Source organism: Polyodon spathula, chromosome 3 (genome assembly GCF_017654505.1).
Source record: "Polyodon spathula isolate WHYD16114869_AA chromosome 3, ASM1765450v1, whole genome shotgun sequence".
Classification (NCBI taxonomy): domain Eukaryota; kingdom Metazoa; phylum Chordata; class Actinopteri; order Acipenseriformes; family Polyodontidae; genus Polyodon; species Polyodon spathula.
The window spans coordinates 95,653,334-95,797,512 of record NC_054536.1 but is presented as its reverse complement, the minus strand read 5'-3'; the positions used below and the strand labels follow the sequence as shown (position 1 = coordinate 95,797,512).

The 144,179-nt window shown below is 39.6% G+C and overlaps 1 protein-coding gene across 1 annotated transcript; it reads left to right on the top strand.

Moving 5' to 3' along the window:
- Nucleotides 1-51,447: 51,447 nt before the first annotated feature.
- Nucleotides 51,448-121,581, top strand: LOC121313699 (potassium channel subfamily K member 9). The gene is made up of 2 exons (XM_041246502.1): nt 51,448-52,134; nt 120,148-121,581. The coding sequence occupies exons 1-2, from the start codon at nt 51,540-51,542 to the stop codon at nt 120,990-120,992; spliced, it is 1,440 nt and encodes a 479-aa protein (XP_041102436.1). The 5' UTR covers nt 51,448-51,539; the 3' UTR covers nt 120,993-121,581.
- Nucleotides 121,582-144,179: the final 22,598 nt, after the last annotated feature.

The following is a 144,179-nucleotide window of genomic DNA, read 5'->3' as shown; positions in this document are numbered from 1 at the left end:
GGAGCGTATCATCTCCCAGAATCCCAGCCTAATTCCACCCTATCCCCTATAGGTACCACATCTCTTTAATTTTTATACCCCTCATCCCCTGGGAGTCATCCTCCTATCAGGGACTCTAAATAACCCGCGGAAAACACCCTTTGGACCCCTCAGCTGTCAATCATCTCTGAAACATTTATTATTGCTCAAGAAGTGGTGGGTTTCCTGCTGGGGTGCGAAAATGCTACAATATGATATAACTACTGCTTAGAACATCCTGTCTAAAAAAGACACACCATAATGCACAAACAGCATCCTCAAATCGCTGTCAGCCACAATGCTAGAACAAATATGGAACTAAATGATTTAGCGAAAAGGCTAAAACCTGTTCCATTTCCACATTGAACAAGTTGAACGTGTCCGAGTCTGTCGAACGGATGATAAAAATTCACTTTAAAAAAATATTTTGGGATATTAATTTGTTAAGTGTGTTCATAGAATGATGTTTTTGCTTATGAGTTGAAACTAATGCCTCAGTTTTGAAATGCAGACGTGTGTTTTTTCTAGAAATATTTCATACTAACTTGTTTTGTACTTGATAACATTAATTTAAAAATCCAGTCGATGCCTGTGATTAATGTGTTTTGAGACTAATTTGAAGCATTAATATATTTAAATATTAGCTAAAGTATTTAATATTAACTCGAGTAATTAATCAAACTGATTAATCTTGTTACATAATTGATTTATTAAAATGTCTGGATATACTGTTACTTGATAGATTACTGTTTTATTCACAGTCATCTTAAAATAACGTTAGAATATATCCATCCATCCATCATCATTAACCGCTTAATTCTTTTACAGGGTTACAGTGAGACGGACCCTAACCCGGCAGACACAAAGAGCAAGGCGGGACTACATCCTGGATGGGATGTCAGTCCATTGCAGGGAACCACACGCAGGGCAATTTAGAGTGACCAATCAACCTGAACAGCATGTCTTTGGACTGTGGGAGGAAACCGGAGTATCCAGAGAAAACCCACACGAACCCGGATAGAACAAGCAAACTCCACACAGACAGACCACTAGGCTGGAATCGAATCCAGGAGGCAGCAACGCCAACCACCACGCCACCGTTGGAAAATAAAAAAAAGAACGTTTTTTGTTGCGATTCAGATTTTGCTGCTGATGTGTTTATTTTCAAAAGGTTGTCTTTGTTTTTTTTTCCTTTATTTTTTTTTGCGGGGGGAGTCCACTTCACAGTGTTGCACCAGGGCCCGGTAAATCCCAGCGCTGGCACTGCTGTGAGGTATAATATTGGGTGAAATCTGTGCTCCATGAGCTAGTTTGGAGATTGGCGGGAGCTTCTGTCCAATTGGAAAATGATAAAGAAAGCAAATTTGTTTATTCTTTTTATTTTATTGTGTGTTTTGGTGCATACCTCCTTTTATTTTCTATCCCTCCCTACCCAGTATATGTCCATGTTCCTTCTTCGCCATAGCAATAATATTTTGCTACAGTATTTTAAAATGGTGCATTTTCTGAAGAAGAGTATTATAAACGGGAGTGATGAAGGGAAGTCGAGCGGCACTGCAAGCAAAAGAAGTCCTTACAACAAGGATCCGATCAGCAGCAAAAAAACAACAACCCCAAAGTATGATAACAAATATCTGGAATACGCTTTTACCTGGTTTGTGCTGGTTTCAGTTCTGCCCTTCTCTTTTTGTCATTAACCTCCAACACCGGTGCTACTTGGAAACAGTTTATTTTATTCAAGGCAGAATGTGGAATAGCCTTGTTAATATGTTTAGTTGTTTTTGCATTTTATTGAGACTCTGTAGTATTTGCAGAAGCCTTTGGCTTTGTCTTCCAGATCAGCAATTAGCCACCATAAAAAAGAAGACTTTACTTGGCTACTTGCTTTCATTGTTTAAAGATGCTCTCTATTAAACTACTTTCAAATACAATGAAAACTAAAAAAATACTAGCATGAATAAAAAGCTTTGTATTTTTTATTTAAAAATAAGCCTTTTATAAAGGAGTTGCTCTTAATCCTGCTACATTAATGAGTTTCTTTTTTATTTTTATTGACTGTCAACAAGTAGATTTGTAATATATTAAATATGTCCTTTTTAAGGGTTAGGTAACTTGAATATTATTATTATATTTAGGGTTGCTGTTTTTCTATGTTTGTCTTCCCCTTTAAGAATTCTATTAATCCCTGCTAGCCATTTAGTACATGCAGTAATATTGGGTTAATTGAAGTGTTTTGTTGCAGAACGAGGAAACTGCATATAATCGAGGGTGCAACATTTTAATAAGTGATCTAATCTATCATTAAGAATAAATGCAGGATGCACTTTATTACAATCACTATTAATAACTGTATAAACATTAATAAAGACTAGTCATTATTAAAACGCTCTCAGTTTAGCATTCTTCATTCTGCATTTAATGAGAAAGTTAAGACTTGGACGATTTAAAAGCATGTGTGGTTGTTTCACATTAAATACCTGTAAATTAAAGTGATTTTACTATTATTATTACAATATGCATTTTATATGATGGTCTGGTCTCACTAACATCTTCTAACAACAATGCTTTTAATCTGCTCATAACATCTGCTAACAGGTATTGAAACAGGGTTAAATTTGTTTAAAGGCACTGTGGAAGGATTGTGGGTAATTCACTGACCAGGAGACAGACAGGTGTACTTGAAAACACCACACAGGTGCCCAGTTTTATTTTGCAGGGTGCTTTATTTCTTTTTAGCCCGCAGATGGCGCTGTGGGTCCGTGGTCTGATTTACCAACGATGGTAAACAGAACCACGGGCATACCAAGCGAGGGTACACAATACCGGCGCCCTTGCAGGTGCTTCGAAACAATAATTCAAAACAGAAGGCACAAAGAAACAGGGAAAATAAAACAGTAACAAAACTATAAAGAAAAGGTGCTGCACTCTGCAGCGATATCCCGGTCGCCACTGCCCGTGCGACGCGGATCACCGTCCTATGCTGCCGGGTAACTAGCCTGCTCAGCTATACTTTTAAGGGGTCTGCCCAAGGGTTCCCCGCCCTCACTGTCTCGCTCTGAACCTCCGTTCCGTTCTCTCCGACTGGTTCTCGGTCGTGGACCAGCGCTTCCGCACTCTCGGCGTGTTTAAAGGGCAGACCTTAGGAAACAGCAGAGCATTTTTTTATAGGGCTAGCAATCTCCCAAGACTCGCCTCTCAGCCATTCAGAGAGGGGGAAAGTCCAATCACCCACGTTCCCACCTCCCCGTGTCACTGCCATGACTCACAGGCGGTTGTTGGACGACTGCCGCCCTCTTCCTGTAATACTGTGAACACGCCAGCAGAGTCAGCACAGATCTCCCCCTGCTACAGGCACTTTTACGCTAGTAATACATAACATATTGCTAGTTAGGTTTGACAACAAAATGTAGGTAAATTGGACAAAGGCAAATTAACACACTGCAATCTCACATATTATAGACTGTGCACACTGCAGTCTCACATATTATAGACAGTGCACACTGCAGTCTCACATATTATAGACAGTGCAGACTGCAGTCTCACATATCCAGTGTCGTCAAAAGAGCCAAAATGTTCAACTGGACGAAAATAGGAGGGACTTTTTTACACAGAGAATTGTTGGATTCTAGAACCAACTCCCCAGTAATGTTATTGAAGTTGACACCCTGGGATCTTTCAAGAAGCTGCTTGATGAGATTCTGGGGACAATAACCTACTAACAACCAAACGAGCAAGGTGGGCCGAATGGCCTCCTCTCCTTTGTAAACTTTTTTATGTTCTTATGATCTTCTGATACTAACAGTTTAAACACATCTCTTTTGAAAAGTAGTTTTTTGGGGCTGGGTGTGTATTGTAATGATGGCATTCATTAAAGTAGGAAGCAGCTGGCATGTGTCAGTACAATATTAAGGTAGTAGCCAACGAATGGCCAGCTGCTCTCTCAGATCTAATGAATGTGTGATGTCGAGCGCCAACAATAGACTTACCCTTAAAAACTGCTTCTCGTTCCCAGTAAGAATTTGTTTTTTGAACATATTTTGCCCACAACTTCGGCATCTTTACTTCGTGGGATCTGAGGGGTTTCTTTTTGTCACTTAAAAATAACTTTCTCTATTTCCCCCAGAAAAACAACCACAGTCCTATTGGTGGATACTTGACAGGGCAGGGGTGGGGCCGGAGGCTCTGAGTGTGTGTGTGTTACTCCGATTCTGATTGGATGTGTTATTAATCATGGTGTGTCAATCATGGCACAACATGATTAAAAACAGGCTAAAAAGGCCCACAAATAGACAACACCCATATCATAATTTTCTCCCGCAAAATGGAAGGCTCTCATGGGCTAGATTTGGCCCGCGGGCTGCCAATTGAAAAACGTTACATTACAGTATGTTAAACACACTACTGCATGCACTGTAGTGTATTTAGCAGGCAGTATTGTGTTTAACATCCTGTAGTGTATTTAGCATGCAGTAGCAAGTGATTCATTCTAATAATTACGGTTACTTAGCAACTGAATTCCTCACCAAACTAGTTAACACTATGAGCCCATCTCATTTTTTTAAAATTATAATGGTACTGCTCTAAAAAAAAAAAACTATTGCAATGAAATACAGATCTTAATTTGCTTCATATTGATTTTTAAAAGTATTCAAGGGGTTACTGATCTGCAACAAATCACAGGTGACACATAGTCATAATAGAATGCTCTAATTTCAAGGGTTTTTATAACTTTTTGATTAGCCCAGCACTTTCTCATGATGAAAACCATTTACATGTAGACCCCCTTCACATGCGCTTTATTATGACGATATGAGGGAAGAAAAGAAAGAAAAATATTATTTAGATGTGTCTGAAAATCATACTTTGGTAATACAAATTTACACTGCAAGTGCAATGGATTTCGATACAAGTGTTTGTGATAATACAGTGAATGTTAGACGAGCAGCGCAAGGCTAGCTCAGTGTAGTAACAACGCCAGTGGGTGTTTTACTGAAATAGAGTGACTTACAGTGCAAGTGTCTCTGAATCTATTACTGCTGTATGTAATTATAAACACCAGAACATAACACACACTTATTAGAACCTGCTAGGGATGAAACTCTACATCCTGCTTCACATTTTTTATTCGTTATCTAGAGAATCGCTTTTTCCAATTGTGTCAAAGTTATTTAGCATTTTATTGAGAACGTTGGATTCTGGGAGCTACAGTGGCTCTCAAAAGTATTCATCCCCCTTTGACTTTTCCACATTTTATTGTGTTACAACATGGAATCAAAATGGATTTAATTAGAAGTTTTTGCCACTGATCAACACAAAAAAGTCCATAATGTCAAAGTGAAAAATAAAATCTACAAATTGTTCTAAATTAATTACAAATATAAAACAGAAAATAATTGATTGCATAAGTATTCACCCCCTTTGCTATGACACACCAAAATAAGCTCTGGTGCAACCAATTGTCTTTAGAAGTCACATAATTAGTTGAATGGAGTCCACCTGTGTGTAAGTAAGGTGTTTTACATGATTTCAGGTTGAATACACCTGTCTCTGGGAGGTCCCACAGTTGGTTAGTCCATTTCCTAACAAAAACTACATCATGAAGATGAAGGAACATTCAAAGCAAATCCGGAATCTTCAAAAGCACTAATCAGGGGTAGGATATAAAAACATATCCAAGGCATTGAATATCCCCTGGAGGACAGTAAAGTCCATTATTAAGAAATGGAGACTGTGAATCTGTCTAGAACATACCGTCCTCAAAAACTGAGTATCCAGGTGAGAAGGGCACTAGTCAGGGAGGCCACCAAGAGGCCTATGACAACTCTAAAGGAGTTATGGTCTTCCACAGCTGAGCTGGGAGACACTGTGCATACGGCAACAATAGCCCGGGTGCTTCACAAAACTGGCCTTTATGGGAGAATGGCAACAAGAAAACCATTGTTGAAAAAAAACTCACATCAAATCTCGGCTAGAGTTTGACAGAAGGCATGTGGGAGACACTGAGACTAAGTGGAAGAAGATTCTATGATCTGATGAGACCAAAATAGAGCTTTTTGGCCTCAATGCTGAGTGCTATGTTTGGCGCAAGCCTAACACGGCACATCATCCTGAGAACACCATCCCTACAGTGAAGCATGGTGGTGGCAGCATTATGCTACAGGGATGCTTCTCTGTGTCAGGGCATGGAAAGCTGGTGAAGATAGAGGGCAAAATGGATGCAGCAAAGTACAGAGAAATCCTGGAGGAAAACCTGCTTCGGTCTGCAAGAGACCTGGGACTTGAGAGAAGATTTATCTTCCAGCAGGACAATGACCCCAAACATACAGCCAAAGCCACACAGGAGTGGCTTAAAAACAAAAAGGTCAATGTCCTGGAGTGGTCCAGTCAAAGCCCAACCTGAATCCAATTAATAATATGTGAAGAGAGTTGAAAATTGCTGTTCACCAAAGGTCCCCATCCAACTTGATAGAGCTTGAGAAATTTTGCAAAGAATGGGCAAAAATTGCAATGTCCAGATGTGCAAAGCTGGTAGAAACTTATCAAAATAGATTCATGGCTGTAATTGCTGCCAAAGGTGTCTCTACCAAATATTGACTGAAGGGGGTGAATACTTTTGCAATAATTTTTTTTTCTGTTTTGTATTTGTAATTAATTTAGAACAATTTGTAGATTTTATTTTTCTCTTTGACATTATGGACTTTTGACATTTGACATTATGGCCTTGGTTAACCTTTGACTGATAGTCAAAAGTCGTACCACAACTTGTGTGACAGACCACAAGGAAAGAAACATCCTAGGCCAAACTTTGAGTCATTTTATACTGCATTACATCTATTAACGCTGTGCCACAATCTTTGAAAAACTGACCTTTAAAAATATATTTGATGCTAAAATATACTTAAGAATATACTGTTATTAGCTTATTTAACAACAGCCTAGAACATTTTATTGAATATATAACTTTGCTGAATTCAATTAAAATGTCATTGTCACTGTTTCCTGACTTTGAGCCTTCATTGAGCTTTCTGTGTCTTGTGTCTTTACCAGTGTGTCTAACATGTTCAACAATGTCCCATTGAATCTCTTGGGATGAGCATCTCTTTGCGGGTGATAAGGGTAAGCTCTGGACTTCTTCACTCCTTGTAACTGGAGCAATTCTTTAATTAGCCCACTCTCAATGTCTTGTCCCTGATCAGAGGGTATGCGGGCTGGCCATCTATAATGTACAAAGTATTTTTCCCATAGCACTTTAGCTACAGTGCATTCACACTGATCTTCAATAGTATATGCCTGAGCATAGCATGTGAAGTGATCAGTTATGACCAGTATGTTACTTAGCCCCTTGTAGTCCAGTTCGAGAGACAAAAAATCAATACTCACTAATTCGATGGGCCTTTGACTTTGAATGTTGACTAGTTGAGCTGCTTTCTTGGGAGTGTCTCCTGAGCTATACACCATATATAGTTCTTGCAGTACACCTCCACATCTGTGCTCATGTGAGGCCAATAAGACCTCTGAATTTCTTAGTCCTAAATGTTATCACTGTCCAGATATCCACTTTTGTCATGTTGCGCTTGAAGAACTGACTCCCTGCATTCTTGTGGTAACACCAAGTGTCAAAACTGTCGAGGTGGGTCTTTAATCTCCTGGTACAGAACTCTTCCTTGCAATATGAGTTTGTTCCTCTCCCTTACTAAGAGTTTCCAGTCAGGATGTCAGATTTCAACCATTGAGTGGGCTTATCTAGTTTCTAGTGTATCTATAGCTCTCACATAGCTCTGGTTGCATTTTTCCATCTTGCACATCACTCTGACTCCTGGCGTGGATATCGCAACCCATTCATCTTCTGGTGGTTTGATTTGATTTTTCCAGATGAGTTCTCCTAGACAAAGCATTTGCATCTTATATTATATCAATATTGTAACAGCAAGAGAACTTTCAAAGAGGAGGTAAAATGTCCAAGAGATACAAATGGTAAAATCATAGACAAAGAGAAAAAAAAAAAAATAGAAAATATGTTAAATGATTAAGGATGATACAGGCAAATAACTTTAGCATAACAGAGGCAGAGTTTTAAAGGGATTAAGAGCTCCTAACAAATCCCCTGGACTGGATGAGATCCTCCCATAGTACTCAAAGAAATGAAAGAAGTTATTTACAAACCACTAACTAAGATCATGCAACAGTTTCTTAACACAGGGGTTGCACGGACAGACTGGAGAATTGCCAACGTAATACCAATCCACAAAAAGGGAGACAAAACTGAACCAGGTAACTACATACCAATAAGCCTGACTTCTATGTCTAAACTTATGGAAACTATAATAAGATCCAAAATGGAAAATTACCTCTATGGTAACAGTATCCTGGGAGACAGTCAGCATGGTTTTAGGAAAGGGAGATTGTATCTAACTAACATGCAGGATTTTTTTTAAGGATGCAACACTGACACTGGATAACTGCAAAGCATATAACATGGTTTATTTAGATTTCCAGAAAGCTTTTGACAAAATCCCTCTTAAAAGATGAATTCTCAACTGAATGCAACAGGGATTTAAGGAAATGCATGCATACGGATAAGGGAGTGGTTAACATGTAGAAAACAAAAAGTACTGATTAGAGAAGAAACCTCATAATGGAGCAAGGTAACCAGTGGAGTACCACAGGGATCAGTAGTAGGTCCTCTGCTATTCCTAATCTACATTAATGACCTAGATTCTGGTATACTAAGCAAACTTGTTAAATTTGCAGATGATATAAAAATAGGATTGTGTGCAAACACTGTTGCAGCAGCAAAGATCATTCAAAATGATCTAGCCAGCATTCAGAACTGGGCACACACATGGCAAATGACATTTAATAGAGAAAAGTGTAAGGTACTGTATGGAGGCAATAACAATGTTCATTATAAATATCATATTGGGAATACTGAAATTGAAGAAGGAATCTATGAAAAAGACCTATGAGTTAATGTTGACTCAAAAATGTCTTCCCCTAAACCATGTGGGGAAGCTATAAAAAAGGCCAACAGGCTGCTCAGATATATTGTGAAAAGTGTTGAATTTAAATCAAGGGAAGTAATGTTAAAACTGTACAATGCATTAGTAAAACCTCATCTAGAATATTGTGTTCAGTTCTGGTCACCTCACTACAAAAAGGATATTGCTGCTCTAGAAAAAGTGCAAAGAAGAGAGACCAGAATTATTCTGGGTTTAACAGGCATGTCATATGCGGACAGGCTTGAACAAAGAAGACTGCACTGATTCAAGCATTCAGAATTCTAAAAGGTATTGACAATGTTGACCCAAGGGACTTTTTCCACCTGAAAAAAGAAACAAGGGCAAGGGATCATAAATGGAGATTAGATAAAGGGGCATGCAGAACAGAAAACAGGAGGCACTATTTTACACAGAGAATCGTGAGGATCTGGAATCAACTCCCCAGTAATGTTGTTGATGCTGACTCCCTAGGATCCTTCAAGAATCTGCTTGATAATATTCTGGGATCAATAAGCTACTAACAACCAAACGAGCAAGATGGGCCTAATGGCCTCCTCTCGTTTGTAAACTTTCTTGTGTTCTTATGTTCTTATGTTTGAACAAGATGGGCCGAATAGCCTCCTCTTTTTTGTAAACGTTCTTATTTTCTTATGTTCTATCTACCTTTCTTCATCCTGGCTGGTATTGAATTTGGAAGACATATATACTGATATCTCTATTCAAGTTTATGCAATGGGTAGTTCTTCCCTGATGCAGACAAATTTTGATTTGGATACACCACAGGCCTCAGACTTTCTGTGTACTCTTGATATAATACACCTCCGAGTCCCTCTAAGCAGGCTTCAACATGCAGGACATATGGCTTGCAGGAATCAGCAAAGGCAAACACATGAGCATTGGTAAGTGCATCAATAAAGGTCTGAAATGTGTGCTCACAGTCAATTGGGCTCCAAAGCATAGGCGTAATTTACATGGGAACATGTTCCCCTCACTTTTTCAATGATGGGGAAATCTTCCTATTCCATTGCACTACTAAAACTTTTCATTTCAGATAATTTATTGGTATAATCTCTAGTCAGTAGAGAAGTCAATGTGAAAAAAATGGGATAGGATCAGGGATCACTGGAGCCAGATCATGAGATGTTGTTTTACTACGAGGATCTGGATCAGGCACCACTGATCTGTAATGCTGATCTGATCCTGGAGCTGCACACCCCTTAACTAGAGAAACTGACCAATGAGAAGTGAACATACCTGGAATGTAGTTTCAGACCCTGGCTGACACATTTGTGTACAGCTTAAGATCACAGTAATGTTGGGGAAAAATGGCAATGACAAAGGAGGATGCACTATGTTGCTGTATCCAAAACACAGTTTTGAAGTTTAAGTTTGAAATTCACCATAGTGTGCCATGGTTTTAACACAGTACACATGTGCAAGTGTGAGAGTACTCCAAACATGGCAACATTTCTTCCTATTAGACAAGAGACCTGGCTGGGAGAACCAGTAAACAGGGAAATTAAAGCTGGGGTTTCCATTGACTGACTGACTCCAGCAACATCCTCTGGAATCTTTAAGTGCACTGTGACATATCCTAGATAAGGATACTGTTCGTCTCCTAATCCCCAGACCAAAAGGCCAGCCAATAGCTGTAAAGGAAGATGTCCTAGGTGCTCTTGGTAACAGTCTTCAAATATAATTGTCACCTGAGATCCAGTGTCAAGAATGGCATTGCATAACCTTCTCTCCAACTTCAGAGTAATTTCATATTTTGGCCCACACAAGCCAGCAGGTATGCAGTTGGTTTGAGCACCTGCAGATGCGGTGTTATCTAGGTGCATAGTCTTTGATTGCTCGGGACCCTCCTACTACTCATAAATATCTTGGAGCCATTCAGCAATCAGATTGGCATTTCCAGGGTTTACACACTTTTATCTTATTTCACAAAATCTGGTCATGGCAGGTAATGAATGGCCGGATCCTTCAATAAACCTTCTCCTCACTCGGAGGTATCCCTCCTGGTGGGGTGGTCAGCTGTCAAACACAGAGTATCAGTATTATAGCTTCTCTGGGAAGAGTAGTGTTTTCCACTTGGTTCTATATCTCTCACTTGTGCACTTGGAGGGGATTTGGTGACCTGGTTCTGCCAGGGAAGATACTTGGTTTCTCACTTCCTTCACTTGTTCTCTCAGATAATCCAGTTCTCCTCTTACATACTTGTAGTTGCTGCAGCACACAGTTGATATGCTCAGACAGGTGGGGTAGGGTTAGGGCACTTCAGGCTGTCTCTTCCTTCCTCCCTCCTAATCTCTCTTATTAGGGCAGAGAAAGAAGGTGGGTCGTCCTGCCGCTCTTTCAGTCGGAGCTTCACTAACAAAAGTACATTTCTCTCTTCAACAACTGAGTAATACCAGTCATTCCCATTGCTCATATTTTGACTCCACCTGTGATGTATGCTTTCTTTCAGCTTCTGTAACAGACAGATATTTTAACAGTAGAAGTTTTCACATCTCTGCTGACAGCGAGTTTAAAACCAGCGATAATATACTTCTCTCAGTCATGAAAACTCTTAGAAAAGCTGGTAAAGACAAGATCAGACCCCCTCCCCCCCACCCCCCACCAAATTAACTGCCTAACTAACTAATTTGAAGCATCTGCGGGAAGCTGAGGCACTGTCCCCTGACAACATGGTTGGATTAGTGCGTAAAGTCTGGTTTGATCTTCAACTTAATCTGGCACACCATGGACACAAGGGTGCCTGACAATTAACATTTGAAACTCATTTGAAACTCCGCCCAGACCATCCACCTCATCAGCTTGTACTCAGTCCTCTACTTTCAGGATGCCACTTTCAATGCAGAAATTCGCAATAAACTGACATGTGCAATTTATTTTTAATAAGTGAATAATAAATTTCATTTCATTTGGGACTATATTACACTGCAGATCTAAAAATGCTGATGCTCAATCAAAGACAACCTGAAACTGAACAGCTGCAGTAGACAAGACTATGGCCAGATCCAAGTCTCTAATGCATTCTGATCTGTCGATTATCATTGATTAACCACTGCAGGGCTTGCAGGAACTGATGCAAGCATAGGTCAGGAGGCATTAAAACTACCCTCACCCAGGACTAAGATCATTAACAGAGACTCTGCCACTGCCAGTTTTCTAGTATGAGGCTGAGAACAATATTCACGGGGGCTGTCACCTATTTAAATCAGCTGTCACTCTCTATTCATTTCATGGTGGGTGGTATTTTTAGAAGATGCCAGAACCATTTCTCCAATCGAGCAGGAGCTCTCAATATAAGAGGCTGCCACTGATTTTTATCAGCGTGATTTAAGCTTGTTTTTCACAGCAATCCATGCCCATTCTGACCACAGCTTTTCTTTGACCAGTGCCCTGGACTATTTATGTTGTCATCTATATATGATTGAAGATAAAGCTTTTGATGCATCAGGTTTATTGGCATAAACATATAGCATTTATTTTCTGAAGGCCTGTAGTGATAGCATTGTAGTGGATCTTTGTTAAGATTTGTAATGAATTGTGGGCTAGTGATTTAATATAGCATTTCTTACCCACAAGAAAATTAGCTTCTTCAGAGATTAATCCAGGTATGCTCCCCAGGTATATTACAGAAGTAACTGGGAGTAAACTGGGAGTAAAAGCCACTGAATTTAATTTTCATCTGATATGGCGTACTCCTGAGGGAACTATGCCTTCAATTATACTATGTAACACAATTTTTGTTCCTGGGTAGTAAGTGTTATTTCCTAATTGCTTATGCCTCAAAAGTATAGAAAATGGCTATTATTCCCCACAAACTTTGCTTTTGTGACCAGGACAGTGATATTTCAAAATATCACTATTTCCAGAGGGAAAACGGGCAAATGTGTGTCTTTTCGTTCACATAAAGTCAGAAAAAAACAACATATGAATCCAAATTAACATATATTTATACTAAAGTAATACAAAGATGACTACAAAAGATTTAGAAGTGAGTAGTTTTTCGAGATTTACAATTATACTGTATTTACAGTATAATTGTAAATCTCGAAAAACTACTCACTTCTAAATCTTTTGTAGTGAGTAGTTTTTCGAGATTTACAATTATACTGTATTTACAGTATAATTGTAAATCTCGAAAAACTGCTCACTTCTAAATCTTTTGTAGTCATCTTTGCATTACTTTAGTATAAATACATGTTAATTTGGATTCATATGTTGTTTTTTTCTGACTTTATGTGAACGAAAAGACACACATTTGCCCATTTTCCCATTGGAAATAGTGATATTTTGAAATATCACTGTCCTGGTCACAAAAGCAAAGTTTGTGGGGAATAATAGCCATGTTCTATACTTTTGAGGCATAAGCAATTAGGAAATAACACTTACTACCCAGGAACAAAATATATATATATATATATATATATATATATATATATATATATATATATATATATATATATATATATATATATATTATTTTTTGTAATCTTACAACAATTTAAAAATGGCTACATTCGTGATGCGCACTCCCATAGGAGCCAAAGTCGCCCACGTTGTGTTCACCGGCCCTAATTATGTCCCGTGTACCAACTACAACACGCCAACATTAACACACTACATGCAACATAAAACACAAATAAATTGCCCAGGGGTGGGGCACTTTGCAACAGTCACTTACAAACATTTCCCTTTTTTTTAACAGTAAACTACTCAAACTAACGGCTTACCCAACTTTATATTTAAAGTAAATTTCATTGTTTCAAAGCGCACAATAAAAAAAAAAAAAAAAAAAAATATATATATATATATATTATATATATATATATATATATATATATATATATATATATATATATATTGTTTTATTCTGTATAAAAACTAATCTTTTTGTTTACAGTATGTAATGTTAAATAGAAGTTGTTCTCTCTGAGATACAGTAAAGGCACTAGTTAAATCTACTGTGTGTTTTCTAGGATGTAGATAGATATCTTGTCCACAAGGAGCTGGGCTGAGGCGAGAACTCATTTTAGATAAACACCTGAAAGACCATTTTCAGATGCAAGTGCCATGACGGACAAGTCAAATAGAACCTGCGGAGGATGCAGATTCAGAGAGCCCATAATCCAAACTTAATGATTCCATCCAGTTAACGAATACCATCAATACCTCAATTTAAACAGGGTGAAATATGGGTTTAAAACGATATAGAAGATGCAGTGTAGCACAAATAAACACAAAATAAAATACAAAATACAATAAGAAGCGGTTATCATTAAGACAGAATCAATACTTATAAAATGTATCTAATGTGCCACTGGCATCTCAAACAAGCAGATAGAGGGGACAGAAGGGTATTGCAAGCTAGTGTTTTCCTGTCTTGAATTTAATGTTTAGCAATCTAGGCCACCTTCTGCTCTACTGTATGAAGCCCTTCAGAAAGGTTTAATAGCATTGGTAATGCTGTCCATGACATACAGGGTTGCACTGAAGACTTAGTATGTGAGTTAAAGATATTTATACAGAGCATCCCTTCTGTAGAGTGAAAATGTATTGGTAATCATAGGAAAGAAAATGTGTTGGTAATCATAGGAAAGAAAATGTTGGTAATCATAGGAAAGAAAATGTGTTGGTAATGTTAAACCTGTTTGTTGTAGGTGACTTTGGCATAAGTAAAGTTGCTAAGGTAAGGTTAAAATGATTGAAGTGCTAAAGGTTGTGCAAGCGAGTATGGGATGAACAAAATATGGTAAACAATGAACCACAGTAACCTTGTAAGAGAGAGTTGTTTGTAGTTGGTTGCACCTGGGTGGAGAAACAGCTGAATAACTAATTATCTGAATAACAGAAACAAACTGGAGTCACATATGCTCTGGGCTTTCTAGAGTATAAATGCCAGTTATAGGGGCGACTCAGACAGGGAATCTCCCAATACCTCCAAATCATCGGGACCATCGGTGTATCAGTCTGAGGGCTCTCTCCAGGGGTCAAGGTAATCTGATTAATCACCTGTCTCTGTTAATACTAGCGGCAGGTACTGTAACAGTAGCGCTCAATGTAGAATGTAATGTGAGTATTTGAAACTAATAAATGGTTAAAATTTAAAACATGGTTTGGTCTCATCCTTATAGTGCAACAAAGCAGTTAATTTTATGTCTACCTTAATTTATAAACCTTACAGTTTGACTGTGTTCAATATGTGAAGCATGTGAGTACAGTGCATGTCTGTTAATACCAATGGTCTAGAAAACTCACAAAGCATACATCAGAGACTACTAATCCAAAATGATAGAGTACTGACACATATTCCCTGCATTGTTGATTGATGAGGTCAGTCCAAGTTACTTCCTTACAGGATTCCAGCCTGTGTTTTCTTAAGCATGCATTTAGTATATTGACCACTGGAGATGTAATTCTACTGTACTAGTATATTCTACAATAACAGTTCATGCTGCCTTACAAAATGTTTAGGTATGTGTCACCCACTGCTGAGGTCATGTACAGCAGTGATAGTGTTCAAATCAGCCCAGAGCAACATGTCCAAAGCATAAACATCTCTATGTGATTATACTGCCTGTAAAGTTAATTAAAAAGATCAATCCAACATTTTAGTAAGAACCCCAGTAAAAAAATAAAAAATAAATAATTCCACCAGAGGATTCTCCAAGGCAGCTCCTGGGGAAACCACACCTGTCATGATCAATGCTGCTTCACGCCTAGTCAGAGGCTACACAACCCCTGTTGTTTTTTAATAATTCATCTCAATAATAATTTTATTCTCACATCATCCGTTATGACCTGGCACGCTGAAATCAATGGCTCTTTGTCTGTGAAACATATTACTTTCAAATCTGTCTTTGTGCCAAATATGCATTTTGCAGATATAGCACTTATTGATTAGCAACACTGATATAAATGGCAGATGGATTGCTTTTTTAATTGGTATTATAAATAGAAAATAGTATGCAAACTATTTGAGTGAAGTACCTCAATACCTGACTTTGAGACAAGTCCTGCAATACAGTTACGAGGCAGTGTTTGTTTTCTGTTAAGAGTAAAAGAAAAACCTTGGATGTACAGATCAGTGGAAGAAGACACTTCCCTTCTACGTGAACAGAAATAGATGTCAATGTACAGATCAGTGGACGAAGACACTTCTCTTCTACATGTACTTATATATTTGAAGTGGCATGCCAGACTTGCTCAAGTTTGAAGAAAATAAACTCCACTCACAAGTGAGTGCAAAGGACTTGCCTCACGTCAACACAATTCCATTGATAGCAGGCATTCAGCCATGCGATGCATTGACATCAGCTGCTCTGTGAAATGCATTCGTTCACTGACAGCTGCCAACTTAACAGCAGCAACAGTTTATATTTGCAAATGCACTGAAAATTGATTTACAGCTACAGTGACAAAAGGGTGTTGGCGATAGTGCTATTTAGCATCATGTTTGATCTTGTTTACTCTCCAAAACTGATCATGTTGTGGTCTGAGTTTGCCAATGGTTCTCTGACCTCTGTTTTAGTTATTCTGTCTTTTTTTTATTATGTACTAATAATATACAGTGCCTATAGTAAGTCTTCACCCCCTTGGACTTTTTCACAGTTTGTTGTGTTACAACCTGAAATCTTGGTTCATTTAAATTGGATTTTTTTTTTTCCTTTGATATACACAACCTACTCAACACTTTGAAGAGGCAAGATAATTTTTATTGTGAAACAGTTAATGAAAAATAAAAATAAAAACTAAAATGGCTTGGTTAGATAAGTATTCACCCCCCTGAGTAGAACCACCTTTGACAGGAATTACAACTATGAGTCTTTTGAGGTAAGTCTCTACCAGGTTTGCACATCTGGATCGTGCAATATTCATCCATTCTTCTTGGCAAAATTGTTCAAGATCTGTCAAGTTGGATGGGGATCGTTGGTGGACAGCGATCTTCAAGACTTGCCTCAGATTCTCAATCGAATTCAAGTCTGGGCTTTGCCTGGCTACTCTAGGAAATGCATTTTCTTGTTTTTAAGCCACTCCAGTGTTGCTTTGGCTGTGTGCCAGGGGTCATTGTCCTGCTGAAAGGTGAATCTCCATCCCAGTCTTAGCTCTTTTGCAGACTGAAGCAAGTATTCCTCAAGGAATTGCCTGTATTTAGCTCCATCCATTTTGCCATCTACCCTGACAAGCTTCCCAGTCCCTGCAAATGAAAAGCATCCCCATAGCATGATGCTGCCACCACCATGCGTCACAGTAGGGATGGTGATGTGCTGTGTTTGGTTTATGCCAGACATAACACTTTGCATTTAGGCCAAATTGGACCACAGAATCTTTTGCCACATCTTTTCAAAGTCTCCCACATGTCTTTTTGCAAATTCCAAGCGGATTTGACATGTTTTTTTTTTTCAGAAATGGCTTCCTTCTTGCCACTCTTCCATACAGTCCAGATTTGTGGAGTACCTCAGCTATTGTTGACACATGGACAGTTTCTCCCATCTCAGCCATCGAACGCTGTAGGTCTTTCAGAGTTGTCAACGGCCTCTTGGTGGCTTCTCTGACCAATGCCCTTCTTACCCGGCTGCTCAGTTTGGGAGGATGGCCTGCTCTAAACAGATGCTGGGTGGTGCCGTATACCTTCCACTTCTAAATGACCAGCTTGACTGTGCTCCAAGGGATATTCAATGCCTTTGAAATCTTTTTATACCGCTGCCCTGATCAGTGCCTTTCCACAACTTTATCCTGGAGTTGTTTAGAAAGCTCCTTGGTCTTCATGGTAGTGTCTTTGCTTTGAATGCACTACCCAACTGTGGGACCTTACAGAGACAGGTGTATTTAATCTGAAATCATGTGAACCACTTTTATTGCACACAGATGGACTCCATTTAGCTTACTGTGTGGATTCTGAAGGCAATTGGTTGCACCTGAGCTTGTAGGAGTGTCACAGCAAAGGGGGTTAATACTTATCTATCTTATCTATCTTATCTCATCTTATTTTTAATTGATTTGTTTTTTCAACCCCCCCCCCCCCCCCCCCCCCCCCATATTTTTTCACACATTGAAAGTGTTGAGTAGGTTGTGTAAATCAAAGGGAAAAAAATCCCATTTAAATGCATCAAGATTTAAGGTTGTAACACAACAAACTGTGAAAACATCCAAGGGGGTGAATACTCCCTATAGGCACTGTATTATGATTAAGATGTATTTTTTTCAAGGTTATCACAGATTTCACAATTTCAGTGAAATGTTCCCATTTCTGTGTAATATTAGAACATAAGAACATAAGAAAGTTTACAAACGAGAGGAGGCCATTCGGCTCATCTTGCTTGTTTGGTTGTTAGTAGCTTATTGATCCCAGAATCTCAACAAGCAGCTTCTTGAAGGATCCCAGGGTGTCAGCTTCAACAACATTACTGGGGAGTTGATTCCAGACCCTCACGATTCTCTGTGTAAAAATGTGCCTCCTATTTTCTGTTCTGAATGCCCCTTTGTCTAATCTCCATTTGTGACCCCTGGTCCTTGTTTCTTTTTTCAGGCTGAAAAAGTCCATTGGGTCGACACTGTCAATACCTTTTAGAATTTTGAATGCATGAATTAGGTTGCCACGTAGTCTTCTTTGTTCAAGACTGAACAGATTCAATTCTTTTAGCCTGTCTGCATATGACCTGCCTTTTAAGCCCGGAATAATTCTGGTCGCTCTTCTTTGCACTCTTTCTAGAGCAGAAATATATTTTTTATAGCAAGGTGACCAGAACTGCACACAATATTCAAGATGAGGTCTTACTAGTGCATTGTACAGTTTTAACATTACTTCCCTTGATTTAAATTCGACACTTTTCACAATGTATCCGAGCATCTTGTTAGCCTTTTTTATAGCTTCCCCACATTGTCTAGATGAAGACATTTCTGAGTCAACAAAAACTCCTAGGTCTTTTTCATAGATTCCTTCTCCAATTTCAGTATCTCCCATAAGATATTTATAATGTACATTTTTATTTCCTGCATGCAGTACCTTACACTTTTCTCTATTAAATGTCATTTGCCATGTGTCTGCCCAGTTCTGAATCTTGTCTAGATCATTTTGAATGACCTTTGCTGCTGCAACAGTGTTTGCCACTCCTCCTACTTTTGTGTCGTCTGCAAATTTAACAACCTTGCTTACTATACCAGAATCTAAATCATTAATGTAGATTAGGAATAGCAGAGGACCTAATACTGATCCCTGTGGTACACCACTGGTTACCACACTCCATTTTCCTCTAATCAGTACTTTCTGTTTTCTACATGTTAACCACTCCATAATCCATGTACATGCGTTTCCTTGAATCCCAACTGCGTTCAGTTTGAGAATTAATCTTTTGTGCGGGACTTTGTCAAAAGCTTTCTGGAAATCTAAATAAACCATGTCATATGCTTTGCAATTATTCATTATCGATGTTGCATCCTCAAAAAAATCAAGCAAGTTTGTTAGACACGATCTCCCTTTTCTAAAACCATGTTGACTGTCTCCCAGGACCCTGTTACCATATAGGTAATTTTCCATTTTGGATCTTATTATAGTTTCCATAAGTTTGCATATAATAGAAGTCGGGCTTACTGGTCTGTAGTTACCTGGTTCAGTTTTATTTCCCTTTTTGTGGATTGGTATTACGTTTGCAATTTTCCAGTCTGTCAGTACCACCACTGTTTTAAGAAACTGCTGCATGATCTTGGTTAGCGGTTTGTAAATGACTTCTTTCATTTCTTTGAGTACTACTGGGAGGATCTCATCCGGCCCAGGGGATTTGATTATTTTAAGAGCTCCTAGTCCCTTTAACACCTCTGCCTCAGTTATGCTAAAGTTATTTAAAACTGGATAGGAACTGGATGACAGGTGGAGCATGTTGTCAGTATCTTCCTTTGTAAAAACTTGTGAAAAATAATCATTTAATATATTTGCTATTTTTTTTCTTCATCTACGATTTTGCCATTTGCATCTCTTAAACATTTAATCTCCTCTTTGAATGTTCTCTTGCTGTTGTAATATTGGAAAAACATTTTGGAATTGGTTTTAGCCCCCTTAGCAATGTTCATTTCTATTTCTCTCTTGGCCTTTCTAACTTCCTTTTTGACTTGCGTTTGCAGTTCTGTGTACTCTTTCTGCATACTTTCTTTTTGGTCCTTTTTTAATGCTCTGTAAAGTGCCTTTTTTCGCTGAATATTTTTTTTAATTGATCTATTAAACCATTTTGGCAATTTAGTTTTACATTTAGATCTGTCTACTTTAGGGATGTAATTGTTTTGCGCCTCTAGTACTACATTTTTGAAGAATAACCATCCTTCTTCTGTGGGTGTTTTCTCTATTTTACTCCAATCTACTTCTGTTAGTCTCTGTTTCATACCTTCATAGTTTGCTTTTCTAAAATTGTAAACCTTAGCTTTAGTCATTACTTTTGGGGATTTAAAAAACACTTCAAATGAGATCATGTTGTGGTCTGAGTTTGCCAATGGTTCTCTGACCTCTGTTTTAGTTATTCTGTCTTTGTTATTTGAAAAGACTAAATCAAGGCATGCCTCCCCTCTAGTCGGTGCCTTGACAATTTGTGTTAGGAAGCAGTCAATTGTCATTTCCACCATTTCAATTTCATCCTTTGTGCTACCCATCAGGTTTTCCCATTTTATATGGGGGAAGTTAAAATCCCCCATTAGTATGGTTTTTCCTTTGCTGCACGCATTTCTAATGTCATTGTATAACAGATTATTTTGCTCACCGTCTGAATCTGGCGGTCTATAGCATGCTCCTATTATTATGCCCTTTGAATTTTTGTCCGTTATTCTGACCCATATTGATTCGGCTTTATTTTCTTTGTCCAGGTTTAACACCTGGGCTTCAAGACTGTTTCTTATGTATAGCGCTACCCCTCCTCCTCTTCTGTCCTGCCTGTCTTTCCTATACAGTGTATACCCACAAATATTATATTCGTCCCCATCACTCTCAGACAACCACGTTTCAGTAACACCTATCACATCATAGTTACCTGTTAGTGCAGTAGCTTCAAGTTCTAGAATTTTGTTTCTGATACTTCCAGCATTTAGATAAATACATTTAATGGTTGTCTTACCTGAGTTCTTGTTCTTGTTTTGATGCGGTCTCCCTTCTGTTTTTTTTTTGTTGATTTCTCCCCAGTTCCTTTCTAGTTTAAATGCTTCTGAACCTGCTTGAGGATCTTTTCTCCAAGTAGACTGGTTCCCTTGTTATTTAAATGCAGTCCATCCCATCTATACAGATAGTCCTCGTTGTAGAATGTGGTCCAATGATCAAGATAGGTGAAGCCTTCCCGTGTGCACCACGTCTTCAGCCATGCGTTTTGATTAATTATTTCCAGCTGTCCATATGGTCCTTTGCAAGGTGCCGGTAGTATACCAGAAAATACCACAGTTTTGTTTTTCTCTTTTAATTTCCTTCCTAGCTCTCTGAATTTGTTTTGCAGGGATTTTGGTCTGTCTCTTCCAATGTTGTTTGTACCGATGTGGACAACTACTACCGGTCATCTCTTGTTCGTTCTAGGAGCCTGTCCACGTTCTCAGTGATGTGCTTGACTGAGGCTCCCGGAAGGCAGCACACTGTTGTAGTAAGGGGGTCCAAACTGCGAATTGAACTTGCTGTGTTTCTCAATATGGAGTCCCCAACAATCATGACCTCCCTTCTTTTTGCTGTCTGGTCACCACTGTCAATAGGGTCCTGGATGTTGTTCCTTTCATTCTCTTGTTGTTGGTTCTGCTCATCAAAATTCTGAAGTGACTCAAATTTGTTGGTTGTTTTGATTTCTGGTGGTTGTGTTTGACGAAGTTTCTTTTTTCCCCTGCTTCTGCCTACTTGAACCCAGCTGTTCTGACCTTTTATCTCCCTGGTGGCTTTCAGTCTGTTAGGGGTGATACAGACTTCCATGAATTGTGGGTGTGCCAGTTCTTCAAGATCCTGTTGCTGTCGCACTTCTTCCAGCTCCATTTCTAGCATACTTACTAGTTTATGCAAGTCCTGGGTCGCGCGGCACTTTACGCACACTTGGTTTAGCTCCGCTGGGTTTTCTCGGATTTCCCACATCAAGCAGGTGTCACAGATTACTGGCTTGAAGACCATGTTGAGGGTTTTTCTTTTGAAGTTTAGTTTCTTCTGCAGCTGTCAGCCTGCTTTCAAACTGCTTCTAAACTGCTCTGTACTTTTCCACGCCTGTACTTCTCCCACTCGTTGTCGCTGGGAAGACTGCCTCGTTTAACTAATGTGTAGTTCCTTATGAAATTTTCCATTTCTGAATGTATAGTGCACAAATACATATTTTATATAATTTTAAAATAAATATAGCAAATGTTTTTTCTTTTTGACACACTACCTGTTACACTGCATGTAGGAACCTGGCAGTCATTGAATTAGTTTGCTTCCGGTAAATGATTGAACACACTGCATAGAGCGGCATGATACAAGAAAGACACCAGCTGCATCAAAGATTGGACATATTTCTGCTAAAGATGTCAGCTGTCTGTTGTTATTTTTTCATGTATTTATATTTGATAATTCACTGATGGTGAAAACAGAATGTTTTTAAAAGTTGGACATAAAAAAACAAAATATTCAACAATTTAGCATTTACTGTTTTTCAGATAAGCATTCTTACACTGTTGGGATATAAAAAGACGAAATTATTTATAATACAAAGTTAACAGTTGTAGAACTTTATGTCATCAACATCTGACTTTACGACACTTTATTTGGTAAAAATGACATTTTTATTAAATCCGAACAATAGGAACACTGAACAATGACGAAATAAAACACACCGTAATATTTGCTGACGTAACCCCATATTTGGGTAATTATATTGGGGGTATATAAGATATATATATATATAAGATATTATCATATATATATATATAGATATAATTATTATATATCTATAGTGGTGGCTCTCAAAAGTATTCACCCCCCTTGGACTTTTTCACATTTTACTGTACTTTTTACTGTTACAACATGGAATCAAAATGGATTTAATTAGGAGTTTTTGCCACTGATCAACACAAAAAAGTCCATAATGTCAAAGTGAAAAATAAAATCTACAAATTGTTCTAAATTAATTACAAACACAAAACAGAAAATAACTGATGACTACTAGAGGCCTCATTTTCACTCTGACACCTAACATCTGAATCAAAATTTTTGAAAATCTCGTTTCTTAATTGTCGTTCTCTGACTAACAAATCTCTGCTTCTCAGTGAACTTATAACTGATTCCAATCTTCATCTTCTTTGTCTAGCTGAAACCTGGCACTCTGTAAACGACATTCACTTGCTGCATCTAGCCACCCCAAAGGGCTATTCTCTCTTTGACAAACGTTGCCTCCCTGGCCAAGGCAGGGGCACTGCTGTTATTGCAAACTCGGTGCTCACTTCCTCAGTTCTTTCCTTGTCTGCTTTGTTCATTTCAGTGTCTCCCCATCAAACGCCTCTCTCCCATGTCCCTCACCCTTGATGTTATCTACCATCCACCTAAGACTAACTCTGCTTTAATTGAAGAGCTTTCAGAAATCCTCTCCCTCCTATGCAATTATACTGACAAAATCCTACTCCTAGGCGACTTCAACATTCATGCTGACCTGCCTTCCTCCCCCTAGTGACCACCTTCAACATGCTTTTGGAATGTCTTGGACTCTCTCAATCTGTCAACGTCTCCACTCACACCCAAGGACACACTCTGGATCTGCTCAACACCAAAGTTCCTGACCCCCCCAAATCTCTCTGTCTCAGATCTCTCTTTCTGACCATTTCTTAATCACTGCTAATATTAATATCACTGCTCTTTCCTCTGCTACTGATACTGTTATCTCCTTCCAACCCAAGAATCTTGTGAATCCTCTGAAACTCTCGGAATATACCCTCTAGCTGGTGCACTCCCATCCTCAGTTGATGATGTGGTGACCCTCTACAACGCCACCCTTACTCATATCATCGACACTGTTGCCTCGCTTACAACCAGAACCATAAAGAGTGATAGAAACTGGCCATGGTACACCCTTGAACTTCAATTGCTAAGTCTGTCTGCCGCAAGCTTGAGTGCAAGAGGAGGTCATCTGGACTAACGGTTCACAGAAAGATCTGGACCTACCATCTCGCGAGCTACAGGCAAGCACCACTGCTGCCAGGGTGAAGTACTTCTCTGAAATCATAACTATGGGACACAGTAAACCCAATATTCTCTTTAAGACTATTGACCAAATCCTACATTCAGGCACTGACTCTCCTGCTGACCTACAGCTACTGATCTGTTTGATTTGGCTATTGAGGAGGCTTTAAAAATTGAATATCTTACCTTTTGTTATTTGACTTAGTACCCAGATCCAGGCTGCTATTGGTGGAGTCTCTATCATTTATTATCATTATATATTATCATTAAGACAATATCCTTAAAGAATAGAAAAAAGACACAGGTACAGAAGGCACAGGTGTCGTTGTCCGTCCATCAACAATCCAAAGCACCTATGACCATTGTTCCACAGTCCAATTTCTGTGTTCTTGTGCATATTTTAGCCTTTTAGACTCGTCCTCCTTTCTAAACAGAGGTATTTTTTTACTCAAACACATCCTTTAAGTCCTGATTTCGACAGTGACCTTTGTACTGTTGATTTGATGGACAACAAAACCAATGCCCTCTGCCAGTTCTGTTGTCAATTGAACCCTTGTCTTATTTCTATTCCTTAAGGATATTATCTTCAAGTGTTGCTCATCCTTGTTAGACAGCTTTTTGGGTCTTACAGTCCTGGGTTTGTCAATTACAGATGATGTTTATCTGTACTTGTTCTCTGTACGAGTGATGCGAGCTATGATGGTGAGTCACAAGTCGCAAAAACTTTCAGAGATTCCAGTGTGCTTTTATACATGTGGCCAGAGATACACTGCTCCCCGCTCTGAGAGATTCCAGTGTGCTTTTATACATGTGGCCAGAGATACACTGCTCCACTCTCTGAGAGATTCCAATGTGCTTTTATACATGTGGCCAGAAATACACTGCTCCCCTCTCTGAGAGATTCCAATGTGCTTTTATACACGTGGCCAGGTATGCCTTGTTCCCCTCTATCAACGATTCCAGTGTGCTTTTATACATGTGGCCAGGGATACATTGCTCCCCTCTATCAGAGATTCCAGTGTGCTTTTATACACGTGGCCAGGGATACATTGCTCCCCTCTATCAGAGATTCCAGTGTGCTTTTATACACGTGGCCAGGGATACATTGCTCCCCTCTATCAGCGATTCCAGTGTGCTTTTATACATGTGGCCAGGGATACATTGCTCCCCTCTTTCAGAGATTCCAGTGTGCTTTTGTACACATGGCCAGGGATACACTGCTCCCCTATATCAGAGATTCCAGTGTGCTTTTATACACGTGGCCAGGGATACCTTGCTCCCCTCTATCAGAGATTCCAGTGTGCTTTTATACACGTGGCCAGGGATGTACTGCTCCCCACTCAGAGATTCCAGTTCCAGAGTTCCAGGGATACAAAGAGAGCTTCCTAATCTTCAGTAATATATGGTTTTGTTGGGATTTGGTTCTGTGCATCTACTGTCTAAAGCAGTGGTTCTCAACCTTGGTCCTCAACCTATAAAACAAGGACAGCTAATATTGCTAATAAATTTACATTGTGTGATGAGACTGAGTACATGCTAAAGCAAACATGTGCTTTCCGTTTTTTTTTTTTAAATGATATACCATACTCAGAAAAATGGTTTGTATCCTAACTTTCATCTTGTCTGTTACTGGCTGCAAACCATGTCAATCATCAGGTGGAGCATTAGTTTGTCAGTCATTATTTTCACAATTCAAACAAACAAGGTATGATGTAATATGTTGGGGAGTCAGCTTATTATATTATAGGCTGTGTGGTCCAGTGGTTAAAGAAACAGACTAGTAACCAGGAGGTCCCTGGTTCAAATCCCAGCTCCATCAATAACTCATTGTGTGACCCTGAGCAACTCACTGAACCTCCTTGTGCATCCGTTTCACGGGTGAGATGTTGTTGTAAGTGACTCTGCAGCTGATGCATAGCTCACACACCCTAGTCTTGTATCTTGTAAAGCACTTTGTGATGGTGGTCCACTATGAAAGGTGTGATATAAAGATTATTATCAGTACCACTCTTAAAATCTAGGATAAAGGTCACATCTTGCCTAAAGAAAGAACCTGTATTTTTCCCCACTACTGGGAGTGTATGGGAAATGTGCTGACTAAGTTTTATTTTTATTTTAGTTTACTGGCAGGTCCCCTGTGCATTTGAAACCCAGAGTGAGGGGCACCATGGAAACCAATGTCACTTTCAATAAGCCAATACACAATCGCCATCAGAATTAATAAGGGCTCATACAGAAAGATTGGGTTATTTCTTCACAGCTGCAGACACCCATCATCCTCAGCAAGCTGTATTGAGCCACCAAGAACTTTGTAAAAACTCTTCAACCTTTAGAGACAGATTTCTTGCATAATTGGAATATTACACAAAGATCACTTGTGATTATCAGTTTCTGTGAAGCGGCAGCATTAGCTCTGTTTACAAAGCAGACACATGCCACCACTCTGAGGCCTTCAAATGGGAAAATAATGGAAATGATAAATGTGAAAAGAATGCAGATACCTTATGACAAAATTTAAATAAACTTTAATGCATTTGATTTGAAGTGGTAGAATGTCAGCTATGCACTGCACAGTCATTGGCTAACCATTTCTCTATTGGTTATCTTACTCAGCATAAAATAACCAATCTTCTAACTATCATACTGTACAAATAAATCGGGTGTAGATCTGAAGGAAACTTGTATGGACAGCTAGTCGGAAAGATTATGTCTTCTCTCTGCATGCCAACACCAGAAGGGAAGAATGAACATTCAATACATTCCCTAGCTCGAATGGTGAAACAGCCACATATGTTGACATGATTAAGTGAATAATCAATGCACTGACCACATTGCACCATTGGCATGTAGCAGGAAGATCTCCATTAACCACATTGAGGTGAACTGAAGAGGCCTTGTTAAAAAGTACATTGGATGGTGAGGTTGCTTGCGAGGACGACGACAATGCAGTGCTATGATTGAGAAGGAGTTTGATGTTCCGTACAAGCTGCGAGTGTGTGTGTGTGTGTGTGTGTGTGTGTGTGTGTGTGTGTGTTGTGTGTGTGTGTGTGCTTGTGTGTGTGTGTAAATGTTGGGGGGGGGTCAGTGCATGTGACACTCACTCTTCACAAACCACAAACATCAATGTCAAGCTGTGAGTGTGTGTGTGTGTGTGTGTATGTTGTGGCGGGGCAGTGCTATGATTGAGAAGGAGGAGTTTGGTGTTCCATACAAGGTGTGTGTGTGGCGGGGGGGGGGGGGGGGCTATGATGCAGGCATTGCTTTGGAGCCATCAGGTGTTTGTCAGTGGCTGATGAAATCACTAAGATGTGTGATAACTGGGTGCATTGCAGGCAACCACACCAGAAAAATTTGAGACGTTCCAGAATTGAATATAGATAGTCTTTTTTGAACTGAATTAAATCATTGTATGCTAAAGCACATCCCATCTCTGTGTCTAGAGCACACACAATCCAATACTGAAGTGCGCTGTTTGATTGAATGTCTCCCTGTCACAGAGAAACCAAGCAAGATTGCTGTTGAAAGGTGACATCAGCTCAACTCGAACTGGGTAGATTTTTTAACTGTAGTTTATAACTGTAGTCTGTATCTGTACCAAGGCTTCAATAACAGAGATGGATTGGATCTGTTGATAGCTCCTTTATATAGTATATTAAACACAAAAGAGCTGACAGTTCCAAATAAGATGTGAAATTGTCAGGTAAGGCCGCCACTGCGCCCTTACCTGACCCATGTCCTGACAAGGCGTTCCAGCACACAATGCTTCACTGGTACAGTAGGAGGGTTACTTCAGACAACATGAGTAGTCACCACTGGGCAGGTGAGGTCAGGTCTAAAACCAGAACAAGCATGATTGTTTTCATGTGTCATAGAATTATAGGTGAATTGGAAAAGCTAATAAGAATAGTTGGAATGGTTTTTGTGAAGGACACAGAAACATATGTTTGATATACTGGAAAATAAATTTGATGTATGTGTGGCATAGTAATGTACGGAGCCCGTAAAAATTTGTGATGTAAACATTTTAATAGGAGGCTATTATGTCATATGTAAGTCGTGTGCATGAGATAGTAGCCTCCCTTTTTAATTTAAGTAACATGTGTTGTCTGAAGTAACCCACCTACTGTACCAGTTAAGGAGTGTGTGCTGGAAAGCTTGGTGCTGAAAAGAGTTTCCTGAACAGAAAACTTTAACACATTTCATCAAACCGTCTTTAATATATTATGTAGCGGTCCTGAAAGTAGACAGGGTCCAATAGCCTTTTACCCATATGCTAAATGACTGAGTAATAACACCCTGAGGGTATATTGTAACAAAGCCCTGCACTAGCATGCCAGGTGTTTGATTGTGAGTAGGGTGCATACAATGTAGCTATTGTACAACCAGCAAAGGCATCACTGCAGCATCCTCTCATTTGGACCTGAGAGACCAACATAAATAGTTCAGATTGACCTTTTGGCTTTGAATAGGCCAACTTGGAATACCTGTTGAAATGTTCGGTTTGTACTGTATTCCAGTTCTAAGAATAAACCAAACTGATTCTAGAGATATTTTATTGGTCGCCCCTGGCTCCATGCAGCAAGCCATGGGAAAACACTAATCTATTAGACAATACAATCTTATTTTATATGACATAAATAGCTAGGCATAAATACTCTTGTTACTGATTATGCTGAAAGTCATGTTGGACTATGCATTCATATATATATATATATATATATATGTGAACGATCCTCGCACTCACGGAGTTCGTTGCCCTTTTAAAGTAGACCCAGGACACAGAAACGGAATTGCTTTAGCGCTGACGCGCACTTTTAATAAACATAAAACAAAACAGAAATAAACACCTAACTCCGTTTTGGAGCTCTCACTATACACCAGCCGATCCCTGACTCACACACAGGACGGCTAAGCTGTTTACCTGACAAACACCAAAACACAAACAGGCTTCTCTCAACACTCTCTTCAATACGACTGGACACACACGCAGTCGGGCTCTTCACTCAGCACTTCACCTTCAATACGACTGGACACACACGCAGTCGGGCTCTTCACTCAGCACTTCACCTTCAATACGACTGGACACACACGCAGTCGGGCTCTTCACTCAGCACTTCACCTTCAATACGACTGGACACACACGCAGTCGGGCTCTTCACTCAGCACTTCACCTTCAATACGACTGGACACACACGCAGTCGGGCTCTTCACTCAGCACTTCACCTTCAATACGACTGGACACACACGCAGTCGGGCTCTTCACTCAGCAGCCCCGATCAGTCTGGCTGCCTCTCCCAAATACCCTGCACCTGTCTCTAATTTATAATTACGACCAGGTGCCGAGGATTAACTAAATCATTAAAACAATTACAATTAAACCCCATAACACCCAAATGTGCATTCTCACAAGGTTTTTAGCAGGGAAGGATTTTAACCCCCTCCCTGGTACCTTACAATATATATATATATATATATATATATATATATATATATATATATATATATATATATATATATATATATATATATATACAGTGCCTTGCAAAAGTATTCAGACCCCTGACCAATTCTCTCATATTACTAAATTACAAATGGTACATTGAAATTTCGTTCTGTTTGATATTTTATTTTAAAACACTTAAACTCAAAATCAATTATTGTAAGGTAACATTGGTTTTATATTTTTAAGAAAAATAAAAAACTGAAATATCTTGCTTGCATAAGCGTTCAACCCCCACACATTAATATTTGGTAGCGCCACCTTTCACTGTAATAACAGCTTTAAATCTTTTGGGTTAAGTATGTACCAGCTTTGCACACAATGTCGGAGTGATTTTGGCCCATTCTTCTTGGCAGATTTGCTCCAGGTTGTTCAGGTTGGTTGGACGACGCTCGTAGACCGCAATTTACAAAAAGTGCCACAGATTCTCAATGGGATTGAGATCAGGACTTTGACTGAGCCACTGTAGGACATTCACCTTTTTGTTCTTGAGCCACTCCAATGTTGCTTTGGCCTTGTGCTTGGGATCATTGTCCTACTGAAAGGTGAATTTCCTCCCAAGCTTCAGTTTTTTAGCGGACTGAAGCAGATTCTCTTGCTGTATTTTCTTGTATTTTGGTCCATCCATTCTTCCTTCAATTGTAACAAGATGCTCGGTCCCTGCTGATGAGAAGCATCCCCACAGCATGATGCTGCCACCACCATACTTCACTGTAAGGATGTTGTGTCTCGAGGCATGGGCAGTGTTTGGTTTGCGCCACACATAGCGCTTTGAGTTTTGGCCAAAAAGCTCTATCTTGGTCTCATCTGAACACAAAATATTTTCCCACATTGCAGCTGGGTCACTCTCATGCTTTCTGGCAAACTCCAGACGTGCTTTCAGATGGTACTTTTTGAGTAATGGCTTCTTTCTTGCCACCCTCCCATACAGGCCACTGTTATGCAGAGCTCTTGATATGGTTGACTGGTGCACCATTACTCCACTCCCAGCCACTGAACTCTGTATCTCCTTCAAAGTGATTGTTGGCCTCTCTGTGGCTTATCTCACAAGTCTCCTTCTTGTTTGAGCGCTGACTTTTGACTGACGGCCTTTTCTTGGCAGTCCCTGGGTGGTGTGATGCAGCTTGCACTTCCTGATTATTGATCCAACTGTGCTCACTGGGATATCCATACACTTGGATATTATTTTGTACCCTTTCCCTAATCTATGCATTTGTATTACTTTATCTCTAACTTCTGTAGAATGCTCTTTGGTCTTCATTTTCCTTCAGTTTTTTATTTTTATTAAAAATATTTCCCAACATAAAACCAATGTCACCTTAAAATAATTGATTCTGAGTTTCAGTGTTCAAAAATAAAATATCAAACAGAACGAAATTTCAATGTGCCATTTGTAATTCGGTAATATGAGAGAATTGGTCAGGGGTCTGAATACTTTTGCAAGGCACTGTATATATATATATATATATATATATATATATAAATATATATATATATATATATATATATATATATATATAATAATATATTTATGTAAATATATGATAACATGTATGTACCCTGTTTTATATTAATATTAAACTATAGGTCTACAACACATATCCACTAAATATTAATATCTACTGTAAAAAGAGCAATGTTATTTATGGAATAGCCTGTGAAAAATGCGATGAAATAAAATATGTTGGAGAGACTGGAACAACTTTATATAAAATAATTCAGAACCACCTTTCATTAATTAGAAATACAAAAAAAATGAATGAACCAATAGTACAGCACTGCACCAGTCAAGGACTTGACATAAATGATGTAAAGTTTGTAGTATTAGAACAGCTAAAATTAGACAATGCAACACATAGAAGAATAAAAGAAAGTAAATGGATAAATAGAATGAACAAGATTATGCCAGCGGGACTCAACAGAAAAGAATGAACTAATTAATTCCAATAAATATATAAAAGTTAAAAATAATCAAATCTTCTTAGCGTGTGCTGTTCTTGCACAGCCAAGCAACTGCTGAATCAACAGCTGTGTGTAAAACATGGAGTCCAACCAGGAAACTTGTCAGTGGGCAGTCCTCGTCAACGTAAAGCATTGTCTGTTTCTGCCCACATGAGCAGAGTGGGCTGTCTACGTGGCCCCAGTCATAAAGACATGCTGCACACCGATCGTGACCAGTAGGATAGCGACTGAGTAAAGTCCAATCTTGGGGTGGCAGGTCAAAGCCGGGCGGGCAGTCTGTTGGGTCAGCAATGAGGAATTGGTTGCGAGTGTCGCTCTGGAACCACTCCTCTTGCCACTGGGTTGTTGATGACCAATCAGGGTCAGGAAGTGACAGCCAGACTGGACACCTAGATTCCAGACGCACCTTTGGTGGATGGAGGATAAAGTCATGCAATGGTAGTGACGGGTTATCCTGGATATTGTTGACGATTTTGACCACCGCTTCCTTGCACCGAATGTGTGGAGGTGTGATGTTGCTCAGCACCGGTAGCCACTGGACTGGAGTTGAGCAAAAAGTGCCAGAGATGGTCTGCATTGTAGATTTCAGATGAGTATCAATTTTCTTTGCATGCGAACTGCGACACCAGACAGGGGCACAGTATTCAGCTGTTGAGTAGCAGAGAGCAAGGGCTGTAGACCGGAGGACCGGTGTTCGTGCTCACCATGATATGCCTGCCAACATACTCAGCAAGTTTTTTCATGCGCGGAAGCGACAGCGAGTGGGAGAAGTACAGGCGTGGAAAAGTACAGAGCAGTTTAGAAGCAGAAAGGAGAAATTGCATCTTTAATTGCTTTAATCAGAAAACAGAGGACATTGGGGAAACACAGCAGCAGCTCAAAGTCAAACAGCCGTATATGTTTTTCTGATAACAAACAAGCTGAAACTCGGAGCAGCTGATTCAAATTCAGCGCTGTTCTGAGACAGGGGCGAGGGGAGGAGCCAACAACACAGCAGAACAACGCAGTTAAACGAGGCAGTCTTCCCAGCGACAGCGAGTGGAAGCGACAGAGAGTGGGAGAAGTACAGGTGTGGAAAAGTACAGAGCAGTTTAGAAGCAGTTTGAAAGCAGGCTGACAGCTGCAGAAGAAACTAAACTTAAAAAAAACCCTCAACATGGTCTTGATGTGGGAAATCCAAGAAAACCCAGCGGAGCTAAACCAAGTGTACGTAAAGTGCCGCGCGATCCAGGACTTGCATAAACTAGTAAGTATGTTAGAAATGGAGCTGGAAGAAGTGAGACAGCAACAGGATCTTGAGGAACTGGCACACCCACAATTTTTGGAAGTCTACATCACCCCTAACAGACTGAAAGCAACCACGGAGATAGAAGGTCAGAACAGCTGGGTTCAGGTAGGCAGAAGCAGGGAAAAAAGGACTCTGTCAAACACAACCACCAGAAATCAAAACAACCAACAGATTTGAGTCACTTCAGAATTTTGATGAGCAGAACCAACAACAAGAGAATGAAAGGAACAACATCCAGGACCCTATTGACAGTGGTGACCAGACAGCAAAAAGAAGGGAGGTCATGATTGTTGGGGACTCCATATTGAGAAACACAGCAAGTTCAATTCGCAGTTTGGACCCCCTTACTACAACAGTGTGCTGCCTTCTGGGAGCCGCCGTCAAGCACATCACTGAGAACGTGGACAGGCTCCTAGAACGAACAGGAGACGACCGGTAGTAGTCGTCCACATCGGTACAAACAACATTGGAAGAGACAGACCAAAATCCCTGCAAAACAAATTCAGAGAGCTAGGAAGGAAATTAAAAGAGAAAACCAAAACTGTGGTATTTTCTGGTATACTACCGGCACCTTGCAAAGGACCATATGGACAGCTGGAAATAATTAATCAAAACGCATGGCTGAAGACGTGGTGCACACGGGAAGGCTTCACCTATCTTGATCATTGGACCACATTCTACAACGAGGACTATCTGTATAAGAACATAAGAACATAAGAACATAAGAAAGTTTACAAACGAGAGGAGGCCATTCGGCCCATCTTGCTCGTTTGGTTGTTAGTAGCTTATTGATCCCAAAATCTCATCAAGCAGCTTCTTGAAGGATCCCAGGGTGTCAGCTTCAACAACATTACTGGGGAGTTGATTCCAGACCCTCACAATTCTCTGTGTAAAAAAGTGTCTCCTATTTTCTGTTCTGAATGCCCCTTTTTCTAAACTCCATTTGTGACCCCTGGTCCTTGTTTCTTTTTTCAGGCTGAAAAAGTCCCTTGGGTCGACACTGTCAATACCTTTTAGAATTTTGAATGCTTGAATTAGGTCGCCACGTAGTCTTCTTTGTTCAAGACTGAACAGATTCAATTTCTTTTAGCCTGTCTGCATATGACATGCCTTTTAAGCCCGGAATAATTCTGGTCGCTCTTCTTTGCACTCTTTCTAGAGCAGCAATATCTTTTTTATAGCGAGGTGACCAGAACTGCACACAATATTCAAGATGAGGTCTTACTAGTGCATTGTACAGTTTTAACATTACTTCCCTTGATTTAAATTCAACACTTTTCACAATGTATCCGAGTATCTTGTTAGCCTTTTTTATAGCTTCCCCACATTGTCTAGATGAAGACATTTCTGAGTCAACAAAAACTCCTAGGTCTTTTTCATAGATTCCTTCTCCAATTTCAGTATCTCCCATATGATATTTATAATGTACATTTTTATTTCCTGCGTGCAGTACCTTACACTTTTCTCTATTAAATGTCATTTGCCATGTGTCTGCCCAGTTCTGAATCTTGTCTAGATCATTTTGAATGACCTTTGCTGCTGCAACAGTGTTTGCCACTCCTCCTACTTTTGTGTCGTCTGCAAATTTAACAAGTTTGCTTACTATACCAGAATCTAAATCATTAATGTAGATTAGGAATAGCAGAGGACCTAATACTGATCCCTGTGGTACACCACTGGTTACCACACTCCATTCTGAGGTTTTTCCTCTAATCAGTACTTTCTGTTTTCTACATGTTAGCCACTCCCTAATCCATGTACATGTGTTTCCTTGAATCCCAACTGCGTTCAGTTTGAGAATTAATCTTTTGTGCGGGACTTTGTCAAAAGCTTTCTGGAAATCTAAATAAACCATGTCATATGCTTTGCAATTATCCATTATCGATGTTGCATCCTCAAAAAAATCAAGCAAGTTAGTTAGGCACGATCTCCCTTTCCTAAAACCATGTTGACTGTCTCCCAGTACCCTGTTACCATATAGGTAATTTTCCATTTTGGATCTTATTATAGTTTCCATAAGTTTGCATATAATAGAAGTCAGGCTTACTGGTCTGTAGTTACCTGGTTCAGTTTTGTTTCCCTTTTTGTGGATCGGTATTACGTTTGCAATTTTCCAGTCTGTCGGTACCACCCCTGTGTCAAGAGACTGCTGCATGATCTTGGTTAGCGGTTTGTAAATTACTTCTTTCATTTCTTTGAGTACTACTGGGAGGATCTCATCCGGCCCAGGGGATTTGTTTATTTTAAGAGCTCCTAGTCCCTTTAACACTTCTGCCTCAGTTATGCTATAGACGGGGTGGACTGCATTTAAATAACAAGGGAACCAGTCTACTTGGAGAAAAGATCCTCAAGCAGGTTCAGAAGCATTTAAACTAGAAAGGAAGTGGGGAGAAATCAACAAAAAAACAGAAGGGAGACCGCATCAAAACAAGAACAACAACTCAGGTAAGACAACCATTAAATGTATTTATCTAAATGCTAGAAGTATCAGAAACAAAATTCTAGAACTTGAAGCTACTGCACTAATAGGTAACTATGATGTGATAGGTGTTACAGAAACGTGGTTGTCTGAGAGTGATGGGGACGAATATAATATTTGTGGGTATACACTGTATAGGAAAGACAGACAGGACAGAAGAGGAGGAGGGGTAGCGCTATACATAAGAAACAGTCTTGAAGCCCAGGTGTTAAACCTGGACAAAGAAAATAAAGCCGAATCAATATGGGTCAGAATAACGGACAAAAATTCAAAGGGCATAATAATAGGAGCATGCTATAGACTGCCAGATTCAGACGGTGAGCACAATAATCTGTTATACAATGACATTAGAAATGCGTGTAGCAAAAGGAGAAGCCATACTAATGGGGGATTTCAACTTCCCCCAAATAAAATGGGAAAACCCGGTGGGTAGCACGAAGGATGAAACAGAAATGGTGGAAATGACAAATGACTGCTTCCTAACACAATTTGTCAAGGCACCGACTAGAGGGGAGGCATGCCTTGATTTAGTCTTTTCAAATAACAAAGACAGAATAACTAAAACAGAGGTCAGAGAACCACTGGCAAACTCAGACCACAACATGGTCTCATTTGAAGTGTTTTTTAAATCCCCAAAAGTAATGACTAAAGCTAAGGTTTACAATTTTAGAAAAGCAAACTATGAAGGTATGAAACAGAGACTAACAGAAGTAGATTGGAGTAAAATAGAGAAAACACCCACAGAAGAAGGATGGTTATTCTTCAAAAATGTAGTACTAGAGGCGCAAAACAATTACATCCCTAAAGTAGACAGATCTAAATGTAAAACTAAATTGCCAAAATGGTTTAATAGATCAATTAAAAAAAATATTCAGCAAAAAAAGGCACTTTAAAGCCTGACTTCTATTATATGCAAACTTATGGAAACTATAATAAGATCCAAAATGGAAAATTACCTATATGGTAACAGGGTCCTGGGAGACAGTAGACATGATTTTAGGTAAGGGAGATCGTGTCTAACTAACTTGCTTGATTTTTTTGACAATGCAACATTGATAATGTATAATTGCAAAGCATATGACATGGTTTATTTAGATTTCCAGAAAGCTTTTGACAAAGTCCCGCACAAAAGATTAATTCTCAAACTGAACGCAGTTGGGATTCAAGGAAACACATGTACATGGATTAGGGAGTGGTTAACATGTTGAAAACAGAAAGTACTTATTAGAGGAAAAACCTCAGAATGGGGTGTGGTAACCAGTGGTTTACCACAGGGATCAGTATTAGGTCCTCTGCTATTCCTAATCTACATTAATGATTTAGATTCTGGTATAGTAAGAAAAGTTGTTAAATTTGCAGACGACACAAAAGTAGGAGGAGTGGCAAACACTGTTGCAGCAGCAAAGGTCATTCAAAATAATCTAGACAAGATTCAGAACTGGGCAGACACATGGCAAATGACATTTAATAGAGAAAAGTGTAAGGTACTGCACACAGGAAATAAAAATGTACATTATAAATATCATATGGGAGATACTGAAATTGTAGAAGGAATCTATGATAAAGACCTAGGAGTTTTTGTTGACTCAGAAATGTCTTCATCTAGACAATGTGGGGAAGCTATGAAAAAGGCTAACAAGATGCTCGGATACATTGTGAAAAGTGTTGAATTTAAATCATGGGAAGTAATGTTAAAACTGTACAATGCACTAGTAAGACTTCATCTTGAATATTGTGTGCAGTTCTGGTCACCAGTCCAATCTTGGGGTGGCAGGTCAAAGCCGGGCGGGCAGTCTGTTGGGTCAGCAATGAGGAATTGGTTGCGAGTGTCACTCTGGAACCATTCCTCTTGCCACTGGGTTGTTGATGACCAATCAGGGTCAGGAAGTGACAGCCAGACTGGACATCTAGATTCCAGACGCACCTTTGGTGGATGGAAGATAAAGTCATGCAATGGTAGTGACGGGTTATCCTGGATCTTGTTGACGATTTTGACCACCGCTTCCTTGCACCGAATGTGTGGAGGTGTGATGTTGCTCAGCACCGGTAGCCACTGGACTGGAGTTGAGCGAAAAGTGCCGGAGATGGTCTGCATTGTAGAGTTCAGATGAGTGTCAATTTTCTTTACATGCGAACTGCGACATCAGACTGGGGCACAGTACTCAGCTGTTGAGTAGCAGAGAGCAAGGACTGTGGACCGGAGGACCGGTGTTCGTGCTCACCATGATATGCCGGCCAACATACTCAGCAAGTTTTTTCGTGCGAGGACTTTCGCCGCTGTCTTTATCAGGTGGTCATGGATTCTCAGTGAACGATCCAGGGTAACACCGAGGTAAATTGGGCTGTGATCGCACTTAAGCCGTTTACCATCTAGGACTACATTCAGTTCCCATGAAGCACTTGCATTGTGCAGATGAAAAACTGCTGAGACAGTTTTTGTGATGCTTGGTTGGAGTTGCCACTTTTTGCAGTAGTCGGATAAGATTGCCATATCGATATTGAGACGCTCTTCGAGTTCTTCGAAAGCTTGGGCTTGAGTGGCACAGCAGATGTCGTCTGCATACATGAACTTGCTGGATCTTGTACGAGGAAGGTCTGAGACATACACATTGAAGAGAGTGGGTGCGAGAACAGATCCTTGTGGGAGACCGTTCTGCTGAATCCGCCACCTGCTCACTTCTTCACCCATGTGTACTTGTATCCTCCAGTCTCACAGAAGGCGACATCTGTAACCCAAGCTGGCAAGGATTTTGCCAGCTTTAACAAGAGGCCTGTGCGCCAGACAGTGTCGTATGCTGCAGTTAAATCCAGGAATACGGCGCCGGTTTTAAACTTCCGCTGGAAGCCGTTTTTGATGAAGGTAGCAAGAGCTAGGACTTGATCACATGTACTTCTTCCTGCTCTGAACTGCTTGTTCAATTGGGAGGATCCGCTCAATGTTTGGGGTGATGCGTTTAAGGATCACCCGCTCCAGGACCTTGTAGCTTACTGAAAGTAATGATATAGGTCTGTAACTTGCTGCGATGTGAGGGTCCATATCCGGTTTCAGGATAGCAATGACTTTTGAGCATCACCAAACTCGTGGCATGTGGTGCTCTGACAGGACACGTGTTAGGAAACCCAGCCATTTTGGTCCAAAATGCTTCCGGAATTCTGAGAGGATGTTGTCATAGCCCATGGCGGTTCCAGATTTCATTCAGTTCAGAGCTTCTGCCAATTCAGCAGGTGTGACTGGATTAACTGTGACCTGACCACTATTCCTTCGGTGGAGTTGGTGCCACTCGTCTCTTACATGCCTCTTCCATTGTTTCTCGAGAGGTGCTTTCCAACAATTGGTCCTCAATCCTGGATCTCCTGAACATTCGTACTCTTTCAACAGAGCCTCACATTCATCATGCAGGCATGGGATGTACACCGGTCTTCGACCTCTTGGAACTGATGAAGTTGCTGCTTTGAAGATTGCTTGATGGAAGCGGTTGTACGCCTCTTCAACCGGAATGACGCGAAGTGGAATCGTTGGAATGCTGTGGTCGGCTATCTCACTAAACTTCTCCCAGTCTGCCTTTCTGAAGTTCCAATGAAGCTTGTTTGAGCTGCGAATTGTTGGTAGGTGCAGACCAATATGTATCAGTGATGGTCTGTGCTGGGAATGTGGAAAGTCACTGATGATCATTTTGGCAATAGGTTGGGAACGACTATTCATATGCTCGCCCAACATAAGTCCGGTGAGTAGTCTTTGGACCAGCGGGCTGAGTGGAAGGAACCTGGTTGTTTTGGATCATATGACAGGATAATGTCGTTTCTGGAGGCCCAAGTAACAAAGCTGTCACCGACATTGGATACATCCTCATATCCCCAGTCTGAATGGTGGCTGTTGAAATCCCCCATGTAGATAGTGGGATGACGATGCACCAGTAGAACTTGGCACTCGGAGGCATGTAAACATTAGAAATTTGAAAACCTCCGACTTCGATGATGTTGCAAAAAGTGGTCGATGAAATGAACCGAGCATAGGCAATGTCGCTGCGGACATAGGTTGCATGGCCGTGCTTTGGGTGGGTTGCATGACACAGCAGGGCAAAGCCGTCAATGGCATGGCGACCGGCCTCTTCAACTGCAATGTATGTCTCTTGTAGACAGACAGTGTCAATCTTGAGCTGATGGACAAGACTGCTGATCAGTGTGTGCTTTGCTAGTGATAAGCCCTCGACATTGAGTTGAAAAACTCGGAGTGCGAATCCAACGGCTTGAAAGTCAAAGGATCCTGCCACGTCGTGGCTTACATGTTCGCAAGTGACCGGGATCCATAAAAAACTGATTGGATTTGGTCAGCAGGGTTGGATCAATTAGCAGTACCAAGGTACTGACAGGGAGTGCCACGTGAAGGCTGATCCAATGCTCCCCAACAAAACAAAATTAATTCAAAAGTTGTGCATGCTAATGCGCTGGGGAGGTCAAATCAAGGCTGATCCTCAGAGCCAGAATTGAATGATAATATAAATCTAAGTTTATATAAAATAATGTTAATTAGAATTAATATAGATTTAGAGATATAAGTAAAAATGAGTTCACAATATATAGAACGCCATTACATCATGTAAGAATAAATCATGGATTTGAATATAAACAATAACAAGTAGTTGTCATGCCATCAAACAATATATATATATATATATATATATATATATATATATATATATATATATATATATATATATAATATGGGTACATGACTACTGCTCAGTTGAGGTTTATTTTGAGACCTTAAAATGTCACAAAGCTACAGTTATTGAAAAGCAACGTTCTGAGCTGTAACATATTGTTTCACCAATGCATCTCTTTTACACAGCTTTTGATATGTACTTACATCAGTTAAAGCAACAGCTGGCAGAGCTAAAAAACAAACAAAAAAAAAAACTGATTTACCTTTAACTTTCAGTTTTTAAAATGTGTTTGAAAATTATGTATATACTTTATTTTCCCGAGGCTTAAAGTAATGGAGCTGCATCAACTGAGAGTATAACTTTATGCAAATTAATTACAACTATTACTTATTATTAGGGATGGGCAATGATATGAAAATTGTAACACAATTGCAATATGAAACATGCATACAGACGTTAACAGATATTTACATAAGAAAAGCAATAACTTACTTTAACTTAGTATCTTCATATCCATGGAGAAAAGCAAGGTCTTGTTATACTGTTTTACTATTCCATGCCATAATCAGCCACCTCAAAACAGAAATATTGTACTTCACTGACTAGCCAATCTGGAAGTAATGTAATGTGTGACACATCTAAAAGTATTAAGTATGGTGTCATGCTGAATGTTGCATTATTTTGAGATGTGTTTTGATTTTTTAAAAGTACATCTCATATATAGTACCGAAAGTTCACATTTAAAAAATACATTACTAATAGAATAAGTAATCACATGGACAAAATGCATAAGAAAGTTTACAAGCAAGAGGAGGCCATTCGGCCCATCTTGCTCATTTGGTTGATAGTAACTTATTGATCCCAGAATCACATCAAGCAGCTTCTTGAAGGATCCCAGGGTGTCAGTTTTGTGTTAAGTTTGTTTTTAGGTGTGTATCCCTTTAAAAAAAACGATCCTGTTTTTTTTTTTTTTTTATTTTTTATTTGTTGCTCGCACTTTTTGAAAACAGGATATAGTTTCTGGTAAGGGACTGGCTGGTGTGAGGAAACAAGTGAAGAACCGGGGCAGAGCATATGAGAGAGGGTACACAGGTTGTGGATGCGTTGTTTTTCTTGATTTATAGCTATTGGCTGTTTTAAATAAGTTTGTTAATTGGGTTCTTAGAAAAAGAAAAATGGCAATCAATGGAATAAAATGGTTAAATAATACTTTATGTGTGATGTTTGCCAACAAGACTAATAATGATTGGTATTGATAGGGTTTGTTGTATCTTAATATAAAATAAACTTATAATAAAAAATATAGAATTTTTGGCATTACAGTGCTCCCTCTCTATAAGGCTCTCGTTTATAACACACCTCGTATATAACGCTCAGGCAGCAGGTCCCCCAATTCCCTATACTAGAGATTCATGCAATATTTCTACAGTAAATACAGTACCCGTATTGTTCAAACTGTAAACAACATCTCAGTCTAACTTCTGTTTCTGTCTCTCCCTTTTGATACAGTATCTGAAATATTCAGCATTTGTTTTATAACTAAATAAATATTAGGACTATTACAAGGTTATCTTTCCTTATGTATTTAGTTTTTTTGCTGAGAGGAGAGGTATGGCTTTATTTGGGAGACGAGATGCTTCAGCTTCGCTCCAGCTCTGGTCCGGCAGCCAAACGTGGGGTGTGCCCATTCCCTCTTCCCCTCGCCCGACCTGCTCTCCTTCTCACACTTGGTTTCGCGTCTAACTGAACTCCCAACTACCGTTTAGACAGGCTATTTATAGTTTAAAAACTGCTAAGTATTCGAACGATATCGATATCATATCAAAATATCGATATTGATGTACACCCCAAATTATTATTATACTATTATTGGTTCTAGAATAACACAGTCCCTGACTGAATAAACTTCCAATCCCCCTTCACCTCCAAATAATGAGTTAATGTAGCCCTTGGGATATATTTGACTTATTTTGCAACCACACTATAGTACACACACACACACACACACACACACACACACACACACACACACACACACACACACACATAGGTTATACACTGACTCATGTAACATACACAAGTGCAATCCCCTAGCCTATCCGCAAGTTGAGAATAAAAGTGACTTCTTGCACAATATTTGTGTTATAATAAAAAAAAAAAAAAATGTGCTTTTCAAAAAAAAAAAAATCCTGTTTGCATTTGAAAAAAACAACTATACTCGACCTGAACTCAGTTTCAGTACCACGGACAGCTCTACTAGACCCGGACTCAGTTTCAGTACCACGGACAGCTCTACTCGACATGAACTCAGTTTCAATACCACGAACAGCTCTACTCGACAAGAACTCAGTCTCAGTGCAAACAGCTCTACTCGCATGCCTATTCTGTTCCAGTTAAAGGACTATTGCCCTTTCTGTATCTAAATGAACTGCGCGATTCTATAACAGACAATGCCCGCACGATTGGTTTGAATTGGGATAATTACACAACAGAGACCCCATAACTATGGATAATGCAATTTCAGTATGGATGTTTGCAGTATGATTAAATAAGGGTATTATCATACTGTGATTGATGTTTAACAGTCTACAATCCTTTAAAAAGTCTAGTCTTTTAGGATTGATCCTGATATCTGTTTTGTCTTCGCTTATTAAAAGATACATCGATAACTTCAAAACAAAACCTATTAGATACAACTTACAAAGAAACCGGGAAGACAAGAAGACAAACATTTTGGCTGTTACTATCATCAAGCAGCTTTTGGATTTTTTGTCCTATTGATTCATATTACAGTATTACCAGAGGGTATACGGTAAGCTTTCAGAATTCCAGTTGCATATCTGTCTAACACAGTACTCGCTTCCTATCACTCTTTTACACCGTTACCTTTGTATATAGACATGTATATCAGACCAATACCCAATTAATAATAATAATAATAATAATAATAATAATAATAATAAAAATAAATAATAATAATAATAATAATAATAATAATAATAATAAATAAATAAAATAAATAAATAAATAAATAAATAAATTATTTAAAAAAAGTTTTTAAAAGGTCAGTTTTGTATAAAGAAAATTCTGTTCTATATTCATGAAGCAGTTGTAGAATGGTGTTGGCACTGTGAAAATGTTCATTAATGTCAAACTAAATACCTCACGGGATACACAGATAGCCTACAACGTTACACATAGGCTATGGCCACACATTTATCTCTTTCTCCTTCTAAACATGAGTTTATGATTTACCTGTATGAGTCAGTTTACAAGCAATAATCGAGGGCCTCTTTCCTTAGAACAGCAATTACTGCCACAAATAAGGAACCATGACAACTGACCACACCAGTAACTGAAAGCAAATGTGCTGCCTTGTTCCCAATCACAAAACGAGATCCATCTCAACGAGCATTTAAAGTTAAACCATTTGCATGCACAAATATATTCCGTACATGCCATCAGTCAATGTCCTCACAGAGAATAGGTGGGATTTTGTTACAGATTACAAAATGCAATTTATTTTGATGACTGTGACATTAAGTTTGGCTAAGAATTGGTGTGTGTGTGTCTGTGTGTGTGCGTGCGTGTGTGTGCGTGTGTGTGTGTGTGTGTGTGTGTGTGTGTGTGTGTGTGTGTGTGTGTGTGTGTGTGTGTGTGTGTGTGTGTGTGTGTGTGTGTGTGTGTGTGTGTGTGTGTGTGTGTGTGTGTGTGCGTGTGTGTGTGTGTGTGTGTGTGTGTGTGTGTGTGTGTGTGTGTGTGTGTGTGTGTGTGTGTGTGTGTGTGTGTGTGTGTGTGTGTGTGTGTGTGTGTGTGTGTGTGTGTGTGTGTGTGTGTGTGTGTGTGTGTGTGTGTGTGTGTGTGTGTGTGTGTGTGTGTGTGTGTGTGTGTGTGTGTGTGTGTGTGTGTGTGTGTGTGTGTGTGTGTGTGTGTGTGTGTGTGTGTGTGTGTGTGTGTGTGTGTGTGTGTGTGTGTGTGTGTGTGTGTGTGTGTGTGTGTGTGTGTGTGTGTGTGTGTGTGTGTGTGTGTGTGTGTGTGTGTGTGTGTGTGTGTGTGTGTGTGTGTGTGTGTGTGTGTGTGTGTGTGTGTGTGTGTGTGTGTGTGTGTGTGTGTGTGTGTGTGTGTGTGTGTGTGTGTGTGTGTGTGTGTGTGTGTGTGTGTGTGTGTGTGTGTGTGTGTGTGTGTGTGTGTGTGTGTGTGTGTGGAGATTGGCAAATTACAGCACATTAAATTGAGAAACCCTTTACCAGATTAAACATCATCCCATATAGACAGCAACATGGTTCCTGTATGACATGCTGGTTTGGTTGAATAAAGAATAATTGCCTAATAGGGGAGATTGGGGTTGGTTGTCACAGTGCCTATAATATTTACACTATATGGTGCTAGTGCATAATACCAAGTAACACTAAGTGTGTGTGTTTAGTTGTGAGGAAGCCCACAGTCATAGAGTTCCATCTCTATGACATCATGTATAAGAGTTAGCACATTTTTTTTCATTTTTGTATACAATATTTAGCTTTGTTTGAAGTGAGTATCATTTTGAATAGAGCCAGGTATGAGCTACCTGTGGTGTAAGAGCAAATCCAGTGGGACAAGACATGGGACAGCAAGAAAGACATGACTGTGTAATGTCTGGTTGGGGCAGGCTGTCACATGTGATGACAACTTGTCCAACATAGCCCTACACATATACAGCTATGGCCAAAAGTTTAGCAACCCCTACAATTTTAGGATTGAAAAAAAAAAAAACTATATGAACAGACTTTAGTTATTTTATTTAATATCATGCAATCAAAGAAACTACAAAATGATACTGCAAAAGTCTACTGGTGTTATGCAAAATAGTGAGTTTCATTTGTAGTCAGCACACATGCAAATTAATTTGTGAATGCATAGTTTATGTTTGCGCCATCTCTGAATCTGCTAATTTCAATGGTTTTGCATTGAAATGTAATGATTACAGACAAGGGAGGTAAATAGAGACACTATTCTTGTTACTTTAGTTGTAATGTAATTTGCAATGGGACTCAATTGTGTTGTAGACAGCACTTGCCACCTAAAATGTCAAATACTGTCACTGCCAAATAGAGTCTCCATTGAAAAGTAAATAGAGACACTATTCTGCTCCGCTACGGTAGTGAATTCATTAATTATCAGTACAATGTTCTCCGATCTTCTAAAGCAAAGAATGTAAAACAAATGACATATTCAATCAATCCGGTTATACAATATATTGCACACTATTAGTGTGTTGGAGTGACCAATACAGCTAGGAGACTTTATTTGGCAGGGACAGTATTTGCCACTCAAGGTGCCAAATACTGCCAAGAGACTATTGGGCAGAACACTGGAAGTTGTAATAGTAGTACAGTGTTTCATGTTAGATTTTGAAATGTCACATTTTTCATTTTTGTCAGCTTTTCGTTAAGTATGGAAAACTGCAAAGCGGTATGTAATTCAGTATGTTAACATAACATTATTCAGCAGGTTTTATTCAACTTTATAAAGCAAAATCAGTTAATTATATATGGCGATGCAAAACTTTCGGCTATAGCCATCCTCAGGCATAATCTGTGACGGCTATCCAGGGCATAATCAGATACAGCCATCCTCAGGCAAAATCTGTGACAGCTATTCAGGGCATAATCTGATACAGCCATCCTCAGGCATAATCTGTGACAGCTATCCAGGGCATAATCAGATACAGCCATCCTCAGACATAATCTGTGACAGCTATCCAGGGCATAATCAGATACAGCCATCCTCAAGCATAATCTGTGACAGCTATCCAGGGCATAATCTGATACAGCCATTCTCAGGCATAATCTGTGACAGCTATCCAGGGCATAATCAGATACAGCCATCCTCAGACATAATCTGTGACAGCTATCCAGGGCATAATCAGATACAGCCATCCTCAAGCATAATCTGTGACAGCTATCCAGGGTATAATCTGATACAGCCATTCTCAGGCATAATCTGTGACAGCTATCCAGGGCATAATCAGATACAGCCATCCTCAGGCATAATCTGTGACAGCTATCCAGGGCATAATCTGATACAGCCATCCTCAGGCATAATCTATGACAGCTATCCAGGGCATAATCAAATACAGCCATCCTCAAGCATAATCTGTGACAGCTATCCAGGGCATAATCTGATACAGCAATTACTCACGCCGACAGAAGCGCACTGTTTATCAACCGCAAGGACTTCCCATCTATTAACATGCAGGTAGTTTGTGATAGCACGGGTAATATCACCAGTGTTTTTGCAAACTTTCCTGCATCATGCCACAACTCTTATATTCTAAGGAAGTCCAGCATCTATCATTTTTTTGAAGGAGACAGACACACTGATGGTGTTTTACTAGGTGTTTTTTTTTTTTTTTTGCCTTGATTCCTGACTTGTTTATGAATCAAAATAAAGTAAACTAATATCATGAAACTTGGCATACTTGTATAGATCTAAATGACATTTTGAATGATTATTTGACTGAACTCTGTAGCACTTTATTAAATTACTTCCACACCCCCTATTGCCTGTTACAGACCGAGTGCTGCAAGTCATGATAACCTAGTTGCTTCAAAACATAGACACATATAAAGCATTAGGAAACATTTGTGTTCAGCAGGAGAGACATATTATTTGTATCCTGTATATATATATATATACAGGAGTTATATTTGTTTGATTTTTATAGGGGATGCTGATTATGGCTTTAGGAGATAGTTATGACAACCTTATCAGTCACACATAACCAGGCACAGGAACTACACAATGAGGCACACACAGCAACACGAAACACATTGAAAAAACTATACAACGAGTCACACGCAACAACATGAAATGGCATTCAAAGGACTATAGAACGAGGCACACACAGCAACACAAAACACATTGAAAGAACTACACAATGAGGCACATGCAACAACATGAAACACATTGAAACAACTACACAATGAGGCACAAGCAGCGACACAAAACGCATTGAAAGAACTATACAACAAGGCACAAGCAGCGACACAAAATACACTGAAAGAACTACAAAATGAGGCACACGCAACAACATGAAAAACACTGAAAGAACTACACAATGAGGCACACACAACAACATGAAACACACTGAAAGAACTACACAATGAGGCACACGCAACAACATGAAACGCATTGAAAGAACTACACAATGAGGCACACGCAACAACATGAAACACATTGAAAGAACTACGCAATGAGGCACATGCAACAACATGAAACACATTGAAAGAACTACACAATGAGGCACATGCAGCAACACGAAACGCATTGAAAGAATTATACAACAAGGCACAAGCAGCGACACAAAACGCACTGAAAGAACTATACAACAAGGCACACGCAGTGACACAAAATGCATTGAAAGAACTACACAATGAGGCACACGCAGTGACACAAAACACATTGAAAGAACTATACAATGAGGCACACGCAACAACATGAAAAACACTGAAAGAACTACACAATGAGGCACACGCAACAACATGAAACACATTGAAAGAACTACACAATGAGGCACACGCAACAACATGAAACACATTGAAAGAACTACGCAATGAGGCACACGCAACAACATGAAACACATTGAAAGAACTATACAAGGAGGCACACGCAACAACATGAAACACACTGAAAGAACTACGCAATGAGGCACACACAACAACATGAAACACATTGAAAGAACTATACAAGGAGGCACACGCAACAACATGAAACACATTGAAAGAACTACACAACAAGGCACATGCAACAACATGAAACACGTTGAAACAACTACACAATGAGGCACAAGCAGCGACACAAAACGCATTGAAAGAACTATACAACAAGGCACAAGCAGCGACACAAAATGCACTGAAAGAACTACAAAATGAGGCACACGCAGTGACACAAAATGCATTGAAAGAACTACACAATGAGGCACACGCAGTGACACAAAACACATTGAAAGAACTATACAATGAGGCACACGCAGCGACACAAAACGCATTGAAAGAACTACACAATGAGGCACACGCAACAACATGAAACACACTGAAAGAACTACACAATGAGGCACACGCAATGACATGAAACGCATTGAAAGAACTACACAACGAGGCACACACAGCAACACAAAATGCATTGTAAGAACTTTTGACCAATTAAAGATGCATTTTATATTATTTCTTATATTATTGTGGCACACTGCATCCTGCAGAACATGTCGATGCTGCTCAAATTGATTGGAGATTATTGAGGAGCCCATGAGGAGCGTATTGTTGGACCGCAGCCAGCTGATGATATAGAATTCACACAATGTAGGCATGGGCAGGTGGTCTTTGATAGAATCATACAAGATTTTTTCATGTGTGATTTTTTTTTTTTTAATTTTTGTTGTCTCATCTTCTAAACCCAACATCCAGCTCCTCTTCACCTAAAATAATAAGTTCAATTTTAGTTTTAAATGTTTATTATATTTTTATAATACATAATATATAATATATTTGAAACTTTCCTTTTTGTGTGTAGAGTTGAGCGATCTATCTGAATATTCAACTCTTGAAAAGACTATCTCTATATATATATTATATCTAGATATATATATATATATATATATATATATATATATATATATATATATATATATATATATATATATCTTTCAGTTTATCCAATTTTGCAAATAAACATAACTGGACAAGTATTTACTTTTGTTTTACAGATCAGTCTGGTTGCCAGAATGATATCGCACAGTACATTGATGTCATACTGTTTCACACACGGTTGCATGTTTTACACTCCTTATTCCATTGCTGGAGATGAACATTAACAATTAAACGAGTTACTGTCTAATTGTTTTAATATTACAACATGATACAGATCACTTTCACATTCCCCTTTAGTTTGTCTTTAAAATAAATAAATAAATAAATAAATAAAAAACATGAAATCTGATCTTAATGATGCAACTGGGCCTCCTTTGGTTGTTCCGCGGCACCTAAAATGTTATATAGCAAATAAATAAATAAATAAATAACATATTTCACTTACGGGGAGAAAGACACAGAGAATACAAGCATATATCCACCACGTGTGTGTGCGCGCGCGCGCGTGTGCGTGTGTATAAAATAGAACAACATTAAAAATTTTCAGAGGCGAGAAGGCCATTCAACACATGCCAGGGTAATAATGATCTGAATATGCGGTGGCTTTACTGACCTATTCACAATAACAGAAACATAACTACCACGGTTAGAAGAAGAAGAAGAAGAAGAAGAAGAAGAAGAAGAAGAAGAAGAAGAAGAAGAAGAAGAAGAAGAAGAAGAAGAAGAAGAAGAAGAAGAAGAAGAAGAACGCTTAAACACGTCAAATAAATAAAAGCAATCCACCTACAATAAAACAGCAATGTATCCTTAATATTTAAAGTGGTGCCGTCAGCATTATAATCAATTACATCTTGTTTTCAGCAGCACAGTTCACCTGTCTTGACATTTCTTACACTTGATTCACTGCTTGTTCTTTTCTGTGTCATCGACAATATATGATCGACTGGCCCCCCCTTTTATTTAGTGGGCGGTCCACGGAAACCGTTTACTTCATGAAAAAGGTAATAAGAGCGACAGAAAAAGGCTTTCCAAATTTCAGGTTTTCATAATAAAACTTTAATGAATCACCCCCAATTTAGGAAAAAAAATTAAACACGTAATTTTTGGAAAACAATTATAAAAAAAAAAATTCTGAACACCGACACTTTGATGAATAGGACCACTGTGCGTTTACGGGTGCGAAATGGAGCAAGTCAGTAGACTCAATCACCCCTTCTCTCATATTCACACATGGATTATCACCCCCCTCTTATATTCACACATGGATTACAGCACTTGCTTATCTTTAGGGGAAAACACACAGATTTGCGAGCACGTGGTCTGCCAAACCTCTATAATTGTAATATGTTTATTAGCAGGAGTGGCCAGTGAGGGAAGGAGAGGGAGTGAGTGAGGGAGAGAGGGAGACTGAGAAAGCGAGAGTAGAGTCAAGGGAACCCAGGAATATAAACCTTTGAATCAATCACGTAGGACAAGAGAAAGTAGAGGGGTGGTTTAAAATAGAAACCCCCAGACCAAGCTTAACAAAGGACATATCTAATCACCGGCGCCACGGTTTGGAACTTGTGATATACGGGGGTGGCTGTTTCATTTGTGTTAATTTATATTTTTTTTTTAATCGAAGGACGCACTCATGTTTATGGACTTGTATGTATTAACTTCTTTAATGGTGCCTCACCCACTTGCATTCTCTTTAGCATATACGACTAGGTTGAGTAAAAACAAAAGTGCTATTTTTTTCCCTAAAACATGTTTTCATTTATGAATTCGAAAAATTAGCAACATAACGCAGTCTAAAATGTGACTTTCATATCCCAGTACCCGAGAGGACGTTTATTTTTTGTTGTTGCTATTTCTGATCGTTTTTTGCCAGTAAATTCATATGACCACATACAATGATGTGTGTGTAAATGCATACTCATACATAGTTCGAATAACCAGTTAAGCAAATGTATTCAAGCTTGCACGTTTCACGCATCTGTCAATGTGGTTTAAATGCTGTTGTGTTTTGCTGTTTGGTTTTTAATTGCGGTTTGCCCAGGCAGGAGATCTGACAGGTCGCTAAACTGGTTGCCTTGAAAGATAACAGAAGAATGCGTTACGTTTTCTTAACACATCTGATAAGCCAGATAATTCACTTTTCATCTTTCATGTTCAAATGTGAGCGCTGGACGGAAATCAAGAGAGAGCAAAACCAGTTAAGGGGAGCGGTTTTTCAAGAAAAAAAAGACTAAATCTGTGATCATCACAGATCCGCACGGCGATCATCCAGTGAGACGAAGTCTTCAGATTTGCTAGTGTGCTGTATTTACCTCGAATTTTAAAGGCTGCAAGATCACAAAAGAAAAAAACAAAACAAAACAAAAAAAAAAAAAAACGTACTTTATTCATTATCTTGTGTGGGGTTTATGGCAGTGCTTGCTGTGTTTCACAACAGCTTCGGTTATTTTCTCTCCAAAGAGGAGCACTTCGTCAAGGCTGCAGTAATAGTTTTGGGTGAAAATATACAAAATACATTGGAGCTAACTGCACGCAACTTCGCAAAAAAACGTCAAGGGATGATTTGCCTTTCAGCTGGTTTTATTAGTGGAATCTTTAATGTTTCTTTGAAAACCAATAGCATGTTTCTGGCATGTCTCTGCGAACCAATTCTAACTAAATAGGGTACGCTTTTTCATATGTTTAAAAACAACAACAACAACAAAAAACACATCTTTGTACCTCGATTCTTGTATTTATTAATTGTCATTTATTTAATTATTGTTTTTATCCTCCACCTTTAAAATGCATAATTGACCAAAAAAAAGAAAAAAAAAAAAACAGGCAATCTTTGTGTCGGTTGTTGATGGCACGACGCACTGGCTCGACTTGGTTTGGGCAGGTCTTGCGCAGAGTCTCTCGGCTGCAGGGCACCTGGTCCCGGCGATCGAGTAGCCTCTTGTGTCTTTCCTCTTCTCAGGACCACGAACAGGGAGCCGATTGTAGGGACCAGCAGTGTCTCCACCACACCAGCGCCGGTTGCCCCCTTCGTCACCAACGCCACTGCGATTTCTACCTCCCTGGGTCCAATCGCTTCCAGAGCCTCCCCAGCTGCTGCTGCGCGTTCTTGGAGAATCCGAGGGGACATGATCCCCTCACTCATCGATTCCTGGTGGCCATGAAGCGGCAGAACGTGCGGACCCTGTCCCTGATTATCTGCACGTTCACCTATCTCCTGGTCGGGGCAGCGGTGTTCGATGCCCTGGAGTCTGATTACGAAGTGAGAGAGAACGAAAAGCTGGAGACCGAGGAAAGACGTCTCCAAGGGAAATACAACATCAGTAAGGAGGACTATGAGCAGCTGGAGACGATCATAATGGAGGCCGAGCCTCACAGGGCTGGAGTTCAGTGGAAATTTGCTGGCTCTTTCTACTTTGCAATCACGGTCATCACCACTATAGGTGAGTGTGCTTTTAAAGTTATTTATATAAAAGAAAACAGCTTTGTTTAACATAACCTTTGTTTCTTGGTTTGCTTTTCATCATACCATATGGAGCTAGAACTTTATTCTTTTTTAAACACATAGATTTTGTGGACCAAAAACAAAACTATAACAATATATTCATGTTAAGAAGTAACTGATAATATGCAAAACAATTAGAAACATTTTTTTTAAAGTACAGTTTGCTTTATTTAAAAACTTTTTGTTTTCTTTTATCCACGATATTCATGTCCCCCTGTTTTATAATTAAACGTGGTCCACATGCAGATGCTGAGCGTAGTGAAGATTACTCTGTGTTTATGTCCATCTATCGTCCATGGAGTTTAGTCTGTGCTACTATTTGTGCCATTAGTACATTGAAATACTGCAGTGCCTACGAAGAACACTCATCTCTTTCTCTCTCTCTCCCTCCCTCTCTCTCCCTCTCTGTCTTTCTCTTTCTCTATCTCTCTCCCTCTCTCTGTCTCTCGCAATCTCTCTCTCTATCTCTCTCCCTCCCTCCCTCTCTCTCATTCACACACACACACACACACACACACACACACACACACACACACACACACACACACACACACACACACACACACACACAGTAAACCTGTTACTTGTATTGCACATTTCTTGGACTGCACCATTTGCATATGGTTTTAGTTCTATAAATCGTCAGGTTTCTAAGTAGTGAATGGATTAAACATTTGCGCTGTGGTGCATATATGTTACATATAACGGGCTTGACTTTTTTGTTCCTTCTTGGGCATTAGTGTGTCTAGTTAGATTGACATCACGTTGGAGTTACACAACACCGTAGGAAGCGTCTGGCTGTTAGAGGGGCAATACAGAACGCTTCAAATATCGTTACACAGTTTGATTATTATAGCACTATACATGTGCTATACATCACATTTTAGTGGTCTGATCTTATCTCTCGCAAACCATTGAAACAGGTTAACAGGTTTACCTATATTGGGATGTTTTCAGAACTATTAAAAAAAAAAAAAAAAAAAAAAAAAAAAAAAGGTTTACATTTTGAGAAACAGGCATACAAATGTGACTTTTACAACTTTTAAACAGCAATAGAGAGATAGATAGATAGATAGATAGATAGATAGATAGATAGATAGATAGATAGATAGATAGATAGATAGATAGATAGATAGATAATAATTTATTTTTATTATAACAGAAGAGAAGTAACATGTAGGAAATTATTGTTTGGAAATTATTGATGGGACGTATTTCACTTAAAAACGAAACTTCAGAAGGCTATAATTCCACAAAGATGCCTGTATATTTATATGCCAATGCTTGTTTCAGATTCAGTTTGCCAGATGGAAAGTTCTAACAATAACACTGTACTATAAGCGACCTCATAATACACCTTACACATAGCAGTTACACTCCCATTATATTAATTTGATGAGCATTTATGTTTTCTAATATGGATGTTTGAATGTGTATGAAAGCGTGTGACTCGTAAAACGTGTAAACGACTACTTGCTGAAAATGTCTACACGCCTTCGTAATGGTCGCGAGAATGCAACACACAAAATACAGACACCCACGCCAGTCTATTAAAAAAATAAATATAAAATAAAAACTGCCACATAATTTGTTAGCGTGCTTTGGTGTGATTCGCTGTCTGAGACAAACACCCTTCCCGAAATATTTTTAGCGTATTTCAAGTACACAATTTTTCTACAATCTACAATCCTCGGTATACAACACAGATTACATCTCATAATTAATTCAAATTAATTTATTTTCACCTTGGTATTTCAAAGGATATACTTGGTATGCTTCGTTATTTTATCATGAAGGAATTCCAGCGCTTACAGTGGTGGTAATCGTTGAGTTAGCGGCATTGGCATTGTGTGTGTGTGTGTGTGTGTGTGTGTGTGTGTGTGTGTGTGTGTGTGTGTGTGTGTGTGTGTGTGTTTGAGAGAGAGAGAGAGAGAGAGAGAGAGAGAGAGAGAGAGAGAGAGAGAGAGAGAGAGAGAGAGAGAGAGACTCGTAATAAACCAGTTTGGGAAGAATTAAACAGAAGTTGAGAGCACTGTTTTTTGATCAAGCGCAGTGCTGAAAGAACAGCTCCCAGCGGGCCGCTTGTTGCAGCAGCCGCACTCCTGCGCACTTACCATGTTTTACTTTATTTAACTCTGTGCGCTTCGATACAGTCCACAGAAACACATACACACACTCACTCACACACGCACAAACGTGTTGTTGTTGTATTAGGATTAGTCAATCATGTCTATGCAGAATACTACTACTTGCATGGCAGAACTACACTGCAACAATAAGCATGTATACTGTATGTGATAATAGAATTTAGCATGGCAGTGGCCCCATATGTCGCTCTCTTTGTAATTTGATGGTTAACTGCAGATTTCTGAATTAAGAAGATACTATGTAGACTTATAGTCTTGGAAAGAAACTGGAAACAACACTACAATGCAAACCAAAATGTTTAGGAATTAAATATACATCTTAATTAACATCTTAAAAGTTTGATTTTAAGAATATTGACAACCAGTTAGAAGCAGGGATTGTATTTTAGCTACTCTTGGAGTTACAGTATGTTGAATGTATTAGTTATCTGTGGTAGAAATTCTTTCTTCTTAAACTACAATTATGCATGTTTTTGTACAGGTCTATGAATATTATACAAGGAATCATGGTTTACGTAGGAATATTGTTTTGGGTTCATGAAATATCATTAATACATTGATTATATTTCCTTTTTTTGTAATATGACTTTACTGTAGATTTGGCTTATTTTGCTTCTTAAGCTATTGGCATTCATTGCAATCCTGGGGTTCAGAAAGGATTAATGATCCACAGATGGCTCAAATGCAATCCCTTTGTCATCTGAAATGATATTGTAGGATATCCCTTGTATGCTAGGGATGATGTAACCCTACTCTGAAATGCAAGCCGGTGCTTAAAGTGGTAATCCTGAATTGGTGATTCATGTCTGCAATACCAGAGGAAACTATTGAAGCTGTTCTCAGTGTATCATATGCAGCCATACCCATAAATATCAAAAGCCTGTGGTTTCAGATATTCAGTTATCCTTCAGCTGTATTGAGCTAAATATTGTTCTTTGCTGATTAAAAGTATTTTAGGACTGGCACACTCTCGGCAAATCTTTAGTAAAACGTGCTCTCCTTTGCATGCATTATGTATTCTGAGGATGTATCACAACTGCTTTCTTTTCACTATCTTCTTTAAGTCAGTCAAGAAATACTTGATTGGTATCAGAACTGGAGTTAGCCTGGGCAATGGACCAGAACCCCAGTGTTAAAACATGTATTGCATTATACTCAGGGAAGTAACATTGAATACCTATGGCATAGTGTTTATAATAGAAGTATAATGCTTCTATCACATTGTGTTCATGCACATTCCCGTACACAAGTACGGCCATATATATATATATATATATATATATATATATATATATATATATATATATATATATATATATATATATATATATAAAACAAAAAAAAAAAAAAACAATTGCATTGTAATGACATGAACAGGTAAGTATAGTAATGATTATAAAGCAGCTACTGTATAAGAAATCAACCAACTACCCTCATGGCTTAGAACATGCAGTACAGTTTTAAGTTATGTTTAATACTAGTTCCTTAGTGCAGTCTTCTTATGATAAGAGACATCATTTCTCAGAGCTTGATCAGCCAGAGCTAGCCAGCCCCTCACCCAAACTTCATGAGATCTCTTGCACAGTAAGAGACACACCACATTCATGGTGCTGAATTGCAGTACAATGTCTTTAAAACCTTCTGCAGTCATGAAATATATGGGGTTAAGCAACTACATAACCATTATTGCAAGAATGTAGAGGCATTAATAACTTCGCACAGGTCTGTTTTGTACAGATGGTGCTTGATGGTCAAGCTGTTCTCAGGACATCCTTTTTCATTTTTATGGAAGTGGTTTAAATAAGATAATTTTTCTTTTTTTGCAAATTTAACAGGATAACTATTGTAATGGATTTATTATGTAGTTTTTTGCAAGTGTACAATATATCATACATTGATGATCTAATATTCACAGTGAAGTAGGAAGGCATTATAACAGATTATTTAAGAGCAAAAGTATTCTGATAATGTTATGTACATATGTGGTTGAAAAGTAACTTGACCAGTTTATGGCTATATACGAGAAATATATGCATCAGTGTAACAGGGGGATTAATTACGTGTCTGGGTCGTTACTGAATAATAATGCGTCAGAAACAGATCATTGGTGTTGACACGCCACACAGGGGGGCAGATTTAATAGTACACAGGTGCTGACACTAGGGTACCAGCAATGGCAGCCCTAGTGCCAGATTTGATAAAGAAAACAGAACAAAACAAAGCTAAAAATAAAAGTTTGCCACACAAGATGAGCACTAGTCCCACTAAAAGAGACGTCCCACTCCAGGAAAATACTACACTACTAAACCCCTCTCTATACTGGTTGGGATCAACAATCTCTAAAACAGTGTTTCCCAACCCTGGTCCAGTGGTTTTCATTTCAACTGACCTTTCAGTTATTTAACTAAACCCTTAATTGAACTAATGAATTTGCTTAATTATATATTTTTAATTGTTCTTGGCTCCTAAAAAGTTGCAGAGTTCAAGTTACTTATACAATGTTAGAGATATCTTAAAATCTACAACTATTTAGAGCTGAAAATAAGTAAAAAGGTCTAATTAAGCAAATGCTATTGCTTCTGAGGTCCTGGCCACCCAGCGACTCTGGGTCGTTACGTTCCTGGCTGAGCAGAGCCTTCACAGGCACTGTCTTGTAGTTGAGAGACTCTGTAGTAGTTACTTGCTGAGCGGACACTCACCTCCTCGATGTTAGTAACACGCCCCTCTATATAGCATGGCGGTGCAGTCACCTCGATCTGTGGCGCAGATGCCTTTTGAGCTGCGTGCAGCCTCGCCGGGCACACCCCCCACCCAATCTGGAGCTTCCGATCAGCTCAGTGCCGGGCATCTCCTGTTCTGCATCCCAGCTGCACACATTTGCGCAAGAACCAGCGACAGGGCCACCGTGTCACAGTAAGATATTAATGAATCAAACAGTAGTCCATGAAGAAGAGCATGATATAGCTGGCACTTTGCATCACTGTCACTGCCATTGTATCATGTTCACGCACATTGGGAAACATGTAAGCCTCTTCATTCTAACACAGATACCTACTAATTAAGGTTACAAATTAGCTGTCTAAATACTTCAGTACCTATGACAAACATGCAATTAAATTAAATGTATTGGCACACTATTTATGCTGATTTTCATGTTGATGCTGATTTTCAAAACTGTGTTACCCATCCAAATATTGTTCATTCTAACTCCACTGATACAAAGCAACACTATCAGCCAGTGAGTGTGACTGTACAGTGACATTTTAAAGATGCGACTCACAGCTGGTTTTAATTGCCACACAAGCACTGTGAACAATAAATATTGGTTTTAATAGTACATCAACAGATTATCATCAAAGATACTTTTCTGTTTTGTATATCAGTCATCATGCTTTCTCGCTGTTTAAAACAATTAGTTTGACTATTTTCTTTTTAGCAAGACTGCTTTGGTACTGACTTCAAACCCTTTTTTTCTTTCCTAATCGAGTACAATTTGCCAACCATCTGGACAAATGGGCAACCAGACACAGGCTCCTCATTTTAGATGGGCATCTGGTCCACATTACTCAGGGTCCACAACCCCCACTTCATAGATGCCTGGATGAACATTGCATATATTACAGAGAATCACGAGAAAGAATAAGTAACACTAAGTGCATGTAAATATCAGTCGAGGTTGTGTATTATACAGGGTCTCCAGCAATCCTGAAATTTGACAGAATGCATCTAATGTTAGATTTACAATAATTACTTTATTTACATTCTCCCTGCATCTAGATATGGGGTGCCATGTGTAAAAAAAAGTCTGTCTTTTTTTCCAGATTTAACTTAAATGTTGTGCAAATAAATAAATATTTTTTTAAACATGTACATTCAGATATCATTTACAAATCTAGTTACAAGATTTAACAATTAGCTAAATATTTAATTGGCCAGCTAAAGCTAACGTTTATATTCAAATGAGCTCTGCCCGCTTTGTGCCTTCACCTGATTTGATTGGCTGTTGTAATGCTAATCAGGAAATATGCAAATGTCAGCATTACAAGAGCCAATCAAATCGCATGTAAGCACAAAGCGGGTAGAGCTTATTTGCATACAAACTCCAGATTTAATTGATAAGAGATTTAAGATTTAGTTAAATATTTAACTAAATATTAAATCTATTTAGAGATTTAGTTCAATATTTAGTTTAAAGTTAAAGCTAGTTAAGATATTAAATGTTTAGTTAAATGTTAACTCTTGTAACTAGATTTATAAATTATGTCTGCATGTACACATTTAAAAAAAAAAAAAGCATTTTCACAACATTTATTAATCTGGGGAAAAAATACAAGATTTACAAATATTAACACTTTTCATTACACATGGCACCCCATATCTAGAACCGTGTGTGTGTGTGTGTGTGTGTGTGTGTGTGTGTGTGTGTGTGTGTGTTTGTGTGTGTATACAGTGCCTTGCAAAAGTATTCAGACCCCAGACCAATTCTCTCATATTACCGAATTACAAATGGTACATTGAAATTTCGTTCTGTTCGATATTTTATTTTTAAACACTGAAACTCAGAATTAATTATTGTAAGGTGACATTGGTTTTATGTTGGGAAATATTTTTAAGAAAAAAAAAAAAAAACTGAAATATTTTGCTTGCATAAGTATTCAACCCCTGTGCTGTGGAAGCTCCCAGTTTGCACCAATGAAAGAAATTGCCCTACCGAGGACAAAATTACCTTACCATAGGCCTCCACCTGTGAACCATTAAAGTTGCTGTCACATTTTCTGGATAAAAACCCCACCGTTGAAGGATCATTGATAAGGCTGTGAATCTGAAGGAAAATGAAGACCAAAGAACATTCTACAGAAGTTAGAGATAAAGTAATACAAATGCATAGATTAGGAAAGGGTACAAAATAATATCCAAGTGTTTGGATATCCCAGTGAGCACAGTTGGATCAATAATCAGGAAGTGGAAGCTGCATCACACCACCCAGGCACTGCCAAGAAAAAGCCGTCCCTCAAAACTCAACGCTCAAACAAGGAGACTTGTGAGAGAAGCCACAGAGAGGCCAACAATAACTTTGAAAGAGCTACAGAGTTCAGTGGCTGGGAGTGGAGTAATGGTGCACCAGTCAACCATATCAAGTGTATAACACTGGCCTGTATGGGAGGGTGGCAAGAAAGAAGCCCTTACTCAAAAAGTACCATCTGAAAGCATATCTGGAGTTTGCCAGAAAGCATGAGAGTGACCCAGCTGCGATGTGGGAAAAGGTTTTGTGGTCGATGAGACCAAGAGAGAGCTTTTTGGCCAAAACTCAAAGCGCTATGTGTGGTGCAAACCTAACACTGCCCATGCCTCAAGACACACCATCCCTACAGTGAAGTATGGTGGTGGCAGCATCATGCTGTGGAGATGCTTCTCATCAGCAGGGACTAGGCATCTTGTTACACTTGAAGGAAGAATGGTTGGAGCAAAATACAAGAAAATACTGCAAGAGAATCTGCTTCAGTCTGCTAAAAAACTGAAGCTCGGGAGGAAATTCACCTTTCAGCAGGACAATGATCCCAAGCACAAGGCCAAAGCAACATTGGAGTGGCTCAAGAAAAAAAGGTGAATGACCTACAGTGGCCCAGTCAAAGTCCTGATCTCATTCCCATTGAGAATCTGTGGCACTATTTGAAAATTGCAGTCCACAAGCGTCGTCCAACCAACCTGAACAACCTGGAGCAAATCTGCCAAGAAGAATGGGCCAAAATCACTCTGACACTGTGTGCAAAGCTGGTACATACTTACCCCAAAAGACTTAAAGCTGTTATTGCAGTGAAAGGTGGCTCTACCAAATATTGATCTGTGGGGGTTGAATACTTATGCAAGCAAGATGTAGATAGATAATAATATATAATATGAGAAAATTGCAAGGAGCTGTGTGTATATATATATATATATATATATATGTATGTATATATATATTATGTGTGTGTGTGTGTGTGTGTGTGTGTGTGTGTGTGTGTGTGTGTGTGTGTGTGTGTGTGTGTGTGTGTGTATATATATATACACACACACACACACACACACAGGTGCACTCCTCTTAAAACAAGGCTAAAAACTGTTTTTAAAACAAGAATAAAAACATATTTGTTTGAGCTGGCGTTTTTATAATATGAACATGTATATGCATGTATCTGTTTTAGTTTTTATTGTTTGTATAGTTAGTTATTGTTAGTTTTATTTGTCTGTATTTTATCTGCATTATAGATATTGGAAATGTGAAAATAAAAAATAGTTTCTACTAACTTGGCTTGTGTTTTTGATGCAAGTTTGATCTGCTTCTATTGTGCCTGAAGAATACACGCCATGTTAGTAGAAACAATTGGGGCAGCCTTGACCCCTGCTGCTTTTACTGGCAGAAGTAATTTGTAGGGCAAAAAGGCATTTCAAAAGAAGTCCTATTTATAGCTTTGAACTACACAATAAGTTAAGCTGAGTAAATTGATTTCATTGAAACATGCAAAGGAAAAGTTTATTTTTGATACTGTGTTGAATTGCAAATTGCCATTGAAAAGATCCACCAGGAAGCAGCACTGAATTCATTTGCAAGACGCTGTTGTTTCAGCAGAACGAGAGAAAAAAATAATAACAATGACGTCTCCGATTTCAGTCATTTTTCAAAGTCTGTGTCGGAGAGAGGTGGGTAATGTGCAGAAGTGTCTTTTTGTGTTTTTATGTAGTGTTTACAAACTGCTAAAACACATTATTTGAAATGACAAAGTCAGGGTGAGTGAGTATAAAGACAGCAGGTTTTTTATAGTATGTCTACTCACTACTGTTGAGAGGTTTTTGCTGGTAATTCGTCAATCAGTTTTATAGTTACTGTACATCTGTAACTGTAAACAAGATGGCTACCAGTGCTTTAAATTCTGTGTGGCAGCGCAGTGATTTGGAATATGTGACATGGCTCCAGCTGTCCGTATCCAGTATATGGACAGATGGAACCTCGCTTGACCAATCACATTGCTTTTTTCACATTCCATTGCCAGCCCTGGATTATAAATATTAAAAAAATACATATATAATTAATTCAATCTTTATCTTTATAAAGTATGTAACTTGAGTATTAAAATGAAACATTGTCTCTACCATACCAGTCCTTTATATGCTCTTTGCCATTTCTATGCATTTTCTGTTTTATGTATTGTTTGATGTTCTGATCCTATATTGCTTTAAGCAGATCCTTCATACAATATCTTTGTACAACACCCTACTAGATAATACCATGATGTCTCTGTTTCACCCACTTCTAGTACTGTCTAATATGTTTTATTGTCTTTTTTTCTAATATTTGCTTCGCTCCGTTGATATTTCATGTTTCTCCACACAATCTTTCTCCTTTTCAGTCTTCTGTTTAGTTGCCATCTGTCTTTTTATATTTCTCTCCTCTCTAGTCTCCTGCTTTTCCATTTTTAGATTTGTTTCCACTGACCCATGTGCCATGCTCTGGTTTTAGTCTTTTAAAAACTGCTGCAAAATAATTCCATTTGATTTGAACACCTTGGTTAAGACTTATAAACAGGGCCTATTCTGCAATATAAACTTTTTTTTTTTTTAATTTATATTGTAATTAATTTTCTAGTTCTAAAACCTTAAAATATGGCCAAAGATTTATAATCCAAATAGAACACCCTAGGAATAACTGCTACTAAACAAAAAGTCATATATATATTTGCGGAAATTGTTTTAAATTGTAATCAAACTGTAAAAACTCATATCTCAAAGCTATCATTTTTGTTAGATCTAAAGTTCTTGATCCCAGCCAGGAATTTGGAAACATATCTAACAGTTGAAGATGCTGCTAAATGGGTTTACACATGTTCTACCTGTTGTCAACATGTGGTAAGCGACAGTAAGTTGCTGTAAGTGAATTACCAATGGGAGTTTGTTTGTTTTTTTCTGTTAGATGTAAAAAAAGCAGTGGTGTGAGAAGCTTGTCATCAGGAAGCAGTCCTGTTAGAAGCATGTCATCAGAAAGCAGTGGTGTGAGAAGTATGTCGTCAGGAAGCAGTTCTGTTAGAAGCATGTCATCAGGAAGCAGTGGTGTGAGAAGTATGTTGTCAGGAAGCAGTCCTGTTAGAAGCATGTCATCAGGAAGCAGTTGTGTTAGAAGCATGTCATCAGGAAGCAGTGGTGTGAGAAGTATGTCATCAGGAAGCAGTCCTGTTAGAAGCATGTCATCAGGAAGCAGTTGTGTTAGAAGCATGTCGTCAGGAAGCAGTGGTGTTAGAAGCATGTCATCAGGAAGAAGTGGTGTGAGAAACATGTCGTCAGGAAGCAGTGGTGTGAGAAGCTTGTCATCAGAAAGCAGTGGTGTTAGAAGCATTTCATCAGGAAGATATGGTGTTAGAAGCATTTCATCCGGAAGCTATGGTGTTAGAAGCATGTCATCAGGAAGCAGTTGTGTTAGAAGCATGTCGTCAGGATGCATTGGTGTTAGACGCATGTCACCAGGAAGAAGTGGTGTGAGAAACATGTCATCAGGAAGAAGTGGTGTGAGAAACATGTCGTCAGGAAGCAGTGTTGTTAGAAGCATGTCGTCAGGAAGCAGTGGTGTTAGAAACATGTCATCAGGAAGCAGTGGTGTTAGAAGCATGTCATCAGGAAGCAGTGGTGTTAGAACAGATGTCATTTATTAGTGTCATCTCTCATCCGTGTTTTATTTGCTGTTCTGTTATTGAGTAAAAACAAAAAGAAAAAACCATGGGAGAGCCATTGTAGTCCAGTTGTATAATTAAGTGAATACAGCTAAATAAAACTCTATGAACGAGCATACAAGGCATTTTATTCAAGCTATGAGCAACACAACTTCTGCTATAATGCAAAGGTGAGCAACCTGCAGTAACCTTTCAATATTAAACCTAATTTTATGTGGCATCAGGGTTAAATGTGTTACTCTCAATGCTGTGTATTAGTGGTTGTTCTAGTCTGATTTACTCTCTTTAATTTATACATGCAGACAAATTAGACAGCCTTTGCTTCTTCCTGTTCAGTCATATAGGGGCCACAGGTTGACCGCTGTGGGGCTCAGGCTGCTTGCACTGCCTATTACTATTATACGACATGACTAACAAATAAAATACTCCCTTGCACAGAAATGCCATTGTATTTTCTGGCTACTGGATTTTAAACTTATCTCCCTAAAAACTCCTCCCTATCTAAGGTAACCTATAATCCTCCCTATATATATATATATATATTATATATATATATATATATATATCATATATATATATATATATATATATATATATATATATACACACATATGTGTATATATATCTATATATATTATATATATATTTCCGTATTGATTATTATAGCATATATATATATTATATATATCTATATATATATATATACTCAAAACTAATTGAGTTTAATAATTATTCATTAATAAGCATTATGCCTCTTGTAGACTGTGCTACATGAAATTCAGTACTTTAAGGCATCTCTTACGTAGATCTTTGTTTTATTATGGAGTTTCACGTGGACACTACCGCGCGCCTTTCATCGTGGACTACCTTCACAAAGTGCTTTACAAGATGCAGTAACAACAAGAAAATCCATAATACTTCAAATACAGAGAAATGCATAATACATGATATACTGTATTTATAAACAAAAAATAAATTAATAAAAAACATTAAATACAGAGAAAAGCGCATGCTACATGAAATAATGTCAGCAACACAGCAGCTAATAGCAGATATCAGGCTGTGGCAAAGTGTGTTTTTGTGTTGTGTGTTAATGTTGGTGTATAGTCATTGGTACACAGGGTATAAATGGGTCTGTGTAACACAAGTGTTTAAAATGCATATTTGTATTTAGGCACGAGGATTGCACAGCACTTCACATGCAGGTAAAATGTAATAATATGTGAGCACGGGGAATTGCACTTTAATAATTCACGTGCAGTTGTACCGCAACTCCAATTGAATGATTGATTAGCAATCGAGTCACGGTACAGCTCCATAAAAGCTACATGTTTTCACCCACTCGGGGTTGTGTGTTCGGTGAGTGGAGAAAGGGATTGGAGACGGAGGTAATAAGAATAGTTAATAGTTAATAGAAGCTCACCGTGTTTGTCTGTATAGTCCGTTTTGTTTGTCTTTTTGTTTTGGCGACGAGTGCCGTGTCCTGTGTTTTTGTTTGTTACAGCCTTTTATTTACTGGCTTTTCATTTATTAAATGCTGAGCAAAACCATTCGCTCAGCTCCACCAAACTCCACCTCTCTCTCTGTTGTTTATTTCCTGGTTCCTGTTTCTGGTCTGATGTCCCCCACTCCAGCTGTCTTTGTGACATGGGCTTAAAGAGCATGGAAAGCAAGAGAGAACAGATGGGTCTTGAGAGTTAATTTAAAGCGAGCGACAGTGAGAGCATCACACACCAAAGCTGGGAAAGCATCTGTACAGCTATAGTCCAGAAAACTAATAACAAATTGTTATCTGAAGGTTTGTGTTTATTTCACCTTATATCTAGTGTAGAATTTATTTTCTCCAAGAAAGAGGTCAGGGAACTCGAATTTAAAAACAAGATCCCCATTTTCACCCTGGTCATCATACATGTTAACTTGCTGGCAGTCCCCATACTGACCCTGGCCATCATACATGTTAACTTGCTGGCAATCCCCATTCTGACCCTGGTCATCATACTTGTTCACCTGCTTGCAGTCCCCATTCTGACCCTGGCCATCGTACATGTTAACTTGCTGGCAGTGCCCATTCTGACCCTGGTCATCGTACATGTTCACCTGCTTGCAGTCCCCATTCTGACCCTGGTCATCGTACATGTTAACTTGCTGGCAGTCCCCATTCTGACCCTGGTCATCGTGCATGTTAACTTGCTGGCAGTCCCCATTCTGACCCTGGTCATCGTACATGTTAACTTGCTGGCAGTCCCCATTCTGACCCTGGCCATCGCGTTGAGTGACAGCTCAGACTACACAGGTCAAGCACTTCGACACCTTGTGCAGGAGGAGCTGCCAATGTTTGCAGCACTGGGAACCCCCCCACAAACTGGTGAAAAATGTAGCAGTTTTCCAGGGCAATATGCTGTTCCAGGTCATATATGTTAGAGCCATCAGATGATTAACAGATACTTACTATCCTTCTTGACCATGTCTTGTCATGATGACGCACCACTGGGCCATATGCACCACCTATGGGACTTTAGGCATGTATACTGTAAGTTGTATGTACATTTCTATAATGAACACATTTTCTGCTTTACCAGTTTAAAGGGGCTGCTTACTATATAACCTGTAAATTAGCTTGTTTTTTCAAAAGCTGCAAACCTGCAAATAATCAAATTGTACTTAGCTGGAGTAGAGCACATATAAACAGATTAAAGAGATAGATGTCTATTGGGTTTGTCAGATAAAAACCTCACAGCTTTTGCAAGGAACATAACTTTGTTTTATTTGTTATCAAATGAATAAAATAAGACAGAACCAGATAGATACTATGTATTCTGATCACTTTGCTGCGTTAACTTTACATTCTCATCTTCTACACCTGAACCAGATAGATACTGTGTATTCTGATCACTTTGCTGCGTTAACTTTACATTCTCATCTTCTACACCTGAACCAGATAGATACTGTGTATTCTGATCACTTTGCTGCGTTAACTTTACATTCTCATCTTCTACACCCACACCAGATAGATACTGTGTATTCTGATCACTTTGCTGCGTTAACTTTACATTCTCATCTTCTGCACCTGAACCAGATAGATACAGTGTATTCTGATAACTTTGCTGCGTTAACTTTACATTCTCATCTTCTGCACCTGAACCAGATAGATACAGTGTATTCTGATCACTTTGCTGCGTTAACTTTACATTCTCATCTTCTACACCTGAACCAGACAGATACTGTGTATTCTGATCACTTTGCTGCGTTAACTTTACATTCTCATCTTCTACACCTGAACCAGACAGATACTGTGTATTCTGATCACTTTGCTGCGTTAACTTTACATTCTCATCTTCTACACCTGAACCAGATATATACTGTGTATTCTGATCACTTTGCTGCGTTAACTTTACATTCTCATCTTCTACACCTGAACCAGATAGATACTGTGTATTCTGATCACTTTGCTGCGTTAACTTTACATTCTCATCTTCTACACCTGAACCAGATAGATACTGTGTATTCTGATCACTTTGCTGCGTTAACTTTACATTCTCATCTTCTACACCTGAACCAGATAGATACTGTGTATTCTGATCACTTTGCTGCATTAACTTTACATTCTCATCTTCTACACTGCCTGGCAGTCTATTTTCCTCATTTTGGTGATTAATTGCTATAAATATTTCCACCTCCAAAGCTTGTGCTTCACTATATTTCAAAGACCTCAAATGAAAGTGTCTGCCTTAACTAGATATACCACACCACTCTTATGATTTGAGTTAGGCATGTGCAGAGCTGAGTATAACAGAACACAGTTAATTACTTTAGAAAATAATGTTATATTGGAATTCAAGACTAAATCAAATTGAACTATTGGTTAACCCTTTATTGACATTATGAACATATTGTTTGTAGCTGCCTATTTGTAATTAGGTAATGTTTTAAATGTTTTAAGGGTTAAAAACAATCCCATAAATTCAACAAGTGTTTGTTTGCACTAAAAACAATAGAACATTGGTCACCTTAATAATTTTGAGTTTGCTGAAAACAAAAATGAATAAATAAAAGAATAATCATATAAATTATAATCATACTTTTAGAGCTTCTTAATTCATGTCTGTTCTTGGGCCCCTTCAATATCTATGTGCTTCCCTTGGGTCAACTCTGACACAGACTCGGGACTCGGGACTCGGGACTCTGACACAAACTCGGGACTCGGGACCCAGGACTCTGACACAGTCTCAGGACTCGGGACTCAGAACTGGAGACTTTGACACAGACTCAGGACTCGGGACTCCGACACAGACCCAGGACTCTGACACGGTCTCGGGACTCAGAACTGGAGACTTTGACACAGACTCGGGACTCAGGACTCCGACACAGACCCAGGACTCTGACACAGTCTCAGGACTCGGGACCCAGGACTCTGACACAGTCTCAGGACTCAGGACTCGGGACTGACACAGACTTGGGATTCAGGACTCGGGACTCTGACGCAAACTCAGGACTCGAGACTCTGACACAAACTCAGGACTCGGGACTGACACAGACTTGGGACTCGATTACAAGTCTGCAATAAACACTATTAATCATAATATTGCTTCATGTGCAATTTTCATTTTGCAGTATAAGGAAGGACATATTCAAACAGCAAACCTAATGCAGAATAAAAAATACAAAATGTAATTAGTATAAATTCACAAATCAGGTATTAATTACCAATGACCCAAACTGCATGTCTCTTTAAATTCTCTGCATCTGATCTTATTTCTGAAGTATGTTGAGCTGTCTGATATAGTTTATTAACAGGGCTTAGTTTCTTTATATATTTGAGAAATTCATGTATAGTGGTTTATGTATTTTAGTTGTCATTGTTGGTTCACTAATGAAATACTACTGAAATATCTGCTCATTCTGATCTTGTTTGTATTGTTTTGTAATCAGTGTTAAGTTGTGCAGTGTACAGTATGCTGGATATAGTTAGGATATGTCATGAAAAACCATGAGATACAGTATTTATGCAATGAGCGGACTGCTGATAACAAACAAGCCCTTGGGCCACTGAACTGGTCCCTTCCCACAGGTGGGCTGGGTATAAATATCCTCCTGTGAGTAAATCATGAGATCAAAGTTTACTTCCATCTTAAGATATTTCATATTTTGTGATCATTAGCGTTTTGTAAACAGCATTGATTTTTAATGATCCTAAAAGGCTGATGATCCTAAAAGCAACATGTCAGGTGGAACTTAAAAAATGTTGTATTTCTGCCACCCACACTGATGTATATTTCCCTAAAACCTTTTATATAGCAGCACAGAGAAGCACTGCAGTTCCTCCCTTCTGCATTGCAGATTTACACTGGCCCATTCTGCAGGCACTCTGAATATTACACTCAGGATTCGTTGTTAAGAATGGATTATTTAACGTGTAAGGTTGCCACAGAGAGAATTAATGCACCAAGCAATATTACATTTACTATTAATGCGTCTTCTACACATCTTGAAAATTCCTAGAAAACAGAAACAAAACAAAAAGATGAGAAAGCATTTGTTGGTCTTTGCCCAAGAGGACTGGAACAATTTTCTTGGTGATATGAATTCATCTATAACGTTTTTAACTAGGCTTTTTGTCTTATTTTTAAGAGCCAGTTTGTTTTTTTTAGATCGGACTTCTCCAGACCATAATATCATATCCTTATATTATTATTGAAAATGCTGGTTGTAATGCGTTTACAGTAATGTGGTGTTGTGTGAGTCTGCTCTTTTAAATGTTTTCAATAATAAAAGCATAACTTAGTCTAATAAAGCATAGTGAAAGCCTAATAAAGCAAAATGAAGTATTATAAAGCCCAGAGATGATAAAGCACATTTAAAACTACGGTCAACAATGGTTACTTATGGTAAAAGCATGGGAAAACTGCAGAAATACCATGGGAATGAACTGTCATGAACTTGTATGAGGGTAAACATGCTTTATTATGAATGTATAATACCCCTGTTGTATATTCCGGTTAAATGGGCATGAAGGATGAAAATCAATATCTATATATATATATATATATATATATATATATATATATATATATATATATATATATATATATATATATAAAACAGCTAAGGGATAATACTGTGCTAAGGGACATTATGACACAAATGTTATTGCATAAAGTGTCATTATAGCTCTTTTTTGGACATTATGTCATTTATTACTGCTTTCAGTTGACATGGCTACCTAAAAGATATGCTGCAGAAGAGGTATAATATATGCCACAGAATAATGAAATTGGCAGATAGAAACTATGGATCACAAGGGAAGACGATGGTATTGTAGATCACTCCCTTCCCCTAAAATCTATTATATCTCTCATAAGTGTATATAAAAATAATTTCATTTTCTTGATATCTGGATCTCACTAGGCACAAATATATATTTCATAAACAGAAAAGAAGACATTGTTTTTTTTTTAATAGATTTCTCGTTTCTGGCACCGATCCCTGAACAGTATAGATATTAGAACTTAGATATTAAAAATTATTGCATTTGATAGATTCTGTAACATATGTAAGCTGTGTTTTTTTTTTCTTTGTTTTTTTTTTTAATGTAAAAAAATAAATAAAAAGTTGTTCATAAGAAGCCCATAAGTGTTATTTTGTTTGCAAACTACAAACATGCTGTGGGTCTAAAATCCTTACTGCCTGGACACTTATGAGCTGGTTAAACAAAACATAGTTTAATTCTGCATTGATCAGGGCTGTAGTCATAGATGTAATTTACATGGGGACGCGGGGGGCATGCCCCCCTCACTTTTTCAATGATGTGGAAATGCCCCCCTCACATTGCAGCACTAAATCTTTTATGGGTAGAATATGGGATAGGATCTGGGATCACTGGAGCCGGATCATGAGATGTTGTTTTACTACGAGGATCTGGATCAGGCACCACTGATCTGTAATGTTTATCCTGAAGCTGCACCTAACTTAACTAGAGAAACTGACCAATGAGAAGTGAACATAAGTGGCACATAGTTTCAGACCCCATCTGACACATTTATATACAGCCTGAGATCACAGTAATGTTGGCAAACGGATGGACAAAGATAGAGGAGGATGCACTACATTATCGTATTCGCCATAGCGAAGCTGAGTTCTTGCCTGTAAACAGGAACACATTTAAACATTGAAACTCATCAAGGTGTTTGGTGTTATTTACATTATCGTCGATACACAGTGATAAGATTGTAACATGAAATATTTGCTCTATTTTTCAAAACATTGTAGAAAGTTTTAACAACACATGGTTTGTTGATCTGTGCTGTGCAACTCTTATGCCAGAGCTTGGTATGAATTCTGCAACTTTATTATACCTTTCATGAATTCTAATGTTATGGCTTTCAAAATAAGTTATTCCCATCAGTGCACAGCAGAGCAGGTGGATATTGCTGTGTGCGATCTCTCAAAGAAATGCTTTTGGAGTTTACTGGTGCATCTATTTGTTCTAAAACAGCAAGTCCTGAGGTAAGATTTTTCTTTAAAAGCATCAATTTCTAGAATAGCAATAATTATCTCTCATAATTAGGGGGTGTTTTCTAATTAGCCAGAATTGTATGGGTTGATTACTTAATTATTCTTTTGATCAGCTTAGCTGGAGTGGCTACACGGACATCAGGAAGTTTAGGACTGAATTGCAAGCTAAAAAACAATGTGAAAAACGCAGTACATATACTGCATGCACACTAGTGTATCCACTGGTGTTTTTCTACACAGGCGTGCTTCAGACTATAAGGTGCGAAGGACAGATATACAGCACAATGTTTACATTTGAAGTCTGGCATTAATTCTGCTGGAGACAAACTAACCTGTTTCTGGAGTGTAAATCCTTTTAAGAAAGCATGCCACACAGGTAAGGCTTTGACGTGTTGATCTTTCTGAGGCGCGCTTTAAACATATCTGTTTATGCATCTGTGAGAGTCCCTGGTTCTTTCTGAGTGGTAGAAGTGGGAACCCTTCCTTAATGATAAGTAATGAGTAGGAATTGAAGTATTCTTCAGGGAACGATCTGCAAACACTGAGCTGACCTAATGTTTAAGTCTAGAGAGCCCTCTGAGAGTTGCTCCTGTTACAAAAAATGTCTAAAGTTGTGCCAATAATCCCCATAGTCTTTTAAACAATATTGCTGCTAACCCTAGAGCAGGGGTTTTACCTGAGGCCCCTCTGTTCAGTTTTTCTTCATTAGTATTTCATTGTTGATTTTCATTATTATATGTATAAATAATACATAGACTGTCGTTTGGGAACCAATTCCCTAAGATTTCCATTAGTTGATGTTGACACAGCCCTCACTGAAAGGAACCACGTACTTTACTAGCAGATTCATATCAACAGGCTGGTTACTTTCTCATAGGGTGTGTATGGAAAGAATAATGTGAGCCCATTTAATGTGAAATTCTGGCTACATTACAAACTTTAGGTAAAATTACTTTTCAGCATCTTTTAATATGAATTAATGGGGTGGAATCACACGTGAGCAGCCATATTTTTACATGGAATTCCTATCCAACCCATTAACCCACTTATACCTTCAGTGCTGTAACTGGGCAACTTTTAATGCAAACCCCAAAATGAGGAGAGGAGGATGTCTGCTAACCATAAGATATTCCATTGAGTAAGGGGCACAGGCCAAACACCTTACATGTCCTGTTACAGATCTAATATAGATCTGAGAGGTTAGAACAGTAGAACACGGGAGGCAAGCAGGTCGCTTTGCAGTTATTGAAAGCCAAAGTGTTATTGACTTGGTGAGAAAGATAACACTGTATTTCCAAAATAAGAGTGACACCGTGTATCTAAAACGTTTTGCGGTAACAATTCTCTGTTGACCTCCATCATCAAGCAATGAGTAAGTCAGCTAATAAAACTCAATATTGAGTTTTAGTTTTGTTTGGCCTACAGCACTGAAGTGTTGTAATAACCATGAAGCAAACTGCAATATTTATAAAGCTATTTAGTCTAAAGAAAGGAATGCTGTTGTTTTTCCATTGCTGTGTGAAAGCTGAAGGGATGGTGCTTATTCCTGGTACTCCATTGGTAAAAAAAACCTTTGACAACATGGTATCTGTTATTGTATCAAGGCCTTTAACACAGTGACCTGCTCCACTGTAAAGAACGACGCGAAAGCTGAGGTCTCATAACGACTTGCTGTATAAAGGCTCATGATCTTCCCCATGCCTGCCTGTCTGCCTGTCAGCTTGCCCCTTCCCTGGTGTTTATCCTCACAGGCACAGAATAATGCTTTCTGCTTAGTTAGGTCTTTAATAAACACAATATTTTAAATTATTAATGTTGGCAAGGTCTCTGATGAGTAATAGAAAAGAGCAAAAATGAACAAAAATGTTGCACCTGTTCTATCTTTTGGAGCAGCAGGTTGCTTATAAAATAGTATTTTTAATTGTTTTTAAATATATGATTTATACTATCAATGATTTTGAGTTGTGTATTCCCTGTTGAATATACTATTATGGTTGTTTTCCATACTTCTCTAATGTGGTTTCTGCTTTTATCTGTTGTCAGGCTTAATGTATTTTTTCAATCCCTTTAGAAATGACTACTAGGCACTTTTTCTTGGTTTTGTTATCTCTAACCCTTAGCAGCTGATGAAAGTGTGTGTTAGTGAATGTCAAATAAACAACAACATATTTCTAAAAGGACACTGTATTCTTTTTTTTATTACATTGAAATAATTGTTTTCCTTGATGCTGCTCTGCTGTTATTATCATTATGACTACATGCTTGCACAGTTCCAGCGCTGGGGCTTCTCTGCTGTTATTACACAATTTTTTTTTTTTGTTCCTGGGTAGTAAGTGTTATTTCCTAATTGCTTATGCCTCAAAAGTATAGAAAATGGCTATTATTTCCCCCAAACTTTGCTTTTGTGACCAGGACAGTGATATTTCAAAATATCACTATTTCCAATGGGAAAACGGGCAAATGTGTATCTTTTCGTTCACATAAAGTCAGAAAAAAACAACTTATGAATCCAAATTAACATGTATTTATACTAAAGTAATACAAAAATGACTACAAAAGATTTAGAAGTGAGTAGTTTTTCGAGATTTACGATTACACTGTCAATGTCAATGAGAAACCTGTTTTTTTAAAGTATGTAGCTTCAGAGCAAGGTTTATATAAAAATAAATAGAAAAAGCATATACTACAACACTACAATAATCAATTGGTGTATTATTATTATTATTATTATTATTATTATTATTATTATTATTATTATTATTATTATTATTATTATTATTATTATTATTTAATTGGTTAATTAATTAATTAATTAGCAGGTCCCTTTATCCAAGGCAACTTACATGTATCACAGGGCAGTAGAGGGTTACAATGCATCTTATGGAAACCATAATAAGATAAAAAAGTGAACAAACTATGTGGCAACCTGATTCAAGCATTCAGAATTCTTAAAGATATTGACAATGTCGACCCAGGGGACTTTTTTGACCTGAAAAAAGAAACAAGGACCAGGGGTCACAAGTGGAGATTAGACAAAGGGGCATTCAGAACAGAAAATAGGAGGCACTTTTTTACACAAAGAATTATGGGGGTCTGGAACCAACTCCCCAGTAATGTTGTTGAAACTGACACCCGATCCTTTAAGAAGCTTTTTGATAAGATTCTGGGATCAATGAGCTACTAACAACCAAACAAGCAAGATGGGTTGAATGACCTCCTCTCGTTTGTAAACCTTTTTATGTTCTTATACATAAATAAATACAGTATAGTTTACAGTAAGTGCAATAATACTAATAGAATACAATATGAAATGCATCAATTTAGGATTACAACTAGTAATCTCTACAATGTATATGGGGGTCAATAATACATTAGCTGAAGATCCAATAACATGGTACTGAGATCAAGCAAGTCCAATGCATGGTAGGGGGGGTAGATCAAGAAGTCCAGTCTAGACAAGTGGGGCTTGAAGTGTCGGTGGGAGGCACTGAGAGACAAAGCAGTCTTGAAGTTCTCTGGTAGCTGGTTCCACCACAGAGGGACGAGAGAAGAATGGAGTTAGGAGTGGGCAGTGTGATGAAGAGAGCAATAGACAAGAACAAGGGTCTTGAATTGAATACGAGCAGAGATAGGTAGCATAAGATCAGCGAGGTTGGGAGAATACAAGACGAACAGCAGAATTTTTAATGAGATGAAAGGGGTGTATAACTGAGGCAGGGAGAGTTACAGTAGTCCAGTCTGGAGAATACAAGAGCTTAGACCAGTTGGGTGGAATAAGTACTGAGAAAAGGACAGATTTGATAGATGTTGCTAAGAAAGAAGCAGCAAGTGCGTGTCAGGGAAGAGATGTGTTGAGAGGAGAGGGAGTGGTTGAGAATAACACCTAGGGTTAACATGCTCCTGGATGCAACCAAATTATTCTTGCTGTAACATATTTTGAAAAACATGGTGCAGTTTAGCTCTGATTCAACAAGTCTCCACAGGTTACAATGATGTGGGTTGCATATTGAATTTTTGTTAGACTAACATACAGATGAGCTACAGATCTGCTTTCCCTATCTGCAGCCCAACATAAAGCAAAGCCATGTTTTTAAAAGTGGCCAGTGCTGTGTATGTGTGATTCTTAGTGTGCTCTAACCCTTTGATCAGCTTCTCGGTTCTCCCGCATTTACTGTATTATTCATGTTAGTAGAAGTGTTTCAGAATTCTTCTGCAGAAGGGAGGCTACACACAGAAAGTTCAACAGGTTACAGTTTACCCATTAGCCACTGCATGTACATGTTAGAAAAAAAGGCATTTCAAATGTCAGTGTGGATTCATGTTGTGAAAGGGCTTTAAAAAAAAAAAAAAGTATTTTTACTCAACTGCATTGTGTGGTTTTTGTTTTTTTGTTCTGCCAGGTTTCCATGGAGGTGCTATCGGCTTACTGTAAGAGTGCATTTATACAGCACATTTACAGGGTGTGGACTCTTGTTCCAAATAAAGTCGCTACCTGTACACCCGCAAACCAGTACTCATTCCGCTGATACACCTCGCTACTTGCATTCATCCTGCGGGTAACTGGACACACCTTGTCAAATGTACAGGAGTCAATGCTAGTGGTTCATTGGTTAGAGCTTTGGACTGCGTGGGGACTTGCTTGTTATTCTTTTCTGAATCTCTTAAACACTGAGAATCTGAGTAGTGAGAAATCTGGAACTCTTTGAAGATGGCAATCATTTTGATTCGTTGGTGAGAATGCTTAACGTGCAGTACAGATCAGTGAATAGAGAGATACACTGAGGAGCATCATGAGCTGAGTGGTTACACCATTGCATTTTAACATGGACTGACTGTAAATTAAAAATTCTAAAGATTTAGGTGGTTTCTGAATAGGTGAGCTTATAAAGGCACAACTGTGTGGTGTTTAGAGTGAGGAATATAGTCAGGAGAGTGCAGGTTTTCATCTTTGTTGTTAATTGGCTCCTGCGTTTTAGGGAGGCAAAATCATCAGAAACTGTGTCACCTCCCCATGCTCCAGTGGCTCCTAGTGGCCAAGTGTCAGAATCTGCTGTGAAGCTCAGTTCTGCTGAATTGCTGCATTGAAGTAACATAATGGACATTCGAAATAGGGTAAAAAAAATGGGAGTAAAATAAATAGTTACCATGCTATAATGGTTATGTAAGAAACAACCCACAACAGGGTGTGCAGTAAAACAATTGTGTAGTATGACTACTTCTTAATAATTACACAAACTAGCTTTTAAAAAAAAAAAAAAAAAAAAAAAAAAAAGAATTGTGTTTAGTATCATTCCACAGAGAAAAAATAGTCCCTGAAAACTGTTTGATTGTAACAAATATTTCATACTTTTTTTATTTGCCATAAATATTACATAGAACATTGCCATTTATAGCAAGATGATCGAGATGAAATTACATTTGTGAATTGAAAGCACTGATTTCCCACATATGAGGAAGGATTCATGGAACATCCAAACACTGCACTGGCACTTGGTAAAGCTTCAAGTGTTTTTTTGTTAGAAATGATCCTACTCAAGGCTTTGCAGTCTTCAAGAGAAGCTGACCAATAATTTCTGAGGCTGTTCTCACACCGATGATGGTAACCGGCATATTTCCCTAGATTGTAAACCAGCATTAGATGATATGTGGACTAAACGGCTCCTGTCTGAGTTTGTACAGTGCTGCAGTCCTTCCCGTCCGCGGAGAGCACAATAGAATTCTATACCGAATCCGACCTTGTTTAAAAGCCAAATGTCAGCAGAGAGCATGAGAGATTTTAATGTTGTTTTAGGTTGAGGCTGTGTTATCCAGTGATTAAAGAAACAGGCTTATAAACAGAAGGTCTCTGGTTCAAATCCCAGCTCAGCCACTGACTCGCTTTGTGAACCTGAGCAAGTCATTTAACCCTCTTGTGCTCTGTCTTTCTGGTGAGACGTTGTTGTATGTGACTGTGTAGCTGATGCATAGCTCACACACCAAAGTCTCGTATCTTATAAAGTGTTTTGTGATCCACTATGAAAGACACTATATAAAGATTGTTATTAAATATGTTTTTGAAGATGGAGGGTAGTGGCGAGATGTATCTGTTGTGTTGAATTTAAAAATTGCATACTTGCTAGTCAGTTTTATAAAGCGATACTTAATTTAATAAGTAGAGGCCAGTATATTACACGTTGAGTAATACTTGCGTGGTGATTTCTCAGATGGCTTTTGAATAAAGTGATACTGCTACTGCTTGCCTCAGAGTTTTCTTTGTTCTGTTCTTTGACTAAATAAATACCACAGTATATTTTCCATTTTTTTTTGTAATTCTCAGTGACAGAGATGAAAAAAACATGGTTTGTTGGGTGATTTAAATGCTGCTTCAGTTGCATGTTGACATTTTTACCAACAGAAACACTGTTTAGGAAATTGTTACTATTAAGATGCAGTAATATTAATAGATCGAGTAAGAAAGATGGTCTATGATGTGACAGTTGTGCTGTAAGACAATAATTACTGGACGGTCATGTGATCTTGTTCAGCCAATCACAGCACTTAATTTATCCAAGCCATTTTATAACATGTTATAATGGTTATCTTTATAGTTATCGTGCTATAACGGTTATCTTTATGGTTATCATGTTATAATGATTATATTTATAGTTATCATGTTAGAATGGTTATCTTTATGGTTATTGTGTTATAATGCTTAACTTTATAGATGTCATGTTTTAATGGTTATCGTGTTATAATGGTTATCAGTATGGTTATGATTTTATAATGGTTACCTTTATGATTATCGTGTTATAGTAGTTATCATTATGGTTATCATGTTATAATGGTTATCAGTATGGTTATTGTTTTACAATGGTTATCTTTATGATTATCGTGTTATAATAGTTATCATTATGGTTATCGTGTTATAATGGTTATCATTATGATTATCGTGTTATAATAGTTATCATTATGGTTATCGTGTTATAATGGTTCTCATTATGGTTATCGTGTTATAATAGTTATCATTAGGGTTATCGTTTTATAACGGTTACCTTTATGATTATCATGTTATAATACTTATCATTATGGTTATCGTATTATAATGGTTATCAATATGGTTACCATGTTATAATGGTTATAATTATGGTTATTGTGCAATAATGGTTATCTTTATTGTTATCATGTTATAATGGTTATCATTATGGTTATCATGTTATAATGGTTATGATTATGGTTATTGTGTTATAATGGTTATCAATATGGTTATAGTTTTATAATGGTTATTGTGATATAATGGTTATCATTATGGTTATCGTGTTATAATGATTATCGTGTTATAATGGTTATCTTTATGGTTATCGTGCTATCAAAGTTACCGTTATGATTATCGTGTTATAATGGTTATCAGTATGGTTATCGTTTTATAATGGTTACCTTTATGATTATCGTGTTATAATAGTTATCATTATGGTTATTGTGATATAATGGTTATTGTGTTATAATGGTTATCATTATGGTTATCATGTTATAATAGTTATCATTATGGTTATCGTTTTATAATAGTTATCATTATGGTTATCATTTTATAATGGTTATCAGTATGGTTATCGTGTTATAATGGTTATAATTATGGTTATTGTGCTATAATGGTTGTCTTTATTGTTATCATGTTATAATGGTTATCATTATGGTTATCGTGTTATAATAGTTATCAGTATGGTTATCATTTTATAATAGTGTGACAGGGTCTTCCTCGAGTCACGCGTGTGGGTCGCCGCTGTTCAAGCATACAGAGAGACAAAGGTTGGTGTTGAAACGCCGGCACAGGCACGCAGGATTTATTAACAACAAACAGAAAACGAAAGTAAAATAAAGGCGGTCATGTGACGTTACCAGCGATGGTAACCACAGAGGACAAATACAGTAAACCGTACAAAAAGTGCAAAATAAAACACAATACCCCAAACTATAACTCAAAAGGTGCCGTGAAAACAGCAGGCCTTGCAGCAGCCCCGAGCAATCTCCCGCAGATGTTTTTAAACTGACGGACACTCGGTCGAGACCCGCCCACGTGCTGATTGAGGACCAGCACAGCCAATCACTTGCTGCCCTTCCCTCAACCAAGCATAGCAGGCAGCAAGTCTCAATCGAGCGCCCGTCTGTAAACAATAATACAATCAAACTAATCAAGTCCCAAAACGTCACAAAATAAACCCATTCCCACATATAAACCACACCAACACTAATTTACCACTGTGCAGGGCAATTGCACTGCCACAAATGGTTATTGTGTTATAATGGTTATCTTTATGGTTATCATGTTATAATGCTAATCAGTGTGGTTATCTTTTTATAATAGTTATCATGTTATAATGGTTATCTTTATGGTTATCATGTTATAATGGTTATCATTAGGGTTATCATGTTATAATGGTTATCATTATGGTTATCGTGTTATAGTGATTATCATTATGGTTATCGTTTTATAATGGTTACCTTTATGATTATCGAGTTATAATGGTTATCATTATGGTTATCGTGTTTTAATAGTTATCGTTATGGTTATCCTGTTATAATGGTTATCATTATGGTTATCATGTTATAGTGGCAACCGTGTTATAATGGTTATCTTTATGGTTATCATTTTATAATGGTTACAGTTATGATTATCGTGTTATAATAGTTATCATTATGGTTATCATGGTATAATGGTTATCGTGTTATAATGATTATTGTGTTATAATAGTTAGCATTATGGTTATCGTGTTATAGTGGTTATCGTGTTATAATGGTTATCTTTATTGTTATAATGTTATAATGGTTATCATTATGGTTATCATGTTATAATGGTTATCATTACGGTTATCGTGTTATAATGGTTATCAGTATGGTTATCGTTTTATAATGGTTATCGTGTTATAATAGTTATCATTTTGGTTATCGTGTTATAATGATTATCGTGTTATAATGGTTATCTTTATGGTTATCGTGTTATCATAGCTACCGTTATTATTATCGTGTTATAATGGTTATCAGTATGGTTATCGTTTTATAATGGTTACCTTTATGATTAACGTGTTATAATAGTTATCATTATGGTTATTGTGTTATAATGGTTATTGTGTTATAATGGTTATCATTATGGTTATCGTGTTATAATGGTTATCATTATGGTTATCGTGTTATAATGGTTACCTTTATGAGTATCGTGTTATAATGGCTATCATTATGGTTATCGTTTTATAATTGTTATCATTATGTTTATCGTGTTATAATGGTTATCTTGATGGTTATCGTGTTATAATGGTTATCATTATGTTTATCGTGTTGTATTGGTTATCGTGTTATAATGGTTATCTTTATGATTATCGTGTTATAATGGTTAAATTTATGGTTATCGTTTTATAATGATTATCGTGTTATAATGGTTATCATTATTGTTATCGTGTTATAATGGTTATCTTGATGGTTATCGTGTTATAATGGTTAACATTATGTTTATCGTGTTGTAGTGGTTATCGTGTTATAATGGTTATCTTTATGATTTTCGTGTTATAATGGTTAACTTTATGGTTATCGTGTTATAATGATTATTGTGTTATAATGGTTATCATTATTGTTATCATGTTATAATGGTTATCATTATGGTTATCATGTTATAGTGGTTATCGTGTTATAATTGTATCTTTATGGTTATCATGTTATAATGGTTCCCTTTATGATTATCGTGTTATAATAGTTATCATTATGGTTATTGTGTTATAATGTTTATCTTTATGGTTATCGTGTTATAATGATTTTTGTGTTATAATGGTTATCATTATGGTTATCGTGTTATAGTGGTTATTGTGTTATAATGGTTATCTTTATCGTTATCATGTTATAATGGTTATCATTATAGTTATCGTGTTATAATAGTTACCTTTATGATTATCATGTTGTATTGGTTATCTTTATTGTTATTATGTTATAATCGTTATCATTATGGTTATTGTGTTATAATGGTTATCATTATGGTTATCGTGTTATAATGGTTATCAGTATGGTTATCATTTTATAATGGTTATCGTGTTATAATGGTTATCTTTATGGTTATCGTGTTATAATGCTTACCTTTATGATTATTGTGTTATAATGGTTATTGTGCTATAATGGTCATCTTTATGGCTATCGTGTTATGATGGTTATCTTTATGGTTATCACGTTATAATGATTGTCTTTATGGTTATGTTATAACAGTTATCATGCTATAATGGTTATCTTTATGGTTATCATGTTAAAATGGTTAGCTCTGTGGTTATTATATTATAATGCAAGAGGTACATTTGAGTGAACTGAAAAGCCAAGGTCTAAAAAATGAGTATGATGCTGCAGTGCAAAATGTATTGAGATTGAATTGTGGTTCTAACGACCAGATGCATTCTTTAAATTGTAAAGTGCTACTTTACAATTACATACATCTTCTGAAGTATAACATTTAGTAGAAAAGCACATAAACTTAAACATATTCAATTTTTGACAGCTGGCAGATGGTACGTCCCTAATCTAGCTTGCTCAGCAGTATATGGATCTATTTGAAGCTAAAATAACCTAAGTGAACCGAAGCTTGCATGACTCCTCATTACGAGGCAGAGGAGTATATACAATGAAATGACACAGAGCTAGTAGCCGTGCATGTGAGGAGGTATCCTGCTAATCCATGTTGCTTAGCAGCACTTGAAGGCCTTTCTATGATATGATGCAATGAACTCTATTAGACTTTCTTGACAGGCTGTAGTTGATGTAATAATTTAAAAGCTGGTTAGCTTGCAAGAAGAAACCTAAAATACATTTTAAATAAATTGCACTTAAAAACTTGCAAATAAGCAAGAAATATTTCAATATATTTTCTCATTGAAAGCTTTTTGTGCATTATCATGTACGTATATGCGGAGATACTGAGCATGCACATGGCTCCAGACTGTGACTAAAATAGATGCCAATGCTACTGAAAAATATTCAGGTAACTGTTGTTTTGGGTTTAGGCGCCTGCATCATAAAGCATGCTGCCTCTCCCTTTGCAAACATAAGTATTTATGAATGCGGTAGCATATCAGTCTGTCAATAAATTAATTCATTAAAAACACAAATTATCACGTTTCAAACCCAGTGCAAGAAGGATGGTAACAATCTGATCGAATGCTTGCAAGTCCAGAGGTGCTGTGTTCAGCAAGACACGGGAACCCCAGTTTCAGTAACAGTTGTGATGGTGACGAAACGTGTGTGAGTGTAAATAATGTGTTTAAAATGAACAGTTACATTCAAGAAATTTAGAACAACAATGAAAATGAAAAAAAGGAACATTGAAAGCTAAACATGGCAAAGTACGTGGAGAGCGACAACAGGAGTGATGATTTTGAAGTTGGTTCGGAGGATTTTGATACCAGCGACAGTAATGCTGACTTATCACTCAGAGATGATAACGAAGAGGAGGTGGAGCCAAGAACAGCAGGGGACTGGGTGTTTATTACTCATCCCTACCATGATGCCAGTCCTCCATCATTTGATTTTGCACTTGTTTACACAGATGTGCACCCCGCCGTGGAACTTGAGTTTCTGTTTTCCATTGGCGTGCTTTTTGGCTTTTGTTCCCTAAAAACTAATCACTTACCTTTGTGACTGTACAAACAAAAGAGCATTTAGCTACTTTACAGGTAAGCCAGCTGCAAACGAGAAGCTGTTTGGTTTGAAATGGCAGTGCTGTGAAGAAATACTATCAAAACACAGTACTGGGTACAAGGCAATAAAGCAGATGTCTGCGGCAGCCAGACCCATCACAATGTCTGCGCAAAGTAGCCCTGTACACGCATTTGTGACTATCCCTCCAACGCAAGGGAAGCAGAGACCGCAAAAAAGGTGCAGGGTCTGCTATGAAAATGAAAACAAAAGAAAAGACACAAGAAAAATGTGCAGTGGTTGTGAAGGCAACCTCGGGTTCTGTTGTATTGAACATTTCAATAAATGGCACAGCGCAAGTCAATAGTGGCACACGTTTTGATGTTGTTTGATTTGTATTTGATAATTACTGTTTACTGATTAATATTGTTATTAGCGTTATTGGCAGCATTTTTGCTTCCATTGTTAAAAAAAAAAAAATATTAATCATGGGTATGTAGTACACAGGAGCATGAAGGGTTAATGAAAAACACAGTTTAGGTCATTTGTTTGTGTTTTGTTCATCATATATTAATATTTTATAGTAATTACAGGTTTGAAAACATTATTATCAAAATATGGTACCTGGGAAGGTGGTTCATTTTTACATGTGGAGTTGAAGTGGTGTATAGTTTGAGAAAAAGGAAGAGCTGTGTACCAAAATGATCAATAAGAAAAAAGAAAAGGATATTGTTGGTACTTAAAGGTAGAATAATTGATTACAAATCAATTATCAGGACATTTCAGACTATAAGTTCTTCATTGGCTAAAAACAAAAAAAACAGTACTTTAAGAAGTTGATAAAAAACAAATAAGTAGTCTTTTAAACAAAATTCCAGAATGTTGATGATGTTAATAATCTCACAATAGAATGTTCATTCCAAAGGGCTCCAAAGTGCCTCCTTTGAAAATAAGTTTACATTCTTTTTGACAGCATTAGTTCCATAAATAAGCAATAAGACAGGCTGTGAGATATTCTCTAATATCCACACGCCCCGGGTGCATGATAAGTCACTTATCAAACTGACTTTGCAATTTACAGCTTGGCAACATGGAGAACTACTGGGCCAGTGCTAAGAAACAGTTTAAAAAAATGCAGGGCACAGCAGAAGACATGAAACCATCGTACCTGGACACATTTAAAAGGTACGGCAGGAACTGTCGAGATGAATTTATAAATGTTCAGCATCAGATCACACAGCTGCGAAGGGGGTGGGTCCAGTGGCAGCAGGCAGGCAGAACGAAGAACGGTCCGCAGGAGCAACGGCAACAAAACATCTTTTAACCCCAAAGTCTCTTTTAAGAGGGACCCAAATCTTTTGTGAAAAGCTGAAAGTTTAAGAGATATTTTTTAAACTATGCATTTTCAAAATGGGACAGGGAAGCGACGTAGTTCAGGCAGAAGGAACAGAGTGATCAGAATGGCGAGTTTTGAATTTATTTGAATACTTATTTTTGCTTTTTGTCACTACTTTAATTAATCATTGGTGTCCGATTCAGATTTATTCAATATCTCATGTACACTTCGTTTTCCCAAAAATTCAACATTTACATAAATCTCGTCGGTCGTGTTTATTGCGGTAAATTCCAATATGTCTGCCGTTTTTGTTTTTAAGTTCTAGTTTATGGATATCTGCCAGCGATTTGCCTGTTTTTGAAGAGAAATGCAAACCCATGGTGATATGCTGTAATATCAAATAAATAAAATAAACAAATATTTGTTAATTTTCTGATGTCGTTTGAATTAAATACATTGAATAAAAAGAAAAGCCAGCTTACTTGCGACTCAGATTAATAGGATACTTGTACCACTGTTTTGAAAGGAAAGCACTATAGAGCACGTGCTGCAAGTTGCAGCCTTTTTTTCTTGCTTCTGAGATATTGTAAAATAGTGGGTATACCTCCCAGTTGCCCTTTTTCATGCTGTTTTTTGATACTGCACTCAGATAGACAAGATAAATCAATCAAGTAGTTTTTTTATCGATCAACCCATAGGTGTGATTAATCGATTAATTATTAATCAATTAACCCCCCAGTCAATAATTAAAAAAAAAAGGTAAGTAAAAAGGTTGCTGTACCAAACTCCAATAAACCAATATTGTCTATTGCCAGTTAAATCATAGGGTACCTAAATAAAGTTGAGTCAATGCATACTTTTTCATCAGTTGCATCTTTTGCAGCCACATCTATCCCAGATATAATAGATTCGGTCATGTTTTAGTGTGATTTAATTGTGCAGCAGCTTCCTAGCTAGATGATATCTCTTCAGCCAAAGAAGCAGGCACAGCAATTCAAGATATTATCATAATGAAACACAGTAAGTGTATTGTGAGTTTTGTACTAAAACAGGTTCAGCTGTTGCAGAGAAAATGTAGTTTAGAAATGCATGGGGTGTAATTAGAAAGTGTATACCTATGCAGCTTCTAGAACAACGTGTTACTGAAATAACTAAAAAAAACATTTGGAGAATTAAGAATGTAATTTAATACAACTGTGGAATGCCTCGAAATTACACACACACAGATAGTTCAGGTTTTTCGTTGAAATGACACACACAGAATTCAGAGTTTTTAGTTGAAATGACACAAAGATAGTTTAGGTTTTTAGTTGAAATGATACACAGAGAGTTCAGGTTTTTAGTTGAAATGACACACAGAGAGTTCAGAGTTTTTAGTTGAAATGACACACACAGAATTCAGAGTTTTTAATTGAAATGACACAAAGATAGTTTAGGTTTTTAGTTGAAATGACACACAGAGAGTTCAGGTTTTTAGTTGAAATCACACACAGAGAGTTCAGGTTTTTAGTTGAAATGACACACAGAGAGTTCAGAGTTTTTAGTTGAAATCACACACACAGAGAGTTCAGGTTTTTTTATTGAAATGACACACAGAGAGTTCAGAGTTTTAGTTGAAATGACACACAGAGAGTTCAGAGTTTTTAGGTGAAATCACACACAGAGGGTTCAGGTTTTTAGTTGAAATGACAAACAGAGAATTCAGAGTTTTTAGTTGAAATGACACAAAGATAGTTTAGGTTTTTAGTTGAAATGATACACAGAGAGTTCAGGTTTTTAGTTGAAATGATACACAGAGAGTTCAGGTTTTTAGTTGAAATGACACACAGAGAGTTCAGAGTTTTTAGTTGAAATGACACACACAGAATTCAGAGTTTTTAGTTGAAATGACACAAAGATAGTTTAGGTTTTTAGTTGAAATGACACACAGAGAGTTCAGGTTTTTAGTTGAAATCACACACAGAGAGTTCAGGTTTTTAGTTGAAATGACACACAGAGAGTTCAGAGTTTTTAGTTGAAATCACACACACAGAGAGTTCAGGTTTTTTTATTGAAATGACACACAGAGAGTTCAGAGTTTTAGTTGAAATGACACACAGAGAGTTCAGAGTTTTTAGGTGAAATCACACACAGAGAGTTCAGGTTTTTAGTTGAAATGACACACAGAGAGTTCAGAGTTTTTAGTTGAAATCACACACAGAGAGTTCAGGTTTTTTGATTGAAATGACACACAGAGAGTTCAGAGTTTTAGTTGAAATGACACACAGAGAGTTCAGAGTTTTTAATTGAAATGACACACAGAGTTTAGGTTTTTAGTTGAAATACACACACAGAGTTTAGGTTTTTAGTTGAAATACACACACAGAGTTCAGAGTTTTTAGTTGAAATGACAGAGAGAGTTCAGGTTTTTTGTTGAAATGATACACAGATAGTTCAGGTTTGTAGTTGAAATCACACACAGAGGGTTCAGGTTTTTAGTTGAAATTGCACACAGAGAGAGAGTTCAGATTTTTAGTTGAAATGACACAGAGATAGAGAGTTCAGGTTTTTAGTTGAAATGACACACACAGAGTTCAGAGTTTTTAGTTGAAATGACACAGAGATAGTTTAGGTTTTTAGTTGAAATGACACACAGAGAGTTCAGAGTTTTAGTTGAAATGACACACAGAGAGTTCAGAGTTTTTAGGTGAAATCACACACAGAGAGAGTTCAGGTTTTTAGTTGAAATGACACACAGAGAGTTCAGAGTTTTTAGTTGAAATCACACACACAGAGAGTTCAGGTTTCTTTATTGAAATGACACACAGAGAGTTCAGAGTTTTAGTTGAAATGACACACAGAGAGTTCAGAGTTTTTAGTTGAAATGACACACAGAGTTTAGGTTTTTAGTTGAATTGACAGAGAGAGTTCAGGTTTTTAGTTGAAATGATACACAGATAGTTCAGGTTTTTAGTTGAAATCACACAGAGGGTTCAGGTTTTTAGTTGAAATTGCACACAGAGAGAGAGTTCAGGCTTTTAGTTGAAATGACACAGAGATAGAGAGTTCAGGTTTTTAGTTGAAATGACACACAGAGTTCAGAGTTTTTAGTTGAAATGACACAAAGATAGTTTAGGTTTTTAGTTGAAATGACACACACAGAGTTCAGAGTTTTTAGTTGAAATGACACACAGAGAGTTCAGGTTTTTAGTTGAAATGACACACAGAGGGTTCAGGTTTTTAGTTGAAATGACACACAGAGAGTTCAGGTTTTTAGTTGAAATGACACACAGATAGTTTAGGTTTTTAGTTGAAATGACACACTGTGACAAAGTGCCTGCCCCTGTGTATATTATCTGTTATGTGTTGCGTGTGGTGTGTTTAAATGTTGGTGTATAGACATTGGTACACGGGATATAAACGGGTCTGTGTAACACGAATGTTTAAAAAATGTATATGTGTATTTAGGCACGAGGATTGCACAGCACTTCATGTGCAAGTAAAATGTAGTAATATGTGAGCATGGGGAATTGCACTTTTTAATTCACGTGCTGGGATTCAAGTGAATAATTAATTGGTAATTGAATCCCAGCACAACAGTATATATAGATCGCGGTTGGGTGTTCGGGAGTGGAGAACGGGAGATAGAGATAGAGATAGAGATAGAGATAGGTAAGTAAGTGTAAATATAGATTTCAATTGTTTGTGTGGCTTTCGTCCACTCTGTGTTTTGTCCATGTCTATTCGTTTTGTTTGTCTGTTTATTTTGGCGCGAAGTGCCGTGTCCTGTCTTTTGTTTGTTAAACTCTTTTATTTTACAATAAACCGGCGCCAGCCAGCACCATCGTCATTTCATTTCATCCGTCCTGTGTTTTGTGTATTTCATTCCTTTTCCTGGTTCTGTCGACGCCCACTTCGGCCGTCTCTGTGACACACACACAGAGAGTTGAGGTTTTTATTTGAAATGACCACTCCGCCAGCCTCCTAGCAGACCGATGGCGACGGAATGTTAACCTTATAGTTGCCAGAGCAAGCTGGATGGACAGGTTCCCCCTGCTCCCCGTGTGGTGGGAGGTGAACTTTTCAGTGCAGAAATTCCATCTACCCTTTCACAGCAACTTACTTGATTAAAGTAGAAAAACTGCCTTTTACTAAATTTAGCTCTCAGATTGTGGTAATGATGAAGTGAATGTGAAAATGAAAATGTGCTTACAAAATATCTCAAATGTAAACATGTTGAGTTCATTGCAGTCATCAGCTGCATATATATAACCATTCAGCAGAATGAGGCAACAAACAAAAGTACAAACATTAAGTAACTGTTTAAGTGTCACTTTAATGTCTTAGCAAGTATTATATTTTAAGCAGCCAACTTTTTTTAAGCAACCGACTTTCTCCTAAAATGTCTCCCAGCAATTGGATTTGAGAATATTATTATTATTTTTTTTTGGCCTAGGATCCAGTGGCTCCTAAGAAAAAAAGCCTAGAGCCCTGACTTACTCAAAAAAAACAAGTTTGAGAAGATTCTCTTTCATATTGTCATCTAGTTTGACACTTTTGATGTTACATGTATGGGTAGTTGGACCATTCATTTAGTTTAAATATTATGTTAATTAACAAAAAAAAATCCATAGCGCTAACTTTATATTTGGTCAGGTGGCCTCTTAAGCAAATTAAATGTGGCGTATTTGTGCAATATGGGGATGTGGTTATTCATGTTACAAAGAACTGTTCTCAAATGTGTCAGTTGAACTGATACAGTATGTGCAATGGTTCATTTCTCCAAGCTGACTGAGATATACATGGGCTTGCTGTGATATACCAGGTCGAATGCCCTGTTGCTGATGTATGTATTTAACCTCTGTGCAAAGCACTTATTCAGTGAGATCAGTGAACGGGTGGGGGCTTTTCTTCTGGTACGCTAAGGCCTGGATAGAATGAGGTTTTCATCCTTTCGCAATTTAATGCCTGACAATACATTTCTCAACTAGTGGTAAATTATTTGAACATACTATTTCACTGCTTGAAATAATAGTGGCCATTACAGGCCCGTTCCAAAAAAACACACATACAAGAATGCATGCTTGCAGTATCTAGCATTTTTAATGAAGGCATTTTAGACTTTTTGGAGGCTATAATTTGAGCATTATTGATGCATGTATACGAGCAAATAACTGCTTTCACATCTAGTTATAATGTTATATTGGGTGGCCCACTGTATATACATGTTCATGGAACAATATTAAGATGTTCTGTAATTTGTAGACCCCATTCTGCAAAGAGAATGTCACTGTGCTATAATAAGAAGGCATTGCTTATTTAATTTAGCAAGGTAAAAAAGGGTGCTATAATCACACAATCTGTAATTAGGACTGGTTGATATTTTCCTTTTACTCATCAACTGCATTTATTTTGAAACTGCATAGACCTGAGCCCAGTGTCTGTGTGGTCGTGGTTTAATGGCAGTTATTGTGGGTTTGCATGCTGCTAGCTAGTCTTGCTGTAATGAGTTGAGACAGTGATGATCACATTGTTTTACTGTTACTCTCACGTTGCTAGTTAAAAGAAAGCCTTTGGGAAAAGGCCCCAGTTTAAACTCGACAAGAGTTTCTACAACACAACATTACTATTTGCTCCCAGGTAATTTGTTTGTGAAAGCAGGAGATCAGGGTGTTTGAAAATCAATCAGAGCATGTGGGTGATGTTCTGTGTCAGATAGACTGCTGGCCAGTGCAATAAGCTTTTAGATAGGGAAAGGGTATTTTAGGGAAGAAAATGCAAGCGTTAAACAATGAGAAAAACTCATTGATTTGTTAATTTAATTAACTGAGGTATCACTACAGTCAGCACTTGCATATCTGAATCTATAAAATGTTGACTTCAGTGGCGGCTAAACGCGTGTGTCACGATTATTTCATGTTGGCCCGTTCCAACCCTTGTGTCTTTTTCGTGTTCCCTAAAAAATGGACAATATCAAAAATACATTTCTCAAAGGAATGTGTTTTAAAATAAGTATGCTTCCATTTAGATGTACTGTATTGGCTTTGTTGGTACACCACTATATTTTTTACAGAAGTAGTATTTGAATTCAGAATGATATGATTCTGAAAAAAATATCACTTCCCAAAACTAAAGAGACAACATGTTAACTGTAATACAGTATCTACTTTTACCCTGAGCTCCCATCACAGTCATCGGGCCCTGAGAGCCCATCACAGTTCATTACATCATCTGCAATTGCAATCAATAAATCATTCATTCATTGTGGATTCTCCATGCTGAATTAAATAATCATGCTAACGTGATTTACGAAATTATGTTGATTTACGAAATAATGTTAATATCTTAACGAGCAGGGCTTCTTAAGACTATTACTTTTGTTTGCGTGGGAATTTAAAAGCAAATCGGTGTTGTCATAATTTATCAGGGGTTAACTTGCACTTGGAAAAGAAGGGTTTTATTTAATGAAAGACTATAACTCACCCTGAAACAGAAATTTAACAGATCGCGGCTGTGATGCAGATCATACAGAGAATACCAAGATAATTCAAGATTTGTAGTTTTGGAAATATTTTTTATATGCTTGTGGTTATGAGTGAGATTTGTTCATTTGTTTTAACAATTTGTAACCTTAAGCCCGGAACACCAATATTTTTTGAAAACTGCCCCAAATTGTGCTTAACTATCAGACAAAATATTTACAGAATACTTAAAAACTGCTGCTATAATCATGATTCATTTATTAATAGCATTATCATTAAATTATACCAAATAATAGTTTTTATTTACAATGAAGGTAACCTATACAGTGTTGCCCAAATGCTTATAAAGTCAGTAAAAACATGTTTTCCTTGATTGTAAATAAAAACGCGATTTGGTATAGTTTAATTATAACGCTATTAATAATAAACACAATATGCAGCATGGTCCTAATAGCAGATGTTAAGTATTCTGCAAACAGTTCATCTAATAGTTAAAAAGTGCAATATGGGGCTTGAATGGAATATCTAATGTGATTGAGATCACTGACATGGATTTTGTCTGGCGTATTTGTAATGTTGCGAGACTGCCCCCACACTGCATGTACAGTGTACACTCTCACCTTCACACATCTGTATGCACATATTATAACATCTTCTTATAATACTGTAAGCATGCAATGGCTACTTCTATTCATGTTCAGTTTATTTATCATGAAGGAGAGCAAACAGTACCAGAGAAAATGCATGATTAGAGGATTTCACTGAACAATTAACTAAAAACTAATTGTGGATTGGGTTAGGGAGTTCTATTGTAATTTTAAAAGCTTAATAAATGTATAATGAAGTGTTACATACATGATATACATGTATAATAATTAACAACTACAAACACCAATGACACTTCAAACTTTATTTATAGCCTACAATCGTAGATACTAACATACATACAAAAGTAGATATCAACATAAGAAAATAAATTCAAACCAATATACATAGATGGCTTACCCCAATTCCCCATATAAAAAATAAATAAAATACAATTTTTTGGTTAAATCTGTGCTTTTCACCCACACGTCAGATAATCGTAAACCAACATTGTGTATGTGAAGTTATCTAAATAAGTATACCTTCTGCATGACAAAATGCAATTTTAAATGAAGTTTACAAATTATACACAACATAGATATTCCTATTATTTTTTATTTCCATTTGGCTCCTGCTCACAGGTGAGAGAGACAACTTGCTCTACACTAGTCTTTTCTATAAAATGATCTCGTTAACATGCATTTTGATTAACAAGTTCCCCTTATCTAGTCGTTGAGACAGGAAGTGATGTTCCTGACCTGCGACAATTAACTTTTTTAATGAAAAATGCTCCTCATCGACTCAACATCACAGCATTAACGGATTGATTTAATGAACGTGTTTTGTTTGAAAATCACTTGCTGCTAAAGTTCTCGTTCCTGTACCACAAGTTTGATACAATAACACTGTTTTTTTTTTTTTTTAATTCTGCTCTCTATTTCTAAACGTGAGGCCAATGCAAAGATTTGTAATGTCAGTGCGTTACCTTTGTTTAAAAAAGCGCAAAAGGTTTTTGTGGAGCATTGTGGGAGAGTCTCGCACCTTTGATTTCAGGGTAAAGTGAATTCACACAAGACAGAAATAAATTGTTAAAATTCCCTTTTTTGTTGTCAGTCATTGATTTTAAGATAGTGGCTTGTTTTCAGTGGAATTTCATTCCAGTAACATTTTGACTAGAGGCTGACAACCCAGTGGTTGTTGACAATAATTATTTTTAGGTCAGCTACACATAAAAGTAAAACTTTGTATCTAAAGCCATGCAATTATTACCAGGCGCTTGGACCAGAACTGCTTCAACAGCATGCTGTTGAAAAGTATTTCAGTATTTAGTGGAAAGCATTTCCAACCTCAGGGGAAGGTTGTCGGATAGGTGATTATTACCCTAGTAGAAGTACAATTTATTTATTTTCTTGAAATAGTTTTTCTGTGATTTACAAAACAATTTCTGTATTTTCCTTTGAATGCTTCTGTAGCAGGGTAGCTTGTGGGTCACATCAGACCAGGAAGTTCTAGTACGTTATTAATTTATTTATGTTCTCCTGGAAATGGGCATGCTGGGGTAGGGGCTTAATACACCATTTTCTTTGGGAACTAGAGAAAGCAACATAACTCAGAAACAAGCCTAGAGGGTGCAAATTGTTTAGCTTGGTCCTGTTTATTGCTTGAATTAGTAACAGGAAAAGCGAAGCCTTGTGAATCATCGAGCCCTTTGAACCATTGGTTTCACCAAAGGGTTCACTGATCCAAATCACATGAAGCGCTTCTTGCTCTTTAGTGCCACCTATTGGTAGATCTGCACAACCCAATGTCTTTAAAGTCAAGACGTTACTGAAATGCAACTGAACTATCAATAATAAAGTCACATTGTGGACAACTACAGTATTAGTTTACAGAGGAGGAAAATACCCTTAATATAGTTTAATACACATTAATACACTATTAATGTTGTTATCAGTTGTTATGAACCATTTGAATTGCAAGCATTTCATGAGCTAAATATTTTCCCATACCAGAAGAGAACTGAACCCTATTTAACAGCAGTGCTATCTCTAAAGCAGATTACAATGCAGCCCTCCACTAACCTGGCAAATAGGCAATGCTTCTTAATACTACACATCAGGTTAATACTGCTTGCAAGGGGACATCATTTCAGACTAGATATCATGTTGTGTATGAAAATACTGATAAAACTGTTCTTTTTAACTTGCCTGAAACAACGCACTGTGCTAGAAATTGGATACTGTAGGTGAAATCATTATGCTTCATTGCCATCAATAACTGAAACGCCAAAGGATTCCTAAAAGGAACACTCACAGCTCATGTGTAATGGCACAACTGAACCAAATGCTTTGTGCCTCATTTGGTTCATGTCAGCTGAAGCTTCCTTCCCACTGCTAGTTTGAATTGTTTTACTACTTTTGTTTTTGTTTTTGTTTCTGGTTTAATTAAAAATATATATATATATATTTTTACAAGTACCTTGACAACTGCTCAGCAACCTGATCTGATCTGACTCTGCCATCCATGAACTCACAGCAAGAAAAAAAAAGTCATGAATGTGGAGAGATGCTACTTGCTATGGGCAAATGTTTCTTTGGTAAGATTCCTGTACTGTTTGCTCTGCATTGGCTTATGGAGTGCAGATATTGGTGATGAATCTACAGTTCTGAGGTCTTACACTGCATTACTTTGTGGCTACCACTGCTTAGTGCTTTATAAAGGCTCTGCATTAAATTGCTTACTAATGTTTCATTAATGTGGCCTGCGGTCATCAACAGTTCAGAAGTAACATTGACAGTAGTATCAGTTAGAGACACTGACAGTTACCTGTACTGATAAATTAGGGTTTACTATGGTCCAAGTGTAGCAAATCTAGTAAAGATTGCTTAGGTAACAAGCACAGCCCCAACTGGCATTAGACTGCATGGACTAGAGCAGAATACAGCTAAAAGTAATGTAACCATAAGAAATAGCAGGTAGCTGACAGGAAACAAGTCACCAAGCTTCCAAGCAACTAAAAAAACCCAAACAGAAACATTGGATTAACACCTCTGGAGCAGCTATTCCCTTTATTTAATTATGCAGACAAGAGCAGCATTCTTTGATAATGGCTCCAAGCATATGGAGAAGGTGCCATTAAATCTACTTCTCCTTCTTGTTGGGATTATGCTGGGCTGTTGTCTACTTTATTAGCATCCTCTGCTGTATCTAGGGTAAGGCATGTATCAGGAGTTAAAGGATCACTTCCCAGCAAGCGAATCAGTGTTTTCTTGCTCTGCTGTTCCTGAGCCCTTGTGTGGTTTTGACTGTGTCACTTGGTTCACATCTCCCTGGCCTGTTTTAAAATAATGCTTAACAAGCAGCACCACATGATGTTTTTGAACTTAGTAATATAAAAAAAAATATGTAAAATAAAAAGCTTTTGGAAATATACTATTCAGAAAGTACAATGCAAAAGATATGAATTTTGAACTTCAAATGAAATGAATAGCGGTCAGAATTTGCAGTTTATGTGAAAAAGCTGTCCCTTTTTGGGATCCTTGCATTAGTCTGGGTTTTACTTTCCTTACACAAAAATAGATTGGTCACATCCCTTTTTTTGAGCGACTTTAAGCATCGTCCCTGTGTTTGGCCCCCCTTACCTCCCCCCCCCGTGTGCTGCTTCCGGGCGCCCTCGGTCCCGCACCTCCTGAGACGTGGACGGCTCGCGCCGCCCCGGCGCGACCGGTCGTGCGTCCCCCCCCCCCCCCCCCCCCCCCCCCCCCCCCCCCCCCCCCCCCCCCCCCCCCCCCCCCCCCCCCCCCCCCCCCCCCCCCCCCCCCCCCTCCCCCCCGGTACACACACATGCCGAGCGGCCCCATCCGCCCCCCCCACCTTCGAGCGCTCGGAAGGCAATTACCCTCGCCCCCCCCCCCAACTGTGGTCTTGGTCTACTCACCGGCCCTTGCACGGCCCTGCGACAGCTGGACCTCATTCCTCCCCACCGGCGCCGCCTGGTGCCCCGGCCGGCTTACCCTCTCTTGATCATTGGACCCCCTTCTACCTGCGGCCTCTCTGTATAGCCGGGCGGGCTGCCCCTTCCCTCCCCGGGCCCCCGTCTCCTGGCGCACCGCGCCGCGCCGTCCGCAGCCTTGCACCTCGCCAACCTGGCAGGGGGCATGGTACTCCCCAACCAACCCGCCGGGGCGACGCCAGCCACACCCGCCACCAACTCGGTCGACAACCCCTTCCTGTCTTTCTCTCAATGTCGCCTCTCGCACCCCCCTCTAGCCCCTGCGCTCCCTGCCCCTCCCGGTACCCTGCTGTGATCGGTTTTGTTCCCGACGTGGTTGTGGCGTGCTGGCCGCCTCTCATGTGGGTATATGTCTCGGCCCGCCCGGCCCGACAGCCGGGTGGGGGTCGCGCTCCCTCCGCCCCATCTGCCGTCCAGGTGTGTTCCACCTGGGCCCGCCCATCCAGCCCGGCGCCCCCTCCTCCTGGGGCTTTCCCTTCCCCAATTCACTGGGCCACCCCGTAGGTCGCGATACGGTGAACCTCGCCTGTGGCCTGCCCCCATGCCTGCTGCCCCCCCCCTGTGCGGCCCCCCTCGCGGGGCGGCCTGTTGCTTTAGTTTTCCACCGCCGCTAGCCTCCCCTTCACCCCGCGGTCCCGCGCCCCCCCGGCCCCTCCCCCCCCAACCTGGTCTCCCCTGCCGCGTTTTTTTTACCCCCCCCCCGTCCTGCCTACCGCCGTTTACACTTTTCGCACCGCCCCCTCTGAGGTATGACCCGGGACTACCATGAGTCTATGGCGTCCCTCGCGCGCACCCCCCACAGACGACGGCTGCTGTTCTTCACACATGTAGACTACGGCGGCGCCACCCCCATCCCTCCCTCAAGTCGCCAACCTCACCCTGTCCCGACCTGCCCCCTGGTTACTCGCTCCCCACCCACACATCTGCCGCCCAACAGGCCTTACCCCGCTTTCCTCGCCCCCCAAGCCAGTCCGCATCCGCGTCGCCGCACGCCGACAGCCTGCCCAAGTCACACGGCGTCAGCACAGGCCCGCGAGCCCTCGACCTGACCATGTCCGGCGCTCCACCCATTCCAAAGTTTTTATATTACACCGCCCGCGACCCTCCCCCGCGGCGCTTCTGTTCGCGTCCCCCTGTCCCGTAGCTTGCGCCCACCCACTCGCCATATCTTCCTGCTTCCTTTTCCCCGTTTTCCCAGCGCTCTCCCCTGCCCCCTGTCCGTTCCTCTCCGTTTTACTACCTTAGCCTAATGCGGCCGCCGTGTCCGGCCGAGGCGTCTTCCCTCCCCCATCCTGCGGCTGCGCTCTCGTCAGTCCTCCACGCCCTGCGACGTCCTCCCCCCGTGCCCCCGCTTGCGCCCCGTCCCTTGCCCGGTGGTCCCCGCCCCGCCTGGCCTGCCCACTCATCCCGCTCCCCCACCAGGGCCCCGGTCCTCCCGCCCCGTCGCCGACTTTCTTCTCTGCCCCCTTATGGCCACACCTCCGCTCTCCCTGGACCTCCTCTCTGGTCAGGGTCTGGCGCCCGTCCCCTGGTTTTCGGCCCGGGCGCTGTGTCTAACTCCCTTGCTGATTTTTTTGGATGCCACTTGCTCATGGATCCTGCCACGCTCTGCTCTGGTTCTTCGTCCGCGCTTTTGCCCCCGTCCGCCCCCCGCTTCATCTCCCCCTGCAGCCGTTGGGCTTCCGGACCGCTGTCCATGGTCTGGGGTTACATGGTAGCACCAAACAGCCCGTCCTGATTCGCGCCCGGAGGGTGGTACCCCGCGGTGGCCCCCCGGCTCAGTCTTAGGGTCCTCTGCTCTGTCTAAGCGACTTCATGATTTGCTTTGGCTCGTCGCCAGGTTGTTACTTTGCGTGACACCCCCGTCGGATTGGCCCCTGTGCCGCCGCCAGGGTCCTTCCGCCGCTCGCCCCGCCTTCCGAAAGGGGCCGACCTGGCCACTGCATTACTCGCGCCCGTGTACGGTCGCCCCCCGGCAATAACATGTCCCTTCTAAATATTCTATGGGAGCTCGGCCCGTGGCGACGGACTTCTGACCCCGCTCGTCGTTTTGTTGCCCAGCCCTGTCTTACTTCGGCCCTGTGGGGCCGCATCCCCCCCGCTCCCAAGATGTCGGCTCATGCTGCGGCGTTCCTCCGGGCAGTCCTGTTCCCAGTCCCCTGCTGTCGCCCTCCTCTGCTCTTGTGGGCCGTTTGGTCCCCGCTTAAAGACGGCTCGTTGCTGCTCTAGCCCGGTGCCCCAACCCGCGCCGCCTATTCGGTAACAGGGCGGTCACGCGACCGGCTACCAGACTTCCATTGTTCCGTCTGCCCCCGAACAGTGGCGCCTCATTCCGCATTCACCCTTCTCCCCGTCGACCCCCGTGTTGCCCGGGCCTTTCCGTGCCCCCGCCCCCCGGCCCGGGGGCCCATGGCGATCGCAGGGGCATCGCCCCGCCACTCGGCGGCTTTACCCGCGCCTTGTGCGGGTGGAATCCATCCATCCGTTGTTGCCGTGACCCTGGGTCCTTCCGCCGTGGCTTGATGCGCTTTTGGGCTCAATCGCTCTCCCCCCCCCGCGCCGCTGGGCACCTGGCTTCGTTTGTCCCGTTTTTCTGTTTCTGTTCTCTGTGGTGGTTCCTGGCGGTCCCTGGTGTTCCCATCGCGACTACCCGTCTAACCTGGCGTGCACCCGTATCTGGGGCCAGCGTCCCTTCTGCCCTGTGTTCTTATTTTCCGCCGTCTTCCAGTCTGCTTTAAAAAGCTGGCTGGGTCACCAAGGCCCGTCCTCAGTCCTTGCCCGCTTGGTACTTCCCCAGTGCGTGTTCCAGGTTTGAGTCCCTACCTGTCTTGTCTTTGCTCCGGTATCCTTATCTTCTAGATCGTCTCTCCTGTTGGTTGACTTGTCTCCTCCAATTTCCATTCTTTGTCTCCAGCTTCTCTTAGGTTCTCAGCCCTCGCTGTCGTTAGCCTTTCCCCGGGGTCTTGCGTTCTTCCATGGTTGCCTTGTGTAGCTCATCCCCTGAAGCTCCCTCTGCGCCACCCAGCACCCCCCTGTCCTCTGGTAGCTTCCCCCCCCCGCCCCACGTTCTATTGTTCGCCTCTCCGCCCGCTGCGTCTCACCTTGTCGTTTCTCTGTGGGCCCGGTGTCTTCCTTCTGGTTTCCCTCTTCCCCCCACCTTTTTTTTTTTCCTTCGGCTCCCCTTTTCCCCCGTCTCGCGGTCGCCTTCCCCTTCACTTCTATGCCCGTCGCCCCGCTCCGTCCGCCCGCCCTTCGAGTGCTTTCCCTCTGCCTAGCGTGTGTGCCACCACTCAATCAATAGCTGGCCTTCCGTGTAGTGCTCCTCCGGCCCCCTTTAGCCTGGCCGCCTGCCTTGGTCCGCCGCCCCATGTGCCCTGTGTCCTCTGCCTACCCCCTGCTACTGTCCCTGTGCCATGTCCGCCTGCTCACTCGGCATTGCGGCCCCGCTTTTTTTTCTTCCCCCCCGCGCTCCCCTGCCCCGCTGCCGTTTCACCCCCGCGGCTTCTCATGCCTGCGGCGCTTCGCCCCCCTTCCTCTGGTTGCTAGTTATACATGTTTCGGCACATTCCCGCAGCTGTCTTCCCCCGCACCTGGCATTCGCCCTGCTGTTAGGCTTTTCTTCCTCCTTCCGTCCCCTGGCGATGCGGGCGGCTCGGCAGCTGCCGCCGTGTCATTATTCTCCTGCGCTGCTTCCGCAGCCCCCGTTCCCGAAGCACATGGTCTTTGCCGTCCCCCCGCACCGTATCTCCCGTCGGGGCCCCCCGCAGCCGTCCGTGGGGGTTTCCTTTTCCCTTACCTCGGGCACTCTCCCTCCTCTGGCCCTCGTGTTACCGCGTCCTGCTGCGCCGTCCGGTTTCCGACCCTTTTGCTGCTGGCACACCTCCCCCCTCTAGCTCTGCGGTTCCCGCCCCCCCCTGCCTTTGCTTTTTTCTATCCATTGCTCGCCTAGTTGGGCTCTCTCCTCTCCGAGGTATCCCTGCCCTTCCCTCGCGCTCTTGCCTCGTGTCCCTTTTTTTGTGCCCCTGCGCCGCCTGCCTGTCTCTAATCTGGCTCTTCCCCTCCCCCTGATCTCCCCCTGGCCCGGCCCTCCCTCGCCCCCCCTCTGCCCCCCTTCTTTGGTCCCTGGCCGCCAGGCCCGCTCCCTCCCTCCAGCCGCGTGTTCTGTTGTCTCGTTCCTGTTCCGTGCTCTAGCCTCTCCTGCTAACCTCCCCGTGCCCCCTTCCTTTTCGCCGGCTGGTCGTCCTGTTATCCGTCGCGTCCGTTTGTCCTCCTGCCTCCCTTGCCGACGCCTTCTCTCCTGCCCTGTTCTCACCTTCGTGCTTCCGTTTGTTTCTTTTACCCCTTCTTACCTCCCCCTCCCTGCGCGCTTTCCCCCACCCGCCTGTCCAGCTTTCCCTGGCCCGTCTCCGGGTTGCTGCGTCCCGGTGGTGGCTCCGTGCTTTGCGCGCAGGTCCCCCCGGGCGTTCCCGCCGCCCGCCCCAGTGCCGGCCTATGCGCGCCGCCATGTTCCGTGCCCCCCTCCTTGTTCCCGGCCTCCCGCGGATCCTTCCAGCCGCTTCCCCTCGCCGCTCTTGGCTTGCCCCTCCGCCCACCTCTGCTTCCGCTCGGAACATTTTTCTTATTACCAGGTCACTTGCTGTTCGGGATCATAAACTAGATTTGAATCAATACAGGGGAGGAGTCGATGACAAGAATGGAGGTTATAAACAAGATAAAGGCTGTGTGTCTGAATCAGCTTGGTAAGAGGCTATGCTTTGACTAGAGCAGACATGGGCATCATGAGATGAATGAAATATTTCAGCTCAATCAAAAACTATTATAGGAGCTCTTGCAAAAAATGGTGGAAAAAAAAAGATAAATACAGTAATATGTGACCAAGGTATAAACAAGCCCACAAATTGTTTACAGAAAAAAACAAAAAAAAATGTTTTTTTCTTTCTGTGGATTTAAATAACAGCTTTTACGTTTTAGTAAAATATTTTTGATGAAATACAATGCTATCTTTAAAAAAAGGTTATTTGTTCCTCTGGATGGCTTAAGCTGCTTATAAACGACGCTGCCATTTGAAGCGAGTCGAAAGAATGTACTGCTCTACTCAGAAGCTGATTGGCTGAGACGATCCCTGAGGTTTATAATGATACTTGACACATTTTTCATTGAAATACCTTCCCGTTACACACACCTTTTCAATTCTAATTTTGCAAAGTGCCCATGAAGCAATGTATTTAAACAAGCAGCAGGAAGACAGGCAGCATGTATTATTTTAAATCATACTATTAATCAAGCATGCAATCTAATTCAAACCTGCTACATTTTAATACAAAAAAAAAAAAAATGAAAGGGAGGAACAGCAGATAAGTAAGTCATGTAACATATATTTTACAATTAAAAGAACTAAATTGAAGACCATTGTTAGCTTGTTTATTGTCTGTCTTCAAGTAACTCAGTATTTTTGTTTTGAAATTCAAGTGTGGGGAGCTCGAAGGGCTGTTGACTTACGTTATTGATCAATTACAAGCCAACTCTGTTAAACCCAATTAGCTATTGGAGTCAGTTCCCAGTGAGATTAAGTAATAAGGAGCTCCAGAGTTCAGTTATATACAGTATAGATCATATTTAACCATTGATATAGCCTCTTTAGAAAGTGAGAGGCCCTCTTTTTGAAAATCACTTCATCGTCCTTATGGCAACATCTCTCATCTCCGTGGGCTGCAGGATTGTGGCCCTTTTTTTGAGCTAATACATAAATCTTCTTCCTTCCTTTTTTATAGGGCACTAGTTATGGAGGTTGTAAAACTGTGAGGTCTTGCTTATGCATCTACAGTGGTTGGGTGTCTACTGTCAAGCTAATCACCTCTTTTCACCTGTCGAATTTAAGGAAGGGATGTTGCTAAGCTATGAGCCATAAAGGGAAGGGACTATCCGGGTAAGTCAACACCGGGAATTGACAGGCGTTTGACCAGTAGTGGACAACGGAGCGACAAACTAGCCCCAGTCTGATGTTTCTTCCTAACCCCACAGGAGCGCAAGGGCCAATGCAGTGCTCCCTGTGGATCAACAGCCAAAATCGTCATCTTGCAGGGAGTGGAATTTAAACTGTGCTTCCATGACTCTTTTGTGACCCTAACCATTGCATTTTTTTCATAAGAACACAGAATTTAAAAGAGGTGGAGCACTCCTGGCTGTGGTAAAGCACTCCTGGCTATGGTAAAGCACTCTTCGCTGGGGATTCCAAAGGGAGTGTTGCATTGGGTCTAGCTCTCCCGTGGGTTAGCTAGACAAAATCAGCATGTAAAGTTTCTTCTCATTGCGCTACAGAAAACCCTGCTGGCCAGACTCACAGTGAGCTCTGCAGGGTTTGCCTTTGTCCTATGAGACGCCACTCTCCTGGGTAGCAGTGTGCTGTATGAGACGCCTCTCTCCTGGGTAGCAGTGTGCTGTATGAGACGTCTCTCTCCTGGGTAGCAGTGTGCTGTATGAGACGCCTCTCTCCTGGGTAGCAGTGTGCTGTATGAGACGCCTCTCTCCTGGGTAGCAGTGTGCTGTATGAGACGTCTCTCTCCTGGGTAACGGTGTGCTGTATGAGACGCCTCTCTCCTGGGTAGCAGTGTGCTGTATGAGACGCCTCTCTCCTGGGTAACGGTGTGCTTTATGAGACGCCTCTCTCCTGGGTAGCGGTGTGCTGTATGAGATGTCTCTCTCCTGGGTAGCAGTGTGCTGTATGAGATGTCTCTCTCCTGGGTAGCAGTGTGCTGTATGAGATGTCTCTCTCCTGGGTAGCAGTGTGCTGTATGAGATGTCTCTCTCCTGGGTAGCAGTGTGCTGTATGAGATGTCTCTCTCCTGGGTAGCAGTGTGCTGTATGAGATGTCTCTCTCCTGGGTAGCAGGTGTGCTGTATGAGATGTCTCTCTCCTGGGTAGCGTGTGCTGTATGAGATGTCTGTATGAGATGTCTCTCTCCTGGGTAGCAGTGTGCTGTATGAGATGTCTCTCTCCTGGGTAGCAGTGTGCTGTATGAGATGCCTCTCTCCTGGGTAGCGGTGTGCTGTATGAGACGCCTCTCTCCTGGGTAGCGGTGTGCTGTATGAGATGTCTCTCTCCTGGGTAGCGGTGTGCTGTATGAGATGTCTCTCTCCTGGGTAGCAGTGTGCTGTATGAGACGCCTCTCTCCTGGGTAGCGGTGTGCTGTATGAGATGTCTCTCTCCTGGGTAGCGGTGTGCTGTATGAGATGTCTCTCTCCTGGGTAGCAGTGTGCTGTATGAGATGTCTCTCTCCTGGGTAGCGGTGTGCTGTATGAGATGTCTCTCTCCTGGGTAGCAGTGTGCTGTATGAGATGTCTCTCTCCTGGGTAGCAGTGTGCTGTATGAGATGTCTCTCTCCTGGGTAGCAGTGTGCTGTATGAGATGCCTCTCTCCTGGGTAGCAGTGTGCTGTATGAGACGCCTCTCTCCTGGGTAGCAGTGTGCTGTATGAGACGCCTCTCTCCTGGGTAGCAGTGTGCTGTATGAGACGCCTCTCTCCTGGGTAGCAGTGTGCTGTATGAGATGCCTCTCTCCTGGGTAGCAGTGTGCTGTATGAGACGCCTCTCTCCTGGGTAACAGGTGTGCTGTATGATACGCCTCTCTCCTGGGTAGCGGTGTGCTGTATGAGACGCCTCTCTCCTGGGTAACGGTGTGCTTTATGAGACGCCTCTCTCCTGGGTAGCAGTGTGCTGTATGAGATGTCTCTCTCCTGGGTAGCAGTGTGCTGTATGAGACGCCTCTCTCCTGGGTAGCAGTGTGCTGTGCTGTATGAGACGCCTCTCTCCTGGGTAGCAGTGTGCTGTATGAGACGCCTCTCTCCTGGGTAGCAGTGTGCTGTATGAGACGCCTCTCTCCTGGGTAGCAGTGTGCTGTATGAGACGCCTCTCTCCTGGGTAGCAGTGTGCTGTATGAGACGCCTCTCTCCTGGGTAGCAGTGTGCTGTATGAGACGCCTCTCTCCTGGGTAGCAGTGTGCTGTATGAGACGCCTCTCTCCTGGGTAGCAGTGTGCTGTATGAGACGCCTCTCTCCTGGGTAGCAGTGTGCTGTATGAGACGCCTCTCTCCTGGGTAGCTGTGTGCTGTATGAGAGAGACATCTGTGTGCTGTATGAGAGAGACATCTCATACAGCACACTGCCTCTCTCCTGGGTAGCAGTGTGCTGTATGAGACGCCTCTCTCCTGGGTAGCAGTGTGCTGTATGAGATGTCTCTCTCCTGGGTTGCAGTGTGCTGTATGAGATGCCTCTCTCCTGGGTAGCAGTGTGCTGTATGAGACGCCTCTCTCCTGGGTAGCAGTGTGCTGTATGAGATGCCTCTCTCCTGGGTAGCAGTGTGCTGTATGAGACGCCTCTCTCCTGGGTAGCAGTGTGCTGTATGAGATGCCTCTCTCCTGGGTAGCAGTGTGCTGTATGAGACGTCTCTCTCCTGGGTAGCAGTGTGCTGTATGAGATGTCTCTCTCCTGGGTAGCAGTGTGCTGTATGAGATGTCTCTCTCCTGGGTAGCAGTGTGCTGTATGAGACGCCTCTCTCCTGGGTAGCAGTGTGCTGTGCTGTATGAGACGCCTCTCTCCTGGGTAGCAGTGTGCTGTATGAGACGCCTCTCTCCTGGGTAGCAGTGTGCTGTATGAGACGCCTCTCTCCTGGGTAGCAGTGTGCTGTATGAGACGCCTCTCTCCTGGGTAGCAGTGTGCTGTATGAGACGCCTCTCTCCTGGGTAGCAGTGTGCTGTATGAGACGCCTCTCTCCTGGGTAGCAGTGTGCTGTATGAGACGCCTCTCTCCTGGGTAGCAGTGTGCTGTATGAGATGTCTCTCTCCTGGGTAGCAGTGTGCTGTATGAGACGCCTCTCTCCTGGGTAGCAGTGTGCTGTGCTGTATGAGATGTCTCTTTCCTGGGTAGCAGTGTGCTGTATGAGACGCCTCTCTCCTGGGTAGCAGTGTGCTGTATGAGACGCCTCTCTCCTGGGTAGCAGTGTGCTGTATGAGACGCCTCTCTCCTGGGTAGCAGTGTGCTGTATGAGACGCCTCTCTCCTGGGTAGCAGTGTGCTGTATGAGACGCCTCTCTCCTGGGTAGCAGTGTGCTGTATGAGACGCCTCTCTCCTGGGTAGCAGTGTGCTGTATGAGATGTCTCTCTCCTGGGTAGCAGTGTGCTGTATGAGACGCCTCTCTCCTGGGTAGCAGTGTGCTGTATGAGACGCCTCTCTCCTGGGTAGCAGTGTGCTGTATGAGACGCCTCTCTCCTGGGTAGCAGTGTGCTGTATGAGACGCCTCTCTCCTGGGTAGCAGTGTGCTGTATGAGACGCCTCTCTCCTGGGTAGCAGTGTGCTGTATGAGACGCCTCTCTCCTGGGTAGCGGTGTGCTGTATGAGACGCCTCTCTCCTGGGTAGCAGTGTGCTGTATGAGACGCCTCTCTCCTGGGTAGCAGTGTGCTGTATGAGATGCCTCTCTCCTGGGTAGCAGTGTGCTGTATGAGACGCCTCTCTCCTGGGTAGCAGTGTGCTGTATGAGACGCCTCTCTCCTGGGTAGCAGTGTGCTGTATGAGACGCCTCTCTCCTGGGTAGCAGTGTGCTGTATGAGACGCCTCTCTCCTGGGTAGCAGTGTGCTGTATGAGACGCCTCTCTCCTGGGTAGCAGTGTGCTGTATGAGACGCCTCTCTCCTGGGTAGCAGTGTGCTGTATGAGACGCCTCTCTCCTGGGTAGCAGTGTGCTGTATGAGACGCCTCTCTCCTGGGTAGCAGTGTGCTGTATGAGACGCCTCTCTCCTGGGTAGCAGTGTGCTGTATGAGATGTCTCTCTCCTGGGTAGCAGTGTGCTGTATGAGATGTCTCTCTCCTGGGTAGCAGTGTGCTGTATGAGATGTCTCTCTCCTGGGTAGCAGTGTGCTGTATGAGACGCCTCTCTCCTGGGTAGCAGTGTGCTGTATGAGATGTCTCTCTCCTGGGTAGCAGTGTGCTGTATGAGACGCCTCTCTCCTGGGTAGCAGTGTGCTGTATGAGACGCCTCTCTCCTGGGTAGCAGTGTGCTGTATGAGATGTCTCTCTCCTGGGTAGCAGTGTGCTGTATGAGACGTCTCTCTCCTGGGTAGCAGTGTGCTGTATGAGACGTCTCTCTCCTGGGTAGCTGTGCTGTATGAGACGCCTCTCTCCTGGGTAGCAGTGTGCTGTATGAGACGCCTCTCTCCTGGGTAGCAGTGTGCTGTATGAGACGCCTCTCTCCTGGGTAGCGGTGTGCTGTATGAGACGCCTCTCTCCTGGGTAGCAGTGTGCTGTATGAGATGTCTCTCTCCTGGGTAGCAGTGTGCTGTATGAGATGTCTCTCTCCTGGGTAGCAGTGTGCTGTATGAGACGCCTCTCTCCTGGGTAGCAGTGTGCTGTATGAGATGTCTCTCTCCTGGGTAGCAGTGTGCTGTATGAGACGCCTCTCTCCTGGGTAGCAGTGTGCTGTATGAGACGCCTCTCTCCTGGGTAGCAGTGTGCTGTATGAGACGCCTCTCTCCTGGGTAGCTGTGTGCTGTATGAGACGCCTCTCTCCTGGGTAGCAGTGTGCTGTATGAGACGCCTCTCTCCTGGGTAGCAGGGTGCTGTGCTGTATGAGATGTCTCTTTCCTGGGTAGCAGTGTGCTGTATGAGACGCCTCTCTCCTGGGTAGCGGTGTGCTGTATGAGACGCCTCTCTCCTGGGTAGCAGTGTGCTGTATGAGACGCCTCTCTCCTGGGTAGCAGTGTGCTGTATGAGATGCCTCTCTCCTGGGTAGCAGTGTGCTGTATGAGACGCCTCTCTCCTGGGTAGCAGTGTGCTGTATGAGACGCCTCTCTCCTGGGTAGCAGTGTGCTGTATGAGATGCCTCTCTCCTGGGTAGCAGTGTGCTGTATGAGACGCCTCTCTCCTGGGTAGCAGTGTGCTGTATGAGACGCCTCTCTCCTGGGTAGCAGTGTGCTGTATGAGACGCCTCTCTCCTGGGTAGCAGTGTGCTGTATGAGACGCCTCTCTCCTGGGTAGCAGTGTGCTGTATGAGACGCCTCTCTCCTGGGTAGCAGTGTGCTGTATGAGACGCCTCTCTCCTGGGTAGCAGTGTGCTGTATGAGACGCCTCTCTCCTGGGTAGCAGTGTGCTATGCTGTATGAGACGCCTCTCTCCTGGGTAGCAGTGTGCTGTATGAGACGCCTCTCTCCTGGGTAGCAGTGTGCTGTATGAGACGCCTCTCTCTGTGGAAGTTGGCCCAGGGAAGCGATTGCTGGTGCCTGGCTAAACAGATGATCCGTTAGCTCTCCCTCCCTTTCTGTTTTGTTGGTGTTATTGCTCTTTCAACTTTTTAACTCTTAATTAATTCACAGCCTACCTGAGTTGCACCATCTTTTTACTAGCAGTAAAACCTCAATAGCTCCCCCTAAACCTTTAGTCATGTGAAATGTGACACATAAAATATATGTTCCTCTTTGAGATGAGTGTGCTAACAAGGGTTGCTTGTGGAGCCATTAACAGAAACCATCAAACCTTTTGACTCCTCGTCAGAGAATTATACAGCTGAAAACAGAATCAGAGCACCTCTTATTTCATGCAAAATGCTATCTTGGGCAGTGTTCACTGACATTGATATTCATTTTAAATTAGAGCATTCTAGAATGGGTAAACCAAGCAATTGTTTGCTTCCACATAAGGACATTTCGTGTTTTTACGGTATTTCATATATATATATATATATATATATATAATATATATATCATATATATATATATATATATATATATATATAAATAAACTATGGTAATTGCATAATATAATCATGGGGAAAGTTTGGGAACGCTGCGAGCTGGTTGTTCATATTTACTATGGCATACTCTTATTAGGGGTAGCATAATATTCATTGCTAGGAATGCTCTTTCTGTAGCAGTGGGGCATGCTTTTGTTTGTCTCTATTATATTGTATAGTTAAAATAATAGCAAAGTGACTAAATAATAAAACATAACAAAACTGGGAGCAGCAGTAATCTCCAAGACCTGAATTCAAGGAGGGAAACACACTGAGTAAACCCAAGAAACGATCCCTGCATAGCGATTCTGGGCTTTTCAGGTAATAAGGCACTGAAAATGTAAATAAGAGCTTGAAACAGCTCAGCTTTCAGAATTGAAATGCCTCAGTAAAATTCTGTGGAAATTGCACAATGTGAATGCCCATGCATGTTGCAGAGACTGTGTACATTTACATGAGCATCCAGGTTCATGGTTTCAAATGACATTGGCTCATATGTATTGAATGCAATAAGCAGCTAGAGAGCACACCTGCATGAAGCGTCTCTAACACATTGGATTTGAAGCTTACGATGTCAGGAATAAGCTCCCACATTGTTAAACCAGTGATGCTTCTTTCACACAACCTGCTGTACTGGGATAGACTATTTAAGGATCTTCTTATTTCAGTTGTTTTGTCAACTTGTACAGTACGTTTATTTTACAGCTTCTGTCACAACATGTACAGTTAAAGTACACTCTAGTTTGATTTGCTTTTGCTAATAACTGAAGCCTTCAAGGCAAGTATATGTCAAATCTGTGTCTGCTGAATAATATCTAAACTGTTTCTCCTAAGGCTAGCATTGTTAATGCTAAAGTACAGAAGCAGACAGATACATCACTGAACATGACACATCTTGGCAGAGGTATTCCCAAACAGTACACAAGTTCTGTTAGTTATAAACATATATAACAGTCTAGATGTATAACAGGTTTGGCAGTTCTCTTTTTCCAGATTTGTTTTTTGGACTCAGCTGTACACTGTAGTAATACATGTGGTAAGAAGGTATTTTTGAATGTATTGTTTGTCAGCTATAGAGGCGTACTGTGGCTGGCAAGGTACCAGACTTGCCAACTTTTGGAAACTGTTCAGCAGGATGCTGATCTCCAGGGGGGGTCATACACATCATACACCTGGGAGTCATATACAAAAAACACTCATTATCATATAATAGACATATCCCCCGAACTCAACACGACACGACCGGCATGACAGTAAAAATAGACATACTCAAGTGTTCTTCCCTTTGTATAAGTTAGTGATCAGCAGATGTGTCAGCCACATGAAGAGCACAGCATGTGGTTTTCACTAACTCTACCGTGCAGAATAAATGATTTTTTCTATGGTTAAATATCGGGACTTTCTTCATATGCCTTGGGACGCGAGACATTTGCTAGGAAATCTGGACTGTCCTGACCATATAGGGACTTTTGGCATGTATGAGGAACCTTGTAAAATAATTACAATGACCTTCATTCAATAATGTGGAAGTCTGTGGAAACTTCCATGTAGTTGAATTGGTGACATGTGATCAACTACAAAAACAAAAAGCTTTTTAATACATTTGTTAATTTACTAGAAGCAAACTTGGTTTAAGTTCTTTCATCAAGAGTTAGTTGCATCAGATGATAAATAATGTGGCTAATAACTTTAAGGGCCTCGTTTATCTTCAAGTTAATTAAATAGACAACACAGGTGATGATACTGTTAATAATATCATTCAATTACGGCTCTCAAAGCATTATGGCCCCCGGGACACCATTATTGAACACTGATGGAGAAGGGGTCTATAAAGCAAAGCCTCTCTCTGAAATAGTGTGTCAGGCATGCCCGCCTCATCACAGTGTGTTTGATATATGAGTGTTTGGAGGCTGCAGCAGGACCACAGGGCAGGGACCAGGCAGCCTCAACAGAATTCTGCAGCGCGGTATTTAGACACAGCAGGCACGAGGGGAATGAAATGAAACAATCTGCAGAACACAAGAATTGAAAAACACCACACAAGAACTACTGTTGTTATTTTTAAATATTCTCTTTTAAGGGGGGGAGGGCTGTGCCCAAAAACAAATCTGTTATATTTAATCACCTTTGCATCCTTGCATACGTTATTAGTTTCATGAATATAAAGTAACTCTTGCTTTTGCAGTAGCTGACAGCTGATTTATGTTTGTATTGTAATATAATGTATATCATATATATTTTATGTCCTATTTCATGGGTTTGTATGTATTTAAATCCAGACTAGCATTTTGAAAACAAACTTACAACACAAACAACTGTAGAAATAACTGTAGTGTAAAATTACTTTCTCTACTGGATTAGAATAAGATACCAAAGGGGTAATTTCACTTAACCAGTAACTTCCAGGAACATGGAATGTATGAGGAGACAGCAGTCACAAAGAGTGGGGATTCACAATCTAGTGAGGGAGACTGTCATTGACTTTGACTTCAGAACAGTCATTTAGTACAGTGACGGGCTACGTTTATAAACATTTGTTTATCTAAACTAATAAAAGCAAATTACAAAGAGATCCCAAATGTCATATAATCTTACATCATGATGTCAATTTGTTAATTAAGATAAATTATGCTGCATTAAAATAACTGAAAACCGTTTTGTCTGACGTTATCAACAAAATGGTTTTACCTGGTTACCTGGAAGGGAAAGGTTTAAAAACACAAAGTAGGCTGCCCCTGTGACTGCACTTGTAGAGGAATGGAATGGACTTTGCTGGGGAACAGCTCAATAAGGATGCACTATAAATAGAACAGGGCAATGTATTCAGTTTGGAAGTCGGGTTATAAACAATCCTCAACATCCAACAGTTGATTACTGTAGCTGTTTAGTTTGTAGCTGAGGTTTTGAGGTTATCTTTCTGTGGTGGGTGGGGTGCATTTTACGTTGCCGCTGTTGGAGGGTTTATCCATTGGTCTTGTGTAGATTATGTGTCCCGCGGGCACACTCAGTGGAATCCAACTATCTATCTAGCAATCCTTAATCACTTCTGAATAACGGACACCAAAGAGATATGTTTTCATCAGCTGTGTCTAATAGGAAATATCTCACTGTATTGCAAACATTCCATAACTTGCATAACTAGGAATGGATCTGCTGAGTTAAAAACACTGACATCAGCATTTGACATGTACTTACCTCTCAACTACTGAGCTTGCTCCTTAGGGGAATGGTAAGAGATTCATCTTTGAACTGTGAGGTTAGCAGTTCATGTTCAGCCCTGGTCTCTCCATTCAATTCAATGGGCTCAGCTGCCAATACAATTACAAATGTTAACTGCAATCATCTGTGAGTGACACAATAGGGCAGTTGTGTCCTGAAATAGAATACATAATTTAATATAACAGCAAATAGGATACATGTAATGGGAGATGATTTGTATTGATACAAGGACATTTCTTCCTCAGATGAGTTTCAAAAGGCTGTTCACTAAAGATTCCATCTGTCAAGATCTAAAAAATGAATCCTTCACTGGTGAAATACAATACATGTATTATTCAACAGGAAGTCATCCCTCTCACTTAGATACTGAAAAAACAGACTTTTACAATGCAGCCTATGCATATTTTGCAAACAACATTTAACATTGAAAATAACTTTTAATATTACTAAGATGATACTGTTATAGTGCTCTTTTAAATTTTGTAATGTATTTGTTGCTATTTCAGTTCACCTGAACTGTTGAAGTGGTTAAGGTCCTTTAAGAAGTAAAGTATATGTACACTTGACTGTCTACGTGGCTTAACCATAAATTAACCAAATCCAGCAGAATTTCTGAACTATGAAATAGCAACTGTATTACTAAAACAACTCTGGAGGCAAAGATGTGCCCTTCCAAGCTGTGGTGTTTTCACTAGGTGAGACGCTGAACACACGTGTTTTAAACAGAGGCTTTTTTTTTTTTTTTTTACTTCATATGTTAATGTGGTCAGGTCATGTCTTATGACTTGAAGTTTCATTGAAAGGTGGCACTATACAGGGAAAATACAAGAATGGTCTAACAACAAGAGACTTAAACAGAACACACATGCTGTACTAGAATATAAAATAGTTAAACATGACATACTGCATTATGAAAACGTAGAAGACATTACATAGCTTTGACCTCTGATATTTCAAAGATGCAGAACCCTCGCTTTGTCCTTGCCAAGCTCACAAGTACACCTGCATCAAAGCAAGAAGTGGGCCACTTACTCAGCTCCTGTTTCTTTGTGCCCAGAGGAATATATTATTCACTAACAGTTCAGAGACAGAGTTGAATCCATCCAGGCAGCAGGTTAGTTTGTGTTATTAATACTAGGGGGCTGGGGTCAAAAAAAAAAAAAAAGATTGCAGCTTTGACATATAAATAAATAAGAACGTTATTAATCTGAATTGAGTTTTTTTAATCCTCTCCCTTGCTTTCAAACATCCACTACACATATTTCTTCATGTTTCAAGTGCAGCATTATCACACAAAACTGACCATCAACATTGACCAGATTCCAAATACTACAGTTTGATAATTACTTTGGGAAAATAAGCAAATGGTGAGCTGAACTGGTTGTCAGTGTCAACAGATTTAGAATAATTTTTGACTGCTAGCTTTAAAATGGGAAATCAAATACAATAAATTGTAATGCTGTTGAGCTACCAATGCCAAAAGAATAAGTGGGTGGTACAATGAAAATGACAAGTGACTACAGCAACTGCTGACATTAAACGCATATTGTGGGTGGCATGAGAAAATAAATTAAGAGGCAAATTGGAACAATCATGCAGAGCCAATTCCTTTCGAGGTGTAATATCCCAGCGCTGGTACCCCAGATACCTAAATATGTCACAGTTAGTGACCAGTGGACTAATATTTCCAACTACAATCACAACATATTCAAAGCCTACTTTTATTTTATTTATTTTTTTGTAAAGAAAAAATAAATATGTACAGTACTAACAAGAATCAACAAGAGTTTCAACATGGTTTATTTAAAGTTTTGAACACTAACATTTTGGTTTTGTAACCTACAGAAAAAAAAAAAACGCATAATGAATTTGCAGTGTCAAAATCCTTACTCAATCTTAGCCTCACAAGAAGATGCTTCATTTCTTCTCCTGAACCCTGGTGGTGATTATATATGATGGGACATGATGTATGTGTTAGATTGAGTTGCATAGTAAACCTCTTTTATTACAGAACAAGCACAAAACAAAGCAGCCCTCGGTTTCCCTTCTTTAGACAGTTATTGGGTATCAATCAAGAGCAAGCTGGCAGTCTTATTTAATATAGAAACTGTCGTGATCCAACTAAGTATAAGTGATTATTTATCTTAGATTTCTTTTCATGGGGCGGGAGCAAGGGCTGTGAGAGCAAGGGAGAAGGGAGGCTCGGCCTTCCCTATGGAGTCGAGCCTCGCCCTATCGGCCTACAGGCCCCTGAAAACACAGAGTCCTCTGACTTCTCTAATAGTTGTTATAGGCTCGGCCTCGCAACTGGGTCCCAGTTACCAACCGGGTTCGACCCTCAGAGGACGGAACGGCTCATATGAAGCCTTGACGTAAGGAAGAAAAGAGAATCTGAAAGAACACAATTAATTATATACTCGAGCACTAAGAGTATGAGTGCCATGTCCCAGGAGGGTAAAGTAAGGAGTAAGACAAAGCCTTCTTTCTTGAGGCAAGATATAGGGCATGAGCTGAGAAAGAATAGTGTGGCCGGTGGTTCCCTCTGACCACACGAAGAACCTGCAGAGTTACTGGAACTCCAGGTCGGGGACGTGAGACTCACTATCCCACCAGAGGGGATCGACACAGAGGCATGCGGCATATGAAAGAAGGGAGGAGGAGGAGGAGGAGGGAAAAAACAAAACACAGGAGAAATAGAGCTGTCACTGGGTTTAAATAGGGAGTTAATGATGATAGACAGGTGAAATTAGGAAACATCAAAGTCCTGGTTCACGCCCCCTGAATTTCACTAAAGTTAACATTTATTTATGTTAGCTTTCCTTGGAAATGTGTCATCTCTGCAGTGCATTGGGGGATTGTAATCCTGGGCAAGGTGTTCTCTCTGATTAAACTTGACAAAGAAACACATATCCCAGCTTCCACAGTGGCAGTACGAGATGTGTTTTGATTTACTTAATACCTGCCGACAAATTCATCTCAAAGGTAATTACTCGGAAAATACGAGCAACAACATACCCCTATACTGGTTAGGATGCATTTATCTGATTTTTTTTTCCATCTATGCCTAAGCCAGAATAGATTCTGGAAATAAAGTTGTACATTGCAATGGCTTTCAAATGTAGATCTGCTAAGTATTTTCTACCTGCCTATTAAACATTAACAGCAGAATTGCTTTTTTTTTTTTTTTTAAGGGACAGCTTAGATATTTTAACAAGAGATATACAAGCCTAGATAGTGGGCAGTTTTGCATCAAATTGAAACATCCCTGATCAGATCAGACACATAGTCTGGATGTCTAGGCACTACTGTGTTATTAGAGGACTTTCTTTGGACTATACATGAACATATTATTTTGAGAATACATTTTTATTTTAACAAACATCTCATGTAAAGTAAAACTGTAAAATAAATAACCAGATTACAAAATGAAGCCCTGTCATAATATTACACGTTTTAATTTTTTATAAATTTTTTTTTAAAGAGAAAACTGCAAACTTTAAAGAACTTACGCTTATTAGCACTGTAGTTCTAAAGACTGATCTCCCACCAGGCTGCCCCGGGAGGAGGGCGGTGGTTTCCCACCTGGATGTTTAAGGTCCCCATGTGAAGGTCCATCTGGCTGCCATCACTCCTCAAAAGTCCAGACTGAGGATGCAGGGGTCCTGTACTGCAGCTACCCACACAGGGTAGTGCACTGCCCGGCCGCCCACCTGGATTGGCAAGGTCCTTCTTCCCTGCAGGGGGTGCCAGCTTCCCAGTGACTGTGCGGAGCTGCACCGTTGTTGGTTCGAGCTGGATCCACCCCTGGATCACATAGGGTCAAACCACATCACCATCCATCCCGGTAGACCAAGGCCATGCATGGAACCCCCTCCACTCGGACTGGGACGTGGCAGAAGTCCCCCACACAGGTCCTCCCCATGCCAATGGCAGGCCCAGGAGTAGCTGTGGCGCTGTCAGCTATTTCGCGGGGAGTTGAGCCCCCCGGCTGGCAGTAGCTTTTTGCTGACGGGTGGGGTGCAGCTCTCACCCCTCAGCACTGACTGTCTCTGCCCGCTCACTTTCCGTGGCAATGGCTTCCACTACATCTGCCTCACTCTCGCTCTCTGCGGCTCTTATCGCAGACAGCTCCCTTAGATTGCTTCATCTTGGCCTCTCAATTCGTTTTGGTGATGGTGTTGTCTACATTCCCGCCCAGATCCTTCTCTTCATTACCCACAGTGTCCGATCCATGTTCCCACTTCTGATCACCACTGTAGCATTTGCTGGAAAATGAAGGAGGCTCACATAGGATTTGCCGGTCCTTGAATTCATGGTTTATTTCGATTTCCAGAAAGCTTTTGACAAAGTCCCGCACAAAAGATTAATTCTCAAACTGAATGCAGTTGGAATTCAAGGAAACGCATGTACATGGATTAGGGAGTGGTTAACATGTAGAAAACAGCAAGTACTGATTAGAGGAAAAACCTCAGAATGGAGTGTGGTAACCAGTGGTGTACCACAGGGATCAGTATTAGGTCCTCTGCTATTCCTAATCTACATTAATGATTTAGATTCTGGTACAGTAAGCAAACTTGTTAAATTTGCAGACGACACAAAAGTAGGAGGAGTGGCAAACATTGTTGCAGCAGCAAAGGTCATTCAAAATGATCTAGACAAGATTCAGAACTGGGCAGACACATGGCAAATGACATTTAATAGAGAAAAGTGTAAGGTACTGCAAGCAGGAAATATAAATGTACATTATAAATATCATATGGGAGATACTGAAATTGGAGAAGGAATCTATGAAAAATCTATGAAAATCTATGAAAAAGATTTTTTTTTTTTTGTTGACTCAGAAATGTCTTCATCTAGACAATGTGGAGAAGCTATAAAAAAGGCTAACAAGATGCTCGGATACATTGTGAAAAGTGTTGAATTTAAATCAAGGGAAGTAATGTTAAAACTGTACAATGCACTAGTAAGACCTCATCTTGAATATTGTGTTCAGTTCTGGTCACCTCGCTATAAAAAAGATATTGCTGCTATAGAAAGAGTGCAAAGAAGAGTGACCAGAATTATTCCAGGCTTAATAGGCATGTCATATGCAGACAGGCTAAAAGAATTGAATCTGTTCAGTCTTGAACAAAGAAGACTACGCGGCGACCTAATTCAAGCATTCAAACTTCTAAAAGGTATTGACAATGTCGACCCAAGGGACTTTTTTGACCTGAAAAAAGAAACAAGGACCAGGGGTCACAAATGGAGATTAGACAAAGGGGCATTCAGAACAGAAAATAGGAGGCACTTTTTTACACAGAAAATTGTGAGGATCTGGAATCAACTCCCCAGTAATGTTGTTGAAGCTGACACCTTGGGATCCTTCAAGAAGCTGCTTGATGAAATTCTGGGATCAATAAGCTACTAACAACCAAACGAGCAAGATGGGCCGAATGGCTTCCTCTCGTTTGTAAACTTTCTTATGTTCTTATGTTCTTATTAAGCTGGGACTCTACACTGGGCAGGTTAATCAAGCTGCTTTACCAGCCAGTGGTAGAATTACAGCTGAGCAGCGTAGTGCTACCCAGACTGTGACAAAGTAAGAAAAGAAAAGAAAGTCCAAAAACACAGTTTCGGCCATGTGCTACAGCCACCAAGTACAGTTTCTAATTCCTTATTTCTCTCGATCCCCTGATGGTTGCAACATGTCGTCCCTTGGTTTGTGCCAACAATGTTGCAACTTAGTGCCACTTGCACAGCAAGCTGAGCCCCTGATTGATGGTGAATCTTCTGTCTCTGACGTTCCTGAACACCTGCTGCCATTGAACTGTTGACCCTGGGTCGTTACAATACAATGGATGATCGTAGGTATGCATACCTGTCAACACCAAGCTTTCATAATATGGGAGACAGTATGGTGAATAGCTCATAGCTCCAAAACAGGCCTTCACTGGAGATTTTGTGAACTGAAGTCTCTTTTATTCAATGGTATTAGTTTGGTGGAATGATAGAATGCAATATAGTGCTTCTTCTAATTGTTTTTTTAAAAGGGAAGCACAGCAAATATAACAACCATGACTTGCTTTACAAGCAAGTTGACCCTGTGGCTCTGGTTGTGAACACAGGTGGCAGATTTAGCAGCAGCCAATACTTTGGTAGACAAGCAACCTTTATGAACAGGTCCACTATAGTTGATGTTGCATGATAACAGAGCGCATACAAAGTTATCCAAGTCCGTTACAGTCTTCCGAACCATACTGAAATGTTCTCTCACTGCTTGCATTGCTGTAAGGGATGCAAAGAAGAGTCTTCATCAATGATGACAAGTGCCTACATCTTGATTCCCTAATTCCTCTAACACCATCTCCTGGGGATATATATATATATATATATATATATATATATATATATATATATATATATATATATATATATATATAAATATGCGTTTTGTTTGAGCGTTTTGTTATCTGCAACTCAATCATTTCATCGTTCAATAGAGCCACTTCAAATTTCAGCTGTGGAAATGTCTCTGCTAACCTCACCACTGCACATAATAAAAAAACACAGCATGTAATATTCAACTGCACCCGGGCCCAGCCCTGAGTCAATTTCTTTTTTTTTTCTGAGCCCACTTTAATGACTCAATGTCAAAAATATATAGGCGTCATCTAATCTACTAGGAGTGAAAAAAGAAACCACAACAAGGTAGTATTGGCGTACTGTCAATCAAAACACAAATCTGCAAAGCACAGCAAACAGATTCTCTATCTAGAGACGGATTGCAGAGCGGGAGCTCTGGCAATAGGGCAGATGTGTGACACCAAAGGAAAGTCTTTCGTAACACTAACCAATGGATTCTAAAATGTATTTAAAAAAATGGCAATATATCAAATCCACTATCAAAGAACAAGTCGGGTTGTGCAAAGCGTAAAGAGCAAAAAAGACAACTACAGCTTTGTCAGAAAGAAGCAGAAAATTATATATATATATATATATATATATATATATATATATATATATATATATATATATACACACATTTGTTTTGCTTCAATGGTTTGGGTTATTTTATGTATCTTTTTTTCACTACCTTGCTACGGTTTAGAGAAATAATTTTGCTTGCTCGTCCATTACCGTATGGAAGAGTTCTAATTTTCTCACATGGTCCTGGGGCTTTTCTGCACTTACCTGACGACGTAAACTCTCTGTTTCAGTGGTACAGTAGCTGATTCAGAAAGACCTGATCAGAGGATTCCCCAGCACCCACACTGGACTGCTACAATTCCAACATTGCTAGTGCTGAAAGAATTAATAATAAAGAATTAACTGCGGTCAACAATGTCTCAGGAGAGATTGTCTGCATTGGCTGTATTGTCGATTGAAAATAGACTTGCAAGACAAGTAAACTTTTTTGATGATAAAACACAAATTATTATTATTATTATTATTATTATTATTATTATTATTATTATTATTATTATTATTATTATTATTATTTATTATTATTATATTTATTAATAATAATTAATAATAATAATAATAATAATAATAATAATAATAATAATAATAATAATAATAATAATAATAATAATAATAATAATAATAATAATAATTTGTTTTATGAATTTCAGTCAAATTACGTACCTATACCAATGTTCTGTATGGTTATGCTGAATGACTGAAATACACTTATAGTGGGGACTTTTTGCATTAAATTACAGCATTCATGAATACATGCTGTTTTATCTTATGAGTTGAATTGAATACATTTGTACTGTGGGCTAAATTTGAGATGCAGACATTTGTTCTTGTAGAAATGTCTTCATACTAACTTTTGTACTTGAGAACATTAATTTAAAAATCCAGTTGATGCTTCTGATTTAATATGTTTTTATGTGACTAATTTGAAGCTATTAATATGTTTCAATATTAACTAAATATGCAGTCTGCACCCTGCTAGCACTGAGAAATGCCAACCTGAAATAAACTGTGTCTAAAATAACTTAAATCGTTTTTGATCTTTTAAATAATTTCTTACCAATCAATACTTATTTGATGGGTCAATCACGTAAGTTTAAAACTTAAATGTGTTAGAAAAGGGGTTTTATGTTTGTTATCTGGTTTAATGTATATTGATCTAACGTTATATTATGTTTTAAAAAAAAATCATTTTAGAAAACAAAAAAGAACTGACTTAATCACAAGCGAAGACATGAGCCCGAAATATGCTCCTTGCAATGGAGCTGGTGTTACGGGCTTATTCTCACCCCGTGGCGCATCACACAGGGAGAGGTAATCCACACACGGGCGGAAGGCGGTGGTGAGAATTAGCCTGTAACACTTGCTCTTTTGTATGGCGGTATCGACTCTACGCTTTAGTGCGAGAGGTCTGTGTGTGGATTGCCTCGCCCTGTGTGATGTGTCTGCCTGCGTTAACCAAGATCGCTACAATACAATTGACATCTTAATATTACTGTAAGTGTTCACATTTTAACTACATTGATGATTTTATTTTGACAAACAACTGGTATTTTATTGTGCTAAGTATAGGTGTTTAAATGTGTTCTTTGTGAAATATTGTAATGTCGGACCTGGTCCCACATTGGACCGTAAAGGGTTAAGATACTGAGACAAACCACTGGGCATAGAAATTCGTTTTTTCAACAGTGGATAACAATAGAAAGAAAAAGTATCTGAAAGCTAATTTGGACATTGACAATGTAAGCGTCACATTGATGAGACGCTCCAAAACTTGCCTTCAGAATTTTTTCTCATGTTTTGTTTGAGCCTCGGAATCTTCACCGATAGTTCCGTGTAATAAATAGTCTTGAACTCCTCTGACCCATGCCACATTCTATGCAGGTGCACTACGATCAGCAAACAACCAGCCTGACTCGCAATATACACGGTCCAGTTTAGGGGAGTAACAAAGCCAAGTACATGGAAATGTAATGCCTGCCTTTGTGGTCAAATCATAATAGGTTATAGAGAGGGTTTACTCAAGCCTCTGATTTTAGGAAGCTTTGCAGCCAACAACAATTTCTCCTACTTCTGTTCACGCTTTTGTGCATCACTGGTATGTTTTGCAGGCATCTTTAAATTCAACACTACACTATTAGTAATCGCAGGCTAACACACACACCCCGATGTATCTTCTAAGGGTGGTAAATGGCGATCAGGATTACTGCTATGTGGTTTACGCAGTCGCTCACTTATAGTGTGTTTTTAATCACCTCGAAACATACAGAACTGCAGCAGGGAAAGAGGTGTAACACAAACACAAACTTCAGCAATGAAAAAGGTAACTATGTAGGTGGAGGGCCCTGCAAATAAATGATTACATACTCATACATATTTTTTCCCAAACTTTCAGACGTCTCCCGGGGCCCATCTGAGTGTCTGGGCCCCAGTGCAGCTGCCCCTCACCACCCACATATATTATAGAGAATGAGTAATCATACAATGGAATTGAGATTTCTGAGGCTGTCCAAATTGATTGTGCTATTTGAAAAACAAAAATCAGAAATATAGCTTGTGTCATCCATTATACCTTAGGAAGCATACACTCCCACAGGTAGGCGCATCACACAGGGTGAGGCAATCCACACACAGGCGGTGGGCGGGCACGAACCCGGGAGCTTTAAAAATAATTTCCTCCATAGCAAGGTCTATTTGTCAACTTGCATGATACAACACATTTATATTTTGCTCATATTGTAAATATCTCAGCATCATTTTCATTAGAAGTTGTTAAGGAAAATAAGATGGTCGGTCTGGCAGGCTCAGCAACTTCAGCCCAGGACAGAGTCCATTTTGTAGGCATTTCTATAAACTGGAATAGGGCCAGTCTGAACCAAGCCACTGAAAAGCATGTCTAATTAAGCTAAAAGCTTCTTGGGCTTAGACTCAGCTCCCTATATCAATATTCCATGAGTCCCCACTCCCTTTGCTAGGAGGAAAAAGAAAAAGATCTGATTGATTGAACACCTTGGTCATTTTTTAGGTCATAATGAGATAAATGGGATGTCTCATTTCCTTGTCGGGGGTCTGCTGCAAATTCATGTTGGCAAGCATGAAATGCTTTTAATTTAAATGCTTTAGTGGAATGAAATGAGGGGACATGTTTGTAAACAGTGGGGTGGTAGGGTTATGTTGAAAGGTACAGTACAGCTGCATTCATCTGTAAATAGTTTTTGTAAAGGCTGCCTGGCTCTTTGTTTTAAAGATATAAATCTGCAACAAAATGTAGCATTTTGTTTAAAGAGGGAAGATGAAAATTTTTCTACAGACGAGCAACTGCTTCTAGGAATTGCCTGTGACACATTTTAGAGGAACAAAAATCTATGGAAAAATTACCCCAACTCAGATCATCTACTTCTTCATTACCAATGACATGCTAATTTAAAAAGCTGCCCATTACAGTTGTCGTCAAACAAATGATGTAATCATTAAAACTTCACGTAAACTTTCTCACATTTTAAAAACCTATAAAAAAATCTACAGGTATTTTTGTTTTTAATTCACGGAACACAAACCCTAGTTTCTAATACTTCCTCTTCATTGCTTTTTTCTTTGTGTTTTTCTGCAGGTTATGGGCACGCTGCTCCTGGCACAGATGCTGGCAAGGCCTTCTGCATGTTCTATGCAGTGCTGGGAATTCCCCTAACTCTGGTCATGTTTCAAAGCCTTGGAGAACGCATGAACACCTTCGTGAAGTGCCTCCTGAAGCGGATCAAGAAGTGCTGTGGCATGCGGAGTACCGACGTGTCCATGGAGAACATGGTGACGGTGGGCTTCTTCTCCTGCATTGGCACCCTGTGCATCGGGGCTGCAGCTTTCTCCCACTACGAGGACTGGAGCTTCTTCCAGTCCTACTACTACTGTTTCATTACATTGACTACCATAGGCTTTGGGGATTTTGTAGCCTTGCAGAACAAGCAAGCCCTCCAGAAGAAGCCCCTGTACGTGGCCTTCAGCTTCATGTACATCCTGGTGGGGCTGACAGTCATTGGAGCCTTCCTCAACCTCGTGGTCCTGCGTTTCCTGACCATGAACAGTGAAGATGAGAGGCGGGATGCCGAGGAGAGGGCGTCCTTGGCAGGTAACCACAACAGTATGATCATCCACATCCAGGAAGACTTGCAGCATGGGCGGCAGCGGTACAAAGCGGAGGTGACTGATCTCCAGTCCGTCTGCTCTTGCATGTGCTACCGGTCCCATGAGTTTACCAGCCGGGGGGTGCTTTCCCACCAGAACTCGTTCAGCTCACAGCTGAACCCCCAGTACTTTCACTCTGTCTCCTACAAGATCGAGGAAATCTCACCGGCCACCTTGAAAAATAACCTTTTCCCCTCTCCCATTAGTTCAGTTTCCCCAGGTATCCACAGCTTCGCGGACAATCACCGGCTTATGAAAAGGAGGAAATCAATTTGAGCCTACAACTTATTATTGTTTGTTTATTTGTTTATTCCAAAACCTCTATTTCTTCTTAAACTTTTCAATTCGTTTTTGGTTTCTGTTTCCCCAAGTGAAGTGAGGGATGTTAAAGAGTACATGCAACATAAAAAAATACGGAAGTGAAACCCAAGCATGAAGCATATGGATGATTACTACTCCAGAGGAACAGGGACATTAGAAAAAAAAAAGAAGAAAAAACGCCTTATATTAACCATTTCTGGTGGGCTAAAATCATGAATATCACCTATGGTACCAAACCAAAAGCTGCACATGAGCCTGAAGGGGAATATTGAACAGATCACGATTATGAGTGATTTCACTATAGAGTGTCCTGGTTAAGCGAATACAAAACAACTTAAAGAGCATCAGGTATTATTTTCTATGAGCAATTATATTTAGACTGGTTGCTTTAAAGTTAAGATAAAACAAAGATTTAAAAAGCCAAAATTGTGTTGGCACTCACAGCACGTGCATTAGAGGCAGCTGTATAGCAGACATGCCATGTGGTGATTTCATCTGATTGATTTACTTACGGATTTATTTATTTATTTATTTATATTTTTTAAGAGCATTATATTATATATATATATATATATATATATATATATATATATATATATATATATATATATATATATAGATATAGATATATCTATCTATTTTTATTGGGTTTAAGATTGTGTACAATTTGAAGATAACAAAGGGGGCAGGGAAGATTTTTTTTAGCTTGCCAGTTAGAAAAGAAAAAAGAAAATGAACGCATGCACTTTGTAAAACTGGTATGCATTACCGAGCAACAGAAAAAAAACAAAAATAATAATCTAGCAATGGAATTCCATATTAAAAGCAAGTAATCTTGAAATGAGTTTTTAGTATTAGGGAAAAACCTATTTTTCCATGAGGTAATTGCAACAATTTACCTGAAGGAGAATGTATTGATTTGTTAATTTTGTTTAGCTTTGTTTTCATGCATGTTTGTTGTAAGAACAGCAGATGAAAGATTCCTCAGGAGGTTTACACCATCACTTGCTCTCAGGTTTGAAATGGTTAACGTAATGTAACGTGTCACGAGCACCCCCTGGCCCACCCCGCCACCCACATGAAATCTGTATCTATTCTACCCCGAAGATCCATGTAAATATTAATGTATATTATATTTAAAAATAGCTTCCCAGGAAAGGCTCCTTGAGATGCATCATCTTGTTTACAGTAGCATCCAGGTGGTACAGGGTGGATCAATTGTACAGGCTTTACATTACAGTGTAGTTTTAGAAGACTATATTAAGACTTAACCTGTGAGGCACAACGAGCAATCCTCTGTTCAAAACAGATCAATCCTAGGAAAGATGCCTTAATGTTTATTTTGTGCATGTGCACAAAAGGTTTAAATGATCTTCATTTTTTTACACTGCAGTTACACCTCCTTTCAAACTGGTGAGCAATTGTTCCAATTGGCTCCTCTAGTTGGTATTTCCCGTAATAACCGAACAGCTGTTACAGGAAACACAGGCTGCATTAACAGCAGCCCACAACAAGCAACACAGAACTTTAGTACTGTGGCAGGAAAAAATGATCTCCAGAGATTACAAAAAATATCGCAATGGGTGGGGTGTGATGAATGAGAATGTAATGCCCACCCTCAGGGTGGCATGCAGGGATAAACCCCTAGTGGTGGGCATTGCATTCTCATATCACACACTGCCCCATGCATTATTCTCTCGCTATATATACAGTATATACAGTATAGACACAGTTCCGTATACACTTAGTACATGCACAGTTTACTAATGCACATTGCCTTATTTCACATATGCTGTCTGTTAATCATTGTAGAAAGTATTATCTTTTGAATGAGAGAACAAGTGCAAACTCTAGGAGACACACAATGTATTCGTACAGTTTGAGGTTTCCCTGTCCTGAGACACTCCCACAGGGGACCATTGGGCAGGCCAAGGATGTTTTCAGTATGCTTCTAAATTCACCACTTTGGTCTTTCTGGATCAATACTGTAGCTGTGGTAACACTCAGGTGTGACTGCAATGCAAACATAGCCTGTCCTCGTGCTGGGTCTAAATTCAATGTGCATCTGCATACAGTAGGGTCAACTTGGCCAAAGTGTATAAGATCGCTCTCTAAAAGCCTATTTTTTTTCATTCACAGGTATAAGTCTGGTATATCTTTCCAGAGTAATTCATAGTACACAGTGACAAACAGAATGAACTGGTGGTGTTAGCCCTTGAAGTGAATACATTCAGAGAAGCATCTTTCTACAGTTAAGGATCACTAAATAAAGCCTGCACATTGCTAGTTAATAATATATATATATATATATATATATATATATATATATATATATATATATATATATATATATATGTTTTTGGAACCACCATATTTATTTGCTTGTTTATTTATTTGTTTGTTTCTTTTAATAAATAATATCTATTATCAGTTAAAGAGTTTGACATAATCAAAACCTGTCATACTTGGTCCAGGGTATAACCGGATGATCCAATATGTATCACAGTAACTTAGTGATGCTTTGCTGTAGAATGAAAAAAAGAAATGTAAAGTAATGATGTTATTTCCAATATGTTTTTATTATTATTTATTTACTATTTGTTCCATTCTTTATTTCTAACTCTGTGCAGCAGCTGCCTGCATGACCTGGAAATGTATTTTTGGAATGCTTGGATAAAGATGGATATAAAAATGTCAATGTAATTTATCTCTCTCTCTGTTTTTTTTTACTTAAAGAGTGGCAGGGCCATCCTTGTTAAAAATGGTACTGAAGCTTGGTTTTGCTGTTCTAAGCAAGTGTTAAAGAAACAGTATCCCCATACCTGACCTGCTTTCTGATGGTTGTATTAGATAGTCAGCCCAGTGTGGTTTACTGCTTATTACCTGTCAAAGGGCCTTCTCGGTTGCCTTGTTCAACAGCATTCACCGAATATCTCATGAAAACATTGAAGTGGCTGTGGCAGAAAAAAATAGTCAAAATGCACTACTTTCTGTTTGAAATGAATATTTACAGCACAGCCTCTGGGTTCATGTTTTTTTTTTTTTTTTTTTTATACATATCTTACACATTTTTTTAATTCTTCCTTGCTGAGCTGCTAAATACTACTCAAATCTCATTGTCAGTTCTGCTCTCTGCATTTCTGGCCCTTAATATATTCTCTCTAAATACAGAATATACAAAGTTATAATGTCTAGTCATTATGGTATTAGACCTCACCCAAGACCAAGGGACTGGTCATTAGTAAGACCAAGACCAAGACCAAGGGACTGGTTGTTAGTACTACCAAGACCAAGGGACTGGTCATTTGTAAGACAAGACCAAGGGATTGGTTGTTAGTAAGACCTTGTCCAGGACCAAGACCAAGGGACTGGTCATTAGTAAGACCAAGACCAAGGGACTGGTCATTAGTAAGACCAAGACCAAGGGACAGGTCATTAGTAAGACCAAGACCAAGACCAAGACCAAGGGACTGGTTGTTAGAAAGACCTCACCCAAGACCAAGGGACTGGTCATTATTAAGACCAAGACCAAGGGACTGGTCATTAGTAAGACCTCACCCAAGACCAAGGGACTGGTCATTATTAAGACCAAGACCAAGGGACTGGTCATTAGTAAGACCTCACTCAAGACCAAGGGATTGGTCGTTAGTAAGACCTTGCCAAGGACCAGGACCAAGACCAAGGTACTGGCCATTAGTAAGACCAAGACCAAGGGACTGGTTGTTAGTAAGACCTTGCCCAGGACCAGGAACAAGACCAAGGGACTGGTCATTAGTAAGACCAAGACCAAGGGATTGGTTGTTAGTAAGACCTAGCCGAAGTCCAAGACCAAGGCACTGGTCGTTAGTAAGACCAAAACCAAGACCAAGGGGCTGGTCATTAGTAAGACCTCACCCAAGACCAAGGGACTGGTCATTAGTAAGACCTTTTTTCCAAGACCAAGGGACTGGTCGTTAGTAAGACCAAGACCAAGGGACTGGTCATTAGTAAGACCAAAACCAAGGGATTGGTTGTTAGTAAGACCTTCCCCAATTCCAAGACCAAGGGACTGGTCGTTAGCAAGACCTCGCCCAAGACCAGGACCAAGACCAAGGAACTGGTCGTTACTAAGACAAGACCAAGGAACCGGTCGTTAGTAAGACAAGACCAAGGGACTGGTCATTAGTAAGGCCAAGACCAAGAGACTGGTCATTAGTACCATCTCCTGTAGTCAATTGTACAGCATAAAGTCAATTGTACGAATAAATGCGTAACTCAGTCACTGTTTGAGCCTACAAGTTGTGGGAAACAGAAATTTCCCTTTAGTGTCTAAGTCTTACCCAGCTATAACATATGATACCTCATTTGTGCTGACAACAGTTACAGCCTTCTAAAATAATATGCATTTTCAGCCTTATACACAAACCATTTCCTGTAACTCCCCATTCCTCTCGATCACTGAATGGTAACGAAAGTTACTTACATCCACAGCAATTGTGCACTCTGTGATTGTGAAGTGCTGCATTAATGTTCCTGTCCTTGAAGCCTGTTATATAGCGCTGACAGTGTAACAGGGCTGTGCTGTCAGGGTTGAGACAGGAACGCATTTCCAGTACTGAGATATATGCAGTATTTAAAGAGTTAAATCCAACATGGAAAGACATATTTTTTTTAGTTGAGGAATGCATTAGCAATATTAATATATTTAAAAATGTATGAAACCATTTATTTGCAACATATGCCTCATAAATGTAAAATACAATATATGTCTTCAATTGATTAAGTTCATCTTATGCATGTGTTTTTGACTTTCTTCAGTTGTGGTAATCTTTGCGTTTTGTATGCCGTAGATCTGCTGAGGGCATAATTAAACTTCCCCCCCTGTTTTTCCCAACCTGTATGTTTTCAGATGTCTTGTTTATAAAAGTAAATTAATTGAAGATGTGCTTTTAAATTTGGAAGTCATTTACTTTAACTTGCTGCTCCAATTCTCTGTACTGTTACTGTCAGGAATAGGAATTCCACTGCTCCAAACTGCAGTAAAAATGAGAAAATATTGCAGTGCTGTGGTTTTTTATTTATTCGTGTTGCATTGGCAAAACAATAGTTGTCTTGCTTTTTTTAAATGCACAGTATGAGTGTTTTGTAGAAGTTATGTCCTATAAAACCAAATACACAAATAAGACCACAAATATACAGTTATATAATACACTTTGCTTTTATAGAGCGCTGTTCATGCGAAGCATCCCAGGATGCTTTACAATAAAAACTCTATAAAATAAAAAAAGGACATTGGCCAATCAAACCAGCTCACAAATACGATACCAGTCTGATATATATATATATATATATATATATATATATATATATATATATAGAGAGAGAGAGAGAGAGAGAGAGAGAGAGAGAGAGAGAGAGAGAGAGAGAGAGAGAGAGAGAGAGAGAGAGCATGTCTTGTTTTAACATCTCTTCAACAATAAACTTCCAATTCTTAAACAAACAAGTAAAATAAACTAAATACCTGACTTGTCGTCTGTAAAACACAAGCGCCCAGGACATATATTGACAGATCTATATCGGGAGTTCAATAACTGATGCTTCTGATGGCATAAGGTATAAGTGGACCCAATTGTTTCCACTCTTGTTCAGTTCCCAAACCTGGAACAGGCTGATCTGATGAGCCTGTTTCAATATTGAAACCACACAGCATGTATTTGTACAGTCTATCATTTACATATGTATTATATCAACTGCAGATTGAATGATAATGATTTACTATAAATATGCAACAAAGCAAAACATTGTCAACATTTTATGTCACAGAGCATCCTGTGTATTTGCTATGCCTATCATGGGTAAACCTGCTTTATAAATTCCTATTAGTTCTGCCTCACGGGGAGGAAATTACAATGTCACTGATGGATTTACAAGGCTAATTATTTGTCTTTTGTGATCCAGTGTAGTGCTTATGGCTAGCTATTAATGGTTTATGAACTGATGAAATTAATGAATTAATAAATAATGCAGGAACTGTCTTTTCACAAGTGGAATCATATGATGAATTAAAGCTGAGTTTGACTGACACTCAGAAAGGTGCGTTGACATGTCATTAGGTCCACAAAGTGACATTTGGGGACTTCAGAATAGAACACCCTTAGGATATTTAACCTTCAGAGGATGGTGGTTAAGTGCTGTCTGCAAAACATTTCAGATAGAAAAATAAAAATAAATACTTACTCCTGTCTGAAACAAAACTGGAAATGTCGGGACTTATAGAGGATCCTGGTCGAATACCACAGATCCAAACAGATTTTTAGAGCCATCAATGCTCAGATCAATTGACCTGTAGGTTCTAATGTGGAAAGATGCATATAGAACGCAGTTTAAATTGATAAAGATGCGGTATACAAAATCAGCATGTCAAATAATTGTTTTTTATTACAAAATGAAATGGTATATATTTTTTCTTCACTAATAAGAATGAAACATTGAAATAGTTGTTTTTTATTTATTTTTTCTGAGTAGCCTACAGAGCACTGCCCCTTTAAAAATAAAAACAAGCAAAAAAAAACAGTGTTGAAAAGTCAAATCACCCAGGCAGCACCATGTCCACAAAAAAAAAAGACAAAAAAGCAGATGGACCTCTCTGCAGGAAATAAAAAAAAAAAAAAAAAAAAAATAGTTTAGTTTTAGATACAGTGAGCATTTATTTTCAACAGACTACTTGGGTACACTGCACTGTATGAAAAAAGAAATAAAACTTTAATATTCATTAATATTTTCTAAAGATGCAAGACCACTTTTTTGAATAAAAAAATAAATTAACAAACACTGTATGTATGCAAAAATAAAAAAAAACAGATTTGTATTTTCATATTGCATTTTTAAAGGAAATAAAGGCAGTGCCTAACCAAATGTGTTTTTACATTAATTTCCAAGATTTCACATACTTTTGTTCAAATTCTGTGACAAAATTGTATCCTTAATTATAGTATATAATGAAAATGTATTACATAATATATGATAAACATCAAATACAATGGGAAATTATATTTATAAATATAATGTGCATGTATTTAAAAATGTTGTACAATATGTTTTAAAATGAAACACAAATATTAATATATTTAAAATATATTTAAAATATGCTGTAGACTATATTTAAATATACCAGGGAAAATGCATTCATAAATGAATTTAACATTGTAATTCATACAACAATATTAATTTAGCAAAGCTTTCATGTTTGACATGTGTTATTGTTTAATAATATTTCCTCCTTATAGATGGGGTAGATTCTAGGAGGAGGGGGTAGATAATGGAAGACATCAGAATTCACCAAGGGGTATATTACAGAAACTACCCCAGAGAAGATTCTGGGAGGCCCCAGAATGTACCCAGGTATAATATGTGAGGTTGCAATGGGGTGGACACCTGCAATCGTATCACTGCGTTTGGTTCAGTTCCCTGTGGTGAAACAATTAAATAATGGCATAATGGCATGGGATGTCTGTGAGATCTGCTTTGTGTACTGACATGCCATTAACTCAAAATTTCTCAGTAAGAACCAGAATGCATCATCATAAATATCAGCAAGGTACCTGCAAATTACTGACTGCTAAAAGAATGAAGAAGCCAGCAAGCAAACCGAGCAGCACACATGTCCTCCTGTCCATTATCAGCTGAGCCATGCTGTATGATAATGACCAGATAAACTTGAATACAATGTGCCAACTTGTGTGTTCGTGCGTGCGTGCGTGGTTGTGTGTGTGTGTGTGTGTGTGTGTGTGTGTGTGTGTGTTGTGCGTGCGTGTGTATATATACACACCATGTATTATGGTTTCTGTTTCAGAAGCTGTATTTGCCATGCTCCATTTGGATTTTTTTGAGGTCTAAAAGTGCCAACCAGTATGGACAGAGAAATCTGATTGGGAACTATCTGTTGAGAAGTTTATGTGTTCAAATCATCTGTTTAAAATGGAGACTGTGTAGACATTTCAGTTTATTATATCAGTTTATTATTCATCAGTCTTACTATCCATAAAGATACAGCATTGACAAACGCCAATGGAAGCAGACCAGTTCTACCAGTTTAAACATGTTTCCAACACTATCCAGCAAGTCTCATATCTCTTTGTTATATTTGTATTCACTTATTTGGCCATTTAAAAACTGAAGGGGGATACTGTAGCTTTAGCAGGCTATGATAAATACTGTAGAGAGAAAAAAAAAACATGTACAAAATGTAAATATACAATATGGGATTGCATCTTTTGTAATGAATGCACTAGAAACTAATCTGTATATATTTTACATTGTCTTTACTATATATATTTATATATATATATATATATATATATATATATATATATATATATATATATATATATATATATATATATATGTTGTTGTAAAATATTGCACTTTTTCTATTTTTTTTCATTAAAAAGACTATGGCACGTTTTCAAATGTATATTGTTCAATTTATTTAAAAAAAGACAAACACATTTTTCAGTCTACTTGTAAACTTGCAATACAGATGGGCTTCTGCTGTAGAATTTATTTTGAGAAAGAAATATAAACAATCGAAATGCAGGTCACTTGGGTGATTTGCAAAAAAAGGGTCTGGAACTATGTAAACACCTGCGTTAGGAGCATGGCCACGTGACATTTTTAACTTCATTAATTGAAGCATATTGCCTATATATTTAGGCAGGCTATGCTATGTTTGTGCTGATGAACCTGGCATGTGTGAATGCATTTATTGGCAAAAGAAAAAAAGAAAACAAAGTACAGTTTCTTTTGAATGCAAACTACAAAATGTGTTTCTCACAGTCGCTGAACAAGGGAGCACTACAGATTGTATTTGCAACCAAGTAGTATATCCAGTTACTGTTTCTTTAAATAACTGAAATTCAAAAATACAAATGTTTTATGCTGTTTACACTTGGAATGTCTATGGTGTAGTATGGTACATAATGTTTATTTTATATTTCATTTATATTTTGTTGTAAGTAAACAATGCCTACTGTTTCCTTAATATCTGTTGAGACCCTAAGAGTAGAAGCACCAGCAACATCTAATCGCCCCTTAGATACATGGAGTATCTACAACACTAAGGGTGATGCATATATTCCATCAGGGGAGGGCAAGTCATTCTGGAGTGTGTACAAATGGGTATGCCTAAAATCATGTGAATAAGTACATAAGTGTTGTTTTCTTTCCGTCTTCACTCCATTTATGCACCACAGAATTGGTGGCAAGTGACGTTCACTCTTGCACTCTTATTTGCACTGTGATCACTATACAGCCTGTGGGATTGAAATATATTAACCCTTTTCAGACCATGTGCTGTTCAAATTGAAATAAAATGACTTTATTTGCTTATATCAAGTAACAACGTAGTGCAAGTCCAAAGGCTACCCTATACAAAGACAATAGTACCAATGTTTTTGAACAAAAAACAAGTTTTTATTAATATATATATATCAGACGAACATTGAAAAAAGTAACAAAATGTCACAAAATTTTAGTTTTTGCTTGATTATATTACCTTTAGAATAATCAGACAGGTACAAAACTTTTTACAAATAAATTACACACTACTACAAAAAAAAAAAAAAAAAAAAAAAAAAACTGTTTTCATCAATGTTATAACTATTTACACCACGCGGGATTTGCAAACAAAAAAGGCATTTAGTGACAGAAATTATCTGTATGTGTCCATTGTATGGTATCTTTCCAAACAGTCACCTGGGTGTAACCCTGGCTGCCTTGAGCATGTTTTGCAGAAGCATACAGTCTCTCCCCTCCCACCCCTTTTGTCTTTCTGTCACTGCACATGGCACAGTTTTTGGTGCTCTTCGATTCATTTTTGGAAATGAAATGTGGCTTTCCATTCCATTTCAATTCTTGATGAAAATGGCATGTCAGGTCTCAACATGGAGACTGTTGTTGGGCTACCAAAGTAAGGAACAATAGCAGAGACATAACCAGTTTCACAGTCAGATAAAACAAATACACGCACCCACCACTTGGTTGGCTTCTGAGGATTGTAGCACTTGAAGATAATCCTTCCTTTAAAGTCAACGGTGCTCTCATCAATGCAAATGTCTCTACCTGGGATACATAGATCACGGTATTTTCTGTCTATGTAGCTGACCACATTCCTGACCTTTTGTCCTCTGCTAACAAAAGCAGCCTGAGGCACCTGGGTTGGGGGGGGGGCACAGGTGTAGCATCCAAAAGATCTGCAAGAAACGTGATCTCTTGAATACATCTTTGAAAAATTGTATTCTGTTAGCCCATTCCTCTGAGAAATATTCTTTTATGTCTGTTTTTACATTCAGTCCCATATTCATCAGAACACCAAAAAATGCCTTAATCTCTGGTAACATAACAGATTTCCAGGAGTTCCAAATAGAATTATGACACAGCGGTCCCGTTAGCTTTACACTCGCATATCTATTGGTTTCATTTCAAATTTCAGGAAACAAAGCATTTGTGAAAAAAGTGAAAAAATTCCAGTGCAGTTTTCAAAGTAGAACTCCCTTGATATCCCTTATTTACCACAGTAAATTGGAGTTTTGTGAAAGCATCTGCACTTTCCTATGCGCGTCTCTATTCGCCCTCCGGCTGCGCATCTGGTTCCTGGTCACTTTCCTCAGAGAAATATTTACTTCCTCATCACTAAATTTATCAAAATCATCATCCACACTGCTTTTGTCTGTACTTTCTGCCTCATCCATCATCTGTACAAGTTCTTCAGGCTGTCTTGACTTTCTCTATCTTCTCTGAACCATTCACAGTTCGGATTTGCTCAGCCTGTACATGGTCTATTTGGCTGTCTCCACCTTCTTTCCGATCAGAGATGATTAGGCAACACCTCGCCTCGGCTTTTTCCAGTTTAAACGCAACACATGCTGTGTTAGATCAAAGTTTTCGGCAATGTTGGACAGAGTCCGACAATGGACCGGAAAGGGATTTTCGCAATGTTGGACCAGGTCCGACATAGGACCGCAAAGGGTTAATGTTGTATACAGTGCATTTTTAAATATACACAGAATAAACTATGATGGGCTGCTGTTTTATTTTCTCTGCTAGCAAGTGGAAAAATGTGCTTAACAGCCAAATTTGGGTAAAATGTTAAAAAGATACGAAAAGAAGTTGCAGGAGCTCGGGCAGTTCATCATGCGCCTTCTGTGTTTCTGCTGCCAGGAGCAGATCAACTACATATTGTAGCAAAGCTCCTGGCTTGCTGAGCCCTTTTATGGCCTCATCCCCTCATTTGTGGAATATGGTAGGTGAGTTATGAAGCCCCGAGGCAACTGAGTCCACCTGTGCTGCTTGTCCTCAAAGGTAAATGCAAACTTGAACTGACAAGTCCTCTTTTAATGGCACACTCCTAAAGCCATTAGAAATGTTAAATACAGAGAATACAGCAGTGTTAGGGGGTACACTGGATGATACGGTAAGTGTATCTCTTACCACTGAGCTTGCTGCTGCACTACTTTTTGATAAGCAAGCTGTAGTTCACTGTAAAACGCTAAGAGTCATCTAGCTTTTTTACTGGCCATATGGGTGAGTTAGTAATAGATATGCATTCCTTTAGTACAGCCTGATGTAGTAAGGATGTATTGATGTTCTGCATGTCACCTTCTGCCTCACTTGAGTAACAATACTGTCGGGCTCTCTTATGTGGTGATCTGTTTATATCTTCTTACCCTTGCAGCAGGTCACAGTCATGTTCATGAGTGGCAAAGTATGGTAATAATAGCTTGTACAGAAGGGTTAGTGTGTGTGGGAATAGGGTAAGAGTCAGGCTTTTTAATTACTGATATACAACAGCCATCGGTCAGTGTATAGTTCTGGACCGGGTTCGGGGCCTGGTGTCTGTGCTTGAGGGGACTGCAGGAGATGTAGCCTGTTTCCTCACAATTATAGCACCAATATTTAGTATAAACTTTACTTGTTTATTTTTTAGGGTTTGTGCCAATAGCTCTCCTTCTTTCAACAACTGATATGTGGCCTGTACAATGGTTCGCCAAGGGTGTTGCACTGTTTCTTTTATAACTTCAGCCATTTTAAATTGGGAACCCATTACAAAAGCCCTTTTAAAAAGATTATCGTTAGAGCCTGGCACTTGTATCACTAACTCATAGGCAGCATGTTTACGGCTGCTGCATGCCAGTGGGTGCTCTCTAGATTTAAGAACATAAGAACATAAGAACATAAGAAAGTTTACAAACGAAAGGAGGCCATTCGGCCCATCTTGCTCGTTTGGTTGTTAGTAGCTTATTGATCCCAGAATCTCATCAAGCAGCTTCTTGAAGGATCCCAGGGTGTCAGCTTCAACAACATTACTGGGGAGTTGATTCCAGACCCTCACAATTCTCTGTGTAAAAAGCGTCTCCTATTTTCTGTTCTGAATGCCCCTTTGTCTAATCTCCATTTGTGACCCCTGGTCCTTGTTTCTTTTTTCAGGCTGAAAAAGTCCCTTGGGTCGACACTGTCAATACCTTTTAGAATTTTGAATGCTTGAATTAGGTCACCACGTAGTCTTCTTTGTTCAAGACTGAACAGATTCAATTCTTTTAACCTGTCTGCATATGACATGCCTTTTAAGCCCGGAATAATTTTGGTCGCTCTTCCTTGCACTCTTTCTAGAGCAGCTTAATAGAAGTGAATCACGTCCTAATGTCATCTCCCTGCATTTCTAACAACCCAGCTACCTCCTGTATTAAATTGGTGACGTATGGATTCCCCCCAGATGTGTGCATGGTGTGAGATTAATAACATTCGTAAAGTCTGTGCTCAGACAGGCGACTATTACGGCTCACCAGTCATTCTCATTTAAATCTGGAAATTGCTCCATGTATATTAATGTCTCCTGCTCCGGCAGCTACAGTTGTTCTCTCATTTTTAATACATTTACTGTATCAGACTGCCTGGCTATCTTTATATCTTTTACTACTTTTTTTTCTTGCATTTCTATCCATTCTATGATTGCTTTCCATGGCGTGGCTACCCCATATACCAACAATTGTTGATACATGACAAACAATTTCAAGTCACAGTAATCAGGTTTTATTACTAACATATAGGTAAACTTATTCAGAGAAATTCACTACTAGAGTATATAAACTAGCCCTAATACAGAGTAGCAGATAATAGGCAATACTTCCCATATAATAGACAATAATTCCCATTTGCTGTTAGCTGCAGACAGTTGGTGATGTTAGCTCCTCTTGTGCCTTTTCCAACTGTGCCGAGTCTCCACCACAATATATACCTTCCAACCCCGACCCTGTACTTGCCACAACCCACACATTCCCCAGACAAGGAGAGAGAGCACCTCTCCTATCTCTCGTTTCTCCAACACAGATGCCAAATATGTCCCGGCCTATCTTGACTTGGCAGACAGTCAGCAACATCTCACATTGCATGTATAGAAAAAGTTCAGTTCTCAGCAAGAAAGAGTTTGTCAATTAAATAATTATTAAAAGCATGTTAAAATACAAAAATGGTTAAAAGTACTAGATGTTACATTGTGTAACTGTTTTTTTTTTTTGGGGGGGGGGGGGTTGTTTTTGGCTACAATGAATGAATCTATTTTTGTACTACGTTAAAAGACATACCCACTACAAAGCTGCAAAATATCCTTTGTGCAGCATCGTCAATGTTTATTTTAATACTAAACAATTGAGCAGAATTCTGTATTTCTTGTTTTAAGCTATATAGGTGCAGATAATATTGAATCTGTAAAATAAAATTGTGTAAGGAAACTAACTTTGTGGTTTAACATGTATAGTGATTCATGTCCAAACTGTAATTGAGAATTTAACCTAGTTCCTTTATTTGTTTCCAGTATTCAAGAGTTACACACATATTTAAACATTGTCTTTATACAAAATAATGTAGCACTACTTATTACAGAAGTAAAGGTACAGCTCATTGACCTGTCCCCCTGGGATCAGCAGCCACCCCTTCCATGGCACTGGGAGGACTCTGAGCGCGTCTCAAAGTGTCTTGTCTGTGCCTATATTTATATGCCATTATGAAGCTGTGAGCTATAAGCTTGGCATGTTGTTAGCTGGTTATTGCTAACTTGCTAATTGTAGTAAACAGCAGCATTTCCTCTAGTAAGTAGGGCAGTGTTCTTGAGTTCAACCAGTGCACCCACTTCAGACAGACATACTCTCACTTCACATTCACCTTACATGTCAAAGTGCATGTAAACCCTCGTAGTCTCAATATAGTTGTTTGCTATGCAGACAGAATCTCTTTTCCTTTCCTCTGAAGACAACTTATGTCTGGTAAATTCAGTTTCCATCAATAATATTAACCCTTTCTTAGTTAACCTCCAACCCTACAACTGATACACAGGCATCCACAACTTAAAAGAAATGATAAATATTTACAGAAACTTTTCTGTCAGCGGACTGGAGGTGCTTTGTGATTTGATAGATGTAGAAGACCTTATCTGACATTTCAGCTCTTTAGCATTTGTTGTGATACACATGATTAGAATTAATCTTCTTTTTTTTTTTTTTTTTTTTTTAAATCTATCTGCACCCAAACTTTCATTGTTGCTATAGAGATGCCACTTCAATAAAATAAAAATAGATTCCAATTTCTTTTCATTTCTATTTTGTGCAACATTGTCTCACTAACAAACCGTTACTGCAGCAACATCTTCAAAAGTGCCTTAGAACTAATTTTTTCTATTTTCAAAACTTTATTAACAGAGTTACTCAACGTATGTTAGCAAAACACCCACAGCCAGAAAAAGTCCCTGCAGATTTGTTTTAAGAAGACTTTACTTGTTCAAGTAACATTTTGCTGTTGAGACCAGGCTCTTCAGAGCAGTACAGATTTAACCATTTTTATAAAATGACTGTAACTAACAATAGCAGTTTTGAAAAAAATAAAAAGTTAAAAAGATAAAAAAAAAAAAATTATAAGAGTTAAGAAAGTTCACAGTTTCTATTCTTTATTCTCAGGTATCTGTTATACTTCCTGGGTCATTTTGCCTTGGCAGTGACTTCTGGGTAAAAGCATGTTACTGACTGTAAGCATGTGGCTGAGTGGGAGCAGGTGCAGGAGTGATGCAGTGCATGAATGAAGCAGACAGAGATAATTGTAATCCGGTTTGGAAATGTGAAAAATACAGTAGGCAGAAACCTTTCACATAATTTCCAATCCGGTTTGGAAATGTGACAACCGGGTTTAAGCGCTGTCGAGGTCTGCTGACCCCTTGGCAACAACCAGACCAGAACTGTATTGGCTGTCTAGTAACGTACAAGACAAGACAAGACAATTACAAACAAACAAAACAGAACACTCACTGTTTTTCTTTCTGTGTTATTTTTACTGTCCTTCTCGGTTCTACTCACATTAAACCAAAGCAAAGGAACAGATTACGATTCTCCATCCCCTTTTATGCTGTTACACATGACCCCTTAGTAAACGAGTACAACCGCCTCTCCAATCGGAGGCTGCCACGTCGTTTCCCTTCCGGGTCAATGTGCTATTGTAATGTAGCCTCTCCCCCTTCCAGGCTGGCTGACTTCCCTTGAACCTTGAGAAAGAACTGTCAAGACCACCCCATCCAAGCAACTCTGATCTCGTTCTTTAGCGCCCTCACTTGTCAGGAGGGAGATTAATAGCCAAGTAATATTGCCTTTCTGTCATAGCATGTCAATCAATAGGGGAAGCAGCTGGAAAGAAACCACTGAAGGGGTGCGGACAAACCTGGACATTTGAGATCAATATAATGAAAGCAGAACAGATTCATGATGTTTTGTTTGTTTGCAGCAATCACTTGAACAAAACAAAAAGCTTAGTTCCATGCAATTCACTTCTCATAAAGCTGTTACTATTGTAGAACTATAGTAGTGCTGTAATGTTTATATAAAATGTTCAGATAAAGCTATTGCAGTAAGGATATGAATTCATTTGTCTGACAGAGGCCCAGAGACGTGTTTTTTCCCCTATAAGCTGTTTACGTGTCAGTGGCATTCTAACTTCAAGACCCGAAACATAACCAAGGTAACAAATACCCACTACTCAAAATTGATTTATGACCAAGGATGTCAATTAATAATGAAAAAGATATTGCAGGAATAAGAACAAAACAGCAGAAAGCTAGGGAAAGTAATGCATTGTGTTTTAAACCATACAGCCTGGTGTTCAGTAACACTTTAATATAATTCTATTGACACTGACTCTAAAATAGTAGTATTAAGTCCCTAAAGTGGTTTAATTACGTCCAGGATTGGACATACTGTAAGGCCAATGCCAAAGGTTTTTGCCAAAATGAACTTAAACGTTAGTATATCCACAAAAAAAATAGTGGGTTATCTACATGCTATTTAAAACCATAGTCATCCTCCTTTGAATCTGATATTTATATGTTAGGTTTCATTTAATGAAGCTGGTTTAAAATGAGATAAGATTAAAAACAGCAAATCAACTTTTTCAATTCAAACTCTTTGTAAAGCCTTATGCGCATGGCAAACATGGGGTCTTACTGGTATTATTTAACCAGGATTAAGAGAGACAAAATGTCATAAAAATCACATTTCACTTACGTTATTATTTTTTCATTATTATTTTAAATATGAGCTATTATTAATTCATAATAATTCATTATTAATTCATAATCCTTATATGTATTAATGGCAATCAAATACTCTAAGTATCAACACTGAGAATATGAAACTATAGTTCTTTATTGTACATAGCAAGTTAACATGTAGACCGGGTTCCGTCTCATATTTTAAAATCTTATGTTATATCATGCATGACTTTTATTGTATACCACCACTGTCATCTTACCACCACCCCAGACCGCCCAATCAGAACTTTAGGAATGTTTGGGTAGGTTGATAGAGATTTTGGAAAATTTCCCTCTGGTCTAGGAATGCCATTTAGTGGGATAAGTCTGCCTGGCTGAAGAAATACATTCAGTAATTCACTGTTCTACATTTCTATTTTCAGATATGCTCTAAATCTGCTCTCTTTCTAGATTTGTGCAAGAAACAAAAATACACAGCAACCCTCTGTTCAGAATCCCATAACGATCATTTTATAATCAACGTTGCCTGGACATGCTCCCCTTATAACAAAAAAATACACAGCAACCCTCTGTTCAGCATCCCATAATGGTCATTTTATAATCAACGCTGCCTGGACATGCTCCTCTTATAACAAAAAAATACACAGCAACCCTCTGTTCAGCATCCCATAACGGTCATTTTATAATCAACGCTGCCTGGACATGCTCCCCTTATAACAAAAAAATACACAGCAACCCTCTGTTCAGCATCCCATAACGATCATTTTATAATCAACGCTGCCTGGACATGCTCCCCTTATAACAAAAAAATACACAGCAACCCTCTGTTCAGCATCCCATAACGGTCATTTTATAATCAACGCTGCCTGGACATGCTCCCCTTATAACAAAAAAATACACAGCAACCCTCTGTTCAGCATCCCATAACGATCATTTTATAATCAACGCTGCCTGGACATGCTCCCCTTATAACAAAAAAATACACAGCAACCCTCTGTTCAGCATCCCATAAAGGTCATTTTATAATCAACGCTGCCTGGACATGCTCCCCTTATAACAAAAAAATACACAGCAACCCTCTGTTCAGCATCCCATAACGGTCATTTTATAATCAACGCTGCCTGGACATGCTCCCCTTATAACAAAAAAATACACAGCAACCCTCTGTTCAGCATCCCATAACGGTCATTTTATAATCAACGCTGCCTGGACATGCTCCACTTATAACAAAAAAATACACAGCAACCCTCTGTTCAGCATCCCATAACGATCATTTTATAATCAAAGCTGCCTGGACATGCTCCCCTTATAACAAAAAAGTGAATAAACAGAAATTATCTGGAAAATCTGCACAACAACAGATGTGCAGCTAGATGGAATATTTGATAAGAACACATACAATTAACTTTTAGATAGGGGAATGACTGTTGCTCAAGTAATGCAATACAGTATTTCTTTTGTATCAATTATGAATTCATATAAATATACCACATTTGTTGTATTCTTATAAGTTGTAAATTACCATTTTTTCCTCCAGGTAAAAGGCTTTTGGAATTGGATTCTTACACTTAACCGTGGGTAAATCAACCCCCCCCCCCCCCCCCCCCCCCATTATAAAAAAAAAAAAAAAAAAAAAACTATGATTGCATACCAACAGGCTTACCAGCACGTTGGGCATTGTTACTTTTGGTGTGTTGTCCGAGTTGGTCACTGTAGCACGTTGTTTGCTTGTAAAAATAGTTTGAAACACTTTGTAATAATTGGCATTGCAGCCCACTGGGTTGAATAGAAAGGCAAGGACTAGTAAGGGTTAGGGTTGGGTGTTGGGGTTGGGGTTAGGGTTAGGTTAGAATAGCAAGCTTTGAGGTAAGGGTTAGGGTTGTTGTTAGGGTTGGGGTTAGGGTTAGGGTTAGAAGAGCAAACTTTGCAGTAAGGTTTAGGGTTGGGGTTGGGGTTGGTGTTGGGGTTTGGGTTAGAAGAGCAAGCTTTGCAGTAAGGGTTAGCTTTGTTTTTGGGGTTGGTGTTGGGGTTAGGGTTAGAAGAGCAAGCTTTGTAGTAAGGGTTAGCTTTGTTTTTGGGGTTGGGGTTGGGGTTAGGGTTAGAAGAGCAAGCTTTGCAGTAAGGGTTAGGGCTGTTGTTAGGGTTGGTGTTGGGGTTAAGGTTAGAAGAGCAGGCTTTGCAGTAAGGGTTGGGGTTAGGGTTAGGATTAGAAGATCAAGCTTTGCAGTAAGGGTTAGGGTTATTTTTAGGGTTGGGGTTGGGGTTAGGGTTAGGTTAGAGTAGAGGAGCAAACTCTTCGCAACGTCATAGCAATCCCGATAACAAATATGTTTGGGTTGGGGTTGGAGTTGGGGTTAGGGTTAATTTTAGAAGAGCAAGCTTTGCAGTACGGGTTAGGGTTATTGTTATGGTTAGGGTTGGGGTTGGAGTTGGGGTTAGGGTTAATTTTAGAAGAGCAAGCTTTGCAGTACGGGTTAGGGTTATTGTTAGGGTTAGGGTTAGGGTTAGGAGAGCAATCTTTTCAGTTAGGGTTGGGGTTGGGGTTAGGGTTAGTTTTAGAGTTAGAAGAGCAAGCTTTGCAGTAAGGGTTAGGGTTATTGTTAGGGTTAGGGTTAGAATTAGAACAGAAAGCTTTGCTGTAGGGGTTAGGGTTATTGTTAGGGTTGGGGTTGGGGTTGGGATTAGGGTTAGAAGAGCAAGCTTTGCTGTAAGGGTTGGGGCTAGAAGATCAAGCTTTGTAGTAAGCATTTCTCTTTTGTTAATGAATATTTCAATCAATCAATCTTAATTTATATAGCACCTTTCATAGTGGACCACCATTACAAGCAATTTATAAGCTAGTGAGGAACAATGCATGATACATTAAATATAGGCATATTACATTAAATACAGGGCTAGGATGTGAATTCTAAACATTGTAGATGCATGTGTCATACAAATAAGATGGAGTGAAAAACTTGAAATAGCAATTTAGACAACAGCTAATAACAGATATCAGACTTAAAGACCATTAAAGGCAAAAGAGAACAAGTGGGTTTTGTGAGTTGATTTGAAGCGAGCGACTTTGGAGCTACACACACCAAAGCTGGGAGAAAGTTCCTGAGAGTTACGGCCATGAAGCTAAAAGAGCGCTCGCCGAGTGTGGCACACTTTTGCTTGGGTATAACAAGCAAGCCAGAGTCAGAGGACCTCAGCTTGAGTGCGGGACATAGTGGGTCAGCAGGTTGGAGAGATACTCTGGACCTGTGTGATGAAGGGCCTTGTAGGCAAGCAGGAGAATTTTGAAAGCAATCCTGAACTTTACAGATAGTCAGTGCAACTGAGTAAGACAGGGGGTAATGTGATCATGTTGTGAACAATGGATGAACATTGTGACAGAAGACCACCATAGAGAGAGTTGCAGTAGTCGAGTTGAGAGTTGAGTTGAATGCATCTGGGAGGAAAGGTAAGGACGGATCTTTGAGATGTTTTGGAGTCTGGTAGAAGAATGATTTGACTACAGAGACGATTTGGGCATCAAAGGAAAGGTTACTATCCAGAAGTACACCAAGGCTTTGTATAGTGGAGGAAGACAGCAGCAGACAGTTTCCAAAGTTCAAGGAAGCAATATTGAGATTCTTTAGTTGAGTTTTCGATCCTACTAGAAGTAGTTCAGATTTGTTAGTGTCGAGCTGAAGAAAATTGGCAGACATCCAGGCCTCGATGTCTTGAATGCAAACTGAGAGCCAGACTATGGCAGAGGGAAATTCAAGGTCTAGTTTTAGGTAGAACTGGATGTCATTTGCATAGGAATGAAACCTGAGGCTATGTTGGTGGATGAGGTGACCCAAGGGAAGCATGGATATGTTGAAGAGAAGAGGCCCAAGAACAGACCCTTGAGGGACACAGCAAGTGACTGGGTTTGCATCAGCACTGCTTCCATCATAGAAAACAGACTGCATGCATCCAGATAGGTAAGAGGACAGTCAGGAGAGACAGGTTCCAGATAAAACTTCTGAAGGTGGTCAAGAACAATGCTATCATCTGTAGTATCAAAAGCAGCAGTTAGGAACACAAGGATAGAGGGAGCAACAGCACCAGCATTAAGCAGAAGATCATTTACAATCTGGAGTAGAGCAGTTTTGGTATTGGGATGCGGCCGGAAGCCAGACTGCAGAGATTCAAGCAGATTGTTATCTGTGAGGTGTTTGATGAGCTGGCTGTCTACAGCCCTTTCAAGAGTTTTGGAGAGTAAAAAGGAAGATTGGATATGGGATGAAAATTAGATAAGACAATCAGGTCAAGGGAGGGTTTTATGGCAGTCTTGAGGGTTTGATAGTGAGATACTCGAACAAAGAGAAGGCTGGGAAATAGAGAGTTGTGGTGGCAAGCACAGAGTGAGCTATACCAGCAGTGCTTGTCAAAGAGAGAGTTGTGGTGGCAAGCACAGAGTGAGCGATACCAGCAGTGCTTGTCAAAGAGAGAGTTGTGGTGGCAAGCACAGAGTATACCAGCAGTGCTTGTCAAAGAGAGAATTGTGGTGGCAAGCACAGAGTAAGCGATACCAGCAGTGCTTGTCAAAGAGAGAGTTGCCATTTGGGGTGGATAGAGGTAGTGAGTGCTTAACATTTACAGAGTGCCAGGTTTCTGTGAGACAGAGAAGATCAAGAATAGTACCAGTTATAAGTTCATTGAGAAGCAGAGATTTGTTAGTCAGAGAACAGCAGTTTAGTTTGTAGCAGGCAGTACAGGGGGAGAGGGGGTTAGTAATAGTATCTGAAGAAAATATTTACCAGTGTTCATTCTAGGAGAGGAGAAAGAGTGAGCCCGCTGTGTCCAGGGGATCCAGACATTAGGTGTCAGGGTGTGAATGAGGCCTCTAGTAGTCACTGGGAAAGATTTGGAAAAGGTCCTCTTTCCACCTGTCCTTGCTCTGACTGCCACAGCTCAGACTGCCCTTGTAATGTGGCCCTTAGACTGGTTGGCACTTAGAACCGTTGATGTTCTGAGACACTGTTTGCCAATTTATACTGTCTGCAGGTCTAGAGCTGGTCCAGTTTACATGCTTTATAAATTCACTTCAATATACCACAACTCTGAACACTAGCAAATTAATTACTTCAATCAGCTGATGTAGTTACATTGGCAAAAAAGCATTCACATTTGTTTACCAATTGCTATTCTTTTCCCATCCACCTGCAAACAGCAACACAATCCACGTATTAAGCAGCTCTGTTGCTTGAATCAACAGATGTCAGTATTCATCAGTCGTTAGGAGGAGATCCATCACAACTTGCAACCAGAGTTGTGTTTTCTGGTGTTGTTTTTTTTTTTTTTTTTTTTTTTTTTGCAGACATTCTCATTCCAAGTAATATTCCCAGTGATCTTTCTGTTTTGCAGATAAGAAAATGAGCAGACAAGAGGGGAAAGATATCAGGTAATTGGAGCTATTCTTGATATTTATAAAATCCCTACAATACAGGGAAATGTTTCCAAAGATTAGGTGATTGAATTTAGATAAGTAATAAAGCTTGGCAAGATGTACGGAACAGTAATTTGATGATCTTCCTATACTATGACCTTAAGCCATTGACACCACTTTGAACAATTCCCGTCTTTAATTCTTTAAGCACTGACACCAGTCTGAACAATTCCCTTCTTTAATTCTTTAAGCACTAACCCCATGTGACAGGGTAGCTGAGTGATGATGTTCCCAGACCAGAAAGCTGACAGAGACACACAGGCACTACTGGGGAAAAAGCGCTCTGTGTGCCGTATTTATTGCAAACAAAAATAAATGAGAAGGCTGTACAAAAACACTGCTGACAGAGCAAAAATACATCTGTAGTATTCAGGATTCAGGATTCAACTAAAAAATAAATCAAAATACATCACACAGAGTAAAAATGCATTAAAAAGTACAAACACAAACTGACACCAAACAAATACTACGCTTCCTGCACGTGTTGCAGTTGCTTTCTTTCAGTTTCGTTTTTACTTTTGTTTCTCTTGCTCTCATGTACCTCCTATCTGTACACACACCTTGAACAACAAAAGCTGCTGATTTTTACTGCGATGACCGTCGGAATAAAAATCCATTAATCAATTAGTTAATATGGAGATGGTCACCTACTGCACAGGGTTTTTAATATTTGTGTGGTCAACAGCAACTCTGTCTATAATTAATCCACTGCTGAGCACACATTTTCACGAGATGTCTGGCAGAGATGTCTGCCAACAATCGCCTCTGCCAGACCACATCCAAACAATAACATTCTGTTTATAATAAACACAAAATCATAACACACTAATATAACCTGTTTAAATAAACATAAACAATACATTTCTCTTTTAAATAAACCACAATACAATATTTACAATATATTTACAAGCAGTGCTCTGCCCTGCCATACACCACTTTGAACAATTCCCTTCTTTAACTCCCCCGGGGTTCAGCTCTAGAATTCAAGTGTGGCATGTCTTACATCACTGCGTAACATTTCTACAAAAGTGTCAATCAATTGGCTCCCCCCCACTTTTTAAGATTTTCATTATAGCTAATTAAATATACAACATTTCAGCCATGAAAAGTGTCAAGGAAAATG

Bases quoted from the DNA above. Each gene is read 5' to 3' on its own strand.
- LOC121313699 (XM_041246502.1), top strand. From the start codon at position 51,540: ATGGCACGACGCACTGGCTCGACTTGGTTTGGGCAGGTCTTGCGCAGA. The intron at 52,135-120,147 runs GTGAGTGTGCTT...GTTTTTCTGCAG, and splicing joins CACGGTCATCACCACTATAG to GTTATGGGCACGCTGCTCCT.